This window comes from Garra rufa, chromosome 1 (assembly GCF_049309525.1).
Source record: "Garra rufa chromosome 1, GarRuf1.0, whole genome shotgun sequence".
Classification (NCBI taxonomy): Eukaryota; Metazoa; Chordata; class Actinopteri; order Cypriniformes; family Cyprinidae; genus Garra; species Garra rufa.
This window is the reverse complement of record NC_133361.1, coordinates 28,108,052-28,252,230: the sequence shown is the minus strand read 5'-3', so window position 1 is coordinate 28,252,230 and position 144,179 is coordinate 28,108,052. Positions and strand designations below refer to the sequence as shown.

The window sequence follows — 144,179 nt, the reverse complement described above, 5'->3', positions numbered from 1 at the left end:
GGATGCGCTAATGAATTTTCTCGTAGACATCTGTTCAGCTCATCATTTGGTCTGGAGCTCCCAGCTGTGTGCTAGTCAACTTTATGCCACTCGTCATTGAGATTAGAAAGCTAATCTATTAGGTGTGTATGTGTGCATGTCTGTGAGAGGGAGTGTTGCATTTGTCAATGTCAAAAGGAGGCATGTCACATTCGCATCTCAATGGCAGTTGTTCGGCTGCCACAGCGCCTTTCGGAAGTGTGTGATTAGAAGCAGTAAACGTGACTAATTAACCTTATTGTATCTCATTTGATATGCAAATTTCTCTAAATTATCAACATAATCAAAACCTGTTGTATGCAGTCTACAGTCGTGGCCAAAAGTTTTGAGAATTACATAAATATTGGAAATTGGAAAAGTAGCTGCTTAAGTTTTTATAACAGCAATTTGCATATACTCCAGAATGTTATGAAGAGTGATCAGATGAATTGCATAGTCCTTCTTTGCCATTGAAAATTAACTTAATCCCGAAAAAAACTTTCCACTGCATTTCATTGCTGTCATTAAAGGACCTGCTGAGATCATTTTAGTAATCGTCTTGTTAACTCAGGTGAGAATGTTGACCAGCACAAGGCTGGAGATCATTATGTCAGGCTGATTGGGTTAGAATTAGGGATGCACCGGTTGACCGGCCATAAATCGAAACCGGCCGGTTTTTGCATCTAACGCGCGATCGGCAATCGGCCGGTTTTCGTTTTTATCCCGGCCGGTTTTTTTCCGGAAGTGTGTACGCGGGCCGCGACATTCGATTCATTCAGAAACATGTCACTTGTGTGGCGGTTTTTCAAAATCTGTGAGCAGGACGTGAAGATTGCAATCTGCAATGTCTGCAAAGGACAGCCGCTTTTCTGTGCTCGCTGAAGTTGCGCAAGCGTACCTGTCCTCGCCCTGCACAAGCGCAGACAGCGAACGTTTGTTCAGCTCAGCTTCTCACGTGACAGATAAAAAAAAGAAACAGACTCACTTGTGACAAAGCTGAGATGCTTATTTTTGTAAAAAGCATTACTTTACTTTTGAAAAGCCAAAAATAAAAGTCTGTTCTGTTAAGAATGATTATTATTATTTTACATTAAAATGCCTGTTGGCTTGCTGTTTTACTTTACTAAAAGCATGTTTTACTTATTAAACTGTATTTACTTTCATATTTTTTATTTATTATTTAATTTCAGATGTCAGATGCTATTGATTCAATAGCCAAAGCCAGATTGGCCTGTTAAATACTAAATAAACATGTTGTTTATGTTGTTTACTTGCATAACTTCTTGTTTTTGAATAAATCGGAAATCGGTATCGGAATCGGCCAGCTTGCTTGTAAAAAATCGGTATCGGAATCGGCCATGAAAAATCATGATCGGTGCATCCCTAGTTAGAATAGCAGACTTGACATGTTAAAAGAAGGGTGATGCTTGAAATCATTGTTCTTCCATTGTTAACCATGGTGACCTGCAAAGAAACACGTGCAGCCATCACTGCATTGCAAAAAATTGCTTCACAGGCAAGGATATTGTGGCTACTAAGATTGCACCTAAATCAACAATTTATAGGATCATCAAGAACTTCAAGGAAAGAGGTTCAATTCTTGTTAAGAAGGCTTCAGGGCGTCCAAGAAAGTCCAGCAAGCCCCAGGATCGTCTCCTAAAGAGGATTCAGCTGCTGGATCGGAGTGCCACCAGTGCAGAGCTTGCTCAGGAATGGCAGCAGGCAGGTGTGAGCGCATCTGAACACACAGTGAGGCCAAGACTTTTGGAGGATGGCCTGGTGTCAAGAAGAGCAGCAAAGAAGCCACTTCTCTCCAAAAAAAAAAACATCAGGGACAGATTGATCTTCTGCAAAAAGTATGGCGAATGGACTGCTGAGGACTGGGGCAAAGTCATATTCTCCGATGAAGCCTCTTTCCGATTGTTTGGGGCATCTGGAAAAAGGCTTGTCTTCAGAAACAGTAAAGCATCCTGAGACCATTCATGTGTGGGGTTGCTTCTCATCCAAGGGAGTGGGCTCACTCACAATTTTGCCCAAAAACACAGCCATGAATAAAGAATGGTACCAAAACACCCTCCAACAGCAACTTCTTCCAACAATCCAACAACAGTTTGGTGAAGAACAATGCATTTTCCAGCACGATGGAGCACCGTGCCATAAGGCAAAAGTGATAACTAAGTGGCTCGGGGACCAAAACGTTGAAATTTTGGGTCCATGTCCTGGAAACTCCCCAGATCTTAAAACTTGTGGTCAATCCTCAAGAGGCGGGTGGACAAACAAAAACCCACTAATTCTGACAAACTCCAAGAAGTGATTATGAAAGAATGGGTTGCTATCAGTCAGGATTTGGCCCAGAAGTTGATTGAGAGCATGCCCAGTCGAATTGCAGAGGTCCTGAACAAGAAGGGCCAACACTGCAAATACTGACTCTTTGCATAAATGTCATGTAATTGTCGATAAAAGCCTTTGAAACGTATGAAGTGCTTGTAATTATATTTCAGTACATCACAGAAACAACTGAAACAAAGATCTAAAAGCAGTTTAGCAGCAAACTTTGTGAAAACTAATATTTGTGTCATTCTCAAAACTTTTGGCCATGACTGTACATGCTTTCTGCAATCTGACTGATAGCTTAAAGGAGACCCATTTTGCCACTTTTTACAAGATCTAATATTAGTCTCAGGTGTCCCCAGAATGTGTCTGTGAAGTTTCAGCTTAAACAATTACCGATCATTTAGGCATTTGAAAATGGTTATTTTGAGTGGATGCAGAAACGCGCTGTTTTTGTGCATGTGTCTTTAAATGCAAATGAGCTGCTGCTCCCAGCCTCCTTTTCCAGAATAGGACTGTGCATTTACAGCTCATGCCTCAGATACTCTGCTAAAAACATCTGTTTGGTTTTGGTTATCATTAGGGATGTACCGGAATGAAAATTCTTCGCCAAAAACTAACAAATAGCCAACAAATAGCCAATATTTATAATACAGTTTTGTCTTGCTTTTCAAAGAAAAAAAAAGACAATTACAAAACAACAATTTAAAAATATTTAACACTGAACATTAATTTTTAAATTTTTTAAATTATTTTTTATTAATAAGTTAGTAAAACAATATTCTTTGGCCATTTTAAGACCCCCTTCTTGAATCAGGCATGTGTTTTTTTAATGTACAAATAAATGCAGCCTTGCTGAGCAAAGGATAATGTTATAATAAATGTATTAATAGACCTGTTGTCATGATTGTTATCGTTATTTTTTGTTACTTTTTTATTTTATTTTTTATAGAACAATTGTAAAATTACAATACCAACATTTATAAATGTTGACTTTTATTTTGGCGGAAACCCGCAAGAAGACCTCAGTACTACATTTTGCTGACAGCATCAGATTTTCTAAATAATTGTCATTACGCAGATTTCCCTCGCACTTTGGACGTTGAACCCTTGCCAACAAGCTTGTGCAGAGCTGTCAGAATAAATACAATTTGTGCGTGTATTAGACAACGTAACTGTTACAGAGACGGCGAGAGTTGGATCCAATTGCAAAGCTTTATTGAATGACGTGGTTAAAACAGACAGGGTCAATCACCAGCAAACAGTAACAACGAAGATGATCCAGAGAGTAATCCAGTACAACAGGCGTGAGTCAAAATCCAGGTGAGCAGTCCAATCGTGGCAAAATAAACAAGACAATGAAACCAGGCGAAACTATGACTAAGACTAAGATAATAACTGACTATGACTATGACAAGGAAACAGGGAAACCGCGTGGTAAAGTCCAAAGAGCAAAACAATACTTTGCGGTGTGATTATGGCATGTGCTTGCTTAAATGGCTGACAAACAGGAAGTAACCAATGAAGCAGCAGAGGGAGCAGCAACAGTCAATGAGGGGCAAGGCTCCCTCTGCTGGCCTGGCGTAACAGTAACGCTCTGTAGTATATTTACTAATGGTTTAAGGCCATTTAGCGATTTCAGTCTTCAAACAGTAACCATCATCAACCACCCCTTCCTCTTCTCATGGAACAGTATCTTGCTGTCGGTGTTTGTAATGATTTTTGTGTCTTTCTCTGACAGTTTTAATTTAACATGTCATTGTTCGGTATAATTTATTCTGCCTTTTCACTTATTCAGCTGAACAACGATCTTTATTTGCTATTTTTGGCCAAATAATTTTGGTTGCTGAACATTTGGTGCATCCCTAATTATCATGTCTATCGCACTGAAATCATGTGTTTTAAACTGTATTAGATTAAACTTCTGATATAGGGTTTTCCAAACGCACACATCCAGAGCACGTACACAGAAAGCATCTAAACTAAGTTCTCTTTCGTGTCTTATTGTGCTTAACCTGTCAAATACACACACATTTATGTTTAAAAAAAGTAGTCAAAAGTTACAAAAGTAGTCAGTTCTGCTGTGAAGGTAAACAGTCGGGATAGAAATTGCATGTTTATATTAGATCTGTGTGGCAGCAGCTTAATATACAGTAAATAAATCAATAAATCCATTGCACTATTGTCTCCTCTGAGGCTGACTCTAAAGAGTGTTCTGTGCTCATCTGTGCAGCCAACGACAGAACAGTTAGCATCCGAAAACTCGTTTTGAATGACAAAAACTATGACAAAAATGTATTGACATTTTCGTCAACGAATAAAAACGAGACAAAAGGGTTGGGGAGGGACGATTTCGGAAGAGTTACATTCAGAACGAATCTGCTTCACGGTAAGGAGGTTAGATGCGTACATATATGAACTGTATAATAGCCTATTGATCTTTCCTGTGGGATAGATTGTAAACATAAGCTGGCATACCTCTGTTGCACGTCTCATAAAACAAAAAAAAATCTCAATATCTGGGAGTAAGAGAAGAGCAGACATATGGATAAATTTGACAACGCAAAAGAGAACTTAATTCGGTCTAGTTTTCTGAGCGCCTCTCACACAGCACACGAGTAATGATGTTATACACAAAAAATGATGTTGAATTACCCGTGTTGATGAGTATTCATGTAAACACAATCGGTTACATCTTAGGTGATTTAAAAGCATGTTGCATATCACAGCAGTTAAATCTGTGTCTATCATGATAAAACCTTAATATGAAACCTACCTGTCAGGGGTCATGAAGAAGGTGGTTCACCCAGGGCGAGGCTCGTCCATTGCACTCCGGCTGTGCTGACCCCTGCGAATTCCCCAAATGTGGGAATCCCGACTGCATAGTTTATGGTAGTGGGGGACTGCGTTCGCGCTCTCCCCTGGATTTTTTTTCTGTAGGGGGCAGCCATGGCCTAATGGTGAGAGAGTTGGGCTTGTAACCCAAAGATTGCCGGTTCGATTCCCACAGCGGCAGGAATTGAAGGTGGGGATTGTGAATGAACAGCGCTCTTTCCACCTTCAATACCATGACTGAAGTGCCCTTGAGCAAGGCACTGAACCCCCAGTTGCTCCCCGGGCGCTGGAGCAACACTGGAGCCCACTGCTCCAGTGTGTGTGTGTGTGTGTTCACTTCTCACTACTGTGTGTGTGCACTTGGATGGGTTAAATGCAGAGGACCAATTTCGAGTATGGGTCAGCATACTTGACAATACATCACGACGACTTACATGTTTAATAGATGCATTATACACTGTATATAAACCCATTCGATTTTAGCTGACTAAATGTACATTAAAATCTTATGATATTTAGTCGACTAAAATATGACTAAAACTAAATGGCATTTTAGTCAAAAGACTATGACTAAAACTAAATCAAAATTTGCTGTCAAAATTAACACTGCTTTGTTGCTCACAAAAACAAAATGGCTGTGCCATCGGTGGAAACGTTCAGATTAAGGGGCGGTTGAATTATAATAGCATCCTGAGCAGCTCGGTTTTTTTTCACATACTTGCAGATAAAGGCTTACCAAAACAAAATTACTGGGTTGTCCTTTTTCACATTTTCTAGGTTGGTCGATGCACTGGAGACCCAATTATAGCATTTAAAGATGTAAAAAGTCACCTTTAACATTTTTACCAAGAAAAAATGGCCTTTTAATAATTAAAGTAAATGTAAGAATAAGTTTTATTTTGTTAGTATTACTTGACTGAAACAACTAAAGGTTTACTTGATTATCCATACGTATCCATCGTTTTCAGAAAAATCAAATCATGTTAAACTAAGTATTAAATAAAATCTTATTGAAATGTCATCTTACTAAGACTTTTTTTGCAACATAAAATGTGACAACTGATATTTACTTGCATTTTATGTATGTATTCTGATATACAGTTATAAAAATTTTATTGATTTACATAACAAGCTGTTAAAATTTCATCTTGTTTTTTGGTCAGAAATATCAACAACTGCACCAAAATGCATATTTTTGCTCAGTATGGGTCTCTGATTAAAATTTGGTATTTTTTACTTCCATTAGTATGAGATTAGCTCATTATCCTGCTATACTGTATTATACTATATGTGCCATAAAAGTCAGATGTATGAAATATGATACTCTACAAAAAACACAAACAACTAACTAACTTTATAGCATTATTCTTGAGCTGCAAAATGGTATTATGAAGTCCATTTCGTGCTTTCGAGAGCCCTTTAAAATATTGCTTACTGCGAGACATCTACTGAAATATAATGAAATGTTTACATGTTGCTTGCAACAATTATTTTTATTTAAAATTAATAAATAATGAAATTTCTGAATGGCTGTCAGTGGAGAGATGCTTTTTGCAGCCAAACAAAACACTAATCAACAAAACACTGACCCCTCATCTGGCTGTTTTGGATTGAGTCTTTCAAATATGAGTGATTGCATAGAATAGATGTTTTTGTTCTTATATGAATACCATTTAATGGAATGGAAATTCATTTTGGCTTTTCTTTTTAAGTGTTTGACATTAGTGGGGAAAAAAAGATATTACAATGCTCTTACATATTCAGTATTGTTTATTCATCTCACAGTGTACCTACAGAACATGTTTTTTTATATATATATATATAAATCTAAAACAAACACAAGATGGGAAATGCATCTGTACGGTGCATCTGCTCCCAAATATACACATCAATTGAATATGCACGGGTGAAGCTTTCAGCATGTGATTTAATCATGATGTTTCAAGAGGAAAATCAAATGAGCACAACAAAAAAATCACACACACACAAAACCTGTTGACACAGATACTTTTGCTATGTTGTCTGAAGGGGTGTGGGAGGGGTGGAGTGATTTCCCACTGAGATCCCAGTGTCAAATACTGCCAAATTCAGGATCGTGATGGGCACAGAAGGGTTTCAATGGCACTTTGCTGAGATAGCTACTTAGCTTTACTGACGCAAGTGCCAAAAACAGAACATTTTAGCTCTCGCTTATATAACAGACAATGAATCAATCAAAATTTATGCCATATATCTTTTCAGTATATGCATCTTTACATGGTATGAGTTTGGGATCAACATACAACATAAAGACAATTTAGCGTGTAATGTTAGATTCAAACATTATTTACCTTTTATCTACAATTATATTGTCAGGATTATAGCCTGTTTTGTCTTGTTTTTCCTAGTGTTTTTCCCCCCATGTTTCCTATTCATTTGGTTTAGTCCTTGTCTCCCCCTTCTGGTTTTGTCTGTATTGGTTTAGTCATGCCCATATTTGTATTTCCCCCTCGTCATCCTGTTATCTCGTTTGTAACCACGCCCTGTTTGTAGTGTATTTAAGTCTGTGTCAGTTCACACCCCAGTGTCCGTCGATAACGTTGCTTCAGTCTGTTTTGCTCCATGTTCTTCGTTTGATTTTTACAATAAATATCAGTGTTTACTTTACTCCGGTTCCTGCCTGTCCATCCTCACTCATCAACCAGCTATATTGTGGCATATATGACTATGTCACAAACTTCAGTAGTTAAACAGATTTGCACACAATGAAAGACAATGATCAAATGTACAGTAGTGTTGTCACAACAGCAAAATATCAGTAGTCTGTACCAATACTAGAAAATGTCACGGTTTTCTGTACCAGTTTTGGTACCATATCGCAACTATTCTGATTGTGTAAAAATTAATAAATGTTAAATAATAAATTCATTAATAATCATGTGCTAATAATAATTATAAGTATATTTTGGATTCACATTTAAATGTTTGTCACTCCCAAAACTTGCATTATGTGTTAAGCTGCATGGAAATTGTGAATGGACAGCCTAGACTCATTGTTTATAGTATTAGCATGTAACGTTTACAAGCACAAAATGTACATTTTATTGATTCTAAAATGTACAATTTGGATGTATTTCAACATTTAAATTGTAAAAATTGCTATGTATTTTTAGCTAAAAATGTGTAAATATTTACAATCTTTTATATCATTAAGATATTTGTATCAGTGCTTTTTTATTATTATTTTGTCATGAGTGATTTAGATTTTAGACGCCTTAACCTACCCCCAAACCTAAACCTTATTTTTATTAATTTTATAGCTGATATAAAAGGATAATATAGCTGTTATCAGCGATTACCGGGGTTCAAGCGCTTTAAGGCATTTTAGCACGTATAAAATAGGGATGCTCATATTGACCGTTTAATCGTTAACCGACAGTAAGAATTTTAACCGATTATTACTATCAGTTAAACGGTTTAAAAGGTTTTTTATTTTTTTTATTTTTTTTTACATTTGCTGCATGGTGAAAGAAATAATGTTATTTGTAAGTTATCTGTTTACTCATGGACGCGTGTCGACACGTGCAGTGTGGCTGTACAGACATATTTCGCTTCACCTTCACTTAGTTAACTGATGTAGTATATGCAACTCAATGGCAAGTGGCGATATTGGGTTATTAGAGTGAATCCGTGAGTGAATGTATTCAAATTCTGAATGAATTATAGTCTAGAAAGTGCGCAATAGGCGCTCCCGTTACAATCACTGAAGCTGTCACTCATCCTAGAGTAGTTCATCGCAATCTCATAAAGTTATTAAAAAGTAATAAAATAACCTTTACACTGCACAATTAATCTCTTATTTATATAATGCCTACACTTTCTTTGTTTTAATGAGAAAGTTTGCGAAAGTGTATAAATCAGCAAAACTGAAACCGGCACTTTGGTTGGTGAGTGGATTGTAACATAGCCTCCTCTGATTGGCCACAGTGATAATCAAATCAACATACATGTCTGTGATTGGCTATTGCTGAACGCTGTAAAACACGCGCTTCTCCACACGCATATGACAGTGGATGGAAGACCCGAACCGCAAATTGAAAGGGTTTTTGTCGCGGATCTAACAGTTCACAGGCAGCAGTCCAGTCTATCCGTACAGCATATCCACATGTTAAAAACTAGGCACACTGAGGTATTGGTTGGCCTGCTATATATTTTTATAGGGAAGAACAAGACCGGTACCATTCTTCAAAGCGCTAGTGTGTTTTAGTTTTGTCATCTTAATTAGATATGTTTTATTTATTTTATTTTATTTAGATTTGCTCTGTTCAGAACCGCTGCTGATGCGTGATAATTTGAGTATTTGTCAGTACAGTTTTTGTTGTTGCTCTGTATGCTGCTGTTTGCACGTTAAAATGAAACATTTGCTTGTATTTTTAATGTATCATCACAGATACTCGTGCATTCTATTTTTATTTTAAACAAATGTATTATTCTAATTTTATCAGTTAACCGTTAATGTTCGGATAACGAGCAGCGGTTGTCGGTCAGGAAAATTAACCGAAATGAGCATCCCTAGTATAAAAAAGACATTACATATTATTTAGCAAGCCTGAGATCACCGAAATCAATGATTGTAAAAAGTAGTTTTGGCAAATCCAGGTAATTTACCATGAAAATATGATGTTTTTTTAAGTTTAGAACTGTTATGGCACCAACTGTGGTCCAATCTCCCTTAAACTTTGAATGCTTGTTTAGAATCATCATCTCAGGTTTCGTGAAGTTTTGAGTTTTTGTTTAAGCTTTATAGGCTTTTAGATATATTTGGACAGGCCTCTCTTCTAAACGACCGCTTTATAGCTTTCCAAAGGGAACATTTCAACATTCTTGTGAGAATGATTGACATAGAGAGTCCAGAGAATTGTACTGCAGTGTTTTAGTTCGAGATTGAGCAAAAAACCTAGGACTAGTTGGGAAAAGTCGTTTTTTTTTTTTTTGTTTTTTTTTTTTTTTACATTTTCTCAATCATTTAACAAACGGTTTGATTGACAGCAGTTATTCTAGGGTCAAAGTTGTTTGGAACGAGTTCATCATATTATACAAATATCGTGTGTATGCGTGAAAAAAACGTGCAATATGCAATCGTTTACGTCCTTTAAAATTTTTTATTGCACCCTAGTGGCCAATTTCTTTCTTTAGGACCATAAGTCAAACAGGCCCACCAAGTTTCATTCTGTTAGACCTCTGTTAACCTGGTCTAATAGGTACTCAAATTCATGTTTTTTGAGATACCCAAATGCCCTATAGCCACTCACAACACATTAGACCACAATCGTGCAAACCAATTTAATTTCCATTGGAAAAACATTTTTTTTCCCTTTTTTAGTGCCACCAAATGGCCAAGCTCCACAACTTTTTCAGGTGACCTTAGATTAAGCTCTTACGTACGTCCATTGAATGTGGCGAAGATATCTAATACCATTTGAAAGTCATAGCCATTTTAGTAAAAGTGACCCTGCCTCTTTTAAATGTTTTAGCGTCCCTTTGCGCCGGAGAGTCTTACGTTTCAAATTTTTTTGATAATCATTGATATTTACCGTCCAGAGAATCTTCCTGCACTGGTTTGGTTCTGATCGGGTGAAAAACCTAGTCCACAAAAGAACGAAAAATGTGCGAAATACCCTAAAATTCCCTTAAAACGAAGTGTGGGTTTTGTCCGGCTTGAGCCAAGAATTAGCACGACACTTGAGCCTGTGATGAATGGTTTAGGAGTTAAGAGCCATTTTTTACTTTTGATTGCTGTGGCGTCCCCGTCATGCCGATTTACGTGGAGATTGCTAATCCTTGGCCATTCTAAGAATTACAATAGCACTGCACACTTGAACCTCTAATAAAACGGAATTGACTGAAATATGCAGGGAAATGACCATTTTACTAACAATATAGCATTAAAAAGATATATAGTTGCTAATCCCACTCCTAACTCTAAACCAAACCATTACTATATCTGTACAGTATAAAGAAAAACACGGCAGAGAGATAAGTGCAATCACAATTTATTTATTGCAAAAATTGTCAAAAGCAGTACCAAAAGTAATCCAAATGGTGATGCTTTGCAGCCGCAGTCCTCTCTGGTGGAATAGAAAATAAAAGTAAAATTGAATGTAATATGTATTGAAAGACCTCAACTGAATAACTAGTGTCAGAGCTCACATTCTGAGTTTGCTTTGAATCAGTGCGTCACATGACAGGTTGATTCCAGGTCACTGTAATTGTGGTGTGTCAATTAATATAATGGCTCTACAGTAACTCTCCATCCGCTCAGGTCTCTACATGACTCCATTAACTGTTGATTACACATACTGTAGGTCGCGGATGAACAGTGTTATTCTGGATACTCTAGTCTAAGCAATATCATACGAGCAAATATGATGTTGTTTTTTGCAACCAAATGTTAATGTGTTCAACCAGACTAGAGCAACAGAACTAATTGTTACTTGTCGTTCCTTTGTCATTTGTAAAATGCAGTAGTCATTTCTGAATAAAAAATCAGAAATGACTCATTTTTACTCTTTCGTTTTTTGATCCGGTTCTTGCTTTCTATCCCAGGAGCGTAAACTTGTAAGTTTACTACAATGAGACTCAAACGCAATCCACCATCCATGACTCCAGATGTCCACAGAGCATGAAATAACCTTAAATGCCAGAAACAACCTTGCGGCAGTCATGTGTAATTATGAATAATTGCTACATGCATTCACCCGTGCACACAGACACATAAAGCAGACACATTATAAATGGATATTAAATGACCTTTGGTCACCTAGTGTCATAGTCTTATTTGTAGTTTGCTATTCCTTTGTCCCTGTGCACCACATGAACCATATTTCTGCATGATTGAAAGTTGTTGAGCCTGACATGTGAGCATCATTCATATGATGATAAGCATTATCACCGCTCCTGAGAGAAAACAGGTCTGTGTGATGGTTAGGACAAACTACTTCTAAATGAGACATAGGAGGAAAAAAGGAGGCTCGTTCACATATACATTTGTTATTGTCCAGAATGTCATTACTGTCTCACAAAAGCTGTTAAAGCTGTAGTCTCTGTTCACCTTCCAGCACTCTCACAGGCAATTATCTGATGTTAATGATAATGTACTACGTGATGATATTCATTCAGCCATGTCAGCCAAGCCTCAGTGCTCAGCATATACTCTTAAAGTCAACGTAAATGGCCATTCACAATCCATTTTACTCATACGCTCTTATTTCTTCGCCTTCAACTAGAAAAAAAATGTATAGGATTGATTTTATCCATCATGACCTGATTAAGGCAAATTAAGAACACACCATGAATGTGTAAAAATACAGTGCCTGGCAAAAGTATTCATACCCCTTCATTTTTTTTCACATTTTGTTTTGTTGCAGCATTGTTAAACTGCTTCAAATTAGTTTTTCCCCACATCAATTTACACTCCATACACCATAATAATGAAAAAGCAAAAACCAGATTTGCAAATTTTACAAATTTATTAAAAATAAAACTCTGAAATAAGTACATTGCATAAGTATTCATACCCTAACTCAGTACATAGTTGAAGCACCTTTACAGCCTCAAGTCTTTTTGGGTATGATGTGACAAGCTTTGCACATCTGCATTTGGCAATTATCTGCCAGTCTTTGCCGCACCTTTTCACCTCTCAAGCTCTGTCAGCTTGGATGGGGGCTGGCAGACATTTTCTAGAGTCCTAGTTGTTCCAATCGTCTTCCATTATTGATAATGGAGGCTACATGCTTCTGTGAACCTTCAATGCAGCAGATTTTTTTCTGAACTCTTCCTTCGATCATTGCCTTAACGCAAGTCTGTCACTGAGCTCTACAGGCAGTTATCTTGACCTCAGGACTTGTTTTTTGCTCTGATTTGCATTTTCAGCTGTTAGACCTTTTCTTAGAGGAGTGTGCCTTTCTAAATCATACTCATTCAAATGAATTTGCCACAGTTTAACTCCACTCTAAGTGTAGTAACATCTAGAAGCAATATGAATGCTCCTGAGCTAAATTTAGAGTGTCCCAGAAAAGGGTATGAATACTTATGCAACGAGATCCTTTCAGTTTTTTATTTTTAATAAATTTGCACAAATGTGAAAAAAATGAAGGGGTATGAATAATTTCGCAAGGCACTGTAAATCAATTTTGATGTGATGTTGACACTAATTTGTATGAAAGGGATAGTTCCCATGATTTAGTAATTTTCAAGCCATCTCTCAGACAAATACAATCTGCGTTTAAAATATTAAAAATGTCCTGGCTCTTCCAAGCTTTATAATGGCAGCGAATGACTGTTTGAAGCAAAAAAAAAGTGCATCCGTCCATCATAAAAAGTGCTCCACATAATGTGTTCCCTTCAAAAGCTATTTGGAATTACAAAGCATTTTCATTGTTAGTCTGTCGGTGGCAAAGTGGCAAACTCTCAGTGTAAACTCAGTCATGCCAACTTTAAGTGGACTATTGCCACAATTAATTAGTTTCATGATACACTTTATAAATAGCATGTATGTGTGAAACATTTAAGGAAATCCTGAGAGTGCGGCAGAAGAAGTGAGAAAAAGCCTTGTCAGAAAGTCTCTGGAGTACATGTAAACCTACCAAAACATGACCAGTGGCCTCCAAAAGCATTCATAATTCATTTAATACAGGAGTAGCAGCTTGTGCTTCCACCCACCCATCTGCTATAACTGGACCTGTGCCTTGTCCGCAGGGTTTTAAGAGGGACCGGGTCGGTCCACCATTACCATTAAGCTGACAATACACAACTGCACACTGTCTGACCACAGAACAACACTTCTGCTCAGGGTTTAGATTTGATGTGTTTAAATAGGGTTAAATGGTGACAAAAGTAGAAACTTTTCAGATGTCTTGTTGAAGGTATGACTAGAGGCTGTTTGAATAGTGAGAGACATGATAAAACGATGACAGATGTGCTATTACAGCTTAGAGAGAAGACAGGAAATATTCTGCATTTATGAGGTCTCTAGTCATTTAAAGCCCATCAGAATAAACTTTAAGAAGCGGATAGAATTCGAAACAAACGCTTTGAATTAAATCAGACTGCTCCTGTTAAACATGAGCAATAAGACCTGCCTTTCTGAGAGCCGAATTTATAGGGAGAAAAATTACAAATGATATCTTGTAATGTCTCATCTGATACCCTTTGACAACACTGAGATTAAATGGAAAGCAAATGGCTTTTATGTCTTCATTTTTTCTACTTAGAAAATATATATGTGGCGTTTCCTCCGAGGAGACAAGGGAGGTAGTGTCTCCTAAAAATATTGGATGAGAAAAAAATTCATAGTACAATAATAAAACAACGCAGAATTACAAAATATAACATAACATTAAAAAGCGTATAAATCACTAGTTTTTCTAAAGAAACATTGTCTCGCCTCCTCTGAGCCCATTGAGTTTTAACAGACCCCCTAAAGCGAATGGTGGGGGTAGGGCTGCACGATTAATCGAACAATATTGTGAGGCGCGTTTAGTCAATGAAGCCGGTACTTTGATTAGTAGTAAATCCCCATCACGTGCGTTCAGCTGGAGCGGCAGTTAATACACAGAGCCGTAAATCACTGACAAGCTACGCCAAATCGTGTTCAAAATCGCATTCGATTTTGAGCGCGATTTGGCGTAGCTTGTCAGTGATTTACGCCTCTGAACGCTCCAGCTGAACGCACGTGATGGAGATTTACTACTAATCAAAGTACCGGCTTCATTGACTAAAGGCACCTCACAACATCGTGAGATTAATCGTGCAGCCCTAGTGGGGGGTAATTGAGAATGATTGGGGGAAAGTCACGAGAAAGTCATTGTGATATGATTGGATATGACTGTTTATGTTTGGCTGTGATTGGTTAAGACGATAAATCCCGCCTTTTGTGTTTGAGTGTGTTTCGCGTTCACAAATCGGTCTGAATGAACAATAAAATGCTGTTATTAATAAAATAAAATGTTTGTTGCGTCACAATAAGATTTAAAATGGCATGAAAACATGATCTGTGGAAATTTGTAATCAGCTTAGTGAAACTGAAAGTAAATCTCTGTCTGTGATTAATATTTAGAGTTTTAATGACACAAAAATTAAAAAATAGACAAGTTAACTATTAAAAATAAAATTATTCACAAATAAAATGTATTGTTTAAATTGTTACTGCCTTGAGTTATTCTTTTGGGAAAAAAAATGTGACTCTGGACCACAAACCAGTATTAAGTAGCACAGGTAAATTTCTAGCAATAGCCAGAAATACATTGTATGGGTCAAAATTATTGATTTTTCTTTTATGCCAAAAATCATTAGGATATTAAGTAAAGATCATGTTCCATGAAGATATTTTGTAAATTTCCTACTGTAAATTTATCAAAACTTAATCTTTTTTTATTAGTAATATGCATTGCTAAGAACTTAATTTGGACAACTTTAAAAGCGATTTTCTTAATATTTCGATTTTTTGGCACTCTCAGATTGCGGATTTTCAAATAGTTGTATCTCGATTACATATTCCTATCATATCAAACCATACATCAATGGAAAGCTTATTTATTCAGCTTTCAGACAAACAAATGGTTTTGTGATCCTACAAATGTAGGAATGCTTAAAAACACTAACTTGATAATAAATAGAATATGAATTACATTGTAAATATAAAAATATAAAGTGACAGTAAAAGCGTTTATAATGTCACAAAAGATTTCTATTTCAAATAAACACTTTCTGTTCATCAATAAACCTAAAAATGTATCACTGTTTCCACAAAAATATTAAGCAGCACATCTGCTTTCAACATTGAGAACAAGAAATGCTTTTTTAGCAGCAAATCAACATATCAGAATGATTTCTATGGCGTTTAAATAGAGTCAAAAGTCGCGCGCACAAAAACCACGAGCACGCGAATGAAGTAAGCGTGCAAAACAGACCCACGAGAGGAAAATAACAACGCGAGAGCGCATCTGTGCACCCGCGAGCGCGCATTTGTACACCACGAGCGCGCAGAACAGTATTTAGGAGCGGAAATGAATACTGGTGCAAGCCCCTGCTGCCTAGCGCGCACAACTGTACAACTGCGTGTTTGCGGGTACACAGATGCGATGCGCTCTCGCCAGGCCCGGTTCCAGAACTTAATCACTGAGGGTGCTTCCTAAATTAATGAGGGTGCTCTAAACTTATACCCACAGGCGACATTAGGGGGTAGGAGGGGGGATGGCGCGATAAATACAAGACTCATTGTGTAGTTTAGAAAGCTTTATTGATTATTATAATGGAATTTTGTGAGATCTCTATAAATTCAGTGCTTTTAGTGATGATAATAAAGGGACCGCGTATTGTAGCCTACACTTTCCAGACTACAGTCCATTCAGAATTTGTATGAAACTGTCTTTTTTCGGACACATACACGCTGCCATGTTTAGGGAATTACATCTGAATATTTATGCTGGATTCGTTCTCGAAATAGCAGTGACTAACACAGTGATATCAAAGTAATGTACGGGGCAAAAATATAAATGTGAAAGCAGCCTCAGGGATTTAATTCTGGAGCCGGTCTACCACTGATGTCGCGCGTCCTGAGCCAGATTTTAAAATCAAAATACTTAAGTTTGGTATGTAATGGCAAATTGACTATAATTAGTTTAGTTTTATTTTTAATTAAGTTAATTTAGAAAAAACGTTTGGAGCATATTTGTTCGTAAATATAAGTTGTTGTTATTTTTTATTGACTGTCTGTTTGATCAGTTTGCCTACTCAAATCATCATGATTTGCCTAAAATCTATAGATATAAAATAGTTCAAGTATAAAACAATGTTAGTTTAAACGTTAAACCTATATAAATGTGCGGTATTAGGCGCATATCCAATAGTTTATGCAGAGAGTGGAAGCTAAAGACACAGGACATGGGCGCCAGTGCATTTTTTTCAGTGGAAGCGATTTAAAATGATCTGTCAATTTTGCTCACAAAGGTAAGAGTAATACATCATTCGGTACTGTAAAGGGTGTAGCGTAGGCTACTTTTATTTGTGTGCACTTAACAAAACGTATAAAATAGTTTTACATTATTACTTAACGAAATAAAACAAATAGAAAACAAAAACTCTCTCATTATGTAATCCCCCTGCTGAAAAAACCAGCTAAAACCAGCCTAGGCTGGTTGGCTGGTCTTAGCTGGTTTAAGCTGGAAATGGCTGGTTTTAGCTGGTCTCCCAGCCTGGCCAGGCTGGAAAAATGGCCAAAACCCCTCTAAAACCAGCCTGCCTCCCAGCTATGACCAGCTAAAACCAGGCTGGTTGACCAGCTAAAACCAGCCAACCAGCCTAGGCTGGTTTTAGCTGGTTTTAAGAAAAATTTCTCTCTAAAGGCGCATCCAAAAAGGATTTTTGTTACGCTGACTCAGAATACACTAGTTTATTAATATATAATTTAAATAAGCTTTACTCTTTACGGCCCGACACATTCAGTGTTATTTATTTATCTTTGTTGCAATTTTCAGCATATTGTGTGCTTGAGCGCGGATCTGTTCCAGCTGTGCTGCCGTCTGTAACGGTCTCGAAAGTGAAAGCAAAAGTGAAGTCTCCTGTTGTTTCCACCAGCGCGGCATTTTTTTCTTCACCATAATTTATGGATGTCTAAAATATTAAAATAAGGAGAAACCAAAAACAGATAAACCGGTGCCCGCCCGCCTCTGAACTTTGACGTGAAAATTGGCCTTGAAGTCCAGCAACTAGAGGTGTAAAAAAGTCGGCCGGGGCTGAAATGCAACGCTCTAATTGACTGCTTTGATGCGTTACAATATGGTAGGGCATTGTTAATGCTTACAGCCGAAAAATAAATCGTTTTTTTAACGATTATGCACTGGATTGTTATCTAAATCTGCAATAAAATAACATTATTACAGCTTTAAGTGAGGGTGCTATTGATTTCGTTTGAGGGTGCTTAGCACCCTCAAGCACCCCCGTAGAACCGGGCCTGGCTCTCGCATTGTTCTTTTCCTCTCATGGGTCTGTTTTGCGCGCTTGCTTCATTCACGTGCTCGTGGTTTTCGTGCGCGCGACTTCTGACTCTATTTTAACGCCATAGATTTCTGAAGGATCATGGGACAGTGAAGACTGGAGAAATGATGCTGATGTTTTGCCTTCAAAAGAATAAATTACATTTTAAAATATATTAATACTAAAAAAACAGCTGCTTTATAATAATGTTTCACAATAGTACTGTTTTTACTCTATATGTGATTAAATGCATGAAAAGCATCAAAGACATCTTTCAAAAATATTAAAAAAGTAATACTAATACGGAAGTATTAGTATATTATCATGCTAGATTTAACATCAATGACAGATATCATTGGTTGAACTACTTCTAAGTTAATAAACAAAAACAACTGTGTTTCCTCAGCAATGAATGGACAATCTCTGATCAGTGGAAATTTCCTATCACAGCTGGAATGGTTTAGAAAACTCTGATTTTAATCATCGATGGATTGGTAACACAGATTCTGCCATCTTTTATTTTAAAAACACGTCCTTCCCCTTTTATGTGAAAACAGAGTATCAGGAGAGATAAAAATCATATTGCATTATTGCACCCTCATGTTGAGAGTCTGACACCAGAACGTCCACTTTCATCATCCGAGGCCCAGGGAGCAGGAGATGTTCTCATGTCTTAGGGAATAACCTGCTGTGAAAGAATGATGAGAACTGCGCAGAAAGACCAAAAGCAAATCTGGCCTGTCCTAAATCACAACATGCATTATTAGTCCAGAAGTTTGCTTTCTGTTTTACTTTATTAGTTCTGATTTAGTTGAAATCGCATAACCAATAGGGGTAGTAGTTGAAAACGGATAAAAAAACAAAACAAAGAGAGATGCCTCAAAGGAAAAATGTCCTATTTAAGTCAATCGAACTGTTTTTGTGACGCCTCCCATGATCAGAAACATAGATCATACTATGAATCAAACACCACGGGTTTTTTCTAATTTTAGCCTTTGTTATGTTTGAATAAATCCTGCTTGTCAAGGCTGTAATTCACAAACAGACAATAACAAGCCGTTACAAAGCCTGTTATTAAAATTAACTTGTATGTTTCAGTATTGTTCACTCCAGCACAAAGTTTGGGATCAAAGCAGCTAATTGAATGTGCATTTCCCCCTCACTGTGAGAGAGCAACAGGATGCAGCATTAGGGGAAGATCTCTTGCACGAGTCGATTGCAAACAAGCAAATGTAGGTTAACTCTAGGAGACAGTGCGATAAATGCCCTTTTCCCACTTGTTTGAAAAGGAAAGTGTTCAAATCGGTGGCACTGGCCCATTTAAACGCAACCCAAACTTGGACATATTCAGAAGTATTGGCCTTACTTTATCTAAAATAGTTTTATGACCCATTTCCACTGACACAAAAGAGTAAATTTCTGTCTGTATGTTTCCATTGTCATTTAGGACATTTTTTTTCTGTACGTCAAAGTGGCTGAAATATTTGGATCAGATTTTCTATCTGGTTTATTGCTGCAGGGATTGATGATTTCAATTGGAAAAGGATCAGGCATAACACAAGCCAGACTCAAACTACCATAATCCACCACCCACCAGTTCACATCTCAAATAGTAATCAATATTTCTAGCTTATTATTCCTGGAACAATAAGGTTAAGGTTGCTTTATTGGTACCCATGTATATGGGTTGCAGTATGTGAGCTCATACATCTTGACATAATTTTTACAGCATAATAAATAATAAAAGTGCTCCAAATTCCCATCATCACTTGCAGTATTGCTACGACTTGTTCAGCTGCTGGATCAGAGCTGTTTTATACCATTTAGTTCTGCACTGTAGGACTATAAACCTTTATTCAGAAGGAAGAAGCTGAAATTTACTGTGCAAAGGATAGGAGTCATCCTTTAAGATTAAGCCATTTGTCTGGTATACAGAGACGCTGGACTAAGCTGTGACTCCAATCAGCCTACTAGACCATTTAATAATTTGACTGTTAATAATAATTTATGTTCTTTAAAGATAGAGTTAAAGAAGACAGAAGATGTTAAAGAACTGTAACTCAGTAAAAGCATTATAGAATCAAGTCATCAGAGTTTAGTCAGTCTGAAAATTGGACAGTGTATATGAAAAAAAATGGTTAACAGATTTACTTTATATTTCACCAAGCTGATTACTCACTAAAAACTCCCACAGATCATGTTTTCATGCCGTTCTAAGTCATATTTTGATGTAGCAAAGTGTTTCTAAGGCTGTGAGTTGTTTACTTCCCACTAACTCCATTACATTAATTCAGACTGATTCATGAATGCGGAACATGCACAAACACAAAAGGCAGGTTTTATCGCATGAACTAATCATGGCCAAACATAACCAGTCATCCCTGCTGAAAAAAAAAACAGCTAATACCAGCCTAGGCTGGTTGGCTGGTCTTAGCTGGTTTAAGCTGGAAGTAGATTGTTTTAGCTGGTCAGGCTGGTTTTAGCTGGTGGTTTCCCAGCCTGACCAGCCTGGCCAGGCTTGGAAAGTGGCCAAAACCCCTCTAAAACCAGCCTGCTGACCAGGCATGACCAGCTAAAACCAGCCAACCAGCCTAGGCTGATTTTAGCTGTTTTTTTCAGCAGGGATATCCAATCATATCGTGATGGAGGCATTGCCTCTTCTCAATTACCCCCCCCCCCCCCCCCCGACCAATATATTTAGTAATATTGGTGTTTTTGTACTTTTTTTTTTCTCATCCAATATTTTGCCTCCTAATTTATATATTTACAGTGCCTTGCAAAAGTATTCATAACCCTTCATTTTTTTTCCTAAGTTTTGTTATGTTGCTGCCTTATGCCTTACTTTTTTCCCCACATCATTCTACACTCCATACACTATAATAACAAAGCAAAAACGAAATTGTCACAACTTTGTGAATGTATTAAAAATAAAAAAAAAAAAAAAAAGCTTGGAAAGGGTCTGGCATACATTTTCAGGTTTCTTCGGAAATGTTTGATTGGGTTCAAGCCCAGGCTGTGTCTGGGCCACTCAAGGACATTCACAGAGTTGTCTATAAGCCACTCTTGCTGTGTGCTTAGGGTCATGGTCCTGTTGGAAGGTGAACCTTCTGCCCAGTCTGAGGTTCTGAATGCTCTAGACTGGGTTTTCATTAAAGCTATCTTTATATTTGCTGTGTTGAGCTTTCCTTCTACTTTGAGTCTTTTAGTCCCTGCTGCTGAAAAACAGCTCCACAGCATGAGGCTGCTACTACCACACTTTACTTTTTGGATGGTACTCTGCAGGTGATCAGAAGTGTCTGGTTTTATTCAAACATGACGCTTGGAATCGAGGTTCGTCAGACCAGAGAATCTTGCTTCTCACAGTCTGAGGGCCCTTTAAATGTTTTTTTTGCAAATGCCAAGTGTGTTTTCATGTGTCTTTATTGAAGAGAGGATTGAGTCTTGCCACACTGCCATAAAACCTGGATCAGTGGAGTGTTGCAGTGATGTTTGTTCTTCTGTAGGTTTCTACTATCTCAACATATGATCATGGAGCTCAACTAGAGTGACCATCAGGTTCTTGGTCGCCACTCTAACCAAGACCCATCTCCATAAATTTCTCAGTATCTCAGAGTCCTAGTTGTTCCAACCTTCATTTAAGGGTAGCTGGGACTACTTGCTTCTGTGAACCTCCAGTGCAGCAGATTTTTTTCTGAACTCTCTCCCAGATGTGTGGCTTGATGCAATCCTGTTTCTGAGCTCTACAGGCAGTTTTTTTTCCCCTCAGGGCTTGGTTTTTGCTCTGATATGCATTTTTAACCGTTAGAGCTTTTATTAAGATGTGTGTGCCATTCAGTTAAATTAGCCATAGGTTAATTCCACTCGAAGTGTAGTACCATCTACAAGCGATATGAATGCTCCTGAGCAAAATTTCAGCTGTCCCAGATAAGGGTATGAATACTTATGCAATAAAATATTTTTTATCAAAAAGTTTTTTATTTTTAATAAATTTGCAAAGATGTTAGAATCCATTTTTTTTGCTTTGCCATTATTGTGAATGCAGTGAGGATTGATGTGGGAAAAAATTTAATTTAAAGCAGTTTAACAGCAGCAACCCAACAAAATGTGAAAAAATGAAGGCGTATGAATACTTTCACAAGGCACTGTATATATAGGCCTATGCATCTTTTTTATACTTACAGTATATACTTAAGCAATAAGGTACGAGAGGCCGTGCTGTATCGTGAATAAATCACGGCTGAAGGGCATTGTTAGGCACGACGCGAAGCGGAGTGCCTGCAACCCCTTCAGCCGTGATTTATTCACGATACAGCACGGCCTCAAGTACCTTATTGCTTTTATAAAACGGTTACCACACAATAAAAATATTAATATCAAAAATATATATTAATTTATATATATTAAGTTGTACGTTTTCATAAAGTAAAATCATTAACTGCCTTCCGCTGTAAAAAGTAGTCCCTAACTGCTGCAGCTGTGTTTACGTTGCTAAGGGTGGTTGCTAAGGAGGTTCAATGATACACAAAACCGTTGAGTGAAGCGGTCATAGCCGTGCTGTATCGTGAATAAAACACAGCTGCTGACCAATCAGATTTGAGGAATGGAACTAACCGTTTTATAATACTATGTATATACTGCCTTTTTTCCACACAAGTGCAAATACATTGCAAATGCAAGCACCAATAGGTTTTGTTAAGCCACAAAAAGATACATTTGTCATTTTGATTTTTATCACAGTTGCGTTTCCATTTGCCTTTCATCCAGGTTCAGTTGCCCGTGTCTCTTTCTTCTCCCATAAATGCACTAGACAGCTGAGACAGATGCCAAACAACAGAAGGCGCTTTCTTCCCTGACATGAAAATGCAGCTGTGGCATCGTGTACCTGTGGACCACGAGATCAATTAAACCTTCTGCTGGCAGAGCTGGAAAATGTAAGACCCCCTCCTTCCCGTCCACCTTTGAACTGTGGATTCTGCAAAACCCGATTTGTTCTGCTTCATTTTTCCGGAGGAATCAACTGTGAATGAAATTTCTAGTGGCCCGTTTTGACGGACTATTAAAGCACGGGATATTTTTGTCTTCCAAAAGTCAGACGTTCAAGCAGAGACATTCAGATGTACCCTAATACGCTCCCTAATTCTATTCTGAAGAGTACAACCATACTGGAATCGCTGCTGCACAGGGAGACCCTGTCTGCTAGAGGGCTGGAAATTAGCATAATTTCTAAACAGCGCTACCCTGGCCTTAATTACTGAAGGGTTTAATCAGCTATAATAATGAGGCCACGCTTTAGGCAGGTGAGAGACACTTTTACACCTGAAACAGCGTGTGTCATGGGAGAAACAGGACGCTGTTATGTCCTTGTCACTGTCGAAAGGAACTTTACAACAGCCAGTCGCACTGTTGATACACAATTTTACCTTGGTTTCTAGGTTAATACTCAAGTGTCGGAAGCAAAAATAGCCTTGCTTTAGGACAAAACCTTTTTTGTGCATTAAAAATTAGAATATATGTGTAGACGCTCCATTTCTCATTTCATTTGTTGGCAGCGAAATTGAGTCGCGCCTGCTAATTCCTTCCTGAAAGGTTTTTCGCCTCAAAGTTTTGGGCGGGAGATAAGCCTTTATTGACCACCTCCTCAGAAAAGGATGGTTTCAGTAAGGTTTGTGTTAGTGGCGGGAGTCTGTCTGCACTCGGCATGTCAATACTTTAATCCCTGCATAGCTTCTCTCTTTCGGCTGTTCTTGCTTTTGTTACAAGTTAAAAAATAAAATAAAATACTGCTCTCACCTTTCGGTAAGAAATGATTGCTGAGCTCATCCTCCAGGAAATGTGGCCTAATAATTAATGAATTAAATAATTCAGATTCATATCTATTTCTTATGCATCTAGACTCTTGCTTTTCTTTTTTTTAAAAGGTGCACTTCAGCAGGAGTACTTATTATGGGAAAAATATAGTTTAAAAGAACACTTTTAAGCAATTTAATGAAAATGTATTATAGTTTGAATGTATATGAAATGCAATTAGCTGAACCTTTAGAGTGTTTTTGACCTTAAGTAGGACATTAAGTACATCTTTAAATGTCTTTTGTCTTTAAAATTGTTCAGAAAGCATTTATGAACTAAAATGAGCATCAAATGTACAAATGGCTAATTTGTTTGAATTTGTGCAATTTATTTTTTATCGTCTCCTTGCACCCCAGTGAAAGTTAAAGTTTTAAGGGTGGACCTTCATGCTTACTTATTTTCCAAAAACCTTGTTTTAATAAAAATCAGGTAGTACTAATTAACATGAAATTGGTAACTTGTCAAACACATTATCTAATGAGATCAGCTTTGTCACCTAATGGCCAAAGATTTATTTATTTTTTGATTTTATTACCTTTTGACTGATGGAAGACGTTAAAGGAGATGTGAATAATTTCCTATTAAAGGTCAGTGAGGTCTTTCTTCATAAAATGGCCAGGAGCACATAAGACAATAATTAAAGGCCTTCGCTTCACTGGCAAAAAGGCACACACTCCTGCAGTGAAGTAGCTTACATTCGTGTTAATGGTTATTACTGAAGAAGAGCTGATTAACTTTCATTTGGGACATCGCATGATTGAGAATGTGATTTTGTAAACATATGTGGATCACAGATGGCTACTGCAAAGCCTTCAGCAAAATCCAGATTAGTGCTGTTTCTCTGTTCTGCTGCAGATCTAAACCCTCACACCATCTCCTCAACATTATGATCAATTTAGCTACAAAACAGTTCTGGCAGTGCTTTTTGAATACCTCCAAAATTCAGATGTCCTCATCACTACCAGATATTTTTCTCGAGGGATACTTTAAATGTCCTTACTTAAAGGAAAGTTCAAGTCAAATCAAGTCACAATTATATACTATATATAGTTGAGCCATATACAGTAGGCCTACAGATTGTTTCAAAGTAGCTAACAGGAAAGTAACAGTGTTAATGTCGTAAAACTCATCAATTACTGTATGAAAAAGTTCATTTTAGCTATCCACATTTTTCCTGAATGTGGAAGTCTTGTCCGTCATGTTGCTTTAAATTCCTGTCTCTGTTTCTAATCAAATGTAAAGGTTTTTTTTTATAGCCGATAATCTAACCTTATTTTTCAACGCGGAAGAAAGGTGTTTTCTGTGAATATGTGTAACAATCAGTCTACTGAACGATGAGATGTGTGAGAACCCAAGTGCAGTTTTATTTACAGTGATGATAATCCATAATCCAAAGTGTAATCCAAACAATGACGTGACTAAACTTGAACAGACTTGATATTAACAGACTTAACTTGAAACAGACTTGACTTGAACAAACACTCACCAAACAGCAGGTAAACAACATTAATACGCAACAGAGAACCATACAAACACAAGGGCTATTTATACTAGACAATGAGGGACATATGACTAGAATCAACCAATGAAAAACAAGGAACAAAGCCATAGCAACGAAGGCAACCAATCAGAACAAGACACATGTAACTAAGGGACCAATGGCAGGAATACATGAGGGCAAGGGAAGCAAGACACAACAGCATAAAACGACTACATAATAAAAGACATGAAAACATGGACATGAAACAAAAACCCAAAACAAAACCCAAAACACCCGTTACAATATGCAAGACTTCCAGTACATTAGCCACTGAAGGAAAATAGCAAGAAGAATAACAAGTGCAGTAAATGGTCAAACTATTTGCACTATAAACCAGTGTCTTCATATTAAGATAATACATTAAAATAATATGGTAAGACACACACACATCTGTAATATCAAGCAGCCAAACAAGCTGTTTTGTACAGATAAAAATAGCTTAAAACAGACAGGAAGCTTAACATATTAAAATTAACGAATGGCTACCTACGCTATTGCTGAAAATAAGGTGGATAGTCCAACGTTAAACTTATGAAAATGGCTTAAAAAAAGCAAATGGCTGACAATGTGCTGGTGTGCAAAACAAGTGCTTTACAGGAATTCCTTAAAGGAGTAGTTCACTTTCAGAACAAAAATTTACAGATAGTGTACTCACCCCCTTTTCATCTAAGATGTTCATGTCTTTCTTTCTTTCTTCAAAATCTAGCAAAATGATGGGTTATTTTCTAAAAACATTTACAACTTATATACTTTTTAATCTCAAACACTCTTCTTGTGGAGCTAGACAAGATGAGCAATTGAGGTTAAAATGTATATAAATTGTAATTTTTTTTTAGAAAATAACCCATCATTTTGCTAGATAAGACCCTTCTTTCCTTTGCTGGGATTGTTTAGAGCCCTTTGAAATTGCATTTTGGAAGTTCAAACTCGGGGGCACCATAGAAGTCCATTATATGGAGAGAAATCCTGAAATGTTTTCCTGAAAAAAACTAAATTTCCAACAAGTGAACTACTCCTTTAAGCTTATTGCTGTTAATGTGGCAGCCAACAAAAGCACAGCTTAACGCTGCACGTATTTTTGTATCTAGTTTCTTTTTAACTTTTGGTTTAATTAATTAAGTCGCTCTTTTTACCATTTTAACATGGATTTCTATGGAGACCGGAACACGAGCATCCAAACAGAAGTTAGAATCCATCATGGCGGCACTCATCGGTTACGCAGGAAAAAAAAAGGTGGATAGGTAGATTAGTGAATAAGTCTGATATTTTTAATTATTATTATTTATATTTTTTTGGTAAGCCCTTGAAATGACTTAAAATACATATAACAGCAATGAGACAATAAAAATTAGTTCAAATAAAGTATCAAAAGCAAGTAATCATATGGTTTTGAACAAAACTGTTAAAATGCATAATATATTATCACCAATAAAGCTGAAGTCAACGGCCTGACAATTGTTTTCACACTTTACAGCGTGATCTAATCCTTTTTTAATATTGGCCAAGCAACATTTAACTCAATGTCTGCCCAATCTTTAATATTTGGTTTTTCTTTACGACAGAAATGATACAGCCACTGTCATTTCTTGAATATGTGGACATCAAAACTTGTAAACTCAGCTTTTATTTTGAAATCATGATGAACAATTAGCATATTGAGAAAGACATTGGTGTATTCTTCTGTGTTTGCATAGGTGTATAAATTATTTACTTTACCACTCTGATAAAGTGGCACACATTGCCTTCACAGATGAATGTTATAATAAACTCAAACTTACAACAATATGCAGAGATGGAGTTTGAGGGGCTCCACACATGATAACAAATGATAACAGTTTGTTTGGAGCCGGATTTACTGTGAAAGGACCCACTCTGACATGCTCATATGTAACATAGACGCATGTAAATAATTGAAGTGCATCTATTAGTTTAATTGAATTGTAGTGTTTGTGAGTACACAATAGCTTATACTTCATTATGATTTTTTAAATGAGTTTAATACACAGTATCATGCAGTCAAATAATGCATTTCATGGATTCTCATGCAATCTGCAGCTTCTGGTATTTTGCTGGTTGCTCAATGTGGGAAAACTGCAATTGAGGATTTTTTTTTTTTTTTTTTTTTAAATCAAGTGCTTGAATTGAATCGAGGAACTGTGACAGCCCTAGACAATAGTGTCATTATTCAACTGAGTTTAGTTCAGTATTGTTTCGGTTCAGTTCAATAACTGTGTCGTTTATGAAACAAGCTTAATTCAACTCTAAAGCAGCTCTACAGAAAGCAATAGTGCTATTATTCATCTCAAGTAAGTTCAGTTCAATAACAGTTATTGTTATAATATGCTACTGTCATTATTCTGTTTAAATGTTGTTATTTTCCAATATTATCAGTGCAGTTAAAAAATGATGATATTACTGAAAACCAATTCTACTCTTCAAAATATCTTCTTTTGTGTTTCACAGAAAAAAGAAACTCATACAGGTTGGAACAGCATGAGGGTGAGAAAATGATGACAGAGTCTTCATTTTTGGGTCTAAGTGGGTGATCTTAGCCAGAATCAGCTAGGGCTATAATACCTGGAAAAAGCTATTTGTTAGCACTCTCATTCATCTCGATCAGGCCGATGCCATAGTGACTGTTCTGGTCTCTGTGACATCCAAAGCGGCAGACAAGGTCCATTTCACACTTTTATGAGCCTTCCAAAAAGAAGAAAAAAAATTATTTTTTTATCAGAATGCATAGCTTTTTTTTTTTTCAATAACAGAGCTAACAAAGCCATCCTACCCAGCTAAATATTTACCCCTTGGCCAGAAAAAAAAACAAAAAAACACAATGTTCCTATATTTAAATATCTGGTCTGTGAAACAACCAATTTTGTGCCTAATAGCCAGTGTTTGGGGTAACGCATTACAAGTAACACAAGTTACGTAATAATGACTTTTCCCAAGTAACTAGTAAAGTAACGCATTAGTTTTTACATCTGAATTATTTTTTCAAAAAAGTAACACCAGTTACCTTTCCCCCCTATTTATTGATTAAAAGCTCTCCTGTCCCCATGTTGAGAGAAATTGTGAGTAAGATTGTTACTTTAGTTCTAGAATAAATGTGAACATGCATTAATTCATCTCACTCACTACAAAACAGATATAGTACTCCTTGAATAAAAATGAATAAAAACATTGAAATTCAATGCAAGCCTGCTATAAATATGTTAAATAATGCAAATATCCGTCGTGTATTTAATCCCATTTTATTAACTGATGTCTTTGCTGCCAACCTTCGATGATCCAAGTAATCCTTATAATAAGCAAAAATAACTCAAGATAATCTAACATTTGTTTTCCTTCTTTTAATTTCTGAAAAGTGGACATTTTTTTCTTCTGCGGTCTGCTGTACAGAAGTGAAATTACTTTTCTCTATGCCTGAGGCTTTTGGCGTAAAAAGGCTTTTACATTTGCCCTTTTTATATATATAAAAAAAGCAAGCAAGCCCCGCTGAGATTTAAAAAGTAACGCAAAAGTAACGAAGCACATTACTTTCCATAAAAAGTAACTCCGTAATTAGTTACTTTTTAGGGTGTAACTCAATATTGTAATGCATTACTTTTAAAATTAACTTTCCCTAACACTGCTTATAGCCTATATTCTACATGATAAACAATCCACAGCATGTGTAGAGAAGAGACATTTATTGTAAATAAGTTTTGTGATGTGAACAGTACAACAGAGCTTAAACTTTCAACCTCCACATAGAAATGTTACATAGAATACATTGTTTAAAAAATGTACCTTAGTGTATTAAATGTGATCCACAGGCAGTAAGATGCGCTCTCTGTTTGCCAGATGCCTGGTTTTGCGTCGCCAATACAGAGCACGCTGAAGTACACACAGTATTATAACTAACTGAATACTATATTGACACATTTTCAAATAAACCTGAATCACAAAATAACCCTTCAATAAAAGACACTCAGGTTTCACGGTATAATTTGAGCTTGTGCAGGTATTGGTTTGGCGGGTATCATTGTAATCCTCGATGCTTCGTCTATGTGATTTACAATATAGACCACGGAACTGGACAACTCTGTCTCATCAGCAACTACTAGGCTACTACTTACAAATATCAAGTTATTGTGTTACTATTCTGGCTTAATGTGAAGAATATGACAATATCATATCATGAAAGAGTATTACCAGAATAAACAAATAATTCAATTAATTCAACAGTGGCTTTCTACTTGTCAAAAGTATTTGAGGTATAAAATCGCATTTGAGTGTTTAAAATGAACCACTTACAGACGCAAATACACAAACTAACATCAATATCAACTGCAGTGGGGTCATGGAGTTATTCAAGACACACAAAATAAAGGGCAATATCATTTTCGCACAGCTTTGCCTATACATGTCAATGTGTTTTCACTGAGAGTCAAAATGCATTCGCTCAACATCAAACCCTCATGATCACAGCATTAAAGTTGTTCTGCTAATATTCAGCCCTTTTGTGATATAATGTACAGCTGACTGTTCAAGACGGCATCTGTTATGTACTAGTTCATCACGTCTCTAACTAATAAGACCTTGTGCTGATGTCAAATGATAAAAACCTCTATAAGTTCTTTCTGTGCATTCATTCCAACTCCAATCCTCTACTGATAAATGGAATCAAATGTATGAATAAACACATAAAAATAAGTCTGTTAATGATCAGCAAGGCACAATGAGAGGTGGAAACAGCAATCAGTAATGTGACTACCCCCTATGTAGGCTCAACATAACATGGGGTCTTATACTTTTCAACACACTGAGAGATGAATTCACTAAGCAGTTGCAACATTTTTCTTGAGGTATTTTAGCACAAAAAGTTTTATTCACTAATCTAAAGAAAGCAGGTACTGTTTACTCTGATATAGTGCTGTATGTGTATTAGGTTAAATTTGGTAACTAGTACAAACTGTGTAAGCAAAAAAAAGGGCAAAAAGCATCATTTTTTTTACATTAAGTGCAAATAGACATTGCTATTTGTAAATGTCGAAGCAAAAGAGTTCACCCAAAAATGAAAATTACTACGATTTACTCATCCTCAAGCCCATCTCAGGTGTAAATTACATGCTTCTTTCAGACAGATACAATTGGAGTTATATATATAGAAAATGTCCTGGCTCTTCAAAGCTTTATAATGGCAGTGAATGGGTGCTGAGATTTTGAAGCACAATAAAGTGCTTCTATCCATCATAAAAAGTGCTCCACATGACTCCGGGGGGTTAATAAAGGCCTTCTGAAGTGAACTGATATGTTTGTGTAAGAAAAATATCCATATTTCAAAAACTTTATAAACAGTAATGCTTAACCATCGTATGCATGTTCACGAGAGAGTGGAAGCACAGTTGAGAAAGCAAAACAATACACAGGTCATGAATTAAAATTACAAAATGAGGATTTGTAAAGAAATATGTTGGAGGATTTCGATATAAGCCAAGAGGAGACTGGTTTTACTTTGCTGTAAACAATGTAAGTTTTAAATTTGGATATTTTTCTTACACAAATGCATCGATTCACTTCAGAAGGCCTTTATTAACCCTCTTGAGTCATGTGGAGCACTTTTTATATGGATGGATACACTTTATTTTGCTTCAAAATCTCAACAGTCATTTTTAATATAACACTGATTGTATTCATGTGAAAGAAGACATTTTTGGGTGAACTATCCCTATTCCCACATAAGCAACATTTTGGTGAACTTTCGCAGATGATACATTACATTGTATATTGTCAAGAGTGTAGTGATGTATGAAACACCGCTCACATAGAAGTTACTTTTAAACAAGTTTAAAGCAGTTTTTTTTTTATTCATGCAACCAGCTTGAACCCAGTGTAAAATCTGCATTGGAGAAATCTTTCAAAATGACTTGATTTCAACTGCAGAAACTCACTGTAAACAACAGTAAATGTGACAATTGCTTTAGTGCCACTGCAAAAAATACTCTTCTTACTTAGATTTTTTTGTCTTGTTTCCAAAATATCTTAAATCAAGAAGGATTTTCTAGACAAGTACAAATTATTGTCTTGTTTTCAGAAAAAAAGTTACAATTTTTGTCTGAAACAAGCCAAATAATCTGCCAATGGGGTAAGCAAAATAATCTAGTCTTCTGCTTAAAATAAGAGTATTTGTCACGTTAATGATGGGAGGTCTGGGTCCAAATGCAGGGAAAAGGGTTTTAATGAAAATAATAACAAAACAAAACCAAAAGGCCAACACGGCACAACACGACATAAACTGAAATACTAAATTAACAAAACCAAGAACACGATCAAAGGCCAGGATTCAGAAACACAGAAATACACACAAGACAGAAGACTGAAACAGGAGTGAAAGGTAAGAGTTCTTATAGACCAGATGATTGTGAACAGATGTGAGTGATCAGTGCTGATGACAAAGACAGGTGAATGCAATCAGAAAGTGCAGTGCAGGAACAGCGACCTCGGGAGGCTGAGGGAAGACCCACAGCCCCGATCATGACAGTACCCCCTCCCTACGGAACGGCTCCCAGACGTTCCCAAAGTCTGGAGGGAGGAGGAACGGAGGAAGGCAACTCAGGGGGAGGGATGGCAGGCCAGGCCCGTGCAGCGGAGTCCCATGGACCGGCCTCGCCACCCTAGGAACGCGAGCCGGCCCCGCCTCCGCGTCAGGAACAGAGATAGTGGTCTCCGGCGCGTCAGGAACAGAGATAGCGGTCACGGCCGCGTCAGGAACAGAGAGCGCGGTCACGGCCGCGTCAGGGACAGAGAGAGCGGTCACCGCCGCGTCAGGAACGTCACAAGCGGTCGCCGCCGCATCAGGAACAGATTGAGCGGACGCCCTTCCTCGGAAAAACGCCTCCGCCCTCGCCATAAAGTAGGGGCGCGTCCGCGCCGCCTCAGCATTAAGGGCATACATTGCCGCCAAACAGGCGTAAATGGTCTCAAAGCGAGCGGCCGACGCCGCCTCAAAAGACATCTCCCCCGCTGGACCCAATGATGATGGCTGCATTCTGTCACGTTAATGATGGGAGGTCTGGGTCCAAATGCAGGGAAAAGGGTTTTAATGAAAATAATAACAAAACAAAACCAAAAGGCCAACACGGCACAACACAACATAAACAGAAGACAATGCAGCCATGAAACAAGAGTGAAAGGTAAGAGTTCTTATAGACCAGATGATTGTGAACAGATGTGAGTGATCAGTGCTGATGACAAAGACAGGTGAATGCAAGCAGGAAGTGCAGTGCAGGAACAGCGACCTCGGGAGGCTGAGGGAAGACCCACAGCCCCGATCATGACAGTATTTTGCTTATGCCATTAACAGATTATTTTGCTTGTTTTAAGCAAAAACTCACATAATTTTGACTGCTTTTCTTTTAAAACAAGACAATAATTGATACTTGTCTAGAAACTCCTTCTTGATTTAAGAATTTTGAGATATTTTGGCTGTAAACAAGACAAAAAATCTAAGTAAGAAAAGCATTTTTTGCAGTAATGAAATTAGCTTTACACTGCAAAAAAAATGCTTTTTTTACTTAGATTTTTTTGTCTCGTTTCCAGCCAAAATATCTTAAATCAAGAAGGATTTTCAAGACAAGTAAACATTATTATCGTGTTTAAAAAAAAAAGTTAAAATGAGTTTTTTCCTAAAACAAACAAAATAATCTGCCAATGGGTAAAGCAAAATAATCTAGTTTTCTACTTGAAATAAGACTATTTTGCTTACACCACTTGCAGATTATTTTGCTTTTTTATAAGCAAAAACTCAGCTTCTTTCGACTTCTTTTTTCTGCAAACAAGACAATAATTTTCACTTCCTTCTTGATTTAAGAATTTTAAGGTTGGAAACAAGACAAAAAATCTAAGTAAGAAAAGCATTTTTTGCAGTGATCAAATTAGCGTTACAATACAAAAAAAGGTTTTCTTACTTAGATTTTTTGTCTTGTTTCCAGCCAAAATATCTAAAATTTCTTAAATCAAGAAAGATTTTCTAGACAAGTAAAAATTATTTTGTTTTCAGAAAAAAAAAAAAAAAAAAAATTAAGTGAGATTTTGCTTAGAACAAGCAAAATAATCTGCCAATGGGGTGAGCAAAAAATATAATTTCAAACAGAAAACAAGATTATTTTTCTTACCCCACTGGCAGATTATTCAGCTTGTTTCAAGCAAAAAAACATAATTTATACTTGTCTAGAAAATCCTTCTTGGTTTAAGAATTTTGAGATATTTTGGCTGAAAACAAAACAAAAAATCTAAGTATGAAAAGCAATTTTTGCAGTATAGCCAACACGATTGAACATTTGCATTTAGTGTAAAAATATATTAGCTTTAAATTATTTCATTTTCTGTGCAAACAAGCCTGTTTTACTATGTACATTAAGATGCAGTTACACTAAGTTTTGATAATGTGAATGCTACGAGACACATAATTCTCATCAGCAACAGGATAAATCAAAATCTGATATGCAAGTGACCAATCACGATTAAGTTTAGTGTGACTGCATCTTAAAGCGTATCATAAATTGCTTCATAATTACAAAATCCTATAGTATTTGCCTACCGCAGTTAACAATGTACATTTTGTAGTAATCACTTGAGCATTAATTCATCAAATGAGTCCGCTGTATTCTATATTGTGTTTACCTTTGGTGCTAGAATAATACTAATAAATGAATCAGTGGGCGCAATTCATTCTTAGTGAATTCTCTCCCAACTGTTAACCCAGACTATTTCCCACATGGATTTTTAAACGGGATCCAGCTGTGCAGGGTTTTTTAGCTACACTGCAGATCTTGACATTATCTGTGCTAATCCATGTCTGCAGTGTTCAGAGATTTCAGTGGAAAAAGGTATTTGCTATGTGATTTAATTCCAAGAAGCTTGCCCCCCGGTGAGTGATCCTGTAGTGCGCTCTGAGTCATGAGCTGACCTGCAGTGAGACACTCAGGTTTAATAGATGTTGAGTGGACTCAGTGACTGACAGACCAGCGGCCATTATGTCAGTCTTAAGTACTGGTTTGTCGCAGGCTGTTTGGCAGTGACGCACAAAGACAGTATTCAATGAAGAAGACAAGCAGTTAAACTGAAGGCAGGGCTTGTATTACTTTGCAGCAGTGTTTTTCTTTTAGAGCAGAGGCCAAAATTTGACACAATATGGATATTGCTATGTCATTAAATCTAAGATTTTTATTTCTCATCATAAATAATCAACCCCAGATTTACATACAACATGATTTCGATTCAAACTCTATTATGTGCAGATCCAAAAATGTTTTCTTAATATGTGGCTAGGGTGGTCTCACTACATTTTAGGAATTATTGCAGGCCTGCAATGAAATAGGGCAAAAGGATATGATGAAATGCTCCAGGGCTTCTGTTTGGAATTAATGTAAAAAATCATATCTGAATTTTCCCATACTTTCCCACACTGCTGTAGTGCTCCAATATGTATACTAATGGCTTCACTTGGCGGTAACCATTCATTTTTGTTGTGCTTTAAAACATTTAAATGTGCCGTAATAGACATGCCATACCTAGGATGTCACTAGCTGACAGATATCACTGAGAAGTTGTCATTATCTCTCCTTTCACTCCAAGAAAAAAATCTGTTAAAATACATCCCAGTGTGCTCTGTATTGATTTTTTTGTTTACTCATATTTTGAATTACACTTTGCATTAGGGTAGAAAGTAATATCGATAAATTTAAGATGAGTTTGAGTCGAGTCGAAGGGTTTGTTTCTCAAAATCAGAACAGATTTTGAGAAATGTATTACATCGCCTGCTTACACTCTTAAAAATAAAGGTGCTTCAAAAGGTTCTTCAATGCAATGCCATAGAAGAGCCATTCATTCAAAGGTTCTTTAAAGAACCATCTCTTTCTTACCTTTTTATATCCTGAAGAACTTTCTTTTGCCACAAAGAACCTTTTGTGAAACAAAAAACTTTCTTCATATGTTAAATGTAAAACCATTTAGACGAAAAAGGTTCTTCTATGGCATCGTGAAGCACCTTTATTTTTAAGAGTGTACCAGTGGATGTCTGCAGTGAATGGGTGCCGTCAAATTGAGAGACCAAACAGCTGATCAAAGCATCACAATAATCCATGATTAAGCTGTAAAACTCCAGGCAAGTATTGAATGTCTTATAAAGTGAAAAGCAAAACCAAATCCATCATTAAACCATTTTGGTTTAACCAACGCTTTAGACAATACAAATCCTTCATTGAAAAAGTCCATCCCTGTTGTCTTCTCACATTGAAATCTTAAGCTTAATCAGACCATATTTCTCACCTGGTTTCTGGAGAAAGCAATATTTGTTTCTTACAAAGCTTTTCATTTCACAAGAATTGATGGACTGGAGTCTTGTGGATTATTGTGATGTTTTTATCAGCTGTTTGGACTCTCATTCTGATGGCACCCATTCACTACAGTGAATTCTTTGGTGAGCAAGTGATGTAATGCTGAATTTCTCCAAATCTGTTTTGTTGAAGAAACAAAAACAATCTCATCTACTGTTCATCTTGGTTTGAGGGTGAGACCATTTTCAGCAAATTTTTATTTTTGCTTGAACTATTCCTTTACATTTTAAGTTGAAGTGTGCAGTTTCTGTGCCACCAGCAGCAGGTCAGTCTGTGACATTTAGATCCTCTAATGGCCAAACATCACTATACAAAACTTAAAAAGGGCAGAATACGAACAGAAAATCTAGTGCGATCACTACTATTGTATTACTTGTGAAATCAGAGCGTGAGACATTGCAGAAAGCTGTAATACTAGATACATAAATGTCTTTTTGTTTTCACTATGAGTTAGCCTGCTTATCTCAGTTTAGGTCAGTAAATGATTTAGGTCAAAAACATTTTAAGTGTACTCAGATAATGCCACTTGTTTCATAGCAGTTAGAGTTTATGTGACCCACATGATTCACAGCCAGATACTTGCGATAATTTAGATGCGGATGACAAAATGCTTAGTTTTCGAAATTGAATGCAGCCTTTTGCCCTTACGCTAATTGAAATGGCGCACATTATGATGCTAAAGACAAAAGAAACAACTGAATCAGTTTTCAATAGCAAAAATACATGGAATGCAACAATGGCAGTGTTGTAACATCCTTGTTCGGTATCAGAATTAACCATTCATTTCTAACATTGTAAAATAATGAATGTCTATCATTAAACCCTAAGGTACTTCCTTTGTCTACAGTCTACAGTTGCACTAAAAGATAGAGCCACACAATATGTGAACACATCAGAGAAAAATGGCGAAACAGAAGGGAAAATGTGTATTTAAGAACACAACAATCAACATTTTCTACTGAAGTGTGACAGCCGTAAACAATAGATTTGTTTATATTTTATGCATCTTTGTTATTGAAGAAACACCATGTGCTCGCTGAAAAGCACAAGAGCTCTTAGATAATGAGTTCCTCTGTTAGAAAGGCACAAGCCCAGTGTTTGTCAGGATAGAGCGTGTTACATTGCTACATGAGGTTTTTGGTGCACACGCTCTGCAAAGTCTTGAGTGTTGAGAGGAGAAGAATTTGAGACACGATTGTCCTCACATCACGTTTTATCTTCCAGACTGAGTATCCAAGGAAGCTTTTGACTTTTTATGTCCTTGGTAACATTCTGTTATGTACAAGGAAACAGGAGTGGATCTCTCACAAGCTTTCAGGTTGTTGCGAAACATGATCTAGTACGATTGATTGCATTGATTGTTTAAGGTTTGAATGTGTCCTCATCACTTTGACGAATGGCCTTGTGACAAAACTCATCACTACAGGTCAGATTGTTCATTTGTGACGGAATGGAGTTCCTTTGAACAAGCTTACTGTACGTTCTCCCATTCAAATGAGGCCAATGCACGGCCGCTCAAAGACAAACAGCACACATACAGCCATGCAGATCTCGAGCCAGACCGCTCGGTCGATCCTTCCAGTGGGACGCGTTCCTAATCCACACTTCTTCTTCCATCAGGCTTCCCTTATTATCCTCGTTCTCCGATCCACGCATCCACTCAGGCTTGGGCTCGATAAACCCAATGTTGCAGCCCCCATTCACACGGTCACCTCAGTCTTGCTGTTGGTGACAAAGTACGGATGTGGTGGCAGGTAGTGCTGGCTGTGGGCGGACGTCAGCTCATTCACTTGCTCCACAGTGGCGCTGTGCTTCTTGGGGGCGTACGTGTGCCGGCGGCCCAGCGTTTCTGTTGTCTCCCAGCCCTTCAGCATGCCGGGGTTGGCGATGGTGTTCGAGCCAAACGCTAGCGGGTGGGAGCTGTGGACCTTGGTGCTTTTGGACTTGTGGCCGTTCTGCTTTTGGCAAGGCAGCTCGGGGCTGTAAGGGTTGGTGGGCTCCTGCTCCAGACTCACTGAGTGCATGGGAAGAGTGCCTTTCGCCGCCAGGTCGGCTAAGTGCCGTCTGTTAGTGTAGAAGTTTTCGTTTGCTTTTTCAGCTGGAAAAGAGAGATGGAAGAGCAAAAGCGAGGAGAATTCAATAACACTTCATTAGTCAGATGCAAAAAACAACCTGATTGCTGATTTGCGTTTTGTTTTTTTTCCCACTCATAAGTACCAGATAATTACACATTTAATAGATCAAGGGTTATCACTTGTTTTTTCCCAAAAGAGCTGTTTTTTATTTCTCGGAAAATACTTGACACAACCATTTCCTCCTACAAACAACAAAAAACTGGATGTTTTTGTAGAAAAAACTGTTCACGTTCTGCCATTATTTACTGAACACCATATCATTATAAACAAGTTATTTTGCTCATTTTTAATCTTTACACATTCAGTAATGTTTTCAAATAACCAAAAATACACACTTACTTTCAGAATTAAAAAAATAAAATAAATAAGCAATGTTTATTGATTGAAAGAGACAGTGAAAGTCTACTAAGAATAATAAACTGAGCAGCAAATCAGCATATCTGAATGATTTCTGAAAGATCATGTGACACTGAAGCCTGGAGTCATGATGGAATAAATTGCATTTTAAAATACACTGCCCTCCAAAAGTTTGGAAACGCCCTAGAAAAGTGGGGTTTTGGACAATATTGGCATGAATCCTTTTTAATTTGTGATAATTTTGCACTGATAAGGGACAACACAAACTCCGAAAACATTTTATTACATAAACAGTTTATACATAGAAAAAACTTACATTTTTGATTCATCAGAATATCCATCATTAGCAGCTATGCATAGTCTGGGCATCTGAGCTGTCAGTTTATTCAAACATTGACCTTATATATTACTCCAAGGCAAGCCTCCTGAAGGATTGCCCAAAGATGATTCACACTGGTTGGACACTTCTTACAGACATCACGGTCCAGTTCCTCCCATAGTAGCTCAATTGGGTTGAGGTCAGGTGTTTAGGGAGGCTGTTCTATGACAGAATCCTCCAAATAGGATTTGCAAGTGTGCTTGGGGTCAATGATAAGGATTTATGCTGATATCGTCCAAGACCACACTTTGCCAGGGGTGTTTCTAAACTTTTGGAGGGTAGTGTATATGCATAAAAAAAATATGCATTTTGAATTATCACATCAAAAACCGGGGTGATGGAAATGGCAAATTTCTGATTTTTTTTTTTACGTTGCTCGAGGTAAAAAGGGTTAATGCGAATAATGGAAGATGGAAATGCATTTACCGAATAAATTCTTCCTTGTGCATAAAAAAAAACTGATTTCATGACGAAAACGTACCTGTGGGAACTTTTTCGCAAGATACAAATAAGTACATATCACTGCCGTTTCCAACATAAAGTAACACTAGAGGCAGTAAAACAGCGAGCACTTGTAATCATTTTCATACACAGTTATTATTACAGCTCCATATGTTTCGCTTTCCAGGTAACAAGCTTGATCGGTAGCTTAGCCTGCATGGAATTGGACTTAGGATGTGGAATCCTTGGGTACAAATCCCATGGAAAAAATATGACTCACAATGAAAGAGCTGAAAGATGAGAGTTCGAAAAACAAGCTAAAGCGGCATGCTTGTGATTGTGTTTTTACGTCACATTCGCTTTTGTTCATACTATCGGGTAGGTTTAGGTGTAGTGCAGTTGGTACATTATTTTAAAATGTCTCTGAGCATTGCAGTTATAGTTCCACTCATGGACATTTCAAGTCAGAACTGCGGTGACACGTACAAAACCAACGTTACATAAAACATAACATATGTACGTTCATGTGTTCCGGGGGAAAAAACTGACAATCTCTTAATGCCACTCAGTGGACATTTCACATTAAATATGTCACGAAACGGACATGGCGGTACGTATTTCGCATCTTGTGAAAAAGTTCCCACAGGAATGTTTTCGTCATGATATTAGGTTGTTCTAATCATCAAATATTCCTGAAAGTAATGCACATCAAAAATGTCATGTGACTTTACGCTATGGGACAGCATAACCTGACTAACCAGCAGACCGAGCGTCTGAAATGTTGTTATGGTCATTCTGAAATTCCTAAACAAAGTCTGCCATCAAAGTATTTCTATATAATTGCCTCCCAGAACTGTCTTACACGACTGCATTCAAAAACTTATAAATGTATTGTTTCGTTTCTTAGGTGAAAGTAATTATTATATATGAAAATGATTATATTCAGTGGTTTTTCCTACTTTTTCTTAATGATATTTAGTGGCAGTTTATAAGGAAGTGACGATTTTGTTCTCTTTGACTTGTTGGAAGGAAACGATGGTTATTTGCGATTTTTTTATGCAATATTTCAATTTTCCGCAATATAGTTAAATTTGCAACTTTGAATGGAAACCCAGCTCTGTTGCACTGTTAAAATACCTCATAGCTTCTTAAAAAAATGTAAACCTAAAATGTACCTGTGGGAACTATTTCACAAGACGCAAAATACATACCAATAAGTACATATCACTGCAGTTTTCAACAGAAATAAACACAAGAGGCGGTAAAACAGCAAGCACTTGTAATTGGTTTTGTACACAGTTATGACTACAGCTCCATATGTTTCACTTTCCAGACATAACTCAAAATATGACTCACAATGAAAGAGCTAAAATATGAGAGATCTTGCTTGCGATTGCGTTTTTACATCACATTGGCTTTTGTTCATACTATCAGGTAGGTTTAGGTGTAGTGCAGATGTTACGTTTTTTTTAAACGTCACAGAGCATTGCAGTTATAGCACCACTCATTGGACGTTTCAAGTCAGAACTGCGGTGGCACGTACAAAACCAACGCCACATAAAACGTACCATATGTACATTCATCTGTTCTGGAGAGAAGAAACGGACACTCTTTAGCAGCACTCAGTGGACATTTCACATCAAATATGTCACGAAACATACATAGAAAGTATGTTTTTTGCATCTTGTGAAATAGTTCCCATAGGGACGTTTTCGTCATGAGATCAGGTTGGACTTTGCACTAACCAGCGGATCAATCTTGTTGCACAGCATTTTAAATGTTGTTATGGTCATTCCGAAATGCCCCAACAAAGTCAGTCATCAAAGTATTTCTGTATAATTGCCTCCCAGAACTTACACGACTGCGTTCTGAAACAGCAGGCTTCCACCTCCGTGAGCAATGAACACATTTATTGTTAAATGGATGGAAACCCGGCTATAATGCATTGTTAAAAAAACCTCTGGCTTCTTTATAAAAATGACTTAGTGAAGAAAATGCCAATATCCAAGAGTGCCTCACATTTTTATAAGATGAGCTTTTAAGTTGCCATTGTGAATGGAGACCAAAGTAGTTAGACTGTTTGGCACTGTCAACATGCTAATGCTTCTTTTTGCCTAAGGTTTCTATTTGTTTCAAGAAAATGTGTTTTTTTGGGATGCAAATTAGCCTGAATTGCTTGCATCATCAACTGGAAATATGTAGCTTTTGCTTTCCCAGAAGATGGTTTATGATTTTATCTGTGTGGTGAAACCACTATTTTGAATCTGTAGTTATTGTGCACTTAAACTCACAGTTGCTTTGCACTGTTATTATTGTAAGTGTTATTTTTGACAGTATATGTTTACAGGCAACAAATTCAGCTGCATCAACATTGACATTCAAACAGCAGCTAACAGCGTCCTTGCAAATATTTTTTGCCGCAAACATTTTCAACCAGAGCTAGTCGATCGCTGACAATGTGAAACACGACTTGCTAAGACCGGATCAGACAACCGAGTATAATCGATTCTAATGTGTTTTCAGACACTCTGTCACTAATCATTTCTTTTTTCGTGGTACAACGTTTTTCATAACATCCATGCAATGTTGTTAACGGTGTATCGCCTTCCAACTCAGCCGGGCCTTAATTGGGACTGACTACACTGCTTGAAGTCCTCCTCATTTCAGCATGACATTTTAGACTTTTAATTAAATATCCTTCAGGTGACCTTTTTAACAGCCTTGACACCCCAACGAGACGCAGCAAACCGCAGATCTAAAACCTCATGCCAGGAGGCCAACCGCAAAATAAGCCAGCCGGACGAGGGAAGAGCTGATCTCTGACGTGACTCTTTCATTGACATCAATACGCTGAGATTAACATACATCAGACGAAGGTAGCACACTGAACTCAGACGCTTCAGCTCCACGACCCATGTGGTCGTCTCCTGGGCCTGTCTCTTACAAACTGTCCTTTTTTGTTTTCCCAGTGATTGGTCTGCACAGACAGCACTTCAGTGGATTAACAACTGAGCAGTTTCATCTGTGGCTGAAAGTCTCAGAGAATGACTGCCATCACACGTTGCTGCTTCGGCTGGTTGTTTGTCTGCTGTTTGTGTGCTGTCATCTCACTGAAGTCTTTTGCTAGGCTTCGCTCTGATGCCAGACTAATTGATGTGCAAAGTAACAAGTGACTGTTACCACCCAGTGTTACCACAGTAAAACAACTTTAATTATTATTAATTGACAAAAATTGTACTTGCAATTTAACCCATGCAATCCATAAAAGTTACTGTAGTCTGATTATCTAAAATGTAATACAATCTAATTACATTGTGGAGATACTAAATTCTCAAGCACTTCTGATACGTCAGTGACTGGGGAAAGTATTTTTAGTTTACCGACATTATAATTCATAACCATACATATTCTGTTAGAAATAATGTCTGATTCTGTGCATGTTTTTATGCTGGTGTGCAGCTGAATACGAAAAGTTCATTTGCAAAAACAATTTTCAAAAATCATGTTTTTTCATTGTGCATTCTAATTAATCTCAATCAAACGGCAGCTGGGTTATTTTGATATAAAGTAATAACTTAAAAAATTACAGCTTACTAACACAAAAAATAACATAATAAAAAACACGATTTCTTTAAAATCATTTTTTGCAAATAAACTCTTCATATATTAATTTTAATAAATTAATTAAGGACTAAAGAAATAAGGACTGTGACCATGCATTGGAGAACATGCCGTAACACTAAGTAAATGCCCCCAAACCGTTTAAGTTAAGACCATGCAAACCCCTAAGATCCAGACCAATCTGAGACCATCTAAGAGCCAGAACATTCGCTGCCAGTACAACAAAAACATCTCAGGTCAAGACCACATGATTATAAACTCTAGCAGAAAGTAATCAAACTGAAAAGTTTCAAACATCATTTTCTTAATAATGAGCTTGATTAACAGAAATAAATAAAAATCTACATACATGCACATTTAAGCGTGGCCGTCTTACCCACAGCCTTGAGCGAAGCATACTTGTTGAGCTCCTTTCCGGGTTGAGATGGCTCATATGGGTGGGCTACAGGTACTTGTCCAAGAGCAGGGTATTGTGTCATAGCTTGCATCATAGACGACCCAGGTCCCACACTGTTTATTTGGGCACTCTCTGAAAACAAAGAGACAGAAACATAGAAACAACAGATATGAGATGTAAAGTTTTTCCATAAATGCTTACATCTATCTATCTGTATATCTAATTATTTAATGTATTTATTTGAAGGGAAATCAGTGTCAGTCCCGGCTCATCTAGTGGCCAAAATTATATTTATATATATATATATATATATATATATATATATATATATATATATATATATATTAGAGCAGTATGGAAGCCCTTTTCTGCCACTGAATACATTTATTTTACAAAAATGTTATTGCGACTTTTTGTCACAATTCTGACTTTTGTCTTAGAATTGCATGATACAAACTCGAAATTCAGATGTATTTTATCAGAATTGAAAGATATAGACTCAAAATTGCGAGAAATAAAGTCAGAATTCTGAGATAAAAACTCACAATTCTGTTTTCTCGCAAATGCGAATTTATAGCTTGAAATTCGGACTTTTCTCTTGCAATTGCAAGTTTATATACTATTATACGATTATATTATATATACTATTATATACAAGTTATAGACTTTTATTCTCAGAATTGTGAGATATAAACTTGCAAGTTTATGGCTCAAAATTCAGACTTTTTTCTTGTAATTGCAAGTTTATATACTATTATACGATTATATTATATATACTATTATATACAAGTTATAGACTTTTTTTTCTCAGTATATACTCAATTGTGAGATATAAACTCACAATTGTGAGTTATAAAGTCCAGTTTTGAAGGGGAAAAAATTCTCAGAATTGAGTGTTTATATCTTACAATTCTGACTTAATAACTAAAATACAAATAAAATTCTGACTATTTTCTTGCGATTGCAAGTTTCTGACTTTTTTCATGCAATTCTGACTTTTTTCTCAGAATTGTGAGATATAAACTTGCAATTGTGAGTTACAAAGTACAGTTTTGAGGGGAAAAAGTCTGATATGTTCTCAGGATTGAGTCTATATCTCACAATTCTGACTTAACTTGCAAATAGTCAGAATTGAGAGTTTATGTCTCACAATTCTGACATAACTCGCAATTGTGTGTTATTAAGTCAGAATTGCAAGATATAAACTCGCATTTCTGAATAAAATAGTCACAATTGCGAGATATTGGCTCACAATTCTGTTTTTCTCGCAAATACGAGTTTATATCTCGCAATTCTGACTTTTTTCTCACAATTCTGACTTTTTTCTCAGAATTGTGAGATATAAACTCGCAATTGTGAGTTAAAAAGTTCAGTTTTGAGGAAAAAAAAGTCTATGCTCCCAGGATTAAGTTTATATCTCACAATTCTGACATAACTCGCAATTATGTGTTATAAAGTCAGAATTGCAAGATATAAACTCGCATTTCTGAATAAAATAGTCACAATTACGAGATATTGGCTCACAATTCTGTTTTTCTCGCAAATACGAGTTTATATCTCGCAATTCTGACTTTTTTCTCGCAATTCTGACTTTTTTCTCAGAATTGTGAGATATAAACTCGCAATTGTGAGTTAAAAAGTTCAGTTTTGAGGAAAAAAAAGTCTATGCTCCCAGGATTAAGTTTATATCTCACAATTCTGACATAACTCGCAATTATGTGTTATAAAGTCAGAACTGCAAGATATAAACTCGCATTTGAATAAAACAGTCACAATTGCGAGATATAGACTCACAAGTCTGTTTTTCTCCCAAAAACAAGTTTATAGAATTGTGAGATTTAAACTTGCAACTGTGAGTTACAAAGTACAGTTTTGAGGAAAAAAAAAGTCTGATATGTTCTCAGGATTGAGTCTATATCTCACAATTCTGACTTAACTTGCAAATAGTCAGAACTGTGAGTTTATATCTCGCAAATCTGACTTTATTTTTCAAAATATCAAATTTGCCTTGTAATTCTGACTTCATAACTCACAATTGTGAGTTTATATCACACAATTCTGAGAACAAAATTCAGAATTGCAAGTTTGTGTCACACAATTCTGAGAAAAAAAGTCACAATTAATTATTTATTTACTTTTTTTTATTCAGTGGTGGAAACAGGCTTCCATAGAGTAGGAAGTGTTAGTCTGGTAGTACAGAAAAAGAAAGACATGAAACTCACAATGGAGTTATTTTTTTCTATAAATGGATTCATTCTAAAATAAAAGTGATGCTTTAAGTGCCGTCATGCACAGTTATTTATTTATTTGAAGGACAAATCCAGACCAAATAAACAAACAAACCGCCAGTTTGTGAGGAGAAACTCAACTGGACTGACAGTTGTTTGTGAGTTGTGATTTCTTTTCATTTGCTTACAATAACCATAAAACTTCATTATCAAACATGCCATTTTTTTTAGAAGTTGCATTAAAAATCCACTTGAGGGGGCGCATGCATCTGAATGACTATGACGCTTCTGGGTACTACTTATTTTTTGTGGGCAAGCATTACGCACGTTATTCAGGAAGGCTAAACGTTGTATCACAATCTGTTGTTCTTCTACACACGAACACCCTCAGAAGTCTTTCTTATCTTCTCTTTTTTTTAAGCTCCTAGCAGTTGGGATACCTCCCATCAGAGCTAAATTAACGTTTAACAATATCTTAAACTGCTTGAGGCCTGTTTCATCGACCCATCAACACAACTTGTGAGTTTTCTCTTTGGTGATTCACTCTATCCCCCCAGGAAGCAGATCATTAGTCATGGATTTCTGGAGCTCCAGCCAGGCTCTCCTGTGCTACTAATCGAATCCGTTTGAACTGCTAATGTCAAAACATGTTAATGCCAAAAGCACTGGCGAGCGATGGTCACAATGGAAAATTAATTGTTGTTTTTTTTCACAAGTTTTCACACTTGATTACAGCAAAGACTTTCAGATTGAGGGTCGCAGATGGTGTAAATCATAAATGCTATTCTAGAGATTGCATTAGATGACATCTGGCCAGCTGAAGGGGGGCACAGGAGCATGGCAAATTGACTGGCCTTCTGCCGGCTGGCATGAGGGGCCAACCAGATGTTGTGGGTATTCTTTCTAACCACTCTGATGAGTCGCATGAGACTGAGAAAGTACAGCCAGACACCAGAGAGCAACTGGGAAACAGAAAACCAACATACTAGGTGTAACAGACACTGCACAGGATGAGTGTTGTATGCGTTTGTACTGGAAACTGCTACATTCTAATAGTGCTGCCTGATCTTTTTCTGTTCTTCAGATGTGTTTTAGTTGTTGAACTCTCCTTGACCTATTGTTGTCTTGGAAACCTCGTTTATTTCTTCTAGCTGGATGGCTGTTTGCTACAAGATTCTACTGTCTGTATCTGAAGGGCTCTTCACTTAACACACACTTCAGACACTAGTGGGCTGAAGCCAAATACACCAAACAGAAACATTTGTTTTTGTTCTATTTCAGTCTTTTCTTAAAAAAAAAAATCACTCAGGCTATAGTACAGTTGACACTGCTGGCATACATTTTTTAATTTAATTTTTTAGTTGTATAGGAAAGTCAACAGAGGAACATCTATTTATGTTCACATTTGCATACACTTCCATTCAAAAGTTAAGGTTTTGTAAAATATTTTTGAAAGAAGTCTCTCTTGCTCATCAAGGCTGGATTTATTTGATCAAAAATGCTTAATTTATTTAAAATGTCTTTTATAGACAACTCAACTCTCCCTTTTTCCTTTTTTGTAAAGAGTATTTTCTATAGGGTGGAAGCCTGTTTCTGCCACAAAAATAAATAAAATTTCAAAATTACTTTGTTTTATTTATCTCAGATTTCAGACTTTTTTCTTGCAATTCAGAGTGCCTTGCGGAAGTATTCATACTCCATTTTTTTCACATTTGCTGCCTTATGTTAAACTGCTTTATATTACTTTTTTCCCACATCAATCTACACTCCATACACCATAATGGAAAAGCAAAAAAAACAGGTTTTTAACATATTTGCAAATTTCTTACAAAGAAAAACTTAAATGATTCCATTGCATAAGTATTCATACCCTTATCTGGCACAGACATTTAGCTCAGGAGCATTAATGTTGCTTGTAGATGTTACTACACCTCGAGTGAAGTTAACCTGTGGCAAATTAAATTAAATGTGTATGATTCAGAAAGGCGCACACATCTTAATAAAAGGTCCAACAGCTAAAACTGCATATCAGAGCAAAAACCAAGCCCTGAGGTCAAAAGAACTAGCTATAGAACTCAGAAACAGGATTAAAAAGAAAACAACTTAAATGATTCTATTGCATAAGTATTCATACCTTTATCTAGGAGAGTTGAAATTTAGCTCAGGAGCATTTATATTGCTTGTAGATATTACTACATTTTTGAGTGGAGTTAACCTGAGGCAAATTAAAATAAATGGGTATGATTCGGAGACACATTCGCACACATTTAATAAAAGGTCCAACAGCTAAAACTGCATCAGAGCAAAAACCAAGCCCTGGGGTCAAAAGAACTTGCTGTAGAGCTCAGAAACAGGTTTGCATCAAGCCACACATCTGGGAAAGAGTTCAGAAAAAATTCTGCTGCATTGAAGGTTCGCAGAAGCAGGTAGTCTCCGTTACCTTTGATGGAAGAAGTTTGAAACAACCAGGACTCTTCCTGGAGCTGGCCTCCTGGCCAAACTGAGCAATTGTTGGAGAAGGGCTTTGGTTAAAGTGGTGACCAAGAAGCTGATAGTCACTCTAGTTCAGCTCCATGATCATATGTGGAGATTGAAAGAAACCTACAGAAGGTCAAACATCACTGCAACACTCCACCGATCTGGGCTTTATGGCAGTGTGGCAAGACTCAAACCTCTCCTCAGTGAAGACACATAAAACACACTTGTGCTTTGCAACAAAACACCTAAAGAGCTCTCAGATTGTGAGAAACAAGATTCTCTAGTCTGATTAACCTCACCCCCCATCCAAGCTGACAGAGCTTGAGAAGTAAAGAGGTCAGGAGAAGAATGGCAGATAATTGCCAAATGCTGATGTGCAAAGTCTGTCGCATCATACCCAAAAATACTTGAGGCTGTAAAGGTGCTTCAACTAAATATTGAGTTAAGGGTATGAATACATATGCAGTGTACTTATTTCAGTTTTTTATTTTTAACACATTTATGTAGTTGTGACAGTTCTGTTTTTGCTTTGTCATTATGGTGTATGGAGTGTGGATTGATGTGGGGGGGGGAGTAATTTAAAGCTGTTTAACGTATAAAAAAATGAAGGGGAATGAATACTTTCGCAAGGCACTGTAAACTTAAAATTCCGACTCTTAGAATTCTTATCATTTCTAGCAATTACAAGTTTGCATCTTACTATTCTTTCCTTAGAATTCTGTTTTTTATCTCATAGTTCTGATTTTCGATCTCAGAATTGTGGAAAAAGTCAGGGGGGATCCAAATTCTGAGATAAGACTACTTTTTTTTATCCTGTGGGATAAATGTGCTTCCACATTAAGTGGTAAGTAGAAACTGTGCAAATCAAATCATCTTTTGATTAATGTAATCAATCATCTACATAATTTAGAAATTTGACTCATAAAGGAAATGACTGTAAGCATAAAGGAAATAATTTCAGACAATTAGACTAGACAAGTTGACAGTTGAGACGCCAGGCTCCCAAACATGAAGATCCCATAAATGCAGCAGTTAATATGCTTATAAACCAGGTGTGCAGAATATCTAATTAAATGTGAGGAAATTAATTACGCTGTGATCCATAATCTCTTAGGCAGTAAGATTAATTCCAGTTTTATAATCAAAAGAGGGGATGAAAATAAGTCATTATGCAGTGGAATTGTAATAAAGGCAGGGTAAAATGTCCTGGCGGGGAAAATGAAATGCTGTGGTGAGGTTCCTGAGTGATTATTGAGTGTCTCCAGAATCAATCCTTCAAATGCAGAGCTCAAACTTATCTTCACACCTAACTTCTGAAATGCTGTTTCTGTGGACTCTGACGGTCCTTTCTAACTTGATTGTGGCATCCGCTGGGTCTGATAGTGAAGCTGTAGGCAGGGTGGCAGGTAATGGTTTTTCATATCCACTGACAGTGACAAATTTTCTTTTTGACACGTCATTAGTCAAACGGAGTATGATACTACCTCCTGGTTATTAGTATTGATGCAAAGAGACACTTGTGGCATTATACAAGACACGACGCTGATTTACAATTGATTCACGTTATTACCATTAACCCTGAGATGCATGCTTTATATTTGGCCTATAGGGCTGGGCGATATGGCCAGAAATGGTGTTGTTTTTCTCTGTATCATTTGATATCAACAATTATTATAATTTAATGGGGAAGGAAATGCATTCCACAAGTTATTAGATCTTAAAAATGAATGTAATCAAAACTGAAGAACTGACAAAAATGTATAGCTTGAATACAACAGGTTGCTTCGGATAAAAATGTTTGCTAAATGCAAAACGTAAATGTAAACTTCACAGAGTATTCCTCCTTAATGAACTGTGTTATTTTTTTCACAGAATTCTGTTTTATTCTTTCTTTGTTTTTATGACTTTATGTGACAGTGAACTTGTAACCAAGGCGGAGCTGAATCCAAATTCAGAATAAACTACTTTTAATAAAGAAAAGGACCAAAACCACACAAGAAAACTGAACAAAAACAGAAAGCAAACAAAGATCAGAACTGAGACCACCATCTAAAGTAAACACTAGAGACAATAACCAAGACTTAACAAAGTACAAATAAACACGAGGGCTGAATTAATGAATAAAGAAAGTACAACGAGGAAAGCAATCAGGAAACTAAGAAATCAAAACAGAACATGGAATATGACAATTTAATAAAAATTATCAGCAAAAATGGTGTCTAATACAATTAATTCATTAAGAAAATACTTAAAAAAATTAAAGCAAACTTTTTAAAATTAATTTAAATTAGTAGTAGTAGTTTGAGAAAACAACATTAAATATACAATAGTATATTACAACGTAACTAATATATTGTCTTAATTTTCTTAGATCAAACATTTCTTTTTTGGCAGTTTGTCACTGAAATTCTGTGTGTAGCCGACAATTATTTCTGACGATTTTATTAATGAAATGGTGAAATTCTGGTGAAGCAGATCTGGAGATGAAGTTCATGCATTCATGTCCACAATCACGTAGAAAAATGAAGAACATGCAGATTTTAGCAACACAATGTTCCTGATTGTCTAGATGTAGGTGAAATTTTGAAAATAATGCAAATGTTTATTATCGATATTGTGTATTATTTTCCCAAAAATATTAATACTAATTTATCGCCCATCCATAATTAGGCCTTATGTCTTTTACAGGACAGATAAGTCTGTCTTTCTTCAAAATTGCTGCCTTTCCATTACCCTTCCAATAAGCCCAATGGGAACACGTCAATTTATCTAATATGAGGCCGTTTTTCAGGCAATTCGAAAAAGGAATATTCCGCAAAACTGCAGTGGAAACTGTTCCCACTTGGCATACGTAAAGGTCACATGAGCATTCTTAAATGTACTATGTCCTCCAAGAAACACTTCACACATGGATGCTCTCAAATATGAGAGGCTTTCCTTGCCATTATTGCTTGAATAATCCCTTATTTACACTGTACACATCTGAGGGCTATTCATATTTCAGAAATGCCCCAGAAGTGCTCTCTGTGCTGCTTTGCTAAAGATACACATCTACATCTCCTTCGATTAAAAACAATGATTAGTGTGGTGGCTGCTATATACATAAACCTACCAACATTGGTCGTCATGACTTATCGCAAGAGGAAAATTTGATTTACCATTGGTTATTGGAAACTCTGTCATTTCGCAATATTTTGTTGTCAACTTCAAAAAATCTGTAATGGAAATGCACCTAGTGATATTCAAGTATTTCCAAGCATCAATTAGCAGTGTGTTTATCCAATATACAGCATGTAAGAAACTTAAAGACATTTTTAACATCACACATTCACTATGTTAAATGAATAACTCCCTCCCGTATCTAAAACACATATTTAATGACAAGCACCAGATGGTGGAAAGGAGATGATCCCTATTATTTGTAGCCCACAACCCATCCCATCTTTCAGATAATTGGATTGGCTCACTGTTCATATAGTACACCCCACGACATGGGTTTGGGAATAACTAGCTTCTGATTCCTCATCTGTACAGATGAAACTTTAGTTTCTTTGGCCTTCTTTGTAGCGTTGCCATGCAACCACCAATCCAGTAATGAGTAGGCTTGATTTAGGATGCCATAGTGGTTCATTTTTCACAATTGCCTGGTCGCTCATTTGGGTGGGTACTGTAAAATCTTTTGCGGAGAACAATCATTCCATGCAAAGATGGTGAAACTCACACACTGCACAAATCATTTTCTTGAGCTGTGTATTTGTCTTCTGGGTTTCAAAATATGTGAACGTTCTTAAAGAAGATAAATTTCTTGAAGAATCAAACTGCGGAAGATATTTTGCTACCCATCCCAAAATTGGTTTCATTTATTATAGGCATGTGTCAATATTTCTACTCACAAACAAAACAAAAATGCTGCTTAAAGAGATAGTAGGAGATAGTTTACCTAAAAATGTAAATCTTGCCATTGTTTACTCACTGTAATGTATTTCTTTATGTCTTTAAACTTGTGCAAATGAAGTTTTTGCAATGCATATTACTAATTAAAAAATAAGTTTTGATATATTTATGGTAGGACATTGACAAAATATCTTCATGGAACATGATCTTTACTTAATATTCTAATGATTTTTGGCATAAAAGAAAAATTGTTCATTTTGACCCATAAATGTATTGTTGGCTATTGCTACGAATATATCTGTGCTACTTAAGACTGGTTTTGTGGTCCAGGGTCACAATCGGCATGGAGATGAATGGGAATGCAAACAGTTTACTCACTCTCATGTCTTTCTATTGACTTCGCAAAACAAAACACAGACATTTTTTCAAAATATCTTCATTCATGTCCACAGAAGACAGTAAGTCAGTTATGTTATGTTTCAGGTGATTTGATCAAAAATACTTTTCGAAACATTCATGATCAAAGATATCAATTGGCATGGAGATGAATGGAATTGCAAACAGTTTACTCACTCTCATGTCTTTTCTAAAATTGTATGACTTTCTTCTGTGGAACATAAAAGAAGATATTTTAAAGAATGCTGGTAACCAAACAATTTTGTTGGGCATTGTCTTCACAAAACAGAATGCAGACATTGTTCAAAATATCTTCTCATGTTCCACAGAAGAAAGTAAGTCAGGTATGTTTCAGGTGATTAGCTCAAAAAATGTGTTTTGAAACATTCATGATCAAAGATATCAATTGGCATGGAGATGAATGGGAATGTAAACAGTTTACTCACTCTTATGTCTTCCTAAACCTGTATGACTTTCTTCTGTGGAACATAAAAGAAGATATTTTGAAGAATGTTGGGCACTGACTTCACAAAACAAACAAAAAAAACACAGACATTCAAAATATCTTCTTTCATGTTCCACAGAAGAAAGTAAGTCAGTTATATGTTTCAGGTGATTTGCTCTATATGTTTCAAAACACTCATGATCAAAGATAACAATTGTGAAAAAAAATCTAAATATTGAGAAAATCGCCTTTAAAGTTGTCCAAATTAAGTTCCCTTCCGGAGGGAACTCTACGCTGCGTCCTGGTTCAGGACACTATGGGAACTGCCTTCGGCATGACCGGTTCTGAAACAAGGTATAGAACAACGACAGTGAACTTGACACTGGCCGGCGCCAGCCTATGACATCATCAACAGGCGCCTGCTAGTATAAAAGCAGGTGCCTGAGAGCACAACACCATCTTTTTGTCTTCAGAGTCCTCTGTTCTAAACGAGTGAGTACAGCGATGCCTAGAGAAAACTGTTTAGGAAGTGTGCGGATCCGTGTCAGAGAAATCTGACACTTGATGACGCACACGACCTTTGTTTGGTGTGTTTAGGTGTAAGAGCACGCGCGCTCGGCTCTAGAAGAGCGGAGCGCGTTCATTGTGAGAGTTTCACTTTGAAGAAACTCCGTTCTCGTCTGGCCCTTTTCTCGAGGGAATCGGGCCATCCATCTGCCCCACGCTGCTCCGGTCCCGACGCAGCTGAGGCTGCTCGGCGGCTGAGATTGCGGGGCTCACAGGTGGAGCTGGCTGACGAGTTTGAGAGAGCGTTTAATCGCTCGCGCACGTCAGCCGGAGACGAGAATGCGCTGCTAGCGGATGATGTGTTGTCTCTCACATCCTCCGGTTCTGCAGCGAGTGCTCTTTTGGCTTCAAGCCAGGGCGAGCAGGAGGTTGAAATGGAACAAATATGAGCTCGTTTGAGCCCATGCAGCCTCCCTGCCCCGCATATGAAGAGTTGATGTCTGTTATGGACCGCGCGGCTGCCCGCTTGGATCTGCAGTGGAAGCCCGCGAGGGAAGAGGCCGCTCTCGGCAGACTAGACGAGCGGTCTCTTCCGGGCCATGACAAAGCCAACTCCTGTGAGCCTCCCATTCCTTCCTGATCTGCTTAAGAGATCGAGAGGGAATGGGACAGGCCATATTCAGCCCGCATTCACAGGCATCGGCATGTGAATCATGCTGATGTCGAGGGAATGCATGGGCGCGGATATGTGACGATGCCTCTCACTGAGCAGACGTTTGCAAACTATCTCTCAGAGCGAGGGACATCGACCCTGAAGGCTCCAAAGGCACATATGCGGCAGTGGCCGGTGCTCCTCTGCACACGATGGCAGTGTTGCAGAGGCGCACCAGGCTGATCTGCTGAAAGATCTGGACCGAGCCCCGGGGGTTTGCATCCCTTGCCGGTCCACGCCTCCACCTAAACACCGGGGGGGAAACCAGGCCCGTCCTGGTCCAAGGGCCAGAGACGAGGCCAGGTCGCCAGTGTGGGGCTACCTGCCCCTCCCTTTTCCCCTCGACTCTGGGGCTGGGCCAACGATGAGACTGAGGCTCCATCTGTTGGCCCGGTATGTGAACAGTAAAGACACTTTAATAAAATATTCAAGCGTGTATGTGTATGTTTTCCTTTGTCTACCAGCTCGCTTGGGTGATTACTATTGCAGTTTCGAGCTCCTCTTGAGTTCTACTGCCACCAAGTGCCGAGTGTAGCCAGGTCTCCCCTCGTTTTATAAAAGAAAACAGTGTGTAGAGACCTCCACTCGTAGAAACCCCCTCGTGGGTTAAGCGTTGTCAGGTTTTGAAACCTCCGCTAGAGTGAGCTTGGTATAGACATGATCCAACATACATATACATACGAGAATAACCCTCTTGAGCGTTGTCAAGCTGCTTCAGGCGGAGTATCGCTCTGCCGAAGCCTCCGCTCACTCAAACCCTGCTAAGAGTAATACTCTTTTTGCATGAGTGTGGTCAGGTACCTTCCCTGTGTATTTTCATATACACATATGTGAGACCTCCACTCCTAGGAGTTTGTGTGCTAGGGTGAATAGAGCGTCGCCAAGGCTCCCTCTCTGAGAGAGAGGTGTTTTACTGAAGCCTCCGCTCTCTTTAAAAAGCCCCGCTTTGAAGTAGGATTGAGTGTAGCAGGCCTAGGAGGCCTCCTCTCTGTGAAGTCCTCTGTAAAGAGAGACATACAAAAATAATACTTCTTAGCGCTGAATGTGGCAGGTCATTTTTAGACCTCCATTCATGAAGAGCTTTTTACTGGGTCGAGTGTTGCTAGGCTTCCTCTATGTGAGGTGTTTCTGTTAAGCCTCCACTTCCCAGAAATACAGGCCGGGAGAACACAAGGTTAAGGCAGCTTGTGAACTCTTTCCGTGGACCTGTCACTACAAGCATTGAGTGTAAAAGGAAGTAGGCCTCCCTTCCATGAGAGGGCGTGTATTCCAAGGCCTCCACTCGATAGAGCTTCCTCAGTTGAGCGGCGTCAGGCTTGTTATGTTCGAGAGCTTGTAAACCATTAAAGCCTCCCTCACTGAAAGCTCCGCTTCCCGGTTCTGCTATCACCCGGGTTAATACAGGTGTCTAAGTGATAGCACAGTGTAATAGGTCTCCCTCTGTCACAGCCAACAGTACTGAGACCTTCACTCTCACAGTTATAGCAGCTGGCAGGCCCATGAGTGCCTCGCTGACTATTTTTTGGGGGAGTGCAGTCTTCCACTCACCAAAAGCTAGTGTTGTAGGCTTCTCTCCTTGGAGATGTAGTCTCGGAGCCTCCACTACACAGAGCTAGATGATAAATGAGACTTTTCATTATTGGCTTTGACTGTGAGTATCTGCCTTTCTTGAGCGTCGAGTGTAGTCAGGCCTCCCCTCGCCTAGAGCGTTTTACCTGAGGCCTCCACTCTGAAGAGTTTCCTAGGGAGAGCGTCGTAGGCCTCCTCTCGCTTAGAGAGTCTTTCTGCTGAAGCCTCCCCTCTCCAGAAGCTCCGCTTTCAGGCTCCGCTATCGCCTAGAGACTGCAAATCTGGTGATCCTCGCTATGCTCAGGACACCTACTCAGAACCACATTTGTGGTGTTTGCTCACGCGAAGTCTTTGGGCATTCTCTAAAATCCACGTGAGTGGTAAGTGCACTATTCAGGCACTTCACTAAAATCCATACTCATGGTAAGGTCCCTCCCGTAAAGGCAGGTTCCTTTCTCCCATGGACCACGCAGGGTTCCTCCGTGTCCACTCTCTGAGCTGTTTTTTCTCAAAAACCTTTTAGTTTTCCAGCTCCAATCCAGATAGCGCTGCTAGCAGGATTGAGTGTCGGGCCTCCTCAGGCCTCACTCTCCAGAAGAGCTCCAAAATGAAGGTATTTCTGTCGCACAGGCTAGTCAGACTCGCGGATGCCCTTCAAGGCTAGAGTGTAGCTAGGTCTTGAGACCTCCACTCTCAGAGTTCTTCCTTGCTAAGCACGGAGGTGTGTTAGGCTCCCTCTTTAGAAAGCCTCCACTCTCCAGACTCCACTCAGGCAGTACTGTCGTTTAGGCTGTTCAGCTTCGATGAACGCCTGCAGTGTTGAAGTGTAGTAGGTCTTGGGACCTCCACTCTTAGAGTCCTTCTGCTGCTCGCAGAACATTGCCAGCCTCACTCAGAGTCCTTCGTTACCTCCAGAGATTCACTAGAAATAGGCGGTCCGACTGCACAGGCTATTCAGCCTCGCGGACCACCTCTGGTGTTGGGTGTAGATAGGTCACGGACCTCCATCCTTAGAGTCGTCCTCTGCTGGGTGCAGAGTGGTACCAGGCTTCTTTCTTACCAAAGCCGCCACTTTGCAAAAACTCCACTCAGGTAGTTCCGCTGCACAGGCTATTCAGCCTCGCTGACTACCCTCAGTGTTGAAAGTGGAGTGGGTCACGAGACCCCCACTTTTAGAGTTTTCCTTTGCAAGACGCAGAGTGTTTTTCTGGCTTCCTTTGAAGCAGTCACTCCTCTGAACTCCCTGCAGGTAGTTCTGCTGCACAGGCTATTCAGCCTCACTGACTACCCCCAGGTTTTGAGTGTAGAGGCGCCACGGCACCTCCATTCTTAGAGTTGCACCCTGGAAGGCACAGAGTGTTGCCAGGCTTCCTTTCGGCGAAGCCTCCACTCCTCGGGAAATCTCCACTTAGACAGGCCTGCTGCACAGGCTATTCAGCCTCACAGGCCATCGTCAGTGTCAAGTGTAGTTAGGTCATGAGACCTCCACTCTGTAGATTCCCTCTGAGCAGAAGCTCCACTTGGGTAGTTTGGGTTGCATAGGCTATGCAGCCTCACTGAATACCCCCAGTGTCGAGTATAGGCTTTTTCCTCCGGGCGTGAGTGTAGCCAGGTCTCCCCTCACTGAAGGGCTAGTGAGACCTCCACTCCTAAGAGCTGGTGGACTGAACGTTGTCAGGTTTCCTCTCTTTTTAGAGAGTCTTCTGTGAAGCCTCCGTTCTCCAGAGGCTCCGCCTCCAGTACTTCTAGGCGTGAGTGTAGCCAGGTCTCCCCTCACGGCAGGGTTATTTGAGACCTCCACTCCTAAGAGCTAGTGGATGGAATGTTGTCAGGTTTCCTCTCTTTTTAGAGAGTCTTTTATGAAGCCTCCATTCTCCAGAAGCTCCGCTTTCAGTACTTTCAAGCGTGAGTGTAGCCAGGTCTCCCCTCACTGGAGGGTTATTTTGAGACCTCCACTCCTAAAGAGCTAGAGGATTGAATGTGGTCAGGTTCCCTCTCTTTTTTAGAGAGTCTTCTGTGAAGCCTCCATTCTCCAGAAGCTCCGCTTCCCGTACTTCTGGGCGTGAGTGTAGCCAGGTCTCCCCTCACTGAAGGGTTGTTTGAGACCTCCACTCCTAAGAGCTAGTGGATGGAATGTTGTCAGGTTTCCTCTCTTTTCAGAGAGTCTTTTATGAAGCCTCCATTCTCCAGAGGCTCCGCTTCCAGTACTTTTAAGCGTGAGTGTAGCCAGGTCTCCCCTCACTGCAGGGCTATTTGAGACCTCCACTCCTAAGAGCTAGTGGATGGAATGTTGTCAAGTTTCCTCTCTTTTCAGAGAGTCTTTTATGAAGCCTCCATTCTCCAGAAGCTCCGCTTCCAGTACTTCTAGGCGTGAGTGTAGCCAGGTCTCCCCTCACGGCAGGGTTATTTGAGACCTCCACTCCTAAAGAGCTAGAGGATTGAATGTGGTCAGGTTCCCTCTCCTTTTTGGAGAGTCTTCTGTGAAGCCTCCATTCTCCAGAAGCTCCGCTTCCCGTACTTCTGGGCGTGAGTGTAGCCAGGTCTCCCCTCACTGAAGGGTTGTTTGAGACCTCCACTCCTAAGAGCTAGTGGATGGAATGTTGTCAGGTTTCCTCTCTTTTTAGAGAGTCTTTTATGAAGCCTCCGTTCTCCAGAAGCTACGCTTTCAGTACTTTCAAGCGTGAGTGTAGCCAGGTCTCCCCTCACTGGAGGGTTATTTTGAGACCTCCACTCCTAAGAGCTAGTGGATTGAATGTTGTCAGGCTTCCTCTCTTTTAGAGAGTCTTTTATGAAGCCTCCATTCTCCAGAAGCTCCGCTTCCCCATCTATACCTGTAGCACTGAATGTTGTCAGGTCCCTAGAGCAGGCGTTCGCCCTGCCGAGACCTCCATTCCCTAAACTCCGCCCCTTATGGTCAGGGCGTTTATGAGCTCCTTCACTTAGAGAGCTAAGTGTAGTAGGCTTCCTCTAGGCCTCCACGCTGGAGAGTTGTGTGCACAGGTAGCCGGGCTAGCCGTGGCAGGTCACTGGGCCCCAGCGACTCTCGCTGATGCAGGGGTGATTTCCTTCTTGACTCCTCATTCAGTCAGTTTGATCACCTATCCCTCGGCATGGCGGCGTTGGTATAAGCGTTCCCATAGTGTCCTGAACCAGGACGCAGCGTAGAGTTCCCTCCGGAAGGGAACGTCTCAGGTTACGTAGGTAACCCTAGTTCCCTGAGGACAGGGAACGAGACGCTGCGTCTCGGGGCCATGCCTCGGGCCCTGCACAGACCTCCGTCCGACAAAAATATGGTGTTGTGCTCTCAGGCACCTGCTTTTATACTAGCAGGCGCCTGTTGATGATGTCATAGGCTGGCGCCGGCCAGTGTCAAGTTCACTGTCGTTGTTCTATACCTTGTTTCAGAACCGGTCATGCCGAAGGCAGTTCCCATAGTGTCCTGAACCAGGACGCAGCGTCTCGTTCCCTGTCCTCAGGGAACTAGGGTTACCTACGTAACCTGAGACGTTCATAGCAATGCATATTACTAATCAAAAATTAAGTTTTGATATATTTACAGAAGGAAATTTACAAAATATTTTCATGGAACATGTTCTTCACTTAATATCCTAATGATTTTTGGCATAAAAGAAAAAACAATGATTTTGACCCATAAAATGTATTTTGGCTATTGCTACAAATATACCTGTGCTACTTAAGACTGGTTTTGTGGTTCAGAGTCACGATTGGCATTAAGATGAATGTTTACTCACTCTCATGTCTTTCTAAACCTGTATGACTTTCTTCTGTGGAGTATAAAAGATGATATTTTGAAGAATGTTGGTAACCAAACATTTTTTATAAATATCTTATTTTATGTTCCACAGAAGAAAACAATCAGTTATGTTATGCTTTCGGTGACTGGCTCAAAAATACCTTTTGAAACACTCATCCCCCAAGATATCTATTGGCATGGAGATAAATGGAACTGCAAACAGTTTACTCTCTCTCAAGTCTTTCTAAACCTGTATGACTTTCTTCTGTGGAGCATAAAAGATGATATTTGAAGAATGTTGGTAACAAAACAGTTTTGTTGAGCATTGTCTTCACAAAACAAAACAAAACAAAACACAGACATTTTTCAAAATATCTTCTTTAATGTTCCACAGAACATAAAAGTCTGTTATGTTATGTTTCAGGCGATTTGCTCAAAAATATGTTTCAAAACACTCATGATTAAAGATACCAGTTGTGAAAGTCAATGCTTTTGTTAAGCATTGACTTAACAAAACAAAGCAGACATTTTTCAAAATATCTTCTTTTATGTTCCACAGAAGAAAGAAAGTCAGTTATGTTATGTTTCAGGTGATTGCCTCAAAAATAAATTTTAAAACACTCATAACCAAAGATATCTATTGGCATGGAGATGAATGGAATTGCAAACAGTTTACTCACTCTCATGTCTTTTCTAAACTTTTAGTGGTGGAAAGAGTACTGAAAATTTATACTCAATTACAAGTACCGTTACATTGCTAAAATTGTACTCAATTACAAGTAAAAGTACTGGTGTTAAAAAAGTAATTAAGTAAAAGTACAAATTACTCTTCATAAAAACTACTCAGAGTACTAATTACTTTTTAGCTGGTGGTATTTATTGAATTATCCATAATTGCTGAATCAGACAAGATCCAGACAATAAAGCACACGCTGCTTTTATGATGTCATGGTACTGATCAATCTTAGATGGTTGTTTCCTCCGGGGGGGAAAAAATCATAGAGGAATTATACAAATTAAACGATAGGTTAATCACCCTATATATTTTCCATTCATTACATAACAGAATAAGAAAAATAAAACAGTATGCCTTACTAATATATATATATTTAAGATATTAAAACAAGAACACAGTAAGCAATGCAATAAGAACAAATAAACAAATTAGGAATTAATTAATACAGTCTGTATTACAATGATGATAGATTTGTATGTTCTAGTTAGAGCTGGGCGAAATGTCCTAAAAATAAAATCCCCAATTTTTTCACAAAAAAATCCGATTTACGATTTAAATAGATTCTTTCCACCAGTCCCCATTCTTATTATACCGGACACAGTAAATGTTTGTAAGACAAATAAATATGAGATGGGAGGAAAATATATTTTCCATGCTTTTCTCTTGCAGTTGTATTTAAAAATATATATAAAAAAATTTGAATACAGAAATATTAAATGATTTAAACAACCGAAACGATCTACCAGCAGGTGGCAGCAAGACACTGATTTAATGACTGAATCATATCATTCATTTGATTCGTTCGAACCGCTGGTTCCCTCAGAATGAAGCAAGTGAGCTGTTTTTATGAATGGGAAATTGAATCATTTCACTAGATTCGTTTAAAAAGGCACGTTCATTCATAAACGCTCAGTGGCTCAGATGTGACTTGTAGACTACTTTTGACCACGAAATAGAGCAAAATTAGGCAATAGTGTTATAGTCAGACAATGTAAGTCACTTAATAATAACTTCTTGTTTATTTAACTGTTGTAATAAATCAATATCTCATTTACAAACTCCCTTAAAAATTATTAAAAGCTGTCACTCATCTTGGATCGCAATATCACAAAGCTCTATTATAATCAACAACGCTCGCTATACTGCACAATCAGTCTCTTTTTTACACTCTCTCTATGCTTTGTTTCTGAAAGGATTTGTGACATTTGTCTGATATATTACTCAACGTTGCAAAAACACGTAGAAACCTGTGAAGCTCCCCTGAGCGCAAACACAAAGATGCTGATCGGGTCCGGCTAACTGGCTAACAAGCAGCTAATCATATCCCTTTAGTGGCTCTCATTATTTGTTTTCCGTGCCTTTCTGAAAACAAAAATATATATTAGTGTGTTTCTAATATGGTAAATGCACGGGGGAGGGCTGAGCCCATTCGGAACTGCTGGAGCCCTGAGAAGAGCGTCAGCAGATATTAAAGAGAAAAACGAATTTCATTCAAACAAATCGATGTAAACTACACATTCGAGTTAATCGATAAAATCGATATATCGCCCAGCCCTAGTTGTAGTAATGATTATCTTATCAATAGCGCGCCGGAAAAAATAAATAAAAATAACAGAACTTGTTTTTCGGTTCAAATACTATACCAGGCTTTTCATTGGTCCGTTAAGAAGAGATATTTTTATTGGCTACCGAAATGCCGGTCAGTGGTTGAAATATTAATTCAAATCACAGTACTCTGTAACGAATTGTGATTAAGTAAATTAAGTAAAAACTCAGGTTAATTTGTACTCAAGTACAAGTAAAATTACAGACTTAAAATTATACTCATGAAAGTACAAATACCCAAAAAATTTACTTAATTACAGTAACGTGAGTAGTTGTAATTCGTTACCTCCACCACTGTAAACTTGTATGACTTTCTTCTGTGGAACATAAAAGAAGACATGTCGAAGAATGTTGGTAACCAAACAGTTTTGTTAGGCATTGACTTAAAACAAAACCGACATTTTTCAAAATATCTTCTTTTATGTTCCACAGAAGAAAAAAATCAGTTATGTTACATGCATTTCGAAACACGTGATCAAAGATATCAGTTTGCATTGACTCAATCTCTCCAGGTAATAAAGACCTCCTTGGCAGGTCAGGGGCTAAATAGCAGACAAAGCTGCTTGTATTTGGATAAAAATAGATTTCAAGTGACAAAACTATAAATGCTGGAGTGACAGAAATTGCTGTAATTTGTGAGTGGTTTAGAAAGAGAGAGAGAGAAAGCGAGTGGCCGTTTATCTGGGAGGAGATGTCAGCTATGCGTGAGATGTCACCCAGCTTTGGGTTCTCATCATTTCGCTCTGCCAGAATGTCTGATTGGAATTTAGCCCATTTTTGAAGAGAGCAAACTTAATGAATGTGCCAGTTTTAGTTACGTTACATGCACAGTTCGATTCCCTCCTGGACTGTGATTCAGAAGCCTTATCTAACGCCGTTATTAAATGACTGAGGTCAGCTTCGGGAGGAAAAAAATGCTTGAGACATTTTCGTCAATACCTCATAGAAAAACATGCTTCGGTGCATATATATTGCCCCAAGGCGATACGTTAGTTAGATCAGTGCTGAATTTTTCATAAAAAAAAAAAAACAATAATCAATACACCTGCATTTTTTTTCTTCAAATAAATAATACATCTGAAATCACCAAAAACATCTATAGATCACAGGATGGCTCTTAAATTAATCAGCATTTCAGCTGTGCACAAATTCAGATTCTTAAAGTTAAGAGTTTGTTTGTTTATAATCAGCATACTTTGTGAATTTATGGCATATTTTAATTCCTTCTTTAATTTTGCATCTGGAATGTACTTGAAGTACATTGAAGTACACACACAGGAGGGTTCGTGTGCTGGGAGACTAAAAGTAAAAGTTCAACAACATCAAAAGAACTTTTTTTTAAAACATCCAACTTCAGTATTTGTGGTATTAAGTTTTAGTTTGAAGGAGCCCACTTAATGCTGTATCTCAGTGATAAAAGGAGATAATGAATACAGAAATTGGGCTAATTACAGCCTTATTTCCCACTGGTCAAAAACAGATATCAGTGCCAAGCTAATTACTTTAGAGAGGGCCATGAAATTACATGTTGTGTCTGATAAAAACAGTCTTAACTAAATAGTGCAGGGTATGAAGAGGACACTTTGACATATGAGAAATGTCCTCGGTGTAGCTATAGGACACCAATAATTGCGATTCTTAGCTCAGATCTTTTTAATGGAGACATGTTATCAATGATAAAGAGGCTTTTGTGTCCTTTTTGAAATGTCCACTGTCTATTCATAATGGCATGAAACACTAAGTTCTCCTTCATATGGTTTGTAAAGACATGAGGGTAAGTAAATGATGACTGAATTAAAATTTTTTGATTAAACTATTCCTTTAAAGCAGAAGGACACAAAAGTGTTCCAAAAAAAGAGAGACCTGCTCAAATGAGTCAAAGTGAGTCAAAGACAGACACGGATAGTCTGCAAGGCCTCATTAAAAATGCAGTAGAGTATTTTGGGATCACAATAGTGGCATGGGAAGGGCACAGACATTGTCACACAAAGATAACTTTGGAACTGGCCTGAAAAGTGGAACAGAAATAATGGATTTATGATCTTCAGAACATTCCACTGAATTCCATGAGCCTTTCATATGAAAGCATGTGGATATCCTGCTATGCTATGTGCATATGTGTATGTATTGGAAATGTAAAAGCCTGGCGGCTGTCTGTCTCTGGTTCCTCTAATTTCAGGTGTGTTATGACCTTCAGCCTCTCCTGTTACGGATGACAGGCTAACTGTCAAATGTCAGCCTTAAAATAAATCCACATTTTTTTTTTGAGTTTCTTGCGCAGAAACCCTGTAACAAGAGTTACTGGCAGCATTGGCTTGATCAGTATTTTTGACTTGTTTTTCAGTATAAATATGTTTACTTTGTAATTAAAACTCCCTGATTATTTACTCACCCCCATGTCTTTCAATATGTTCATGTCTTTCTTTCTTCAGTTAAAAATAAGGATTTTGAAGTAAACATTCTAGGATTTTTCTCTGTATAATGGACTTCAATGGGGGTCAGCAGTTGAAGGTCTAAATTGCAGTTTCAATGCAGCTTCAAAGGGCTTTACACGATCCCAGCCGAGCAATAAGGGTGTAATCTCGGCTTCCACGACTTCATGCATTACATAGTCATGTTTGAAAGGTCACGCGTGACGTAGGTGGATGTGCAAAGAAAGTCAATAACAATGTCGGACAATTTTGAAGATGGAGGTTTTGAAGCGCATCACAGAGCTAGTGCAATACAAGCATTTGTGGTTAAAAAGTATATCAATTTGTATTTTTCTTTGAATGACTGATTGTTTTGCTAGATGAGACTCTTATTCCTTGGCTGGTATTGTGTAAAGCCTTTGAAGCTGCACTGAAACTGCAGTTTGGACCTTCAACCCATTGATTGAAGTCCACTATATGGAGAAAAATCCTGGAACCTTTTCCTCAAAAACCTAAATTTATTTTCGACTCAAGAGAGAAAGACATGTTGGATGACATGGGGGTGAGTAAATTATCAGGAGATTTTAATTCTGGGGTGAACTAATCCTTTAAGAAAAAACGTCTAAGATATTTATATCTCTTCTTAACTGTATATCATGCATATTTTGATATTTTTACTGGAAAACAAGACAAAATGCTGCTTAAATGGATAGTTCAGCCAAAAATGAAAGTCCTTATTACTTACCCAAATGTCATTTTAAACCTGCTAGGCTTACTTTCTTGTGAAACACAAGAGAAGATACAGTTGAGGTCACTTTGTAGAATCTGCAAAATGTTAATTATTTGACCAAAATAAGAGGGATCATACAAAATGCCTGATATTTTTCATTTAGTACTGACCTGAATAAGATATAGTTGAATTTATAAAAATGACTCTGTTCAAAAGTTTTCATACGCTTGATTCTTAATACTGAGTTGTTACCTGAATGATCCACAGCTGTGTTTTTTGTTTAGTGATAGTTGTTCATGAGTCCCTTGTTTGTCCTGAACAGTTAAGCTGCCCGCTGTTCTTCAGAAAAATCCTTCAGTCCCACAAATTCCTTGGTTTTTCAGTGTTTTTGTGTATTTGAAGCGGGCAGTTTAACTGTTCAGGACAAACAAGGGACTCATGAACAACTATCACAAAACAAAAGAAAACCACAGCTGTGGATCATTCAGTTAACAGCACAGTATGAAGAATCAAGTGTATGTAAACTTTTGTAAATTTTTATAAATTAAACTATTGATTTCAGCTGTATGGGCAAATAAGATTGAGATATTTCTCAAAATATCTTCTTTCATGTGCCACTTTAGAAAGAAACCCATACAGGTTTGTTATTTTCTAGAAGCTAAACAGTGAAAATATGGTTCAATCTTCACCAACACTACATCATAATGAAGACTTTCCACACCTGCACTGTGTTACTGGGGCTTTCTTAAATGCCCTGTACTCATTTCTGTCATGCATGAATACCCTTTCCATTCCTTGTTTGGTATGTTTTTTTAAAGGCTTAGCATGTGATTCAACAAGCAAAATGGCAGTAGAAAACAGGCCGAGCTCTGACTTATTTTGATTTCTTCCTGATCTGCCATTACATGACTCATTACACACTCCACACAACTCAACACGTGGGCAGCCATCTTAAATTTGGAAACCCACTTCTGCATATTCATCTCTCCCCAGGAAATTTGGAGGTTGTGCTGTCAGTGGCCCATTGGTTTAGGATAAGTATGCCACATATGGACATTGACTCTAATATGCCTTTTAGACTCTGACCACACTCTCAAAAATTTTTATTGGCATCAATGAAGAACTTTTAACATCCATGGAACCTTTCCATTCCACAAATATTTTTTTTAATAATGAAAAAGTTTCTTTAGATTTTTAAAAATGATTCTTTTACAGAACTGTTCACTGAAAGCTTCTTTAAGGAACCAAAAAATGGTCCTTCTATGGCATTGTTGTCTTCTGGAACTTTTTATTTTGAATAGCGCACATCATCAGACATTTTCTATAATGAACAAAGACCACATGTCTTATTTTGTTTTTCATTTAACTGAGAAAAAACATTATATGACACTATTTCCTAAAGCTTTAGTCTACTATTTCACTGACTAAGTAAAGAAAGCTTCCCAGCTTTGTGCCTGACAGGCTGATGAGACCTCAAACTCTTTTGTTATACTTCCCTGGTTTTTTATTTCCAGTACTGTGCTCAGTTCAGAGAAAGAAATGCCAGTAAACAGGGTAAATAATAGAGTATTTGGTGAATATCAATAGGACTGTGAGGTGTCTACTGCAACACTTTGGTAATCTTGCCTTGTGGTGGCCTAGCCCTAGTAGAGATACATATTTCATCTTCCGGCACTCCTTGAACTTTGAGCCTGTCTCTTGCCTTTTTTCATGGCTTCAACATCTCAGTGCAGTCCAGCAGAACAGTGTGTCCATCCATTGCAGAGACCTTATTTTCTGCTGTGCCTTGGCAGATGTGTTGACATGTGAAAGTCCCTGGCTACAATCATTGTAAACCCTCAGTATTTCCTAAATTATTTTACCAACAAATGTGATTACCGAATTCAATTTCTGTTGGAAATCCGCCTGTACAGCATCATTAGTATGGTACCGCCTCATGTGGTTATTATCTATAAATATTCCAAACCCTTCCTCAGCCTCAAATTCAATAAATATTAATAGACAGAGATCGGCGCAGCATTATCCATTACCCACCTTCAAATATTCCCATAGTTATTAGTACTACTGTTTGCTTCGCCACAGCAAATGGCTTCACATTGTACCCATGCAGCCTTGAGAGACAGTCAGACCAGGATTGGAAAAAAGGGTAACAGCAGAAACATGTTATTTGATTTTCAATGAGCCACGCCACAGTGACCAGAGGGCATAACATGGGAATACAAAATAAATGCTACAAGAAGTAATGGAGCAATCAAAACCACTGAACATACTAAAACAACTGCCTTGTAGATATAGACAAGCATTTACAGTTTATTTGTTTAAGGATGCTGCTTATTTTGATATTTTACATTTTTGGTATATTCATATGTGGAGTGAGTGTTCAAATACTTTTGGAGGACTCATTATTATCATGTTTCAGTAAAATATTGTTTCACTCAATAGTGAACTCAGTTTAATAGTGATATTTTTTATTAATGAGGAAAAAATTCATAATTCATTTGTAAATCTAGTGTTGTAGTTGGAGGGAAGACCATTAAAAGGCATTTTTATGTGTGCTATTTCAGTGCAAAACCCTGCGATGGGGTTTCTAAATCTCCATCTGGCTTAAAGAAGTACTTGACCTAAAAATGAACATTTGCGGAAAATTTACTCATCCTCAGGCCATCCCAGATGTGGATGAGTTTGTTTCTTCATCAGAACAGATTTGGAGAAGTTTCATCACATCACTTGCTCATAAATGGATCCTCTGCCGTGAATGGGTGCCGTCAGTACGAGAGTCCAAACAGCTGATAAAAACATCACAATAATCCACATATAATCCACTCGACAGTCCATCAATTAATGCCTAATGAAGCAAAAAGCTGCGTGTTTGAAATAAGTAATCCATAATCCAAACAACGCTTCCGCCATTGAAAAAGTCATATTTTAGTTCATATAAACTCATATTTTAGCCTTAATAATGGGTTTGTTTCTTGCAGACATGCAGCTTTTCACTTTACAAGACTTTGATTGATGGACTGAAGTCGTGAGGATTTCTTGTGAATTATTGTGATGTTTTTATCAGCTGTTTGAACTCTCATTCTGATGGCACCCATTCACTGCTGAGGATCCGTTGGTGAGCAAGTGTAATGCTAAATTTCTCTAAATCTGTTTCAATAAAGAAGCAAACTCATCTACATCTTGGATGGTCTCAGTGTGAGTACGTTTTAAGCCATTTTTTATATTATATCTTTAAGGTGTGGTCACATTATATATAAAAACCAATCATTTCAAATCCAGAATTTGCTTGAGGCCGAATGATTAGTAAAACGCATAACGTAAACAATACAACTGTGTTTTTATGTTTGTTTCATAATGGAGTAAAATGGTTCAATGCAATATGCAAACTCTAACCATACTTAACTTAAAGAAGATACATTGAGAAAAGCTTAAAATCACCATACATTAAAAAACTCCTCAGTTTATGTGATCTGAACTTCCTCAGTGCCTAAATGCTAAACATAGTAATAACCTGATTTTTTTTTTCTCTCAGTAAATGCTTCAAATACTCAGTCCAGAAACTCTGGAAGATGAAATGCCCTCCAGACTAAATTCTGCCACTGAAGAATGTAGACCAATAAAAAAAAAGTGAAGTGGACCCATTTCTTAGAGCGGTGCCATAAAATCCAGATTGGACTGACCCACTTCAGGAGTGCACATCACCACTGGGCTTACATTTTGACTGAGAGGAAGTGGTCTGACAGCCACTCAATGACATGGTTGGTCCCCCGCTTGACCACCTGCGGTAAAAAGAGGCCATGCTACCGTAAGTGCTCCAGTTGCAGTGGGAGGCCTGTGCCATGGACAAATGATAGGAACAGGAAGTAGCACTCATGTGCCACACAGTCACCTGTCAGCCGTCCGGCACGCCAGGAGGGACGGTGTGTTGACACGGTTGCACCTGGAGAAATGCTTGAATAAAAGCACAGCCAGAACGGACAAAGAGCTCTTATTTGTATTGCTTTATTTAACATCACATTACTTTAATTGTTTGGAGTCAGTATAATCGTTGTGAAATTGGGCTCTTTGAAGTGACATTCTTTGAAATGCCATTTCTTAAGATGCTATTTTTTTCTGATGATGCTGTCTTGTTTACAGACAAAGTCTGCATTGATTTCGACTTTCAATGTCCTTCTGTCATTCTAACTGTGCTGTTCAAACACAAAGTGAAGAATGATTTTCATGCCGTTTATGACGGCTCTGCACTTGCATAACAATAACAGCTCTCGTAGGGTGCCGTTATGCTACCAGAATACATTTGGACAAGTACTGCAAGCTATAGAGCATGTACAAACATTTGAAAAACACTGCAAAAAATTATGCTTACAACTAACTGGGCTGTTCAATATATGACTATAGATTATTAGACTATATATGTCTCTCTCTCTCATCTATATGAATCTTTTAGGAGTAATTCGACTGCTCTATACTCAAATTCTTGTCTTCCCTGCAGATGAATACTGACATAAAGCCTTCTGACGAAGCCAAAATGCGAATGGACAGAAAGAGGATCTTGTTAGTTTATTAAAGATCCCTGGCCATCAGTTTGTATGGTACGAAGGCCTGCACATTACAAAAAAAAATAGTTTGAATAAATGATTCAATGACTCACTCATAAATACTTTACTTGTTCCATTACTGAATGAATCAGCGTTTTTGAATACATCTCTTAAAAAAATGATTCAATGGCCAATACACCTGTCACACTTGTAAGACAGACATAATACTGTGTGGTTGAAAATACTGTTTGTGAAGCTTTCATACCAACAGCTCAAACATAGACTTGAAAACCCAACCCAAAAAAGTGACTAATATGAAGAATTCGTACAACCTCGCTTGTACATTTTTTGCTAAATCGTACGTATTTTACAAGTTCCCCAATTTGTATGACTTTGTGCATATCACCTATTCCTAACCCCGCTCCTAAACCTACCCATCACTGGGGTCTAGACAAATCATATGAGTGAGGTTGTAGATATTAGCCACCTCGTAAAATACATACAAACTGGTCATGAGATACCAATAGATTTGAAAGTTCTGATATGACTTTGTCAAAGATTTAATAGATCTTTACAATTAATTGTGCAGCTCTACTAGAGTCTTCCCAAAGCCTGCATCAGGATCTCAAAATAATCTGCACTGATAATTATACTATATCTTTTCACAAACTATGATGACACAATTTCCACCATTAATAACTTCGTAAATCACATTTTATTTATACATAGAATAATATCAGTCCATACCAGTCCATACCACTATACTATAGAGGCCATGAATTAGTAAGTCGTGTGGAAACAAAACATATTTTTGACCAATAAATATCTTTTCCACATATCATGTGCAGGCCTCCATACCACACAAACTGATGACCAGGGATCTTCAATAAACTCACAAGATCCTCTTTTCTATCCAGCCAATATTTGGCTACGTCAGAAGGTTATGCAGAGCTGTAGGTTCTACACACTATCTATCCTGCTTATATTATGTCTCTGTAACTTCTAGGGCTGCCCCCTAATAGTCGACTAACCATTGGTCAATGAGGAGAGGCATGGTCCAAAAATTTTATTAGCAGCTTAGTCGCAGGAAAAAATTTAAAATCCACAGGAAGTGGCAAAGTCACACAGTTCGTGACAGACAGATCCTTAACAGCTGGTCTATGTGGTAATGCAGTACATCGAGAACATCCAAATACTTGCCTATCATTCATTGACCTGAAATATGGCTTATCATCTGAAATATGTAAGTAGTAGCCACTTTACATGGCCGCTTAAATCTTTGTTAATCTAGAAAAAAATGCGTTATTCAAGTGTCTGTGCGAAGTGTGGAAGCTGAATAGTAGCTCATCCACTGCATAACAGATAGAGGCGCCAGTGCGGTCATAAGCTCTTAAAATAATCTATCCTATCATTTTTGGTCATACAGATAAGAGTAATACATCTTTCAAATCTGTAAAAACTCCACATTTATTTGTGTGCACTCACAATAGCAACAACGCATTCATTTTTGAACAAACGGTCTGTTAAGTTGAGCACGAAACTTAGAAACTCAGTGTATACTTGCCTTACAGACATGAAAAATATATCTATAGAGAGTGAAATGTCTACTTTCAAATGAACCAGTTCAAATGAAAAACATATTCTCAGATTAAGTAATGTGTATGAAACATGCATACAGGCACATCAACTGCTGCAGAGATGAGGAGTCATTGTCGCCAACTACTAGTCGACCAGAAAAAATCTTTAGTGGAGGGCAGCCCTAGTAACTTCACATGCCAAGCTTCTAAACACGCAATAGGTGATGCTGACCTGTAAATGTGGGCTGTCTTATGGCGCTTTTCCACTGCGTGGTATAACTCGGTTCAGCACCACCCGGCCTCGGTTTGACTCACTGTACTTTGGCTCGGTTTGCTTTTTCAATGCAGTTTAGTTCTGCTTCAAAGCGGGTGGGATTATAGACTGATCATAAAATTGCACCGTCACCTTGTCAACTGACCACAATACAGCGATTTCTTTTTTTTATGTTGCTTGTGATGCTTGAACTGCGGTGGCTGTTGCTGACTATTTAAATCTAGTGGGTTTGGTGTCTCCTGTCACAAATCCAATGACGCTAGTAGTGACAGTTCTCTCTGATCAATCAGTTATATGTATCGGTACGGCTCGCTTGAAACCATTAAAAAAGTGCCAGGTAAACCCCCAAGTGGGAAAAATCACCCCAAAAGTGAGCCGTACCGGGATGTACCATGCAGTGGAAAAGCTCCATTATATTATTATTTTTGGAATTTTAGAACAAGTCATTTCTGCCAATTGGCAACCCAGGATTTTGAAATATTATTGGATAAATTGGCAGAGGGTGGAAACACACAGATCAAAACAAAAACAGACACGGAATGCACATTTCAAAGTGGAAAAGCTGGCTGTTTTTGGAAAACAGAGTATGTAAACTTAGCATGTTTCCTAAATATGTTCTGCAAACATATAATAGTATTTTTATTTATGCTTTAATACAGTCAAAAAAGTACATAAGATCAAATTGGATTCCTCATAATGTGACCCTTTTAACATGAAGTGGGCAACTGCTCCTCTACAATCACGTATGGCCGTTTTCAGCTCAATCCGTGGGAGTGTTTGACTGATGGTGGGATGTATGAAGGTCTGAAGCAATCCACCCCCTATTGTGACACAGCTCTCAAAGAGCCAATTTGGGCTCGATAAAAAAGCAGCCTTTCTCAGCTCTCATCTTCTCAACAGTTGCTTTAGCAGTGTGAGCTCCATGCACCCTCTGACGAGCCAGACGCGCGATTTATGTCACAGCTCCAATCGGGGATTATTTATATGTTTTGCTTGTTTTTTGATGGTGTGCAATTTTTTTTCTAATTATAATGTGTTAACTTGGAGCCTATGCGAGAAGTCCACACCATTGCTTGCCAGTCATCGCAGCCTTCCTCGGATGCCGTTGATTTACATAGCCACCTACCTGTCAGCACGTCCACTGGCAGGAAATTAACTGATAATTATTCGAGGGGGGGGGGGGGAGGGGGGCATTAGAGGGAAGAGGGAACTCTGTTTAAGATGTGAAAATTGATCTGACTGCCCGCGCTCTACCTGTCCCTGCCTAAATTCATTAAAATCAATAACAGTAATTTCAGCTGGGCTCTCAAACCCTCCCCAAACATATTTTAGTCAGCGTTTAGCACCATTTTAAGAGGCTACAATGAAAAAAACTGCTAAGTAGAAGAGTGGCCACTCGTTTCTCAGCCATGTTTACTTCACTGCATTATGAAATACTAGTACTATAGTATAGTGAAGGTGTCAGTGGTGATACAATGGTATTTTGATATACAGTGGAGTTTAAAAGTCTGAAACAACTGGCAGAAATGTTTCTGTTGTAATGATTTTTTTTCTTTGAAAAAATGAACAGTAAATAAATAAATAAAACGATAATGAAAATGAAATTTAGCAAGATCCTAAAACCTTCTGTTTATTCCTAGGTGTAAATAAAATGTCTAATCACAGATTTTCAGTGTGATCTCTAAAAAGGAAGCAATGATAATAAAATTCTGGCCTATACCAGTAAGCAGATAATTACTTTAATGATCTGGATGATAACCAGTCATTTTAAAAGCAAGTACATTTAGGCATTCCAGCATTATAATGTACAGTATGAAAATTCAATATTTACTTTGACCAAAAGTCAGAGACCACTAGCACAAAATTCCTCTTATTATTTTTTAATATAACAGCTTCTTTTTTTAACATAACAGCTTCTGTGAAAAATGTAACTGAAAAAATATGAAATTTATGAAAAAGAAAAAACACTGACGGTGACTTAAATGTAAAAACTGGGCAAATGAGCACAATTAAATATCTAATTTCAGTCAATAAATAAAAAATTATATATATGATGAGCAATATGGTATAGATACAGTTGAAGTCAAAAGTTTACAAACACATTGCAGAATGTGGAATAAGGGATCATACAAAATGCACTTTTTTTTATTTAGTACTGACCTAAATAAGATATTTCACATAAAAGATGTTTACATACAGTCCACAAGAGAAAATAATAGTTGAATTTATAAAAATAACCCTGTTTATATACACTTGATTCGTAATACTGTGTTGTTACCTGAAAAATCCTTCAGGTCACACAGATTCTTTGGTTTTTCAGCATTTTTGTGTAGTTGAACCCTTTCCAACAATGACTGTAGGATTTTGAGATCCATCTATTCACACTGTCCCTCAGTTGTCCTCGGTGTGAAAAGATCTCAAAATCATACAGTCACTGTTGGAAAGGGTTCAAATACACAAATTTGTGGGACCTGAAGGATTTTTCTGAAGAACCGGGCAGTTTAACTGTTCAGGACAAACAAGGGACTCAATTATCACTAAAAGAAAACACAGCTGTGGATCATTCAGATAACAACACAGTATTAAGAATCAAGTGTATGTAAACTTTTGAATGGGGTAATTTTTATAAATTTAACCATTATTTTCTCTTGTGGACTATATGTAAACGTCTTTTATGTGAAATATCTCATTCAGACCAGTACTAAATAATGATCCCTCTTATTTTAGTAAAATAATAACATTTTCCAGATTCTGCAAGGTGTGTGTAAACTTTTGACTTCAACTGTATATTATCCATCCCTAGTCTCAGACTTTTACTATCCAAAAATCTCCATTTCCTCACTGTCCTCCTAGTGACAAAATTTTGGGCGAATATTAAGCAAAAGTTTGTAATATGCTGAAACTACGTGACAAGTACATGACACATTGAGACTGATATGTGGACGAATTTATGAGCAGGTCATTATTTTCCATCATGCTAAATGGGCAATCACTGGCACAACAACCATCTGATTCCCATTATGATGGTATATTTTGCCTTTTTTTCAGTTCAGCTGTATTTTTTGTACGGAGAAAAAAAACAATGGTCAGCAAAATCTTACACCATCTCCATGGAAACAAGCAGTGCAGCAAACCAGGTAAAGCTGTCTGTGTAACTAAACCGCAGCTGAACTCAAGGACTTTTGACAGGAATATATACTCCTGCTAAAATTTCTTCTGTTGTGTTTCTCTACTATACGCACAGAGAACACATAGCATTATTATAATCTGGATTCATCAGCAATGACATAGTTGCTGTCTTATGGTACAGTATTTGGTACTTTAAGCCCTCTAAAAACTGCTCTAAGCAGTTTTGATGTGTAAACAGAAGACTGAGAGTTGATTAGGTTAACTGGCATAGTTATAAGTCACTGTTAGTCTCTTTGCCCAGCGGATTCTGAGTTTAAGCAGATTCTCATGAGTAAAACTGTGCTGTACAAACACTGGGCTCTGGGGGTGAATTAATTATATACCATTTCTGTCACCTGTTTAAATAAAAACAGCCTCTCAGCTTGTGCTGGTAAATGTTTGGACCAGAGCTTTACAGCAGAGCTGTGGGCATCCCAGAATTATTGTGCAAGTTAGATCTGTATGGTAATGAAAAACTGTAGTGGTTGGGCAATAAATGCATGAAGCACTCAAGCCAAACCAAGTTTCTTGTGCTTGGTTAACCCAGATTGCTGGGCCGGCACTGTGAATTGCATTCCAGCGACTGATTTACTCATGCTAATTCTTTGTTTGTCCAGCCACTATGACTCAGTTTTGAGAATACAGATGTAATTTAAGTCTCTGCATTGTAGAACAGAGGTATTTTGGGGTTTTTGTCTCGTTATTAGATACAGTCGAGAGTGACAGGAAATTTTTGGCTGCGAGACAGTCTGATGAGGAAGAGATGGACCATTCATAGAAAGATAGGTCCTGCCTTTCAATTAAATTAACCAGTTGCTTCATTACTAACAGCATTGTCAAGGGTGTCAAGATTTGGCTAGATTTAACGGTTTAACTACACAATTATGTGTACAAAAACATCTTTCTTTACTGATGGCAGAAACGTTACACTACTGTAGCATCCTAAACCACTCAGTACTGTGCTTGGCTAGTAGGCTAAGTTGTTAGCTGGCTAGCTGAAGGTTAGCTGATAATTATGGTTTTTGAGGAAAACATTCCAAGATTTTTTCCCATATAGTGGGCTCCAATGGGATCAATGGGTTAAAGGTCTAAATTGCAGTTTCAGTGCAGCTTCAAAGGGCTCTACACAAGGAATAAGGGTCTTATCTAGCAAAATGATCTGTCATTTTTCTTTTTAACCACAAATGCTCGTCTTGCACTAGCTCAACTTCACGTTGGAAAGGTCACATGTGACATAGGTGGAAGTACCGACCCAGTGTTTACAAAGAGAACATGCAAAGAAAGTCAAACACACCCTTAACAAAAACAACGTCAGACGATTTTGAAGTTGGAGTGGAAAATGAGATGGGGTGAACAACTTCATTCTATTGATTCCCATTGAAGTCCACTATATGGAGAAAAAAAATGTGGAATGTTTCCTCAAAAACCTTAATTTCTTTTCGACTAAAGAAACAAAGACATGAAAATTGTGGATGACAAAGGGGGGTGAGTAATGAATTTAATGGAGACTAGCATAATAAATCTGAAGAATACAGTTTATTAGCCTGACTTGCATCAAAGAAGATATGGAGAATTACTAAAAGAATAGGTACCGAAGTGCATTTCACTAAACCAACCTGCTCCAATGAAAATGTTTTTTGGGAAGACTGAGAGGAAAAAGAACTACCGTTCAAAAGCTTGGGGTCAGTATCAGTATATATTCAGCAAGGATTAATTTAATTTACCAAAAGTGACGGTAAAGACATGTATAATATCAAAAAATATTTCTATTTAAAATAAATGCTGTTCTTTTGAACTTTAGTACAAAATTTAAAATCATGAAAAATTAAAAAATCGCTGTTTCCACAATAATGTTAAGCTGCACAACTGTTTTTAATAATAGGTTGTTTGCACATGACATCATTGCTCATTGCATCAAAATGCAACTGGAAGGCAGGAAGTGAGTTTTGCGTTGTTTATGGATGCACAAATCGGTCAAAACCAAGAAACCACAAGGAGCTTTCATCATGTATGAAAATTTGCTGTTCATGAGGGGGAAAAGGCAATAAATTGACAGAAAAGCGCAGGAAAAAGTGGCTTGATAATCTCTGATAATGCTTGTGTGTGCAAATGGATATTAACAAAGAAATATATACATAGATACAGGGTGAGACAGTGAGAATTCATTCAACGCTAAACGCCACTCGTAGACACAATGCAAGATATTATATTTGTAGTTTCGAGAGCTTCATTGATTATGATGGAACATTGTGAGATTGCAATAAATTGAAGTGAGTGACAGCTTTTTAGTGACTATATAGAAGCGCTTTTTGCTCACTTTCTAGGCTATAATCAGTTCGGAATTTGAATAAAAGTTTCGCTTTACATGCGTAACTGAAAAAGCACAACGGATTAGATGGAGAAAAGTCTGTTATGTACTGGTTTAGACACTATTACAAGAGAAAGGCATAAACTATTGGTCCTGAAAGCAGTAACATTATGTTGTACTTAACAATGCATATTACTAATCAAAAATTACATTTGGATAGGTTTACAGTAGGAATTTTACAAAAAATCTTTATGGAACATGATCTTTACTTAATTTCCTAATGATTTTTGGCATAAAAGAAAAATCAATAATTTTAACCCATACAATGTATTTTTGGCTATTGCTACAAATATACCCCAGCGACTTAAGACTGGTTTTGTGGTCCAGGGTCACATATCTTAATATTATTATATATTTTATTAACCATTTGCACACACAAGCATTATCCGCCTCTCCTCCTGACTGAAAAACGCAAGGAAAAGAAGCTTGTAAACCTGCGTCTCCTCCTTATGAACAGCAAATTTTCATACAAGATACGAAATGAAATTTCTCGGTTTGACCGATTTCCATAAACAACTCAAAACATAGGCATTTTGAGTTTCTGCTAGTGATTCCTATAGAGAAAAATCACTTCCTGCCCTCTAGCTGCATTTCGTGCGTCATCAGAATCATTCGATAGCAAACAACCTATACGTTTAAACACTGACAATAATTAGAAATGTTTCTTGAGCAGCAAATCAGTATATCAGAATGATTTCTGAAGGATCAAGTGATCAGCTTTGATCACCGAAATAAATTACATTTTAAAATATATTACAATCGAAAAGAGTTACTTTAAACTGTAATAATATTTCTTAGATTTTTACAGTATTCTTGATCAGATAAATGCAGCCTTGGCGAGCATAAGAAACAAAAAAACAAATCAGACCCCAAACTTTTCAATGGTAGTGTAAGGACCAGAGCTAAACTTGTCACCCACATGGGCACCACAGTACAACGTATGTTTTGACCCAACGGCTCTGTCACTAATTTTCTACTTCACTCTTCTCACCTTTCAAGAATGACATGGCTCTCGACTTTGCTCTGCTCTGCTTCATGCATGTAACCTTGTTTAACACAACAAGGCCAAGCCAACCCCTGGTCCCAGTGTGGCACCAGTCAGCACTTCTCAAGTAAACACTTTAATGGCTTTGTGGCCACAGAGCCTTGAATGTGAGCATACCGGGGGTTTGGACAGTTTTCTGTTTTGCACAGCGAGATGTCTGAGCTCCCTGCAGACGGCCCTTCTCTCATAATGTTATTTCTCCCCTGCGTTGGTACAGACAGCTCTTTAGAGGAGCAACACCTGCATGTCGCTCCGCTCTGCTCCGTTGCACTTTCAGCAGCAAGCGCAATCACTCAGCCAGCCTGTTAACATTCATTTCCCATTGCCTCTCAAGTGTTGTTGCAGAAAAAACATGGGTGTGCACTACAGATTTCACTCTCTGGCTCAAAGCAGACAGCTATCTTTAAGTGCTCGATTTGTTTTCTCTCATTGAAATCCCTTTCTTCCATCTTCCATCAACAAAAAACTTTTCACTTTCACTTTTTCCACAGTTAAAGGAATTGTTCACCCAAAAATAAAAACTCACCCTAAGTCCATCTAAGATGATTTGGAAGAAATTGTGAATGGGTGCCATCAGAATGAGAGTCCAAAACAAACTCATATACATCATAGATGGCCTTAGGGTGAGTACACTTTCAGCAAATTTTCATTTTTGGGTGGACTATTCTTTCAAAGCAACAGCTGTCAGGCCACTGAATTACAATGTGGTAAAATAAAAGCCACCAGACTTTCTGCAGCAATTTAGTTACATAAACATGCCCTACCAGGCACACTGGAGTGTTTACATGAAACACGCAGGCTATAAAAAGAGCATACGGCATCTGCTACAACTGCTTTTCTGACTTTCATTAAGAGGCCATCAAATAAAGTGTAACTGTTCGACTCGACGCGAGGCATATTGATCTAAACAACTAGGAAACAGATCGGGAAACCGTCAGCACCATGGCAACACTGTGACATGCCACAAGACGATGTTAGTAAATCAGTGCTGTCTGTGGGCTGAACTTTATTGAATTAGACTTCCTGGCTTGTAATATTTCATTTTAATCATTATTTATAGAGAAAGCCTTTCTGTGATTGTTTTCATGCCAGATATCTTTTGGCAAATGGCGTATTCACATTGACTTGCAAAGCAATGTTTAATCATTTTTGCCTCAGCTAAATTAAATGAAGTTATATTTGAGCAATAAGATACTATAGCCTCGAGTGCACAGTCGCTTTAATACAATGGTTTCTACATATTAAAAATATCAAGAGCACAAAAATTCATTAAAACATGGTTTTATTCTGCAAATTCATTCAGGTCTATCCTTATAGTAGATAAAGTTCTAGACAAAATAGACCAATGCAATTGAACAAAAATATCAATCTGCTTTATGAGCAATGCAATAAACAGCTGTTTCACATCATAACTGTTACTGTATCATGAATTGTTCTTTGTATTGACCAGTCGGAAGCCAGGACCAGAAATAGGCATTTTCTAATATATTGTATTGACCAATCAGCATCCAAGACCAGAGCTATCCATTTTGCAATATTTTGTAATGTCCAATCAGCATCCAAATTCAGAACTACCCATTTATAATATTCCAAATTGACCAATCAGCATCCAGGTCCAGAACTATTCATTTTGTAATATTTTGTAGTGGCCAATGATCATCCAAAACCAGAACTACCCATTTTATAATATGTTGTACTGACCAATCAGCATCCAAGCTGAGAACTAACCATTTTATAATATTCCATACTGACCAATCAACATCCAAAACCAGAACTAACCATTTTTTATGTTTTGCATTGACCAATCAGCTTTCAGGACCAAAACTATCTGTTTTATAGTATTTTGTCATGTCCAATCAGCATCCAAAACTAGAACTACCCATTTTTATAATATATTGTATTGACCAATCAGCATCCAAAACCAGAACTACCCATTTTTGCATAACATATTGTATTGAATAATCAGAATTCAAGCTGAGAAATAACCATTTTATGATATTCCATACTGACCAATCAACATCTAAAACCAGAACTAACCATTGTTGTAATATTTTGTGTTGAGCAATCAGCATTCAATACCAAAAATGTCTTTTTTTTTTTTTATATTTTGTAGTGTCCAATCAGCCTCCAAAACCAGAACTACCCATTTTTATAATATATTGTATTGACCAATCAGCATTCAGGACCAGAACAATCCATTTTATAATATTTTGTAATGTTGAATCAGCATCCAAAACCAGAACTACCCATTTATTATAATATATTGTATTGATCAATCAGCATCCAAGACCAGAACTATCTGTCCAGTCAGCATCCAGGACCACAACTACTCATTTTATAATATATTTTATTAACCAATCAGCATCCAAGCTAAAAACTAACCATTTTATAATGTTCCATATTGACCAATCAGCATCCAGGACCAGGACTATCTGTTAAGTAATATTTTGTATTGACCAATTATTGACCGTTTAGGACTGAATGTTTTGTGCTGACCGATCGGCATTCAGGACCAGAACTATTCATTTTATAACATCTTGTAGTGTCTAATCAACATCCAAAACCAGAACTACCCATTTATTATAATATATTGTATTGACCAATCAGCATCCAGGACCAGAATTATCTGTTTTATAATATTTCATAATGCATTCAGGAGCAGCACTACTTATTTTATAATATATTATATTAACCAATTAGCATCCAAGCTAAAAACTTACCATTTTATAATATTCCATATTAACCAATCAGCATCCAGGACAAGACCTAACCATTTTATTGGCCATTTAGGACTGTGTATTTACCAATCAGGACCAGAACTATTTATTTCACTATATTCCTCAGTGATCATTTCATTTCAGAACAACTGTATGTTTTTATTGACCAATCAGCATCCAAAACCAGAACTATCTGTTTTGTAATATTTCCTATCGTCCAGTCAGTATCCAAGACCAGAACTACCCATTTTTTATAATATATTGTATTGACCAATCCAGTATCAGTATCCAGGATCAGAACTATTCATTTTGTAAATATTCTGTATTAACCGGGATCAATATTGACCAATAAGCATCCAGCAATAGAACTATGCCTTTTATAATATATTGGATTGACCAGATTGATCTGTTTTATAATATATCATATTGACCAATCAGCATTCAGGACAAGAACTACCCAATTGATAACACACTGTATTGACCAATCAGCATCCAGGACCAGAACTATTTTATTATATTCCTCAATAATAATTTCACAACAACTTTATGTCTTATAATATATTGATTTGACCAATCAGCATCAAGTATCAGAACAATCCGTTTTACAAAAGAAATTAGAACACTTGCCAAAGTAAACAGGATATTTTTAGTGATAATTCGCTAGTTCTCATATTTTCCCGCACATTTGTATTATTTGCATGAAATAACAGCATGAGTGAGGTGAAAAGAGAGAGAGTGAGAGAGATAGAGTTATGTGTGTGAGAGTGTGTGTGTGCTTGCTGTGTGTGTTAGTCAGCCACTTAGCCTGTGGTAATTACTATCTCAGCATGTTAAATGATCACTATAGACGCAAGTGCTACTGCAGCCCACCGGACACGCCAAAAATGGGCTTCTCTAACTACTTCCCCTGTTCTCAGTAGGAGTCGAATCAAGCAGGCGAATATATTTACTGATGAATAGCCATAGGACCTCACAGCTGCTTCTCTGGGGTGAAGAAGATGCATCTGCTACTATTGGATTGTCACAGCGGAGAGTGTTGTCCACAACGAGCTAAACTGAGCTTTGAGTGACATGGATTCGACCTGTTGTGCGTGAGCTCTGATGGTAAGGAACAGATTTACTTACGCAGGTTGTTTCCTGTTGCTCTGGCCTGCATGTTCTCGTAGTGTTGTCCATGCACCGCCAAACTCTCCTCTCTCTCCACATGCTCTCCCGGAGCTGTCTGGCGCATCACCTGGGCCAGCGCTCTACGGAGAAAGGCTTTATTTACTCATCTGACAAGAAAACTGTTAATTTATGTAGAACAATTCGATACATATTTATACTGTTCGTGACTGGCATTTCCTCATCAAAATGGCCTTAAAGTTTGTTCAGCAGATTATAGATAAATCTGACCCTGGACCACAAAACCAGTCTTAAGTAGCACAGGTATATTTGTAGCAATAGCCAAAAATACATTGCATGGGTCAAAATGATTAATTTTTCTTTTATGCCAAAAATCATTAGAATGTTAAGTAAAGATCATGTTCCATGAAGATATTTTGTAAATTTTCTACCGTAAATATATCAAAACTTCATTTTTGATTAGTAATATGCATTGCTAAGAACTTCATTTAGACAGCTTTAAAGGCGATTTTCTCAATATTTAGATTTTTTTGCACCCTCAGATTTTTAAATAGTTGTATATCAGCCAAAGATTGTCCTATCCTAACAAACCATACATCAACGGAAAGCTTATTTATTCAGCTTTCAGATTATGTATACATATGTCTGATTTTGCGGTCCTGGGTCACAAATGTTGACAAAGAGGCAATGCAACAATGCATTATATTAGACCAAAATAAAAACCTGATAAAATATCTTGATAAGTAGTTTTCTTTCCTGTGCCGATGCATTTCCTATTTAAACAGGAAAACAATTATTCATTTATTCATCCATTCACTTTTATTTATTTATTTATTTTTTGTGAAATAGCCAGTAAGTTTTAGTTTACATCACCACCATGAACCAAATTTGCTACCTGATGATGGGTTGTGTAAGTGGGAATACTCTCATTCTAGAGAGTATTTAATTGGATACAAATTTAAACATGCCCCTAATTCAAGATGAAGAAGAATCATTAATTAAGTTAATATAAGTTTTCTTGTAAAATAAACTTTGTATTGTAATAACTTTAATTTAATCCCTGTGCTGTGCTGAAAGTCCTTTACCAAATTTGGTGTTCTTGGTAAAAAAAAAAAAAATGGATTTTTTAAAATTGTGTGTAAATCTAATTATTATTCTATATATTAAAAGTATAATAGTGTTTTTGATTGGAACTGTAAGGCCACATTGAGCTGAGATAATTGAGCTTATACGCTTCAGTTTTTGAGTAAAAATTGCCAAAATTGTCTGCAATTTACGCTTCATTTGTATTATTTGTGGATAATTTTGGCAATATTCACTCAAAATCTAAGAAGGATAAGCTCAGATCAAAGTCTATCAATCAATCCCAAAAAGAAATACAAAATCTGTGCTAATTGAAAGAAAGCAAGTTTATATAAAGACCGAAAACAAGATTTTTGTAAAAATCTATAAGCAATTTTTTTTGTAGGTCAATCATTCACCACAAGCTTGGGAAAAAATCCCAAAAAAGTACAAAAATTATACCCTGTGTTAGCAAAGTCATTAAGCTTTAGTTGATAACATTAACTGGCATTTTCAGGGAAAAGAAAATCCTTTCTAAATGAAAAAGACTGAGGGTAAAGTTGTGTATATCTGGTAAACGCAGTGTTTCTCAGTAGTTGAAGGAATAGTTCACCCAAAAAGGAAAATTCTGTCATTAATTACTCACCCTCATGTCATTCCAAACCCGTAAGACATTAATTCATCTTCAGAACACAATGATATTTTTGATGAAATCCGACAGCTTTCTGACCCTCCATAGATGGCAATGCAACTGAAATGCTCCTAAACCCAGAAACGCATGCGTCGTGGTACTCTTGAAAATGACGGCACATGGTGTCGCAGAGAAGAATAGTTGAATAAAGTCATTATTTTTATTTTCTTTGCACACAAAAGTATTCTCATAGCTTTGTAACATTATGGTTAAACCACTGATGTCACATGGACTACTTTACTAATGTCCTTACTATGTTTGTGGGTCTGGGAACATTTCAGTTATGTTCAGTTAAGTTCAGAAAGCTCTCGGATTTCATCAAAAATATCTTAATTTCTGCTCTGAAGATGAATAAAGGTCTTACGGGTTTGGATCGACATGAGGTAAGTAATTAATCACAGAATTTTCATTTTTGGGTGAACTATCCCTTCAAGAGTATACAGTCATGGCCAAAAGTTTTGAGAATTACATAAATATTGGAAATTGGAAAAGTTGCTGCTTAAGTTTTTATAATAGCAATTTGCATATACTCCAGAATGTTGTGAAGAGTGATCAGATGAATTGCATAGTCCTTCTTTGCCATGAAAATTAACTTAATCCCGAAAAAAACTTTCCACTGCATTTCATTGCTGTCATTGAAGGACCTGCTGAGATCATTTCAGTAATCGTCTTGTTAACTCAGGTGAGAATGTTGACGAGCACAAGACTGGAGATCATTATGTCAGGCTGATTGGGTTAGAATGGCAGACTTGACATGTTAAAAGGAGGGTGATGCTTGAAATTATTGTTCTTCCATTGTTAACCATGGTGACCTGCAAAGAAATGCGTGCAGCCATCATTGCGTTGCATAAAAATGGCTTCACAGGCAAGGATATTGTGGCTACTAAGATTGCACCTAAATCAACAATTTATAGGATCATCAAGAACTTCAAGGAAAGAGGTTCAATTCTTGTTAAGAAGGCTTCAGGGCGTCCAAGAAAGTCCAGAAAGCGCCAGGATCGTCTCCTAAAGAGGATTCAGCTGCGGGATCGGAGTGCCACCAGTGCAGAGCTTGCTCAGGAATGGCAGCAGGCAGGTGTGAGCGCATCTGCACACACAGTGAGGCCAAGACTTTTGGAAGATGGCCTGGTGTCAAGAAGGGCAGCAAAGAAGCCACTTCTCTCCAAAACAAACATCAGGGACAGATTGATCTTCTGCAAAAAGTATGGCGAATGGACTGCTGAGGACTGGGGCAAAGTCATATTCTCCGATGAAGCCTATTTCCGATTGTTTGGGGCATCTGGAAAAAGGCTTGTCCGGAGAAGAAAAGGTGAGCGCTACCATCAGTCCTGTGTCATGCCAACAGTAAAGCATCCTGAGACCATTCATGTGTGGGGTTGCTTCTCATCCAAGGGAGTGGGCTCACTCACAATTTTGCCCAAAAACACAGCCATGAATAAAGAATGGTACCAAAACACCCTCCAACAGCAACTTCTTCCAACAATCCAACAACAGTTTGGTGAAGAACAATGCATTTTCCAGCACGATGGAGCACCGTGCCATAAGGCAAAAGTGATAACTAAGTGGCTCGGGGACCATAACGTTGAAATTTTGGGTCCATGGCCTGGAAACTCCACAGATCTTAATCGAAGTTAAGAGAACTTGTGGTCAATCCTCAAGAGACGGGTGGACAAACAAAACCCCACTAATTCTGACAAACTCCAAGAAGTGATTATGAAAGAATGGGTTTCTATCAGTCAGGATTTGGCCCAGAAGTTGATTGAGAGCATGCCCAGTCCAATTGCAGAGGTCCTGAACAAGAAGGGCCAACACTGCAAATACTGACTCTTTGCGTAAATGTCATGTAATTGTCGATAAAAGCCTTTGAAACATATCAAGTGCTTGTAATTATATTTCAGTACATCACAGAAACAACTGAAACAAAGATCTAAAAGCAGTTTAGCAGCAAACTTTGTGAAAACTAATATTTGTGTCATTCTCAAAACTTTTGTCCACGACTGTACTATTATATACTTAACATATGACACATGGTCTAAAAGCAACAAAACTCCCATTTGGGTTTCACAACTCAACCGTGTGTACATAAAACGGATAGATTCATTCAAACCAAAGCTTTTGAAATGTTAAGTAACACCTTTTTTGCAGAGATACATTAAACTATCATGAAAATCATTAAAATTGTGCAAGTCAGCATGGTGCAATATTCAAAAGGCACTCGATTAAAAGGGTCTAAATAGCTGATTGTGGGTGGTGGGTGCACACTATACAGCCCATATGAGTTTTGATTGTGTGTACGGGTTAGACTAAATACAGTGAAAGGTCAGTGCACAAACAGAATGTCCTTGAAATATTAGCGTCATTAGACACAGATCAGTGTCCATTATCCTACTAATGTCATGGACACCTCTCTACTGATGTTTAGATGAGTGAGCATACGTGAGAGTGCGTTTGTTTAGAGCAGAAGCTTTTATAGACAAAATCAGTTGCCTCACCATGGAGATAATTAGAGACTTACGGAGATGTTGATGAATGTTTAAAACACTGCTGATCAACAGATGAATTAGACCTGAATGCTAGTCTGTATCTTTTGTAGTACATCTGCTTTCAGCTCTCGCTGATTATCCACACTTTATCTGGACTCTTCAAGGGAAAACATGTCTGCTCTTTAGTTTTTATTGAAAGAAATAAAATCCTTTTTCTTGATTTGAAAGAAAGTTACTTTGTACATTCCACCACTTAAATAGGCCTACTAAGCCTTGAGAGTCATATAAATGCCTGTCTGTGAAACTAAAGGAGCATTTTCTGTGCTTCTCTACATGTCAGTGTTGTTGACTGCCTGAGTGATAAATAGATAGACAGGAAAATGAAGCCAGTGGAAGTTAGAAAAACTAGCACAAGGTCATGTTGATAGATAGAGTTGTGTCAGTGTAATCCTTGAAAGCCTTGAGCTATCCTGAATGACATCCCTGAGGAAAACTGTCATGTTTAGAGGTTGCTCATTGATAGCTTAGAAGACATATGCAATCTCGGTTCTATTTCATTTTGATATCAGTGTAAATGAAACAAAATAAACAAATCTCCTTAGGACAGAATAAAGACAGATACAAATGAGGTTGTTGAGCTGTAAAATCAATGCAAACATCTCTGATTTTTTAGAAATATTTGAGTCCATAATGAAACATTTGATTGCAGACTTTTTGATATCTTGCAGATTGCAGAACTGTTTGTGAGATTGTAAGATCTTTTCTCAAACTCTGGAGTAAAACAATCAAGCAACCAAAGTAAACATCTCCATTTGCTCTCTGTTTAATTACAATGTTGTCTACAAGAAACAGATATTAAGATATTAATAAACTGCTCTGCTGTACAACACCTTCTTGAAAGGATCAATAAAAACAGACACAGACACAAATACATATGTGACCCTGGACATGTGACCTTATACATCATCCAAAAACTGAATAAAAAATGTATGTATCTATTGATGTATTGGTGGAGATACAACTATTTGAAAATCTGGAATCTACGAGAGCAAAAAAAAAATCTAAATATTGATAAAATCGCCTTTAAAGTTGTCCAAATGAAGTTCTTAGCAATGCATATTGCTAATCAAAAATTAACTTTTGATATATTTACGGTAGGAAATGTATAAAATATCTTCATGGAACATACTCTTTACTTAATGTCCTAATGATTTTTTGTATAAAAGAAAAATGGATAATTTTGACCCATACAATGTTGGCTATTGCTACAAATATATCCGTCCTACTTATAACTGGTTTTGTGGTCCAGGTTCACATATAAAGATGATATAGACAGCATATATATTTGGTTTTAGAATAATTTGATTTTTAAATCCCATTCTTTTCCTTCCTATGGAATAAACAATTCCGCTCCACAACAATCACGCAGACGATTTACAACAGCGTTTCAAATTGAAGTTGTAAACACAAGTCACTTACCTGGACATGTTCTCTCTGTGAGGTCGATGCGCCTTCTCCAAGCCAAGTTTGGTGAATATCCCAACCAGCGCCATGATAGCAACTACTCCGCATATGATATACACAATCAAATTCGTTTTATCCTTAGTCGGATCGTGTTGGTCCATCATCTTCGGCGGTGGTCTGCCCGTCATGGACCACGGCGGAGTGTCGTAGTTTTTGCAGGTGGTCTGATCTAATCTGGAGTTCTTAAACTCGCAGCAGAACCTGAAGCCACAGGTCCCGCAACAGTACAGGTAGCTACCCGTCCGGCAAACGAACGGAGGATCCCACTGACCCATCACATCATAATAGCCCCGACACCTGTCCTCCGTGTGAGGGGTCTCAGAGAGCCCGTTTTCCCCGTCTCTGGAGTCGTTAGACCCGGACGCCGTCACTAAACCATCCAGGTTTTTCCCAGGTTCTCCTTCCGCGTCGCACACAAGAACTTTCATCAAAAAGTAACCCAGTAGTAAGCCAGTGCTTTTCATCCTGCGCTCTTCTCTCCTCTTCTTTGCCGCGGCTAATCGGACGCTGAAAAACAGAGTTGGGTATCTTTTGTCATGAAGTGTCAGCACGCATATCTCCATCAAGAACATCACCGCCATCCGAGATGATGCTCATGTTTGAGGATACTTGAGCGCCACGGTTGGTTTACACAGGCTTTGAAGTATGCAAATGTTTGAATATATATATATGTAGATTTCTATCGTTCCAAGTGTGGCATTGCAATAAACACTATTGTGTTTTGTCCACTATCCTAAACACCAGCGGTCTTGCGCACTCGGGTGCGTGGAGCGTCTGGAGCGCAATGAGCTGCGCTTGAACAGAGCGCTGAGTGAGACTGAATGCGTAATGATGAGAGAGGAGGAGGGGAGAGACCCAAGTATGGGCACATGGAAGTAACAAAAGGATTGGGAGAAGGAGAGAGAGAGAGAAAGCGGAATGTGTGTCCATCAATATCAAGTCCTGTAATTCTCATATAAAGAACATGTTGCATGTAAAATGTATCATACATGCAACTCATAACGCGACATATGCAGTCGCATGCCAATTGTGTCTTGGGGGATTGGCTATCAAAATAAATAAATTAACAAATTAATTAACAACAACAAAAACTCCTAAATTCTGAAGCAAATCGTTGGACAGTTTCCAAGTAAACTAAAATGGAATGCTGTTGTTGTTGTTGTTGTTGTTGTTGTTGTTGTTGTTGTTGTTGTTGTTGTTGTTGTTGTTGTTGAAAAACCAACTTAATCTAACTTTTAATCTATGCTGAAATGTCTGAAACCTACATAGACTTGTACTTGTATACAAATATAGGCTTATGTAGGTTACTTTTAATGAGACTCCGCCCCCTACTTTTGTTTTGGCTTTCTTGAGGTAATACTAGTAAATTGCTGTCAAATTACTAGAACGACTTTGTCGGTAAATAAAAAAATGTGCTGTTCACACAGACAACAGCGTTTCATCGTTTTACCAGTAAAGCACCATTCACACATCAGTTTCAAAATACCGGTAAATTCTGTGACATCATCTGAAATGACCTCTTAATGGCTGCGCCCCTCTGTGTTGTGTTTGTTAACATGGAGTGGCATAGAGGGTTTGCCCTTGTGTCACGGTTTGGTCAGTTACCCCACAGCGCAGCCATATTGGAGATACTCGGATGTAAACAACATCATGGATTGCATGGTTAATGTACTACTGAATATATTGTTCTGCTAATTTACGTTGTCTAAACCACAGAAAAAAAATGTGCTAAAAAAAGTTGCTAAATCACATAGTGGTGACTTAGTAAGCAGGACAGGGTGCAACATTTTCAAGTTACTCAAGTTAATAGGCGGTAAAGATACGTACAAGCAGTATTAATTAAGATATTAGCCTAATATTTCACCTACCTGACCGGAAATGATAAGAACAAACATGAATGTTGTCAAGATTCTTGCCCTGGAAATCCTGGTTCAGTTTGGCCAACCACAAACGCCTTTAGTTCCTCAGACAGTTTTTTGTCAGTTTATAATTCTCTAAATATTTTTTCCTGGTCCGACTGATTAGTACAGCCCAAAACATGACAATAATTTACCATTTTCAGCAGCAATAATCAGCAATATATTCGAGTTTTAGTGGCATTGTTCACATTCAGTACCGCCAATATGGCCGATTGATGACGCGTTTTTGTTGATGCTTTTGGCACAGAGACATCCTATTAGACAACTTAAGACATTTCTGCATCAGAATGTTCCCAAGAGGCACACAACCTCATTGACATTGATATTTGGCTAAATTTCAGTTGCAACATCGGGTGACTAAAATTCAACGACAATTCTAATATCAATGTTAGCTGACGTTAATATATTTTGTTGTTTTTAGGTTGTGTAACGAAAATCTATCCTTAAAGGGATAGTTCACCCAAAAATGAAAATTTGATGTTTATCTGCTTACCCCCAGGGCATCCAAGATGTAGGTGGCTTTGTTTCTTCAGAAGAACACAAACTAAGATTTTTAACTCAAACCGTTGCAGTCTGTTAGTCATTTGTTTGCAGTGGATGGGCACCAAATCTTTGAAAGTAAAATAAAACATGCACAGACAAACCCAAATTACACCCTGCGGCTTGTGACGATACATTGATGTCCTAAGACATGAAACAATCTTTTTTTGTGAGAAACTGAACAGTATTTATATATTTTTTTTTACCTTTGATACACAGCCATGTCCAACAACTGTCCCGAGCGCATGCTCATCATCCGGCTCGTTACATGTGTACGCGCTCTGGAGTAGAATACGCAAACACCGGAAGCGATCTGTCGCGTGTGTACGACACTCATTGTTTACACAGTGCACAGAGATTGTGTGTATAGCAGCTATTCAAATTGTAATTACTTGCGCTTATCCTGATTGTTCAAACCGATTTAAAGCTAAAAGATTACGTTTGCATGTGTGAACTCATCCGGGACTGTGGACTTTTCACCGATTTCCCCTTACGGCGTTTGCGTATACTACGCCTGAGCATGTACACGTGCAACGCGCTGGATGCTGAGCTGAGTTTGACATTGCTGTGTATCAAAGGTAAAAAATGATATAAATACTGTTCAGTTTCTTGCAAAAACTGATCGTTTTGTGTCTTAGGGCATCAATGTATCGTCACGAGTCGCAGGGTTTAATTCGGATTTGTCAGTGCATGTTTTATTTTACTTTCAAAGGTTTGGTGCCCATCCACTGCCAATAAATCAGTAACAGACTGCAACGGTTTGAGTTAAAATCTTTGTTTGTGTTCTACTGAAGAAACACAGCCACCTACATCTTGGATGCCCTGGGGGTAAGCAGATAAACATCAAATTTTCATTTTTGGGTGAACTAACCCTTTAAGTCAACGTCAGATTGATACTGGCGTCGACTCAATTTTCATTCTCAACCAAAATGGAACCTGACGTAATATTGACGTTTGGTGCCTGCTGGGTTATGATTGGCCCAGAGTAGACCGGTAATTTACTGGTGATGTCACAACTTCTCATACTGGTAAATTGGCAGAAGAAATTTACCATTATTTTTGAAAATGTCCTGTTCACACCTAATCTCTTAATGGTAATTTATGATTCAAAATCGGAGTGACGTTAAATGAGCATTCAAACTGTGTTGGCAGCGACAACGCCACATGATAGTATTTATTTTCAAGGACATTTGGTGAATTCCAGCGACGTGAGTGACAGACACCATAGCAAAGAAAGTTTCTTTCTCAGAAATCAGCTTTACACAAATGAGCAGATACATGATGCAGCGACTTTTCAGTTACCAGAAAGTAACAGCACAACAACCCCGCAGGAAAGATAAACACAGGCACATCAGTAGGCCTGCGCACTGTATTGATACATTGGTGCTGATATTTTAAACTCTTCCAAGATTTTGGAAGCTGGTATATAAAATCAATGCAGAGTGCCTTATTCATAAGCTGAAAGGGTATGTCTGGTAAATGTATTTTTACCTAATCATCTCTGTGCATGCTAGTTTTGAGTGTGAAGTTTTGATGGTGGTTGCATTTTAATAACATGGGTGTAAAAATTAAACATTTTACATACTTGGACAACACAATTGTGATAAATGATTGCATCAGCACAGCCTATAAGCATATGCTAGGTTATTCATACAGGTGTCAAAGTTGACACTTTTGTCACATTGCACATGGTGTTTAAAATGATGACGTATTTAGAGATGATAGCATATTTAATATGAAATGATATGCAAACACTTGCTAATCTACATTCTCCCACCACTCAAAATGGTTTGTGAGTTTGTCCATTTGTCGTTGTCTGTAGGCTTGTAGTAAATAATTCTGGGAATTGTGAGCACATGTATATATGTAGTTTGGTAGCTTTACCGAAGCTCTGCAACCTAACTAAATCAGATGTTTAATCAAAAGTCAATTTAGTTGCCAGTTACAGTTGATTACACAATTAAAATTCAAACCCCAGATAGGCTTACGTATCTTGAGAGAGATAATATAAATCAGTTTTATTGTGTTACATTCTGGACTAATCCCTTGTTTTGCATGTTCTGTATTTACAAAATTATACCGGTCCTTATGGGCATTTGAAACAGCAAACAAGACCTCCGCTTAGAATAAGCTAATTATATACTGATGCAGATGAACGAGCAATCTGCATTGTTTGTCTTTGAGAGGACAAATAGACCTGCCTAAGGTGGCAGAAATTGTAACCTGTGAAAGGAAAAAGAAGGAGTAATGCAACAAAATCAAATCAGGGTTTTGGAATATTCATGATCTGAGCAAATTTGTAAAACCTCATGAACAGCAGAAGTGTTACAGGAATGAGGGTTATCAGAATGCAGTCAATGAGGCCATCCGTAAAGTACTTGAGAGACACTAAGGGATCACTTGGTCTTGTTATTGCCATGGTAACCAGGTGCATAATGGCCTAATTTCATTTTCCAGATCCTATTGACTTAGTGGAGTGATTTTCAAAACATACAGAAAGCCGGGGAAAAGTGCTGTCTTTCTATTTTTTCCAACCTTTTTTTCCTTCAGCAGCGTGATGCTTAAAGTTTGAATAAAGGACAGCTGAAGCTGAATGACGGTTTGTGCAAGAGATGCACCCCATTGTTTAAAGGTCAATACATCGTGAATTATTGCATTTTTTCTGTTGTGCATCTCAGGAGGTTCTTTCTTTGTGGAGAGCATATATGTCTTTCAGAAACTAAGATAGATTTTTGTTTCTGTCATGACTAAATGATGGCTTTTTTCATCTTGATATTTTTAAAGTCTTAGAACGCTTTGAAAATCTGGGATTTGAAATCTAAATTTAAACCTGGAGATAAACAATGTTTTAAATTTAAACCTACTGTTATGATGTAAATGTACAGTCAATTCATTAGAAATATTTATTGCTCTACACTATCTTTGTTAGTAATCAAACAAGTATGTAAAAGGGATAGTTCACCCAATAATGAAAATTTGCTGAAAATGTAATCACCCTGAGGTCATCCAAGATGTGAGTCTGGTTCTTCATCAGATTCAATAGATTTGGATAAATTTAGCATTACATCACTTTCTCACTAGTGGATCCTATGCAGTGAATGGGTGCCGTCAGAATGAGCATTTAAACATCACAATAATCCATCAACCATTGCTTTTGAATAAAATGCCAGTTTATAATACTGAAACAGTGCCGTTTTGTCCTCTCGCAACCAAATATACTGTTTTCATCTGTGCATACAGTATTTATCTCCTTATTCAGATGAGACCATTTTTTTTCACTGTAAAAAGCAAAATTGTGGATATTGCAGAAGCAATGGTTTGAAGTTATAAACATCTTAACAATGGTTTTGCATCCTGGTCTCATTGTTTATATGTAGGTATTAGTCCATAATTATTAGGAGCACAAAACGTACATTTTTGTAAAAATTTTTATTGATGCTGAAACTTACAATTTAGACCAACTTTAACATTTAAACTGTAAAAATAGCTACGTATTTGTAGCCAAAAACATAAAATATTTACTTTTATATCATTATATATGTGACCATGGACCACAAAACCAGTCATAAGGGTCAATTTTTTGAAATTGAGATGTATACCGCATCTGAAAGCTGAATAAATAAGCTTAGGATAGGACAATATATGACCGAGATACAACAGTTTAAAAATCTGGAATCTGAGGGTGCAAAAAAAAAAAAAAATTAAATATTGAGAAAATCGGCTTTAAAGTTATCTAAATGAAGTTCTAAGCAGTACATATTACTAATTAAAAATTAAATTTTGATATATTTATGATAGGAATTTTACTAAATATTTTCATGGAGCATAATCTTTACTTAATAACCTAATGTTTTTTGGCATAAAAGAGAAATAAATCATTTTAACCCATATAATGTGATTTTTGGATATTGCTACAAATATACCTGTGAGACTTAAGACTTAAGGTTTTGTGGTCCAGGGTCACATATTTATTTATATCAAGATATTTGTATCAATGCATTTTTATCATTTTATCGATGTGATTTAGATTTTTAGACCCCTTAACGAACACCCAAACCTAACCTACCCATTTTATAGTAAATATAGAAAAGATGCAAAATGTAACTGATCAAAAAATGCAGGGAAAATACTATTTTATTAACAATATAACATTAAAAAGATTTTTTTGTAGTCGTTAATCCCACTCCTACCTCTAAACCTAACCATAACCATCTCTGTACAGTATGAAGAACATGACAGACAGATAAGTGCAATCACAATCATTTATTTATTGCAAAAACGCCAAAAGCAGTACCAAAAGTAATCCAAATGACGATACGTTGCAGCCAAAGTCCTCTCTGGTGGAATACACTAGTTTTGAATGAGGTGCAGAGCAAAATATAAGTTGTAAGCCGTGAAGGCACGCATTTCTCATTCAAACACACCTCACCAGAAACACGGCATGTCGCAATCTGTGATGAAGAAGGCAAGAGCCAATGAGCATTCGATGATCCTGCCATAAACCTTTCATAAAGTTTCTTAAAGCGGCAACTTTTGAATTTGCAACATTTCTTGATGCTCACAGCCACTGCTCAGGATGGAGATGAAGATCGCTGAATAAAGGCTTGGATTCTCTTGGAGTCATGTGGATTCTCATTCTAAAGATTTGGATTACAGCGCACAAATAAAATTGATTCATTTTATAATTATGTTGAGTTTTTGGTGTATTTGATGGTTCTATTGTCAGTCACAGCACGTAGGAGAAAACGCCTTTTGTGTCCCACGGCAAACAAAGTAAATAATACATGACAAGTAATGATTAAACGATTGCAGAAATGTTTTTCATTTTAAGTGTTTAAAGTGTAGTCTTGTTTAACATTTTGAATTATTCTAAACGAGCTAGCAGCAGAATTCACACAGATCAGAACAAAATGTGAAATGTTTGAAGTTATTTTGAAATGTTGAGATTTATACATCTGAAAGCTGAATAAATAAGCTTTCCATTGATGTATGGTTTGTTAGGATAGGGTAATATTTGGCTGAGATACAACTATTGAGAAAATCTAGAATCTGAGGGTGCAAAAAAATCTAAATATTGAGAAAAACGCCTTTAAAGTTGTCCAAATGAAGTTCTTAGCAATGCATATTACTAATCAAAAATTAACTTTTGATATATTTATGGTAGGAAATTTACAAAATATCTTTACTTAATATCCTAATGATTTTTGGCATAAAAGAAAAATTGATCATTTTGACCCAAACAATGTATTTTGGTCTATTGCTACAAATATACCCGTGCTACTTAAGATTGGTTTTGTGGTCCAGGGTCACAATTTAATAATGCAATTGAAAACATGGTGCCATTGATATGACAACTGAATACAATCAAAAACAATGTCACGATTCAATATTCATCAGGATTAATTTGTAAGTCGGTAAAGTTGTTCATAAGTAAATAATTTACATTTTAGGTGTTCAGTACATCAGTATTGTATGTTAAAATGCTGAAAATACATCAGTATTGTAAGTTTAGAAGCTGCAGATGCGTCAGTGTTGTATGTTTTAGTTGTCTTTAAAAATGCAAGTACATGTACCTTTTGTAAGAACCACATTTTATGTAAAATGCACATGAATTATCATGAGATCACATAGTTATGTTGAATACTGACATTACTTGTGGACACTCAATGTGACGGCACCTATTACAATACAAAATTTCTCAGAAACTGTTTTGATTTAAAAACTCATCTACATCTTGGATGGCTTAAGGGTTTCTGCAGCTCCAATCCTCCTGCCATTAAAGCAGAAGACAGAGAAAAACAAAGACATCTTTCAGTTCAACTTTTTACTCAAATCGATATATTGTTAAAACAGTTTGTAATGACAAATGTTGTATTACAGGAACTAAATGTAAGGAGAAGTCTCAGATTTTTGGACCCCACTGTATGTCATTTTCCACAACTCCAAACAGCTTAGTCATTTGCATCCTCAGCTATTGTTTTTTTTTTTTATTAGGTTCTCTGTTATTGCCATCACAATGAGGGGCCTTGATCATGCATAAGCTTAGACAAAGTTTGTCATAGATCATTTATTTTTGGAGCTGGTGTTAATCTGGAATTTTAACAGTGTTTTGAAAGCACCATCTGCCACCTGAGAAATCTAGCTCATTTGCGTTTGATGTTAGTCCGAGCCACAGAAAGCTTCTTTATTCACAATTGGCTGTCAAGGGAATCGTGGCTCTTCTTTGTTTGTATCTTTAAAGACTGCTGTAAATAGTTCAGTCGTTCCTCTGGGATTTGACTAAAGTTTGTTTAGAGTGACAAAACTCTGCACGAGCGTCTCGGAGAGCACAGCTGGCAGCTTCTGATCAGACCGTCGCATCGATAAAAAGCTCTGACTGCGTCACTTTGACATAGGAAGAATAGCAATTGGCGGGCAATGAAACATCACGCTCAGTTTAACATGTCAATACTTTGTTTCTTGGCCAGACTGTTTTAGAGGCCGCTGTATATCATGAATGAATAGTCGCCGTAGGATTTATGGATTCTGGCTGCAGCAGAATAGAGCTGTGTAGTCTAGAGAAAAGGTCACCGGACAGATAAAACCAAATCTTAAACAAGTTTTGAATCACTGTTCTCTTGTGTGTTCACAAAATTGAGACAGCCTTTAGTCGTTCCATAAATCATTTAACCTTTCCAACCTTTTGTATCCCCTCTGCTACGTCAAATTCATTATAAAGGTTTGTGCAAGCGCAAGTACAAAAAAAGTGATTGTTAAAAAGGCTGTAGATGTACGAAAGTAGAAATACAAAACTAATATTTTATGTTTTGACATGTCATAGTTTGATAAAATGTTACGAAACATTTTCACACTGAAAAATCTTCTGAATCTATTAATTGTTAGTCCGGTTGGGGTGAAGGCTACAGTTTGTCCGGTCAGAACAATGATGTCTCACTCAAGTAATCCAAATGGGTTTTATTAAATGTGCATAAATGTGTGGTTCTGAAAATATAAAATACAAACATGAATATAAATACAAAATATATAGAAAACACAGTACAACATTAATAAAGCTTATTTTAAACAACTGTACAATGAAGATAAATGTAACAGACAATATCACAAACAATGTCTTAAGCTAGTAAGTAAAAATGAGTGTCTATGAACTATGTGTGTGCGTTAACTTCTACATGAACTGTTCACGTGAGCATCCCTGCTGCGCACGTACTGTTACTGAACAGTGTAAACAACTCTAGAGCGCATGCGCGCTATCTGAGATGCGCCCCTGCATCCTTGGATCTCAGGACTAAATATACAAAAAACTACATGAGTAAATGACGTGAATAAACCTGAATAGTCATGGTATAGCAGCGTAGTATAATCATACATACATATAATCAAACAGTATGAAATGTAAACACTTGTATAGGCGGAATAGCTTTAGCAATACAATTGCGGAGATTACACAGAAATGATATGAAAACTTACGTTGTAATGCACGCACACGCACAAACTATAAAACTCCTCCGGTTTGGATTTCTATACTTTATAACTATCTACAATATTTAACCGATCTACTTTTCCCGTTATCATCCACCTGTTCTCGTCTCCATCACTTCACGAACTCTGACTGAAAGTTGAGGAATAGTCCATTTCGTGCTGGATGACAGGGGTGACTGGAAGAGTCCATGTGTTAAGGGGGAACACATTCTACAGCCGCCCCCAAATTCACAGTGTGAATTTGTCAACTTAACTTGTCTTTACTAGTCCGGGAGAGGGGGCAGACGTATAATCTTCGCTACAGGTCGGGTGTAAGTCTTGTCTTTGATCCGTATCTCTGCAGATCTAATTCTTTGGTCTGACCCAGGAAAGACCTGAACAATTTTCCCTACAGGCCAAAGTGAACGGGGCAATTGCTGATCCACAATCATGACTGTGTCACCGATCTGCAAGTTGGCTTCTTCAGTTCTCCATTTTTGTCTGATCTGGAGATTGGGCAAGTAATGCCGGATAAAGTGCTTCCAAAAGTGGTCAGCTAAGACCTGGCTATGTCTCCATCTCCTACGGCTTAGGAGCTCAGAGTCCTGAAATACCATCTGTGGTAATGACGCATCCCGTCGCCCCATTAGCAAGATGTTAGGAGTCACTGGATCTGGATCGGCAATGTCCGAAGAGGTATAGCCAATGGGCTTGGAATTGAGGATGCCCTCTATCTCTATGAAGACCGTTCTTAATACTTCTTCTGTAACTGTCTGGCCACCAATGGTGACTTGAAGTGCAGCCTTCAAGGAGCGTATTTCTCTCTCCCAACATCCACCGAAATGGGGTGCACTGGGTGGATTGAAGATGAATCGGATCTGTTGGCTGGCGAGTTGGGCTTGGAGATCAGGCTGAAGTGTGATGAATGACTCTTTTAGTTCTCTTTCCCCTCCTTTGAAATTGGTACCCTGGTCTGCTAGGAGCTCATAGGGTTTACCACGTCTTGAAATGAATCGTCGAAGAGCCATCAAGAAGGAATCTGTGTCCATACTGGTGAGAATGTCAATGTGAACTGCACGTGATGTCATGCATTTAAAGATGATTCCCCATCTTTTCTCAGTCCTACGTCCCACCTTTATGGTGTACGGTCCAAAGCAATCCACACCTGTCGAATAGAAGGCAGGTTGATGAATTCTTAGCCTAGCAGGTGGTAGGTCTGCCATTCTGGGGGGATGTGGTTGTCCCCGCCATCTCTGACACTCTGGACACTGTCTTTGGTGGTTTCGGACTGCGGCTCGTCCCCGTATCACCCAGTATTTCCTCCGAAGTTCAGCAAACACCCTATCTGGGCCTGGGTGATGCAACTGATTGTCATAGCCCTTGATTATCAGTTTGGTGATCGGATGACTCGATTCGAGGACAATAGGATGCACAGCATCTTCCTCCATTTGGTCGTTTTGACGGAGTCGACCACCAACTCGTATGAGTTTGGAATCCTCATCCAATTCAGGAGCTAAGCACAGCAAGCGGCTATTTCTTGGCAAAGGTTTACCTGCCCTGAGAAAAGCCAGTTCCTCTGGAAATGACTCATTTTGACTTTGACGAAGGACTGCGAGTTCTGCTTCTTTATAGTCATCTGCTGTTGGGTTATCTGTAGCCGCCCCGTTGACATGCTGGATGTAAGCATTCAGCAGCTCAGGAAGGGTCTGGTACTGCAGTGGATCTGGAGTGGGTGGGGCAGAAACTGATAGGCCGCAGAAGATCGGTTTCCTCAGTTCACCGTCTTGACCAAGGGAAGTTAGTGGCAGCATCTCTGGCCAGTGGTCAGTGGTTTGTCTGAGGAATTTGGGCCCTTTGTTCCATCTGCTCTCCTGGCCAATGTCACAGAGAGATTTCCCCTTAGTGATGTCATCTGCGGGATTCTCCTTGGATGGCACATACTTCCACTTATCAGACTCTGTGAGTTCCTGGATTTCTGCTACTCTGGTGCCTACAAACACTTTGAAACGACAGGAGGGTGATAGCAACCAGTTAAGGACAGTTGTGGAATCAGACCACAGAGTGACACTGTGGATGGGCAAAGTCAGTTCTGTCTTCAGGACCTTTGCGAGTTGGGCGCCAGTCACTGCTGCACATAACTCCAACCGTGGAATGGTCTGCTGCTTTTTCGGGGCTACCCGAGATCTAGCCGCTACAAAGGCTACTTCCACTTTACCTTGAAGGTTTTCAGTTCTTAAGTAGGCCACAGAACCGTAAGCTTGCTCTGAAGCATCGCAGAAAATGTGGATCTGCCTAGTGCTCGTAGGGTGATCCAGTTCTTTACTGCAGTAACATCTTGGCCACGCAATGTGCTGTAGATCATCCAGCTCACTCTCCCAGGCTTTCCACAAGTTCAACAGTCCCTCAGGTAGTCTGGGATCATCCCAGTCTCTTTTATTGTCCCATAACCTCTGTACAATTACTTTGGCCCGTGTTGTAAATGGCACAATATAGCCAATGGGGTCATACTGGCTAGCAAGGGTGTGGTATATGCTCCGCATGGTTGGAAGTGGGTGGTCGGTACAACGTTGCTTATAGGAAAGAGTGTCTGATGAGCAATGCCAATGTAGCCCAAGAGTTGACTCCTGTGTCTCTTGATGGCCTTCGCTGAGCCACTGGATGTTACTTTGAGATCGAGCATCAGTCGGTAGATGACTGATGACTGACGGATCGTTGCTCGCCCACTGTCTTAAGTCAAAGCCTCCTGAACTTAAGAGGCTGCGGAGTCTGTCAACAAAATCTTTTGCTGTTTCACTTGAGGTGAAGCTCTGAAGGCAGTTATCCACGTAGAAAGATTTCTCCACTGAGAACTGTGTATCTTCAGACTCGCTGTTATCCAAGACGTGCTTCTGTAGAGCAAATGTAGCACAGCAAGGGCTACACGTTGTTCCGAAGGGTAGAACTTGCCACTCGTATACGTCTGGTGCTTTATCTTTCTGAAGATCTCTCCAAATGAATCTCAGCAGTGGTTTGTCTTCAGGTAAAAGGCGTACCTGGTGGAACATTCCACGAATGTCACTGCTAATGGCGATGGAATGTTCTCGAAACCGCAGGAGAACTGCCAGAAGAGAAGGACTGAGTGGTGGACCTGGGAGCAAGTACTCATTCAGGTTGTAGCCTTGGTAGGCGAATGAGCAGTTGAAGACGACCATTTTCTTTCCATTGTGCTCCACCAGATGATGTGGAATGTACCAGCTCTCTCTGGAATGGTCCACCTGTTCAGGAGGGAGTTTTGTGATGTAGCCAGCTTGCTGTAACCTGACTATCTCCTCTTGGTAGGCTGCTGCTTGATCAGGATTCTTGTTAAGCCTATTCTCTATCCCTCTTAGCTGTGGCAGGACAGCTTCTTTGGGTGCCTGTAGACATGGCATACCTTTAGCACGTAGAAGTGGGGTGGCATATCGCTGGATTCCGTTCACATCCACTCTCACTGTTTTGTCTTGGAGAAGTTGGATGCAGTCTTGATCTTGTCTTGACCTTGTCAGTGCCTTCCCGTTCTGATATGGAAGAATGTCCATTTTCCACAGTTTCTCCACATTCGCATAGAGATCGTTACTGGGCCGCAAGCTTGTGAACAGACATTGCTGTGGGGAAAGTCTGCTGGTTAGTTCCTGTGCTGGACCTTGTAGTGTCCATCCTAGACGTGTCCTCACAGCAGCAGGGCCACCAGGAGGACCCAGTCTAACTGGTTCGATTGGCGTGATGAGGTGAGGGCAGTCAGAGCCAATGAGAACCACTGGTTTCACTTTGTGAAGGTGCTGTAGTGGCAGGCCGGCAAGATGCTTGTACCTTTCCTGGAGTACTTTGACTGGATGTGTGTGTTCTGCTAAACCCAGGCTGTTGGCTGTGAAGGCACTCCGTATCCTGAAGGGCTTCCTTGGGTCGGCTACTGAAGAGACAGTAAAAGTCACAGCCGCCCCGTGAATAGTCTGGGTGTCTTGTCTGACTGTGCGCAGAACCAAGTCCTCTGGATGTCCCTTCAGATTCAACTTCTGGACAGCTTCGTGTAGAATAATGGTCCGTTCTGATCCATCGTCCAGAATTGCATACGCCTCCATGGATCTGTTGCCATTTTGTAGCAGAACTTTGGTTACCTTTAGCAGAACTTTGTTGTCACAAGTTGGACGATCCACATACAAGACTGCACTGGCTGGAACTGCTTCTTCTGTGGCTCTACTTTGTTCATTTACATCGTGTAGTGCCTGCAGATGTTTCCTGTTGCAAGTTGGACAGAGGGCTTTGAGTGTGCAATTGGCGGCATGGTGACCACGCCCACAGCGCCAGCATCTCTTTTGGCCTTTAATCCAAGTCACTTTCTGTTCCTTACTGAGCAGCTTGAAGTTCTCACAGCCATTCAAGAAATGTCTGTTGCTATCGCAGTATGGGCAGTAAGCATTCACCCATTCTCTCTTAGCAGCAGGTGGTTTGGGTGGATGAACTGGTGCTACAGGTTTGGGCTTCGGGTTCTCTGTACCAAGGAGGATGGTAGTGGGTTTACGAGGTTGCTTAAAGTCTCTCCTCATCTCCCTTCTCTGCACTGATGACACTTTGGGCAGACTAGTATAGTCGGTCTGCTCCTCCTGCACCTGCAGCTCGTACTCAAGCCAATCTGCAAAGTCCAATAAGGTGGGGATTGTGACTCGAAGAGGGTGAGTGTACCTCTTAAAACTGGACCTGAGGTCATGTGGCAGTTTACTCATCAATCTGGAGACATGTGATCCACACTCCAACTCAACATTGCCTTTCTGGCCCAACTGTTCCAGCATACTAACTAGGGAACGCACTTGGAGTCCAAACATCCGAAAAGCTTTCACGTCTCCGCTGCGAATATTTGGTCCGTCCATCAATTCAGCAATGCGTTGTAATGCTAGATGATGGGGCTGGCCATACATTTTATTGAGGGCTCTCATGGTGTTCGTGAAAGGAGATCTTGAATTGCTGTACGAGTCCGCCACCAGAAGTGCTTCCTCCAGTTTCAGGTGGTCAGTGAGGATCTGGTACTTGAACTGTTCTGTTGCATCCTCAGGTAGGATGTTCTCTAGTGCTATCCTCAGTCTAGAAAACTCTCTAGGATTAGGGGCTGTTAGGAAGGGGATGGTTGGAGCAGGACCTCTGTACGTTTTCTCCTGTGTGGATGGAGGTTGGTAATTAACTTGTCTGTAGTCTGTGTGAGCAGGCAGCATCCGCTCCTGCCTGGGGGTCTCGAACTCTGACTGATGAGATGGATTGAGCTGGAGAGAACGAGAGTACCTGGGCCGAGGTGGGTCGCTGTACTGCGCTTGTGGTGATACTCTCTCAAGCATTGAGGAAGAAATGTCCATATTCCTAAAATCCTCAGCTATCTCTGGGTACTCATCCATTGTAGCTGGGCGCTGTTCTTTCATGGCAGTAGGAGGTGTTGGTGGCTTTGTCCGTGGGGCGGGAGTCGGACGGGACCGTTGTGGGGTCTCATGGCTCCTCACTGGAGTAAAAGGACCTTGAGATGGCACTGGTGAAGTCACTGGCCTGGAGGGGGCTTCCTTTTCTGCCTTAAGACTCTGAAGTTCATCATGTAGCATGGTATTCTGTTGCCGCATCTCCTGTAATGCTGAGATGATCTCTGGAATCTGGCTAGCTTGACGTCGTAGGTCTGCATTCTCTTGTTTCATTTCCTGCAACAGGGTTGTAAGCTCTACTTCCCTTTTGCTGCGCCCATCAGATGCACTTGGCCATTCATCTCTCAGTATCCATCTATCATGTTCAAAATCTTGACTGACAGGAGAACTCGATCTGGTATGTCCTACTGTACTTGGTGACTGTACTCTGCTTTGACTGCGGCCTGGAAGTGGCTGCCGATGCTGCAATGGCTCACCAAGCTCGTAGTCCACTAAATGAGCTGGTGGGTTAATCCGTCTTCGTGGACGCACAACGGGCACCTCCTTCTCGGGCTGAGACATCTCTGTAGCAATTCACTGGCTCCGGCTCGAAGGACCATGAAAAATCTTCTGAATCTATTAATTGTTAGTCCGGTTGGGGTGAAGGCTACAGTTTGTCCGGTCAGAACAATGATGTCTCACTCAAGTAATCCAAATGGGTTTTATTAAATGTGCATAAATGTGTGGTTCTGAAAATATAAAATACAAACATGAATATAAATACAAAATATATAGAAAACACAGTACAACATTAATAAAGCTTATTTTAAACAACTGTACAATGAAGATAAATGTAACAGACAATATCACAAACAATGTCTTAAGCTAGTAAGTAAAAATGAGTGTCTATGAACTATGTGTGTGCGTTAACTTCTACATGAACTGTTCACGTGAGCATCCCTGCTGCGCACGTACTGTTACTGAACAGTGTAAACAACTCTAGAGCGCATGCGCGCTATCTGAGATGCGCCCCTGCATCCTTGGATCTCAGGACTAAATATACAAAAAACTACATGAGTAAATGACGTGAATAAACCTGAATAGTCATGGTATAGCAGCGTAGTATAATCATACATACATATAATCAAACAGTATGAAATGTAAACACTTGTATAGGCGGAATAGCTTTAGCAATACAATTGCGGAGATTACACAGAAATGATATGAAAACTTACGTTGTAATGCACGCACACGCACAAACTATAAAACTCCTCCGGTTTGGATTTCTATACTTTATAACTATCTACAATATTTAACCGATCTACTTTTCCCGTTATCATCCACCTGTTCTCGTCTCCATCACTTCACGAACTCTGACTGAAAGTTGAGGAATAGTCCATTTCGTGCTGGATGACAGGGGTGACTGGAAGAGTCCATGTGTTAAGGGGGAACACATTCTACACACACGTTCGCATTTTTCTGTGTTTATGCAAATGAAAATATTTGAATAAAAAATTATATATTATTATTATTATAAAACTGTTTTCCAGCATCTTTTGCATTTTGCATTCCAGAAGGAAACATGATGCATTAAGAACCGGGGGTGAAAACTTTTTGAATTTGAACATCAAGGTAAATTATACTTAATTTGTCTTCCGGGAAATCGGATGCTAGTATCTTCTGATGCCTCCAAAGCACAGTACTAAATGGGAAAATATATATGTGACCCTGGACCACAAAACCAGTCTTAAGTCGCTGGGGTATATTTGTAGCAATAGCCAAAAATACATTGTAAAAAAGGCTACGTTTTTTCTGTTATTCTAACCCCTTTTTCTTAAATCTCCCCGTTCTGTTTGTTGAGGCACACACACATACATAGAGCACTTCACCTGAGCCAACCAGCGTCCAGAAACCTGGATCACCTGATCTCCCCCGCCCTCACAGAGACAGTCAGTGTTGCCAGACATACGATAATTATCGTATTTGTACCATAATTTTGACCTCTGTACGATGTACGATCAATAATACCACAATGTACGATAATTTCAGAATTTTGTGACACCATGGTTGTTGTAATTATAGAGCTTCTATTCTCAAAGATCTAGCTGTGTGGATCCTACGCTACGCCCACTAAACATTGGACGTCGGATAGACGTGCAGATCATGTCTATATTGGGTCCGTCGGTCCATGACCAATTCTGGACATCTATTCGACGTCCAAACTAGGTCCACTATTTGGACGTCTATCCATGACCCAACTTGGACGTCACTTTGACGTTCAACATTTGACCTAATCTGGCTTATTTTTTTGGACGTCATTTGGACGTCTATGGCAGTTGTGATATACACATTGGACGTCGGATAGACGTGCAGATCATGTCTATATTGGGTCCGTCGGTCGGACCAATTCTGGACATCTATTCAACGTCCAAACTAGGTCCACTATTTGGACGTCTATCCATGACCCAACTTAGACGTCATTTTGACGTTCAACATTTGATCTGGGTTTTTTTGGACGTCATTTGGACGTCTATGGCAGTTGCAGTAAATGTTTTACAAAATAGAACCTATTAACATGATTATACATACGAATGCAGATTATTTATAAACAAACAAGATTTATTATCTGTATGACTATTTATTTATTTGGTAGTCCATATGTTTTTTTTTTGTTTTGTTTTTTTATACATTTTCCTGTTTTCCTTTAACAGTTTTTATTTTATTTAAAGTAGCCTACAATCAAGTTGTTGTTTTTGTAATGTTATATATAACGGAGGCCATCTAGTAAGTGATGAGTAGGTAAACCGCACTTCCTGATCTTAAGAGATTCACTAGCCTCATAGTGAGCGCGTCCGCCTCCCGTGCCGGAGACCCAGGTTCGAGATCTGCGCGGAGCGGGTGCGGTAGGATCTGTGTGTGAAGGGTTACATATACTGTGTGTATATATATAAATTTATATATTTTATATAAAAAAAAATCACGTTTGGACCACTTTTGGAGTAGCCCTTACATGGAGGTCCCACCAACGTCAACATTAGACGTGCGGTAGACGTCGAAAAAAGACGTCGCCTGGCGTTACAAAACAACCCCATCAATGGACGGAAATTGGACGTCCAAAAATGACATGGAAAAGACGTCACTACGACGTCACATTGCGCAGTGGGCGTCTACCTTCATGATTGTGAGGAGACGTGAACGTGGCGTTACGCATGTCTTTCATCCAATCTTCCGTCTTCTCAACCAATCATCATAGAGAATGGCTCTCTCTCACGAGCACAAGTTAATGTTCCTGTCGCACTTAGGTCAGTTGTTTCAAAACTGAGGTTGTTAGTTTAAAGGTTGTATCAGCGATTTCTAGCCTAAAACATAAAGTGTAAAATTCAGCTGACCTTTATTCACGATCCGCTCGCTGCCTGCCCCATAAATTGTCTGTGAAAAAACCGCGTCTCTCTGGTCAGCCTAGGGTCCGAGATATGCCAAAAAACAATCGGCGCTATCAACAATAACCACAGATAAACAAACCGTGTTCCAACCAATCAGCGTCAGGGGGTTCGTGTTGTGGACTTTCCTACTGGTGCAGGGATGTGAGGGAGGCGGAGCGAAAGTCCACAACACCAAACCCCTGACGCTGATTGGTTGGAACAATGTTTGTTTTTGCTGTGGAAAGGTTGGTAGTGCCGATTGTTTTTTTGGCATATCTCGGACCCTAGGCTGACCAGAGAGACGCGGTTTTTTCACAGACAATTTATGGGGCAGGCAGCGAGCGGATCGTGATGAAAGATAAGCTGAATTTTACACTTTATGTTTCAGGCTAGAAATCGCTGATACAACCTTTAACATAAAGTATAGAAAATGAGTGCTGAAAGGAGAAATAGCTGTAACATCTAGATAAATATCTTTATTTTGAACGTTTGACTCAAATACGATAATTTTCTCCCAAATACGATAATTTTGAGCTTCTGGTACGATACTTGGACATTTCCAATCTGGCAACACTGGAGACAGTAGTTCATTGCAGCGGGAGGCTTGGACGGACGCTAAAGTTACTGCGCACCATTTTGTGTTCGGACTCTTGAAAGATCGCTTTGGATCAAGTGTTGTGCGTGAATTTATAAGTAAGTTTGGATCGTCAATCATATAATCGATGCGATACAAATCTGCCTTTGTAAACGAGTGATTATACTTGTGAGGTAACGATGTTTATTAGGTATCTGCGTGTTCTCATAGTAAGTGTGCCTATAGCCCTGTAGTTGTGTGTTTACATATCTATCTACATTATTAAGAGTGCTAAAGTTACATTTGTTGTTATTAAGACGAGTTATGTTCCTGTTTGATGCAACGTTCATTTATATTTCTCTATGTGTAACGATAAACAACTTTCTGCGCACATGCGTTCTCGTAGCCCAGACAGAGTAGCGCTACACAAGCCGCTGGGCTCTAATAAGGTGTCAAGTTACAACTGCGTGCTTGTAAGATGGAAATTACAGATCGCCTTGTAGCACATCTTGCTAATAATGTTTGTTTAAATCTTATTATATTTATTTATTGTGCTGTATTGTTGCCAATATTTTTGTTGTAACTTATTCTCACTATTATCATGTATACTATGTATATTCATGTTTGTTACTTTTTATTTTTAGAAAACCACAACCACAATCACAACTACACACAAACCAGTCTGTTGAGTGGTGACAATAAATGGGTTATTCCCGTGAATCATCTTTGTTCAGTCTCTAATCGGACAGTCTTTGGTGGGTCAGCTCCCTGAGCCGGTAAAATATTCTATGGTGAAAAGCTTCTAAAAGCAGAAACATTTTTTCATACATTGTATGGGTCAAAATGATTGATTTTTCTTTTATGCCAAAAATCATTAGGAAATTAAGTAAAGATCATGTTCCATTAAGATTTTTTGTAAAATTCCTACTATAAATTTATCAAAATGTAATTTTTGATTAGTAATATGCATTGTTAAGAACTGAATTTGGAGAACTTTAAAGGTGATTTTCTCAGTATTTTGATTTTTTGCACCCTCAGATTCCAGATTTTCCAATAGATGTATCTCGGCCAAATATCGTCCTATCCTAACAAACCAAATATCAATAGAAAGCTTATTTATTGAGCTTTCATATGATGTATACATCTCAGTTTTGTAAAATTTAACCTTATGACTGGTTTTGTGGTCCAGGGTAACATATATATTTCAACAAAATAAGAAAAATTTGGACTTCATCCTGTTCAAAAGTTTTCACCCCCCAGCTCATAATGCATTGTGTTTCCTTCTGGAGCATCAGTGAGTGTTTGAACCTTTTTTAATAGTTGTGTTCAAGTCTCTCAATTGTCCTCAGCTATTTTTTTGTCTTGTGGACTATATGTAAACATCTTTTATGTAAAATATCTTACTCGGGACAGTACCAAATAAAAAATATATAATTAAAAATATATAATTTTTTACATTTATTTACATCCCACACTTTTTTTTAGTTTGTAGGCCACTTTTTCCTGGAGACGCTTTTCTGGAGCGATGCAGCCGTCACTCCCCCAACCTTCTGTCAGGCCTGGCTGATCTCTGTCTTTGGCCATGTGGAGTGTGACGTGAGCCCTTGATCACTTGCTGCTTGCTAGAAAAGGACACCACGTTATGCGTGACTCTCTCTCTTGTGAAGAGGAACCAGACAGTGACTCAGTTTAGTAATATGATTGCAAGACATGTAACAGCATCCCACAGAGGAGTATTTAAAGTGAAAAGATGTGTAAAGAGATTGTAGAGATTGTCTCTTTACATCATCAGTGACATCACTATCACTATAGTGCTATACACGCTGCAGTGTGTGGTGGAGGAATCTGTCTGGTGCTTGCATTTTTGTCTTCACATGTCATATAGCCTTAAAGGGATAGTTCACCCAACAATGAAAATTCTGTCATTAATTACTCACCCTCATGTCATTCCAAATCTGTAAGACATTCGTTCATCTTCGGAACACAAATTAAGATATTTTTGATGAAATCGAATGATATTTTTCCGAGACCTTTCTGACCCTGCATAGACATCAACGCAACTTACACGTTCAAGGCTCAGTAGTCAGGACATTGTGAAAATAGTCCATTTGACAAACAACCGTAATATTATGAAGCTATAAGAATACTTTTTGTGCACAAAGAAAACAAGAATAACAACTTTATTGAAAGCTATTTAAATTTTTGTTTCATCTGACCATAAAACGTTCTTTGTCCAGATGAGCATTTGCAAAGGCCAAGCGGGCTTTTGTGTGCCTTATCTGGAGAAGTGGTGTCCTCCTTGGTCTGTGTCCGTGGTACCCAGCGGTGTGCAGTGTCCTTTGGACTGTCTGCCTTGAGATGTTGCCACCAGCAGAGCCCAGATTCATCAGGATGGCCTTGGTGGTGATCCTTTTTACATCTCTCACTATCATCCTGGCCAGCACAGGTGTCACTTTTGGCTTCCGACCACATCCTCTGAGATTTTTCACAGTGTGGAACGTCTTGTATTTTTTAATAATACTTTACACTGTAGCCACTGGAACTTCAAAACATTTAGATACGGTCTTATAGCCCTTTTCTGACCTGTGAGCAGCCACAATGCACAGCCGCAGGTCCTCAGTGAGCTCCTTTGTCTTAGCCATGACTGTCCACAAACCAACAGCAGAGAGCTTCTGTTTTTCACCTGTTGAGTTGATTAAAACAGCTGTTCCCAGTGAATCAGGGTAATTAAGATGCTTTAGAACAGCTTGGACTATTTGGAATGGTATAGAACTTTGGATTTTCCCATAGAATGTGACAGTTTGCAAAGGGTATGAATAATTTTGGACATGCCACTTTTTGTTCAAATGTAAATAAAAGCTGAGAAATATTTTTTTCCACAATGATGCCTCTTGTACATCGTCTTATTATTTTTTGGGAGAAAACTTGCTGGTTGAATAAAAGTAACTTTAGTCAGAATTTGCCAGGGGTATGAATAATTTGGTAACACTTTACAATACGTGTGCACACATGTGCATTAATTTATGTTTAATTAATGCACTGATAATCACAAGTTAATGAAGAACTAAACAATTTATTAATGATTACTACATCAGCAACTAATGAACATTCTATATGATTCATAGATTAAGTAATAAATAAATTGTTATTAATTAAGTGTGTCATAATGTATTAATTCCCTAATAACCAATTTTATTAACTAATAGTGTAAATTCATGTGTTAATTAGCAAAATGAGTTCAAGTCATGCATTTAAACTTCCAGTTGTCTGCTTTAATTAATCATAAGCTATAACTATATTACTTAACAATTAGTTAATATTTTTGTGCCCCAGTAAGTAAAGTCATAACATAATGATATCTTTGCAAATCATTAGCTAATGATTAATTAAAGCAGACAACTGGAAGTTTAAATGCATGGCTTCAACACATTAAGGTGCATAACTGACTAATTCTATATCATAACCACAATGACATATTACTTAACAATTAGCTAATAGTTTTGTGCCTCAATAAGTAAAGTCATAACATAATGATATCTCTGCAAATCATTAGCTAATGAGTAATTAAAGCAGACAACTGGAGGTTGAAGTACATAGCTTTGACCACTGTAGTAACTAACACATGAATTTGCACTATTAGTTGATAAAATAAGTTATTAGGGAATTAATACATTATGGCACAATTAACTAATAACAATGTATTGATTACTTAATCTATGAATCATATAGAATGTTCATTAGTTGCTGATGTAGTAATCATTAATAAATTGTTTAGTTCTTCATTAACTTGTGATTATCTGTGCATTAATTAAACATGAATTAATGCTTATTTGTGCACACGTATTGTAAAGTGTTACCAATAATTTTGGGCTTGACTGTATGTCCGGGTTGCTACAGACCCAAATATGTAATAATGATTGGCGAGACAGTCATGCATTTAAGGGTTAAACCTTTTCTGCTATTGTTTGGAGCTACGAGAGTCATGCTAACCATGCAGCCAAACCTTGACCTTGGCTCAAACAAACAGCTTTTGAAAGCACCACTGTGTTTACAATATTCATGGAAGCTGATCCTTGAATTGTTCTCTTTGCACATTCAAATTCCACACTTCACCTTTAAGAATAATAGTTCAGAGCAGTTTAGATTTTGTTTTTTCAACTTATAAATATATATTGATTACAATTCTCTGAGGGTTTTCACTTGATAAAGCGCATAACCCGGTTTCAATAGCATGAGCTCATGAGAAGAATGGATTTTTTTTTGGTTGTTTATAAAAAAAAACAGCATAGCTGTAGTGAGCAGGCGTGCGGCACACAAAATGGCAGTGACATTGAAGGGGATTGTGTGACAGAGGAGAAAATAAATCTGCAAATTGCATTTGTTTTCAATTCCCATATCCAGCCTTGCTTTAGCAGCTGGCTTCTCAAGATAAAACAACCAGTATTTGTACGTTTCAAAAAGCTTGTAATGCCCCTCTAGTAAACAAACCAAAGATTTTTGACGTGCCAAAACGCTTAACGCTCATGAAAGAGTTACTTCAATACTATGAATGCAGTGATCCCAGAGTAAAGCTCATAGCAAGTGATTGTTCAACACATATACAGAACACAGCAAAGGCCAAAAGTTAGAGACCACTAGTGAAAATAGTTCAGTTCTTATAATTTAATGTGATTTCTTGAAAATCACAATATTGGACTAATAATTTAAATTGAAAGTAGAAGATTAAAGTAGAAACGTTTCTATAAATGTCATAATATATAATAAAATGATTTATTAAATAATACACAATAATAAATATTTATTATAAAATCATTCAAATATGTAAATATCTGTGTGTATTTTACAACTTTTTTGTGGTCTTACAATTTTGCTCAGTCTATTCCATGGAAGCCCATTTCTGCCCCTGAATAAAAATAATAATAATTAAAAAAAAAAAAACGCAATTGTGAGTTTACAGATTTTTTTCTCAGACTTGTATGATACAAACCCATAATTCTGACTTTTTTCTCAGAATTGTGAGATATAAACTTGCAATTGCGAGGTATAAAATCAGAATTGTGAGATATAAACTCACAGTTCTGAGAAATAAAGTCAGAATTGCGTGATATAAACTTGCAATTCCGAGTTATAAAGAATTGCAAGACATATTTAATTCGAAACAAAGTCGGAATTGCATTTTGTAAACTTACAATTATGAGTTATAAAGTCAGAATTGTTAGATATAAACTCACAATTCTAAAAATATAGTCAGAATTGTGGGATATAAACTCGCAATTGACAGTTATAAAGAATTGCGAGACAAAGTTACAATTCTGAGAAATAAAGTAAAAAAATAAATAAAAGAATTGTGTGATAGAAACTTAGAATAGCGAGAAATAAAGTCAGAATTGCGGGATAAAAACTAGTTGTGAGATACAAACTCACAATTCTGACTTCTCAGAATTACGAGTTTATATATCTTCCAACTCTGAGAAAAAAAATGAATCGCTAGTTTTTATCTTGCAATTCTGACATTATTTCTCGCAATTGTAAGTTTCTATCACACAATTCTGAGAAAAAAGTCAGAATTGCACATTTATATCACACAATTCTTTTTTTTTTCTTTCTCAGAATTGCGAGATAAAAAGTTGCAGTAACCCTTTTTTATTTTTTATTCAGTGGTGGAAACAGGCATCCATACTATTCTATACTATGTGTAATGTGTATAGAGTAATAAAACAAAAACATATATGGTGTAAAGCCTATGTTGCACAACATCTAGAGCTGACTTTACAATAATTCAGATTGCTTGTTTATGGATTAGAGGAATACATGGAATCTCATTTCACTTTATAGGATTGTTATTGTTGCTCTTGCGTGTGTTGTCTGGGATTCATTTAGATAAAATCTCTCTCATCTGAAATTTTGCACCTGAGCCACTGAACCTTCCTCCAGTCAGCACTACCAGTATTATTCCACTCTGTTTTTTATTTGATGTGCTATTTTACTCCTGTGTGACGTTCCTAAGAGCAAACATAAAACACAGTTGAATATCTGAATGACATTACCCTTGACCGTACAGTCTCAGTCAAGAGAGGCATCTTATGAGATACCTTTATCATGTATTATCAACTTCATATTTCAAAACTGACTATTTATTTTCCTAGTGCCTAGTTTCCTAGTCTTATTGTAACCATTTATCGGTGCATGTTTTTTTCCAAAGAAAAAAATATATGTTGTTTGAAATAACTTTCCTTTTCACTTATGTCACATTGCTGCTATTGTTTAAAGTTAGCATGAAATTAAAATTGACAATTCACAAAAAATTATTTGAACTTATAGGAATGCTAAATTTCCCCAAATCATTTCTGATGAAGAAACAAACTCTGAATAGCCTGAAGATGAGCATATTTTAGCAAATGTTTGGATGAACTATTCCTTTAATGTGAATAATGTCAACAATGTACAGCGTGTATCTTCTTCTGCTGGTAAAAAGGCACTGCGCATCCGGGTTCTACAGTTGAGTCAAAAGTTTACATCCCCCTTTTAGAATCTCCAAAATGTTATTATTTTTGTAACTCGCAATTGTGAGTTTATATCATGCAATTCTGAGAAAAAAAGTCGGAATTGTGAGTTCATATCTTGCAATTCTGACTTTATAATTCGCAATTAAAATCTCACATCTCTGACATTTTTTTCAAAGAATTGCATCATACAAAGTCGCAATTCTGGCTTTTTTTAATCAGAATTGCGTCATAATATTCGCAATTGCGAGATATGAAGTCAGAATTGTGTGATATAAACTCACAATTGTGCGTCATAAAGTCTGTAATAGTTGCATATGAGTCCCTCAGTTGTCCTCAGTGTGAAAAGATGGATCTCAAAATTATATAGTCATTTTTCTGAAGAACAGCAGGCAGTTTAACTGTTCAGGACAAACAAGGGACTCATGAACAACTATCACTAAACAAAAAACACAGCTGTGGATCATTCAGGTAACAACACAGTATTAAGAATCAAGGGGGTGTAAACTTTTGAATGGGGTTGTTTTTATAAATTCTGAATATACAACATGCATTTTGTATGATCCCTCCTATTTTGGTAAAATAATTAACATTTTGCATATTCTGAAAGGGGGATGGAAACTTTTGATCTCAAATGTGAGTTGTATGTGTCTCGTAAACACAAGGTCGAAGACTGAAATGGAAGAGAAGAAATTGTTGGATAAAGTCGTACTTGTTGCTTCATAGGATTACAGTGGAACAACTGATGTCACATGGACTATTTTAACAATGTCCTTACTACATTTCTGGGCCTTGAACTTGTCCATTGCTGTCTATGCAGGGTCAGAAAGCTCTCAGATTTCATCGGAAATATCTTAATTTGTGTTCTGAAGACGAATGATGGTCTTACGTACGACATGAGGTTGAGTAATTAATGACAAAATTGTCATTTTTGGGTGAACTATCCTTAAAACAATGTCACATTACAGAAGTAAAATGGGTTCAAATCACATTGTCTTTTACATATTCTCTAACAAAATGAAAGGTTGTATTATATATTGAAAAAGAGGCACAGACATAGAACATAATGTTGAGTAATGTTTTATTAATCACGTTTTATTCCTCTGATTACCGTGGTTCTGACTGACAGTGCTATAATACTTGCAGGGCACATCTCGACTATAATGAGCAAACTGTCAGAGATACAGTGTCAGTGTCAATGCTTCAATTTGTTCCGTCCAAGATTTCCATACCGACTCTCTCTTTCTCCTTTCCTCATCTGTCCTTCACTTCCTATTACACCCTTCTCCCTCGCATCTCTCTTTCTCAGCGGAAATGGAGAAAAAAAACACAGAACAACTTGTCCGATTTTCTTTCTCCATTTCCTCGGTGCAGTCGTAGCATTTGCGAAGTCATTATTGTGTTTCATCTGGCGTGCTGCCTTTGCTCCTCTGCTCCACCGGACTGTGATTGAGCAGCCGAACCTCACCATCAGAGCCGGCCTTCTCTCCGCTCGCTCGCCAGGGTACAGCCCACTGCCACTCCGCCGGTAATTGAAAAGGAAATGAAATGTGATACCTGCTCTGCATGAGTCCACGGCCTCACCTGAGGGATCGTGCTGATGTGAGTTTCACTATTTTCAAGGAAAACAAGACAAGAGGTAGAATGATGGAAATGCTTTGGGGGATTTTGGTGTCGGATAAACAACAGCCAGATCACACCGTGTCCTAACCAGGCGTGACACGGTAAGTTTCCAGTGACAATTGATTTGGTCCACCTTGAAAGCAAAAACGAATACAATCGAAGTTGTATTAAAAATGTCCTGGTTCTTCCAAGCTTTATAATGGCAGTGAATGGCTGTTGAGATTTTGAAATCCTATAAAGTGCATCCATCCATCATAAAAAAGAAAAATTCAGAAAAAAGAAATGTGTTGTGATTGGTTAGCAGTCCCACTGCGCTGCAACTGGCGAACACTTTTAGACGGCGTTTCAGTCCTGCCACACCCCTTTCCAAAGCAGCAAGTTCCACGTACAACTGCGCAAGCTAGATTAAAGTGATTCTTACATTTTAAATATGCATATTTTTCTTACAAAAACACATCGAATCACTAAAGGAGGCTTTTACTGACCCCCCTGGAGCCATGTGAGGTAGGCCTACTTTTTATTATGGATCGACTTGTTTTGGACTGATGGAGAGAAACACTTGTCTATGCCGTTCTAAAGCTTGGGAGTGCCAGGATTATTTTTAATATAACTTCAATTGCATTTGTCTGAAAGAAGGAAGTCATATACACCTAGGATGCATGGAGGGTGAGTAAATAATACGCTACAGTAGTGTTGGTCCTATCGTCAACCTGTGAGATCACCGATACATAATATTATCATTTTTGTGCTAATTTAATTAGTTATTTACATGCCTGAAACCAGCACTCTAGTCAATGCTTGTGTTTACATCAGCTGTGGCTCCGCATGTGTTTTGACCCTCTATACCACACGTCAACGGCAAAGCTCTAGCACGGCTACAGGAGCAGTTTGCGGACACTTTAGTCAATGCTTGTGTTTATACGAGCCGCCCTGTGGCTTGCTGAAGCATCCCAGAAACGGCTTTCCATGCTACATCGCTAAAGTTAGGCGAATCTCCCACCTCATCCCTCCCCACCCGCCAACATTTCGAATTTCCGTAGGCGGGATTTATTTGCGTTGTGACACCATAGCATTTGGAAAACAAAAGAAAATCCCTTGAAAAGATTTGTAACTTTGTAGATGTTTTGTATGCCCAGACATACACACCACACACTGGCTAAAATTCAAAAAGTGAAAAAAGCATAATAGGATTCATTAAACTCACCATCACCCTGCTAGTTTGGGAAACATTGACGTAATATAATGTTTAATGCACTTCATGTTGTTAATTACAATGAATGGAACATATTTTCTTTCTCTTTGCATTTTTTACGTCATTATGGTACAAGTTAATCCAATTTAAATCAATATGATAAATGAGTTAAGTCAAAAGTAATCTAAAAGTAATCCCAAAGTAATCTGATTATATTACCTAAAATGTGTAATGTAACGGATTACATTACTGACTACAATTTTTGTCATGTAATCTGGAATCAGTAACGGATTACAATTTGTAAGTAATCTACCCAGCTCTGCATATCCTTACACTATACCTACGTTATCCGCTGGAATACCACTCTCTCGTGAGCGGATGTACAACACCCTGGTGAAAAAACCAGCATATGCTGGTTAGGTAGTTTTGATGCTGGGATGCTGGTTAGGTATGTTTTAGTCTCAGCCTCAGACGTCACACCCACGGAACGTTGGCTAAACGTCTGACGCATATGGTACACTTAACTGGAAACATTTCAAGAATGTCGAAGTCGTCATCTGATTAGTTGAATTTGATCAGATTTCCGAGAGACGCGAGTGTCGCGTTTATTTTCGCTCCGCCGGGAAACAAAGCGCAGACTATTAACTCTGCTTATGCAGACGCCATTGTTGTTATACACTTTTGTGACATTTGCGAACAAATGACTGACTTACTGCTTGTTCTCCCTCTTATTCTTTAACTTTGATGCTGGTTATTTCAATGACTGACTTGTTGCATGCCAGTCTGTTGTTGTGGGGACATTTCCACGCCCCGAAACGTGACGCTTAACGAAACGAACTGTGATTGGTTGTTTGTTGTTTGGTTGTCGATCAAACGGCCTTATGGGCGGGCCTTGGCCAATGAAAGCTGCAATGGATTCCAGACCTTCAGCCGTCAGTCTGAAGGTCTGGCTATGCGAGACTAGGTATGTTTTGATGCTGGTTTAAGCTGGTCCTTAGCTGGTCAAGGACCAGCATAAACCAGCAAAAGGACCAGCATAAACCATCTAAGGACCAGCTAAGGACCATCTTAAACCAGCATCAAAACCTACCTAACCAGCAACCCAGCATCAAAACCCATCTAACCAGCATATGCTGTTTACAACAGGGCAGTTAGCGGAAGCTAAAGATTATGGTTTATAAAGTTTTAAATATGGATATTATATATATATTTTAGTCAACATAGGCTCATTGGAAATACGTGCCTCTATACATTTCTGCAAAACTGAAAAAACATTCCTCTTCACGAATCGCTGCAGTTTCCAGTTAAAATAAACACTAGAGGCAGTAAAACTTTGACAACTTTTATTTCTTTTCACACAAAGTATGATTTACACACAGTTGATTAATAAAGCCAAATTTTCACAAAATTACTTGCAGAATATTTTATTATGGCTTCAAATACGGTTTGACAAAACAGCTCAAATCCGCATAAGGAAGTCGCAATAGCACGGCTGCATCAATGACCCTGTTGAAAAAACCAGCATATGCTGGTTAGGTATGTTTTGGTGCTGGGATGCTGGTTTTAGCTGGTTTATGCTGGTCCTTTGCTGGTAAATGCTGGTCCTTTGCTGGTTTTAGCTGGTTTATGCTGGTCCAGCTAAGGACCAGCATAAACCAGCTAAAACCAGCATCCCAGCACCAAAATATACCTAACCAGCATATGCTGTTTTTTCAACAGGGAAATGCGTTTTTATATCATTTTTGCATTTGTTAACATTATCGGGTATGTTTAGGGTTGGGTTTGGTGAAGGGGATATTTCCAACAGGATAGAGCATTAACTTTTAGCGATACTGCCGGATATTTGAATTCTGAACAGCCGCAATACGTACCTCAAGCAGCGTAATAAAAACATAGCAATATATGACTGTACCAACATAATAAAAATGTGCCACGGTCACGTAGCCTATTAAACGTGTTTTAGCACCACTCTCTGGACATTTCCATTTGAAACAGGTACGTAATTATAGTGTTGCAGAAATATAAAGGCACGTTACGTATTTCCAATGAGCCTGGGTTGATTTTAGGGACAGCTAATTTAAAGGCTGAGCAGCCAGCAGTGCTTGATTTTAGGACATTCAGGAAAATGAAACTGGATGATCTGGTATGCGACAGAGTTACATTGAAACGTATTCAGGAACACAAAGACTCCATAATCCAGACAAATGATTCCCTTGTGTTTTCGTCTCACAAAAATTGCCACTTACTAAATGAGACTATGGCATTTACAACAAAAAGCTCTCAGCCATTAAAGCAGATTTGACTTCACTAACGTATTGAGCAGACTCTGTGAATATCAAAGGTGAGAGTCTCTCCATATTATTTGAGTGCAGTTAGCCCACATCCTCCTAACCCCAGTCCAACGAGAGATAATTGAAGACATCCGTCTGTCACTGGACGAACCCACGCAGTGTCTCCACCTGCGATCTATATGTTCTTAGTTTGTCTCCTAATTTTTTCAGACACAATACGTACTTGAACCCGATTCCTCTTGCTATTAAAAGAGCACCCATCCCTGTTAGGAAGTTTAGGTGGTCATCACCAGACAAGGACATGTCAACCTAAGTAAATGTCAGACTTGTGTGTGCACATAAGGGATCCTGGCCATGTCTATATATCTCTAAATGCTCGTTTTCTCACTTTGCCGTGCTTTATCACTGACCTGCCTGTTTCACAAGGCTTCCTTTTCATATAGACAGATTTCCACAAAAACATGTCGTTGCTTGACTTCCACAGTTTAATAATGTGATGTCTATACTGTACCAAGTGACTGGGTAGCTTTTACACTCCTCTTGCAGCAACTCTCAAAACTTGTATCCGTGAGCTACCCTGAGCTAAAACTCGTCTAATAAATAATAGACCTACGGCCAAACCCATCTAAGCCTCAGGCAGAACACCCACACATGCTTCCCAGACTGTATTTCACACTGACATCATGACAACGCTGATTGACCATTTTTGCGAAGGCCGTTTTGCGTTCTACACTGTAGAAAACAATGAATTTTACATGTAAAAGACCTGTTAATAAGTAAAAATCTGTTAAAAATCTAGCCTCACAACCTTATATTGTTCCAAACCCGTAAGACCATCGTACATCTTCAGAACACAAGTTAAGACATATTTGATTAAATCTAAGAGTTTTCTGACCCTCCATAGACATGCTTAAGGCCCAAAAAGGTAGTAAAGACATTGCTAAAATAATCCATGTGATATCAGTGGTTTAAACACAATTTGATGAAGCTACAAAAATGCTTTTGTGCGGAAAGAAAACAGGGTCAGAAAGTTGTAGGATTTCGTCAAAAATATCTTAATTTATGTTCTGAAGATTAATGAAGGTCTTAAGGGTTTGGAAAGACATGAGGGTGAGTAATGACAGAATTTACATTTTTGCATAAACTATTCCTTTAATATTTGTATTTTTTTATTTGATCTTTTATGTATATTAGGGTTTTATTTTACAACAAATTTTGTGTAATTAATGTTTATTGCGTTATTTCACAGTCATGTGAGTTACCATGATGGTGTTTTGTATTTGTGTGTATAATACTGTGTGCACTTTCTATATATTAGTATTTACTTCATTGTGGGAAAACAATTTGTGTATGTTTAAAGGGTACATATGACTTTCATGTTTTCCTTTGTCTTTGGAGTGCTACAAGCTGTTTGAGCATGTATAATATACGTAAAGTCACAAAGTCTTTAAAGTTTTAAACCCAAAGAGATATTCATTCTAAAAGACTCATTCACGCCTTCCTAAAAAAAACACCGCCCAAATGTATTAGCAAATAAAGAAGGCGTCATTTATTTTCTCGCTGTATACTCTTAAAAATAAAGGTGCTTCACGATGCAGAAGAACCTTTTTTTGTGTAAATGGTTCCATAAAGAACCTTTAACATCTGGCTGAAGAACCTTTCTTCACAAAAGGTTCTTTGTGGCAAAAGAAGGTTCTTCAGATTATAAAAAGGTAAGAAAGAGATGGTTCTTTAAAGAACCTTTGGCTGAACGGTTCTTTGTGGAACCAAAAATGGTTCTTCTATGGCATTGCTGTGAAGAACCTTTTAAAGCACCTTTATTTTTTAGAGTGTAGTATTGTTGTAGCCATCGCCATGTTGTGGAGACACTGTGTGTTTCATTGGCGAAAGCAAACCTACTTACTTTGGGCTTTCTAAAAGAGGACACAACTAGAAATCAGTGGTAAAACACTGTTCCAGAACAGTACAATCCAAATATTCAAGTGTGTGCAGCACATTTGACGGAGGATTGTTTCCTGAAACTAGGAGAGTTTGCTGTCCTTCGAACTTTGCAAGGACAGATTGGCTCTTCTGACTGACAGCCTGCAGTATGTTTTCATATTTAAAGAATTTGCCACTGACTATTCAAATGTGTGTTTTGATATGGTTTTATGTTTACATAGTGTCTTCCCCACAGTGCGACACAACACGTAAAAAGCCGAGACACAGCTTTAAAATATGGTTAGAAGCGTAACAATGAGCTTTGTAAAATCAAAGCATTTAAAAAAAATGGTAAGTGGAAAATAATGTGTTTTTTGAACCTTAAACCGCATAAACACATTGCATTACAAATAAAATAATGTTATTTTTTGCAATGTCATATGACCCCTTTAAAGGTACAAACCAGATTTTAGCAGTGGTGCTTTTTTGTTAGTTTTGTAAAGAGTTTTAAACTGTTTTGAATTTTAAAACTATGGGTGGTTTTCTAAATATGTTTGCATTTTAACTGTATTTCTAACTGTACTGAGTTATTCTGACAACCATTTTTTTTTTCTGTACAAATGACAGGAATTTTTAAAAATTTAACTATTAAATTTCATCATCATTTCATGTGTTTTTGGACCCAGTATTTAAGGATATCAGCAGAACGCATGGACCCCTATCTTATTGTCTATGGTACCTCCATGCATAGCAATTCCCAGTCCCGTCTCCAGAGGTTTCATTCATCACACTTGTTTCCATAGTTACATGCACACTCGTTTCCTGTTCTCTCATCACCATTCACAGGTTAAACACCCTGTCTCGTTCATTCGACTTATTTCTCGTGTAAGCCTTTTCTAGTTGGATTCAAGAACTTGGTGTGAGGCGTCTCAGTCTATTGCTAAGCTTTGAAATTTAAGTGAGTAGGACCTGAAAGATTATTCTTTGTGGGATTGTAATGTAGCTGCTTGCTTCTTAAAGGCACAGTATGCAAGTTTTCGACTCTAGAAGGTGCATATTCAAAACATAAAAAGAACCAAAGGCGTAGTTTGATGATGCCGTGATTAGGTGTGGAATCAGTTGTTGTCTTCATCCCCACAGCCGATACAATCCAACGGGACTTGGGCAGAAATCATGTCCATGGATGAGTTAATGTATTAAAGGCATATTAAGGTCACTGTAGTTTGAAGCAGGGTAGGGCTGAAAGTCGTGAAAGCGAAACAAGGCCGCTAGAGCGATTGCTAATGAAGGACGAGTGATACACATCTCGAAAGCAGTGGAGCTTTTATTATGCCATAGCTTTTTGGATATTTTAATTGAAAAATCTTACATATAGTGGCTTTAAAGGGGTCATCGGATGCAAAACTAACTTTTACATGTTGTTGGAACATTAATGTGTGTTGACGGTTTGTGCACACAACCACCCTACAATGATAAAATTCCACCCAGTGGTATTTTTTTAATCTTTAAAAGTAATATCCCCTTTTTAAGATCAGGTCATCCTCAGCTTCTTGTCGTTGTGACGGCACACAGTTGATTGACATGAGCGCCTTACCTTAGACCCGCCCTCACTGAGCTGAAACATCTGAATACGATCGCCACTGTGTGACTCAGGTGCAGAGGAAGACTTCAATTGAGCGATTGAGGTGTTCTGTTGTTGGACGTAATAATGAACATAGCAGTTATTTACTCCCAACATCTGAGCTGCTTAAGAGGCAGAGGACAACGTTACTTTCATTTTTAAAAGGAAAGCGCCAATCCCGATCTACATATGCATCTATGTTCATGTAAATCATTCGTGATGCAGCTTCACCCACAGCAGAAATGAGAATAAGGGTTTTTTTATGCATCTTTGCAAATGGCCTTTCTTAATAATGTGCTTGTTGGCAAGTTTCGCCTATAAACGCGGCTAAATGCAGCTAAATGTGGCTAAATGCGGCTAAATTAAACATTACAGCTGGTAATCCCTCGGCAGAGAGGGGCGGGGCAAGCAGAGCTCATTTGCATTTAAAGGGTCATGCGATTAAATGAGCTGATTTTTCACAGAGCTGATTTTGACAAGGTAAAAGGGTGTGTTTTTTTACACTACTATTGAGAATTTTTAACCAAAGTGTATTAGAGACTTTTCATTAAGACCCTAAAGAATCATATGAACTTGTGGAAAATGGGCATCCGATGACCCCTTTAAGATTTGGATGTCAGAGTTTTATTAGTGAACTCTATAGGATTGACAATATAATGCAGACTGCTGATGATCACTGCTGGACTAGTTCGAACTCAAAATGTGAGCAGAATTTGAAAATGTAGCTTTTACCACATCTCCTTTATGCCAGCATCTCATTGATGTCAAATTCAGACAGCTATGAACCATAAGGTTTTGTCGTTGTTTTTGTCGTCTGAGTCATATTAATTATTATATAAACCATGATGAATAAATTATAAAATGGTGTCCAAAACAATGCTATGTTTGCAAGGTACCTAGAATAGCAATGTCTATTTTTTTGTAACTTGAAATACTAGAAATTACATTGAAAATATCACATGTACTCATCATATCATTTAAAGTAAAGCAGGTAAAGTTACAACCGGAGCCCGTGTCTCTTTCACATCCCCTGAGCCCATTGAGTTTAAACATACCCCCTAAAGCGTGCGGTGGGTTTGGTGGGGGGTAACTGAAACTGAATGGGGGAAAGTCACGTGAAAGTCAATCACGATATGATTGGATATGACTGGTTATGTTTGTCTGTGATTGGTTCATGCAATAAATCCAACCTCGTGTTCGCGTGAGATCCGCAAAATCAGTCTGAATGAACAATATAATGGTGTTAATGGGAAGATTAATTTTAAAAAGTAAGGACACAACTCACAGACTCAAATATAATGACAAAAATAAGACTTAAGGATCAGTTTTTAGTGAGTAATACACTCTTAAAAATAAAGGTGCTTCACGATGCCATAGAAGAACCTTTTTTGTCTGGTTCTGAAGAACCTTTCTGTTTCACAAAAGTTTTTCAGATTATAAAAAGGAAAGAAAGAGATGGTTCTTTAAAGAACCTTTGATCAAATGGTTCTTTGTGGAATCAAAAATGGTTCTATATGGCACTGCTGTGAAGAACCTTTTAAAGCACCTTTATTTTTTAAAAGTGTAAGCTTGGTAAAATTTAAAGTAAATCTCAGTATCTGTGACCAATATTTACTGTACTTTCATGTATTGTAACAAAAAAAGTTAACTATTAAAAAGAATGCCTGAACATAAGTTCACAAATAAAATATATTGTCGAAATTGTTACTGCTTTGAGTTGTTATTTTGGAATAAATGTGAAATGCTTTTTTAGGAGACCATATTGCCATTTTAGAATAAATTCTGTGAATTCTTTAAATACCATACTTATGATTAAACATTTGTAGGTTTTAAGCGTGCTTACAATAAGTGCACAATTAAATGAATATACTTCAGAAATCTCATATTTTCCATCTATTTCTAAATACATCTTTTTAATCAGAATGACAGCATACACAGTTTGCTTTAATCAGGAGGTAAATTTAATAAAACATAGACTCGCATTGTGACAGTTCCAGGTGTCTGAACTGACTAATGGCATTTTAATTACAAGAGGACTTCAAACACGACCGCTTCAGTAAAGGGAGAATGCGGCAATATGTATTTGGGGCAGGGGCAGGTGTTTGTGTTGTGTATGTGGATTATTATCTGTCTGCTTGGTAAATCTCAATAGCTTTCGTGTCAAATGTGAGATGCTCTCCACTCATTAATTATCATTCCAAAACATCACTTGTGATTCAGCCTAGTAATTTAGGTGGTAATTTTGATCCGTCCAGCTGACGCATTTTACTGTTTACACACAGAATCTGGTATAGGTGTGATGCTGCGCTTCAGCGGACCACGTTCAGCCTGCCCACTCTGCATGATTCATTTGGACGGAGTGTGTGAGACTTAAAATAATTGCTGGGGATTTCTACCAGTGTTGACCTTAAGCCTGACCTCAATATATCTTGTATTTTCTCGAACATAGACTCATAAATACATATGAGTGTTGACCCTACTGATGCATATATAGCATGATAAAAACTGTCAACATTCTCTGCCTTGTTTACTCTTGAAAGGTGATTCAAATCAACACAGCTTTACATTAGAAAACTGTTGACTTTACATCATAAATATAAGTACAAATGTATGAAAGTCTTGCAAATTCTGTCTGGACTCTGATCCCATCCATTTCGCAATTCTGTTGGCTGAGACATTTTCTTTAACTCTATTCAGCATGTGATTAGAAATGGAAATACAATACTTCACAGTGTATATTTTAAAATAGTTGTCTGTTCAAAAGTTTGAGGTCAGTAAGACTTTAAAATGTTTTGAAAGTGTTTTATTCTCACCAAGGTTGCATTTACTTGTTCAAAAAGTACTCCAAAAATAGTGATATTGTGAAATATTTTTGTAAATTAAATAAGCAATTTGAATGTAAAATGTATTTTTTTTTTATGCAAAGCTGAATTTTCAGCATCATTACTCCAGTCTTTAGTATAAAATGATCCTTCAGAAGTCATTCTGATATGCTGATTTAGTGCAAGAAACATTTATTATTTTCTATTATCAGTTTTGAAAACTTTTTCGACCACTGAGTAAAAAAATAAAAATGTTATTGCGACTTTTTATCTCACAATTCTGAATTTTGAGATATAAGGTTACAATTGCGAGTTATAAACTCAGAATTGTGTGATTTAAAGTCGCAATTGCAAATCATAAAGTCAAAATTGCGAGATATAAAATCACAATTCTGATTTTTCTCAGAATTGCAAGATGAAAACTCACAATTTTGACTTTTTTCTCGCAATTACGAGTTATAAGTCTAATTTTAAGGGAAAAAAGAGGGGGAATATGTTCTCAGGATTGCGAGTTTATATCTGACAGTTCTCACTTTGAATTTTGACTTTGAACTATTTTGAATTGAATGTTATAAAGTCACGATTGTGAGATATAAATTCGCAATTTTAAGAAAAAAAGTCAAAATTTGGAGTTTATATCTCGCAATTCTGACTTTATAATTTGCAATTGCAAGTTTATATCTCACAATTCTCAGAATTGTGAGTTTATATTGCGCAATTGCAATAAAAAGTCAGAATTGTGAGATAAAAAGTCGCAATTACCTTTTTTTTATTTAGTTGTGGAAATTTAATGCTTCCATAGCAAAACAGCTGTGCTGCTTAATATTTTTTTGTGGAAACCATGATATAATTTTTTAGGATTCTTTGATAAATGGAAAGTTAAAAATAACAGCATTTGAAATATAAATATTTTGTCAAATTATAAATGTGTTTTCTGTCACTGAATTTAATACATCCTTGCTGGGTAAAAGTATTTATTATATACCAATTATTTAATTGTACATTTAATTGTGTTAAAGGACAGTAGTTGGCAATGTCACTGTAAAAAACACGACGTGCCTCCGCACATATCTATAGACTGAACACATAATCCAAATGTGATGATGTTACTGTTTTTACAAATTCATGTTTTTGTAGTTTGTAGTTTGCAGTTTATAATGGTATTGTTTTCAGAAACTTGTACTTTGAAACCCGTTTTCAAAAGTTTGCTTTTTCAGGCCCTTAGAACAAAATGCATGCCAAAATGCATAAAAGGTTTTCTTTTTTTAGTTTAAAGTGGTGTTGTGTAAACACCCCCTAAAAAAGCTTTTTTGATTTGGTAGAACAAATGTTTTTTTTTGTTTTTTTTTTAATCAGGCATTGAAGAAGGGGGACAGGATTCTGCAAGGATATAGGATTGGAGGGATAAAAATAGTCTGAATTACAGGCTTAGAGACCAACAACAAAAACATGACAATAGACGTTTATTACAAATATGAATGGGAATTCATAAAGCTAGATGTATGTTTTCCAGGGGGTTTATTACAGTAAATATGTCTCGCTGTGCTCAATTGCCAATGTGTCAATATTAAAGGGATAGTTCACCCAAAAATGAAAATTCTGTAATTAATTACTTACCCTCATTTCATTCCAAACCAGTAAGACCTTTATTCGTCTTCAGAACACAAATTAAGATATTTTTGATGAAATCTGAGAGCTTTCTGACACTGCATAGACAGCAACACCACTACCAGCTTCATAAAATTATGGTTGAACCACTAATGTCACATGGACTATTTTAACAATGTCCTTACTACCTTTCTAGGCCCTGAACATGTCAGTTGTGTGCTGTCTATGCAGGGTTAGAAAGCTTTCAGATTTCCTCAAAAAAGATAAAATCTCACAATTTTATCTTGCAATTCTGACTTTTTTCTTATAATTGTGAAATATAATTTGAAATTGCAAGTTTTAAGTAGTCAGAATTGTGAGATATAAACTCAAAATTCTGACTTTGTTCTTAGAATTGCGAGTTTATATCGAGTTTATATATTCTGACTTTATAACATGCAATTACAAGTTAAGTCAGAATTGTCAGATATAAACTTGCAATTCTGAGAAAAAAAATTAGTCTTTCCCCCCTCAAAATTAGACTTTATAACTCGCAATTGTGAGTTTTTATTTCGCAATTCTGACTTGATTTCTAGCAATTGTGAGTTTATATCATGCAATTCTGAGGAAAAAGTATTTTGACTTTATGAATTGCAGTTGCGAGTTTATATCTAAATATCTATATAAAAAGTTAGAATAACATATTTTTATTTTTTACTCAGTGGTGAACAAACAGGATTACATAGTTTTCAAATCTGATAATAATAATAAATGTTCCTTAAGCAGCAAATCAGCAGATTAATGACTTCTGAAGGATCATTTAACACTAAAGACTGGAGTAATAATGCTGAAAATTCAGCTTTGCATCAAAAAAATAAATTAAATTTGAATATATATTCAAATAGAAAACTGCTCTTTTAATTTACAAAAATATTTCACAATATCACTATTTTTGGAGTGCTTTTTGATCAAGTAAATGCATCCTTGGTAAGAACAAGATACTTTCAAAACATTATAAAGTCTTACTGACCTCAAACTTTTGAACAGTAATATATAATTTAAAATATACACTGTGTGAAGTATTGTATTCTGAGGATGAACAAAGGTCTTATGGGTCTGGAACCACATGAGGGTAAATAAATAAAAACTGAATTTGTATTTTTGGGTGAACTATTCCTTTAACTCATGCAGTCAGTGACTGTTTTCCACAGGTTGTGCCCCGTCTTCGCTATCCAGAAGAAATCCTTGTGATATTTTTCAATTTTTCTATCTATTGAGATCTTCCCGCACTGCAGTCAGTTCTGTGAGTAGAGATCTGGGCAGCATGGCTAATGGTTTCTTGAGGCTGTCTGAGGTCACCATCATCTCCTGACTCATCTGTTTACCTCAGCAAGCAGCTGTGCCAGGGGGCCAGACGCACTCCTCTCACAAAATCTCAGTTGTCTCTGGAGTAATATTATTGGTGTAATATTTCACTTGTGTTTTCTTATTACACTCTGCACTTTTTCCCTTACGTCCTCTGATCGGTGGGAGCCGTAGGATACTGTGGCTGCTGGCCAGTTCCATGGCTGTTTCATTAGGCGTCGTGAGGGCGGAATATTTCACAATTACTGTCACTCAGATGAAGTTGTGTGTGTCAGTGATGAGTAAAAAGGCCACAAGTCAATTTTTAAAAAAAATGAGTCAGAGTGTGGATTTTCTTTGGGATTTACTTTCGCTTCAGGTAACTTGATTCACAATCGCCATCATTCTTCCTCCCTGAGGCTATATTTTTCTGCAATCAAAAAAACCCTTTTACAAAAACTGTACCACTCTCCTGCTTTGTATGGACTACTTAGCAGAGTTACTACAATTTTCATTGATTTTTTGGGCACCAAGTGAACAAAGAGTGCCACTGTTGCTTCCTCAAAACATAAGGTGCATGATGCTTCTGTCTATAGTGTCTTCTTAATTTTATGATTGTTTAGGTGGCATAAATTGCAAACCAAAATAGCATGTCTTGTTCTGCCAAGCAAAAACATTTAGGTATATTATCCGTTGATGATGATTTTGTCATGGTGGTGAACCGCAGAGCATGACTTTATGGACACAGGCATGGTCCAGAGCTGATAAGCAGGTATTCATATCCCAGGATTCAGGCACATTACTCATAGTGAAGGTGGCTGGTGATGATTAAAGCTCTTCTGTTGGTTGAACCTCAGCTGGACGATACTCTTGCCTTTAGGGTAAAGTAAACCAGGACATATTTACACCAGAGAGTTGGCCTTCTTTAATCATCACCTTCAGTTTGTTGACCATGTCTGGAAGATCAATCCGAGGATCCATCCTTATGCTAATCTTCTAGACCCTTTGAGATGCAATACATGAATGAGGGAATTATATTCTACAGAACGGTCCTCAGATATCTTCAGTGTCTGTTATTTAATCAGCAAACAAAGGCAAAAGCCTATCCAAGCATCACATTTCACGCACCATTTGATTCGGATGACATGATTCTCAAATATATTCCTGTGAGAAACCTGCTCTTATGCCAGTATTACCCCACCTTCCCATTCACATGTAAGAGACTGCAATCAGATCCCTGAGGAACCACGTTTTCGCCCCTTCCTGCTCCTCAAAGCTGCGACCAAGTCCTAAATCAAGAGATGAAAGAGGGTTTTGAACCTCTGCAGGCAGCCTCTGGATAATGATGGAGAATAAAGGGCTTACTAATGATCCTTTAGCATGCCGTTCAAGTAGAATGATGTGTGTCAGTGGAATAAGGATTCCATGGATGTACATTCTTTTATTACTCTTTGTTAGCCAATCCTGCCATACGATACACAATTTCCACACTGTAAAGGCCAGTAAAAAGTGTTTTCATGGCGTGTCATCAATCGGTCATATTGGCGGCACTGAACATAAACAGTAACTGACCAAATCGTAAGTGTGAACCCTCTATTTGGGAAGGCATGGAAAACGCGTTCTACGGAGCCACTAAAGGGACATGGTTAGCCGCTTGCTAGCAGCCTGTACATTAAAGTACATAAAATTTCACTTACCACATTAACAGTTTCAATGCCCCACACAATTAATAAATTAATAGTGATTACCTGATGTCCGCAATTTATATATAGTGTAATTACCTAATCGTAATTGCTAGAGAAAGCATTGAAATACAGTCAAGCCCAAAATTATTCATACCCCTGGCAAATTCTGACTTAAAGTTACTTTTGTTTAACCAGAAAGTTTTTTGTTTTTTTTTTACCAGAAATTACACAGGCTTCTCCTAAAAGATAATAAGATGATGTACAAGAGGCATTATTGTGAAAAAAAAAAATATTTCTCAGCTTTTATTTACATTTGAACATAAAGTGGCATGTCCAAAATTATTCATACCCTTTGCAAACTGTCACATTCTATGGGAAAATCCAAAGTTCTATACAATTCCAAATAGTCCAAGCTGTTCTAAAGCATTATAATTACCCTGATTCACTGGGAACAGCTGTTTTAATCAACTCAACAGGTGAAAAACAGAAGCTCTCTGCTGTTGGTTTGTGGACAGTCATGGCTAAGACAAAGGAGCTCACTGAGGACCTGCGGCTGCGCATTGTGGCTGCTCACAAGTCAGGAAAGGGCTATAAGACCATATCTACATGTTTTGACGTTCCAGTGGCTACAGTGCAAAGTATTATTAAAAATACAAGACGTTCCGCACTGTGAAAAATTTCAGAGGACGTGGTCAGAAGCCAAAAGTGAAATCTGTGCTGGCCAGGAGGATAGTGAGAGAGGTAAAAAAGAATCCAAGGATCACCACCAAGACCATCCTGATGAATCTGGGCTCTGCTGGTGGCAACATCTCAAGGCAGACAGTCCAAGGAACACTGCACACCGCCGGGTTCCACGGACACAGACCAAGGAGGACACCACTTCTCCAGGCAAGGCACACAAAGCCTGCTTTGCCTTTGCAAATGCTAATCTGGACAAAGAAGACTTCTGGTCTTCTGTTTTATGGTCAGATGAAACAAAAAATAAATTGTTTGGCCACAATGATGTAGCCTTCATTTGGTGTAAAAAAGGAGAAGCCTTCAACCCTAAGAACACCATCCCCACTGTCAAACATGCTGGTGGGAACCTAATGTTTTGGGGGTGTTTTTTAGCCGGTGGACCAGGGAACCTAATCCCAGTAAACAGCACCATGAAAAAGGAGCAATACATCAAAATTCTTAACAACAACATCAGGCAGTCTGCAGAGAAACTTGGCCTTGGGCACCAGTGGACGTTTCAGCATGACAAGGACCCAAAACAAACAGCAAAATTGGTGAAGAAATGGTTAGCAGACGAAAACATTAATGTTTTGCAGTGGCCCAGCCAGAGTCCTGACTTAAATCCAATTGAGAATCTGTGGAGAGAGCTAAAGATCAGGGTGATGGCAAGGAGACCCTCCAACCTGAAAGAGTTGGAGCTCATCGCTAAACTTCAATGGGCAAAAATACCAGTGGAGACATGCAAAAAGCTGGTCGGCAATTATAGGAAGCATTTGATTGCTGCAATAGCCAATAAAGGCTTTTCTATTAATTATTGAGAAAGGTATGAATAATTTTGGACATGCCACATTTTGTTCAAATGTAAATAAATGCTGAGAAATATTTTTTCCACTATGATGCCTCTTGTTCATCGTCTTATTATCTTGCTGGTTGAATAAAAGTAACTTTAAGTCAGAATTTGCCAGGGGTATGAATAATTTCTGGCTTGACTATATATATTATTTTATTTCATTTTGTATTTATTTCCCTTAGGAGTTCTGTAGTACACATCATTTCCTTTCTGAACATGCTATTCGGATTCGGACGCAACAGCTCGGTGTATTTATGTATTCAGATTTCACTGTTTTAATGTCTATACTTTGGAAGCTGTTTAGTAACTTTATGTGAACAGATAACCTGTTACTAGTTCACCACAGCTCTCAAATCTTATTCATGTGTGTGTGTGTGTGTGTGTGTGTGTGTGTGTGTGTGTGTGTGTGTGTGTGTGTGTGTGTGTGTGTGTGTGTGTGTGTGTGTGTGTGTGTGTGTGTGTGTGTGGTCTGGTATTCATCACGTTGTGGGGACCAAATGTCCCCACAAGGATAGGAATACCAGTAAATTTTGACCTTGTGGGGACATTTCTCAGGTCCCCATGAGGAAACAGGCTTATAAATCATGCACAATGAGTTTTTTTGAGGAAGTAAAAGTGTGCACAATCTCCTGTGAGGGTAGGTTTAGGTGTAGGGTAGGGTTAGGGCGATAGAAAATACGGTTTGTACAGTATGAAAACCATTACGCCTATGGAATGTCCCCATAAAACATGTAAACCAGTGTGTGTGTGTGTGTGTGTGTGTGTGTGTGTGTGTGTGTGTGTGTGTGTGTGTGTGTGTTTTATAAGGAAGTCAAGAACTGGCCTGTGAAGCATTGTGTATTTCTTGACAGCACTTTTGTTCATTAAATTTTGATCGATGACATAGAGTCACTACGGAGATGCACCTCAGCAGATGTAAATTATGTTTGATTGTAGAGGTGAACTTGGGAACAGATGCCTTCTGTGAGCAGACACGACGGATTGATCCAACCTCTTAGTCTTTCTTCTATTTCAACATGAACTGTCATATGCTCCAAGGATCTGGGCCAAGTCCAAGTCTAACTCAATCTCAGATACTCGGTGTATGACAGATTCGCCCTTGTGATGACAAGCCCTTTGAACATGTAAACTGTGTGAACCAGTCCCTGAGTGAGTACAGAATTTAAATTGCAATTACTTCAAGATTTTAAAAAGTACACAGAATTCAGGGAAGCAGTGTTTGAAGTCAACTTGAAGAGTTTACAAGTTATTTTTTTATTCCAAGAAGGTCAATGTCAAGTCGACCCTCAAGAGCATCTTGACATAAGTCAGTAGTAATTCCTCTCCTTCAAATAATGGACTGTACAGAATTTAGAACCTCAGAAATGGCTTTTCATTGAATGCACAAAGATTAAAATAATAAATAGCACTCAAATCTACTTCAAGAAGTAATTATGATCCATTTTTAATAACTTTATATATTCATTTTACACACACTAATTGAAAAAAAATAAGCTGTAAAAAGGAATGATTGATAATGTATGTGCTGCTTTTGGAAGATGTTTCCCATTACATTCTACAGAGGGAGCGTGTTTTTAATGACAGTGAGGATTTCTAAACTCGTGATGATTTGTATTCTTGTGGGCTGTCATCATGGAATTGTGTTCTAAATTGCAAAACTCTCTTTCGAATTGAAGTTCCAAACATTGAGATTTATGCATCATGGGAAAGCTGAATAAGGATATGACAATATTTGATCGAGATACAATTATTTGAAATTTTTCCAACATCCCTCCACCTCCCCATCTTCTTCTCTATTTCTGTTATTCTCCCTCTAGGTAGTACTGCAATGGGGGGAGGGGTTGAACTCGGAGCTCAAGCTGAGCCTCGGGTTCGAGGCTCCAATGAGGACAGCAAGCCAAATTTGTTCACCATTAACCATCAGGACTGGATGGGCAGGCAAACTCGTGAAATGAAAATAAATCGTTTTCTGTTAAATAAGATCAGTCACTTGACTCTGAATAATGCGATTACCTGGCAAGACACTGACAGATGGAAACATTCAGAACGGACCACTGGGCTGTGGCAACATCTCATGTTGGCTGTCTAGACAGGTGCAGCTCTGCACAGAAAAATGGGTTGCCTGTCCCACTCAACTCTAGAATTATTTTTACTGGACAGCAGGATAAATATATTGACTGAAGCTGTGCTCACTTTTGCCTTTGTTCTGTGAATTTTCACAGATAAAATCCTGTTATTTCAATAGGATTCCACTCAGTTGAGAATTTTGTGAAGGTGAAAGTTTTCCCCACACAGGTTTTGCAACTAGATAAAGTTTGTACTAACCAACAAAAAGCTGATTGGTTTGAACATACTTTGGTTAAAATTATTCAGTGGTTGTGTAAAACAACACCTTTTTTACCTTGTCAAAAACAATTCTGTTCACAGCGCGTCATTTCGGTGCATGTCTCTTTAAATGATAATGAGCTCTGCTCACTCCACCCCTCTCTTCTGTTTTCTGCGTATTTGGTGGTGCGTTAGCATCAAAAAAAACTAATCCACTGCGTCCTTAGTGGCTTTTCAGAAAATTAAGACACTTATGTTCACTTTTACATTCAAATACAAAACACCTGTATTGCTTAGGAGACGTTGTTGTCACTACAGCTGCTTGACCGCAGAGAAAATGACAGACAGCGTACAACCGACTGAGGTCAGAAATATGCTAATACAGGACAGCCTATCAGTGGTTGTGGGCGGGGCCTGAACAGTATGACATCATATTGCTCAGAAAAACAAAACACTTGATAATTGAGACTGTTTAGTTTTTTTTTTTTTTTGGTGATTAAAAAAGGAGTTAATTAATTTTTATTATTGTAGGGTGGTTGTGTCCATACTCCTAAGACGTATTTTTATGCAAACAGTGTGAAAGTGAATTTTGCCAAAGTTTTGCTCATGTAACCACATCTTAAGGATGATGTTTTCATCGTGCTCTAAGTTGTATATCATCTCCTATTTTTCTATTTTCAGTACACTGAAAAAAAATCAACCCAGGCTCATGAAAATACATGCCTCTGTATACGTGTCTGTGTCGCTAAAGGTTAATGCTCTATCATGTTGGAAATAGCCTCTACACCAAACCCAACCCTAAACCTACCCAACAGTGTTAACAAATGCAAAAGTGATATAAAATTGCATTTGTTGATGTAGGCATGCTATTTTAACATCCTTATGCAGATTTGAGCTGTTTTGTCAAACCATAGTCCCACGTTGTTCATACCTGAGCTCTTAATTACCCAAGTGCAATGTCGTATTGCATGATCTACCGAGCAAACCTACTGAGAAAAGTCATGCGTGTGAAGCTGTATATGTGACAACAACATTCAAAAGTATCAGTTTTCAACTGATAACTAAACTGTTAAAGTAGTTTTGAATAGATTAATATAATCTGTAAGTAACTGTGTGAAAATTAGGCTTTATTAATCAAAACTCTGTGTATAAATCATGCTTTGTGTGAAAAATTTGTCTGCCTCTAGTGTTAATTTCAACTGGAAACTGCAGTGATTCATACATATAGGTATGTTTTTCAGTTTTGCAGAAATGTATATAAAGGGCACGTATTTCCAATGAGCCTATGTTGCGAAATCCAGTTATTTCAATAGAATTCCACTCAGATTAATTTCACTGACCAACAGAAAGCTGCTTGGTTTGAAAGTGACATCTGTAGCCTCTTTCACACAGCAATCCCAGTAAATTGGCGTAAAATGACCACTATGACTTATGACTGGTAAATACAGAAATAAGCTGTTCACACAGACAAAGACAAAGGCATTCTGTTGCTACAGCTGCGCGGAGAAAATGATGGATAGCATAACTGGCTGAGGGTGGAAATATGCTATCAGCGGTTGTGGGTGGGGCCTATGCAATATGACCTCATACTACTCAGAAAAACAAAACGGCTTGATAATTGAGTTTAGGGTTTTTGGGGAATACATTTTTTTCTAGTTTCAGTACACTGAATAAATGGTGTAGAAACAAGTTTCATTCTGAAATTGCTAGTATATTTCACAAATAATTACAAACAATCAGCGCTTTGAACATATGAAAATGCAGTTTGTATACATTTATTATATTTGTAAGAATATTTTTTTTTATCTCTAAATGAATCAGGTGATATAATGACTCTTCAGCATTTTTTCCCCAAGCATTACAGAGAAAATGTCTATTTAAATAATTAATTATATTCTTTTTTGTAATAATTGCCTATCCATCCCATGTGTCAGTAATTTGGATAATTTGGAGTAGTTTTGCAAGTGACAGGTTTCTCTAGTCTTCTCTTATTGTTTATTTGTTCTTTTTTTTTTTTCAGGGATGTGAAATACAAAGATTGTGAAGGAATGTGTGTGTGCACGTGTAACTAAATATTTTTGAGACAAATTTGTACCCAAAAGTGAGAAAATGTCACTAAAAATGCAGAAAGTTTTCTGTGGGGGGTTAGTTAGTTTAGGTTACAAAATGTAAAAACTTTCTGCATATAAAAAAACAATAGAAGTCTACGTAAAGTATCAATCAACGTGTGTGTGTGTGTGTGTGTGTGTGTGTGTGTGTGTGTGTGTGTGTGTGTGTGTGTGTGTGTGTGTGTGTGTGTGTGTGTGTGTGTGTGTGTGTGTGTGTGTGTGTATGTGTGTACCTGGTATTCATCACGTTGTGGGGACCAAATGTCCCCACAAGGATAGGAATACCAGTAGATTTTGACCTTGTGGGGATATTTCTCAGGTCCCCATGAGGAAACAGGCTTATAAATCATGCACAATGATTTTTTTTGAGGAAGTCAAAGTGTGCACAATCTCCTGTGAGGGCTAGGTTTTAGGTGTAGGGTAGGTGCAGGGCAATAGAAAGTGCGGTTTGTACAGTATAAAAACCATTACGCCTATGGAATGTCCCCATGTGTGTGTGTGTGTGTGTGTGTGTGTGTGCGTGCGTGCGTGCGTGCGTGCGTGCGTGCGTGTGTGTGTGTGTGTGCAGTGTTGGGGGTAACGCATTACAAGTAACGCAAGTTACATAATAATATTACTTTTTCCAAGTAACTAGTGAAGTAACGCATTACTTTTTAATTGACAAGAAAATATCGGAGTTACTTTTTCAAATAAGTAATGCCAGTTACATCCCCCCCACCCCATTTATTGATTAAATGCTCTCCTGTCCCCATGTTGAGAGAAATTGTGAGTAAGATGTTACTTTAGTACTAAAATAAATGTAAACATGCCGATTAAAAAATTTAAAAAATTAAAATTATCTCACTCACTAAAAAACAGATACAGTATTCCTCAAAATGAATAAAAACTGTCAAATTCAACTCAAACCTGCAATAATTAAAAATGTTAAATAATACAAATATCCTTTATGTATTTAATCACATTTTATTAACCGAAGTCTTTGCTGCCAACCGTTCGATGATCCAATTCATCCATACTAATAAGCAAAAATTACTCAACATAATCGAACATTTGTTTTCCTTTTTTTATTGCTGAAGAGTTGACATTTTTTCTTCTGCGGTCTACTGTACAGAAGTGAATTTACTTTTTTCTAAGCCTAAGGCTTTTGGTGTAAAAAGGCTTTTACATTTGACAAAAATAGAACTTTTTATATAAAAAAACAAACATGCAAGCCCTGCCCAGATTTAAAAAGTAACGCAACGCATTACTTTCCATAAAAAGTAACTAAGTAACGTAATTAATTACTTTTTTAGGGAGTAACTCAATATTGTAATGCATTCTTTTTAAAAGTAACTTTCCCCAATGTGTGTGCGTGCCTGCATGGTTTTCCTTATGTTATGGGGACCACATAACGAAACAAGCTTATAAATCATTCAGAATGAAAATTGTTAAAAATCTAAAAATGCAGAAAGTTTACATCTATAAAATGTCCCCATAAAACATGGAAAGCAGTGTATATGTGTCACAATCTGAAACAACAGATTTAAATCAACCAATGTTTTGCACTATAAACCCGTCCCAGCATTCAAGTTCGACCTCCTCTTCAAAATCCAAAACACAATTGCTAATCAGCACAGCCTGTTATTCTTTCTTAAACACTGTGAATCTGCAGCACGTCCTACCTGTCTCAAGTCAGATTGGCTTAAATGTCTAGAATCATTTTTGTTTCACTTTTGTTTTTTTATCGCTAATCTTGGGCTGAAGCGACGCCAACCTATTAGTCACTGTAAATTTTCCTGTTTTCAAAACATCAACAGCTGTTCCAGGAATTCTGTGCTTTTTTTGATTGCTGGACTGGAAACCTTGATAACAGCTTTGCTGTGTTTCACAAACATGTTGTGTGCTCTTTAAGAGGCACTGGAGCCCTGTCAAGTGATTATTTCAATCTCCTTTTGATTAAGATGCCGCCATGGCGCGTTTTAATTACATTTTGCAATCGCACAAGTGTGTGTTGCGATATTTGCCCTCCTGTCTACTTCAGCAGACACCAATGTGATTTAGTAACGTGAAAGGGCGGCTTAAGTAAATTGATTTTGTTGCATTCTTACACTTTTCAGAAAATAATTTAAAGTAGTTGTTTTAGTTTATTCCCAAAGCAGTAAACTCACTGATGCCCAAGCTTTCATTTTTATATTGCCTGACTTCCACATTGTAAATCCCTCGTTGTTGACATGCAGCCAATAATCATACCCACAATTCCTGTGTTTCTCCACCTTAACTTTGCATATTGAGTTTTGGTAGCTGCATTGAGCAGGATCAGGGAGCCAACAGGGAATTGGATGACGCCCGCGGTGAAGTCAGTCAACACCTTTAGTTTCTGAGTTTTCAGTTCCAGAACTTCATGCATTCCCGCTGAAAGGCTTGAATGCTAATCCTGCCTTATCCCGAGCAAAACACATCCCGGTCCCAGGACGGATAGGCACATCAATCAAGGATTTGGCCTCTCGCCCTTTTTCCATCTCCTGTGCATGCTCACGCTGCTTCCCACATGTCGGATTCCTATATTCCTGAGCATTATAGATGGACACTCACACTTCCACTATCACACCACATCCCTCTTCTGCCCCATTGCAGTTGTTTCCTGCTGCGTGGATTTTATTACTGAGCTTGTTGCGGTGTATTCTGACATTGTTATCACCAAGAAGGACACATATGCTACTGTGCAATTTGACCATGCAGTTTTACCAACAAAAAAAAAACATTGAGGTTTGAATTTATTTTTTGTTTGTTTTCCAGTTAACGTATGTAAAAATCCTTTGAGTATATACATATATATATATATATATATATCAGTTTTTTTTATGTTTTTTATGTTTTTGAAAGTCATTTATGCTCACAAAAGCTGCATTTTTTAATCCAAAAATAATAATTTATTTATTTTCCAGTTAACCAACCTAAAAATTTCTTTAAAAGTATATTTAGTTTATATATGCAGTACTACAGTCCAATTTTTTAAATGATTTTTTTCCGTGTTTTTGACAGTGATTTGTGCTCACGAAAGCTGCATTATTTTATCCAAAAATAATTCTTGATTATTTATTTACTTATGTGTTTTCTAGTTAACATATCTAAAAAAGTATTTTTGAAAGTCATGTGTGCTCACGAAAGCTGCATTATTTTGTCCAAAAATAATTGATTATTTATATGTTTTCCAGTTAACATATCTAAAAATCTATTTTAAAATATATATTTAGTGTATATATGCAGTACTAACAATCAGATTTTTAATTAAGATTTTTTTGAAAATATGTTTTTGATAGCATTTATGCTATTTATGGAGAACCGGAGTAGATGAATAAACAAAGTTTATTAAACAAAACACTCAATCTACAAACAAACAAAAACCAGGAGCATGAACAGAGAACATGTAACATTATCGACGGACAAGGGGTAGTGAGCAGACACAGACTTAAATACACAGAAAAACAAGGCGTGGTTTCAAATGAGATAACTGGATAACGAGGGGGAAATACAAATATGGGCAAGACTAAACCAAAAGGACTAAACCAAAAAGGGGGAGAACAAGGATTAAACCATTTAAACTAGAAACAGAGGGGGAAAACCACTGGGAAAACAGAACAGAGACAGAAACAGACTACAAAACCTGACAATTGCTTGTTTTCCAGTTAACATATCTAAAAATCTATTTTAAATATATATTTAGTGTATATATACAGTACTACCAGTCCGATTTTTTATTAAGATTTTTCAGTGTTTTTGAAAGTCATTTATGCTTACAAAAGCTGCTTTTATTTGATCCAAAAAAACTTCTTGAGGTTGTATTTGTTTATTTATTTTTATTTATTTATTGTATGTTTTCCAGTTAACATATCTAAAATTCATTCAAAAAAAAAAAAAAAAATATTTTATTAAGATTTTTCAGTGCTCAAAAAAACTGCATTTATTTGATCCACAAAACAGATTAGAATTTCGATTAGAATATATTTTAAAATGTAATTTATTCTTGTTTTGGCAAAGCTGATGTCTCATTATTCGTTATGATACAAAATTATTCCAAACATTTGTATATAGTATATATACAAAAATAGACATGTTTTACTTAAAAAAATTATAAACTAGGTTAAAGTTTATCATTATATGTTTACAATATTTATTATAGTAATATTTCACAGTATTACAGATTTTATTGTATTTTTTAACAAATAAATGCAGCCTTGGTGCGCAAAATAAAATAAAAATAAGAAAATAAACTTTAAATTAAAACTAGTAGTGTGTATTTGTATATATTATATACACAAAAATAGAAAATTTTTTCATAGTATTACTGTTTTATTGTATTTGTTAACAAATAATGCAGCTTTGGTGAGCATAAAAGACTTCTTTAAAAACTATTTGTAAAAAATATTTAAAAAAATAAATAAATAAATAATTATTCCAAACTTTTGTATTTGTATATAGTATATACAGAAACAATAGATATTTTATTCTATTTTTTTTTTTATTATTTTATTTTTATTATTATTATTAGAGCCAGAATCACCAGATTCGGCAACAAATTAATATGTTTATTATAATAAATCAAAGTTGCTCTCTTTTCACTATGATATCTCCATAGGCAGCTCAACAGGTTTTGTAACAAAGCTGTTGTGTTACTTCAGCAGTGCTACATGCTGTCACCTCCCCTCGTTCTCAGTGAAGTTTGCCCAAAACAAGTCGTCTTAATTCGTCTCTTCAGATGGCGAATGGTTTCTTCGCTTTGAGAAATTACTTCATCTTCCGTCACGCTCAACCTCTATCACACTCCCTCTCTCGCATTAGCTGACCTTTCAGACTTCTCAGACTGTGACAATGGACCCGTCTTGTCTGCCAATGTGCAAGACTCAAAGAAAAGGCACCGGCTGCTGACACCTCCTATTCAGCACAGGGCTTCCCGAACCCATCACGGGACTTTTGCTTTGTGACAGATTGTATTAACGGCAGGAGACATTGATGGATTTGCTTTCTGGCGAGGAACAGTTTCTGCCTTTTCACACCCAAACCACACACATCAATCAGAAGTCTTGCCTGGTGAAAACCTGTTCCTTTTGGACCTTTCTTCAAATATTGCTGCTCTAGCAATACCAGATTGCCGATGCCGACTGGGGATATTGGGATGTGAAATTCGAATTAGCCCCACTGAGCTAATTTTCTCACTGTAATGAAAGCCTCAATTTAATTTTGCTGTGTGAGATCCGATCCTCTGACAGCGATATTTTTATTAGCCTGATGTAGGAGGTGCATCCTCTCCCTGCTTTGTGCCCCGAAGGTGGCCATTTCAGTCATTTGCTGGCGTCTCTTATCATATGGGCTATTGGAATTGCCCTCACCCATAGTCACCTATTCACATTCCATTTCTCTCTCACAAAATCCTTTTTTGCTTTTTTATCGGTTTCATTGGATGCTCTTATCTCTGGCTTGGTTTCAAATGAGGCACATTTGGCTCGTTTTTCACCATCCAGAGGTTTTTTTTATTACATTTGCGATTGTTTTTGGAGCGAGACTCTGCCTTTTCATAACGTTAATGGCCCATTTTCGACAGAGCATTCAAATCTGTCTCCCTCACCCTATCATTTTATCCAAACTTTGCCTCAAATTTGTATGCTGGCTTTTATATGTATCGCTAACTCCAAGCAAAACTGGACTGAAAGTACTCCTCTGCACCCAGAAGCCATGTGTACTTAATAAACTCAAAACATTAAATCTCAAACCACTGTGCAAAACAATACATCAGACAGTTATTTCACTCAGGATACTTTTGAAAGGTCTGTTTCCGTAGAGGATTTTGATGCTGTACTGTAAATGAGTTTGTTTCAAGCTAAACAGGGAAACACTGAAAGTATGTTTATGCATTCATACTGTATCTACAAGTAATGATAAATATGAGTAATCATAAACAGCTAGTTTCAAGAAACCTAGCAAAATGAAAAACATTTATCAGTTGTCTCACTGATCGCATTTGCAACCGGTTTGTTATACCTCAAAATCACAATACCACAAAGTCCCCTAAATTATCGACATGATCAAAAAATATTGATCGTTTACTCACCCCCATGTCATCCGAGATGCTCATGCCTTTCTCTCTTCAGTCAAAAAGAAATAAATGTTTTGTGGAAAACATTCCCAAATAAAGGTGCTACATGATGCCATAGAAGAACCTTTTTTCTTTGAATGGTTCCATAAATAACCTTTAACATCTGAAGAACCTTTCTGTTTCACAAAAGGTTCTTTGTGGCTAAAGAAGGTTCTTAAGATTATAAAAAGGTAAGAAAGAGATGGTTCTTTAAAGAACCTTTGACTGAATGGTTCTTTGTGGAACCAAAAATGGTTCTTCTTGTTTTATCGGCTTCATTGGATGCTCTTATCTCGGGCTTGGTTTCAAATGAGGCACATTTGGCTCGTATTTCACCATCCAGAGGTTTTTTATTACATTTGCGATTGTTTTTGAAGTGAGACCTATCATTTTATCCAAACTTTGCCTCAAATTTTCCTGATAGTTTACTCACCCCATGTCATCCAAGATGTTCATGTCTTTCTTTCCTTAGTCAAAGAGAAAATTAAAGTTTTGAGGAAAACATTCCAGGATTTTTCTCCATATAGTGGACTTCAATGGTGGCCAATGGGTTGAAGGTCCAAATTGCAGCTTCAAAGGGCTCTACACAATTCCATCCAAAAAATAAGGGTGTTATCTAGCGAAACAATTGGTCATTTTATAAAAATAAAAAAATAATTTATATTTTTGAGGGGAAACACTGCAGGCAAAAATGCTGTTTTTTCATGCACCTATCAAGTTTGAGATTTTGGGCTTTTTGGTTTTTCATAAAGTGTTTTTTCAGACTAGTGGACGGAAAACATCTAAAAAACAAGTGTAAAAAAAAGTGTTACTTTTTATAGCACTTTATCTATTTGTGTCAATAGATTTCAATTACAATGCATATTTTTAAAGGCCGTTTTCTCAAAATTAGTTTTTTCTTCTACACTGAGCCATAAATCTCCACTTTAGTAACATTTACACACACCAAACTTTACATTTTTATTCCTTTCTATATCCTGAAGGTTTTTACAGAGGGATTTGTTCATATATAATTTGCTTGATTTTATACATTTATTCCCCCCAAAATGGTAAAAATTTAATGTTTCCTGTTTTTTCTGAATTATGTTGTGACAAAATGAGATACCCAAAAATACCTCTTTAAATTTTTTTTGACTCTAATATGTCCAAAAAATTAAACAAGAATTTTGAAACTGATTTCATCCAGTGTTTAGATTGCAGTATTTGTTTTCGTCAACGATGATGATGACGAAATCATTTCGTTGACGCCACTTTTTTTCATGACGATAACGAGATGATGACGAGATAAAAATGGCTCGTTGATGACTAAAACATGACGAGACGTGTGTGAGTTTTCGTTGACGAGACGAGAATAGACGAAAATGTTAGTGGGTGGTCCGTAAGACGTTTAAAATGTATGACATTTATGCTTATTGTGCATGCCAATTAAAACCTAAAAAGTATCTGCCGCTGCATTCTATCCTTGTTTGGTTACGCCCACCACCTGGCGTGCAGCGCACAACGTGCTCAACACGTCACATTGTTGTCACTCAGACAGACAGACGATTAACCATGATGGCGGCAGTTTGCACACAGGGTGGTCGCAAACGGCGAGAGGACCTATGGGTGTATTTCAAATATAACCCAGCAGATAATAAAACAGAGTGTATTGTGAAGGAAGATGGTGACAAATGTGGCCACAAAGTAGACGGAAAAAATTCGACCAACCTTAAGCGGCACCTGAAGGCTCGCCACAAGGATATTTTTTCGGAGGTAAGTTACAAATGCTTTTAAAGGAACACTCCACTTTTTTTGTAAATAGGCTCATTCTCCAACTCCCCCCGAGTTAATAAGTTGATTTTTACCGTTTTGAAATCCATTCAGCCGTTCTCCTGTTCTGGCGATATCACTTTTAACATAGCTTAGCATAGATCATTGAATCCTATTAGACCAATAGCATCGCGTTCAAAAATGACCAACGAGTTTCCATATTTGTCCTATTTAAAACTTGACTCTTTTGTAGTTACATCGTGTACTAAGACCAGTGGAAATGCAAAGCTGCGAGTTTCTAGGCTGATAAGATTAGAAACTACACTCCCATTCCGGCGTAATAGTCAAGGAAGTTTGCTGCCGTAATATGGCCGAAGCAGGCAGAGTATTATCAGAAATGAGTTCCCAGCTAGTTTAGCATTTGCACATGTGCTGCGTGGTATTACTGCTCTTGCTTCGGCCTTATTACGGCAGCAAACTTCCTTGACGATTACGCCGGAATGGAAATGTAGTTCCTAATCTTATCAGCCAAGAAACTCGCAGCTTTGCATTTCCACCGGTTTTAGTACACGATATAACTACAGAAGAGTCAAGTTTTAAAATAGGACAAATATGGAAACTCGTTGGTCATTTTTGAACGCGATGCTATTGGTCTAATAGGATTCAATGATCTATGCTAAGCTATGCTAAAAGTGATATCGCCAGAACAGGAGAACGGCTGAATGGATTTCAAAACGGTAAAAATAAACTTATTAACTCGGGGGGAGTTGGAGAATGAGCCTAATTCCAAAAAAAGTGGAGTGTTCCTTTAACATATCATATACAGGGCTCGAAATTGCGACCGTTTTGGTCGCATATGCTCCAAAAAATTTAATCTGCGCGACCTCAAAATGTATTTGGGAGCATATGTGCGAGTGCTAGAAATTGTTGTGTTGCGACTTGGTTTCATTTCTTTACAAAACTTTCGCTAGCCTAACTACTGTACAGACTGCTGTGAGCTGATACAGTGACAGGTTCGCCGTTCTCTTTTTTGATTGTGGACAATTAAAAGGTCTCCACAGTCTGCTTTTGAGAAATCGGAATATTTTGTGCTACA

The 144,179-nt window shown here is 37.7% G+C and overlaps 1 protein-coding gene and 1 non-coding gene across 2 annotated transcripts; one reads left to right on the top strand and one right to left on the bottom strand.

Moving 5' to 3' along the window:
* Positions 1-5,117: 5,117 nt before the first annotated feature.
* On the top strand, positions 5,118-5,273 carry LOC141347080 (U1 spliceosomal RNA). The gene has a single exon (XR_012357300.1). It is a non-coding gene; the product is annotated as a U1 spliceosomal RNA (small nuclear RNA).
* Positions 5,274-35,449: 30,176 nt separating this feature from the next.
* shisa9b (shisa family member 9b) lies at positions 35,450-88,093 on the bottom strand. Its single transcript, XM_073843438.1, has 4 exons — positions 87,287-88,093; positions 81,572-81,693; positions 43,274-43,426; positions 35,450-38,062 (listed from the first exon to the last, which is right to left on the bottom strand). Exons 1-4 carry the CDS (start codon positions 87,910-87,912, stop codon positions 37,665-37,667), a joined length of 1,299 nt encoding a protein of 432 aa, XP_073699539.1. The 5' UTR covers positions 87,913-88,093; the 3' UTR covers positions 35,450-37,664.
* Between the last annotated feature and the right edge of the window lie 56,086 nt (positions 88,094-144,179).

Bases quoted from the DNA above. Each gene is read 5' to 3' on its own strand.
- shisa9b (XM_073843438.1), bottom strand. From the start codon at position 87,912: ATGGCGGTGATGTTCTTGATGGAGATATGCGTGCTGACACTTCATGAC. The intron at 81,694-87,286 runs GTAAGTGACTTG...CTTTCTCCGTAG, and splicing joins CACAGAGAGAACATGTCCAG to AGCGCTGGCCCAGGTGATGC. The intron at 43,427-81,571 runs GTAAGTAAATCT...CTTTGTTTTCAG, and splicing joins AGCAACAGGAAACAACCTGC to AGAGTGCCCAAATAAACAGT.